The sequence below is a fragment of the Hemicordylus capensis genome, chromosome 2 (genome assembly GCF_027244095.1).
Source record: "Hemicordylus capensis ecotype Gifberg chromosome 2, rHemCap1.1.pri, whole genome shotgun sequence".
Lineage (NCBI taxonomy): Eukaryota > Metazoa > Chordata > Lepidosauria > Squamata > Cordylidae > Hemicordylus > Hemicordylus capensis.
Window position 1 is genome coordinate 324,344,555 of NC_069658.1, and position 144,179 is coordinate 324,488,733.

Genomic DNA, 144,179 nt, shown 5'->3' on the forward strand with positions numbered 1-144,179 from the left:
TCCAGGAGTGTGATGAGTGCAGCAAACCACTTAAAGTGCTAAATAAGATAAAACTATCTGCTGAATCAGTCCATTAGACTGAGTACCTCTCTTCACAGAATGCAACCTGGAAAATGCAATATGACATCTTTAATGACTACTGTAGCATCTGAAATTATAGACAGCGTTGATTGCTAAAAGGTATACTTTTCTGACTATTGTACATAGGACATGATGTTTAGTGAGTACTTTCAAACTGCGTAACAATCCTTTTAAAGAAACCACAGGATCCTCTAGGATGAAGAGCTTGAACAAGATTTTTAAAAAAAGAATAATAATTCCAGCACCATTTGTCTCCACCTACAATGCAGCAGGTCACAGCTAATGAGGGCGTGTCCTCAAGAACACCAAACATCTGCCTCAGCACATGTGAACTACTCAAACTGGGTGAAGAACAGCTTTGTATCAAAGGTAAATATTGCAATTATTAATCTCTTTTTAACTGGTGTGTGTGTGTGGGGGGGGAGAGAATGGCCAGGTTTTCTACTTTTCAAAAGAGATTTTTCAAGAGATTGGGCGACAACTCACTCTCAAGCTGTGATAAGAGATGTGAAAGGAAAAAAAGGAGGCGAACTCCCAGAAGGGGCTAAATGTATAAATAATTAGATAGTCTCAAGACTATAATTAGATACTTTTAGATTTTGGCTCATGCTCCACAAAGCCAGGAAACTGGAACCTAAGGCTGAAGCCTTAACAGATGTGCCATGTGATCAGTAATGGTGTGCAATGTCAAACACTGTGCTCGCATACAACTTGCCCTCCATGCACCCAGACTTCTCCTTGGTCTTTGGCCCAAATCAAGATCTGTTAAGGCATGGGTTCCCAATCTGTGGTACTCCAGATGTTGCTGAACTACAACTCCCACCCCCGCTACAACTTATTGTCATTGGGGATGATGGGAGTTGTAGTTCAGCAACATCTGGAGTACCACAGGTTGGGAACCCCTGTGTTAAAGCTAAGGTTCCAGTTTCCTGGCTTTGTGGAGCCCGAACCAAAATGAGATAGCCTTAACTCTGGTCTTAAACAGGTGGGTTTCCATGATTAGGGGAAAGGAAATTTACCATTACAGTGCTGGCAATCCGATACCTGCCCCAATGTCACATTGTGTTGATTCTAATGAACATTGTATAATGTAATGCAATGATTTGCATTATATATTATATATGTCTAAAACAGCTGTAGGATACTCTGCATTATAGTGGAATCTTACAGTGGTGTACTAGAACCAGTGTGTTGTAGAGGTTAGAGTGTTGGACTAGGACCGGGAAGACCAGGGTTCAAATCGGAGATGGAAGTTTGGGGTGGCATACAAATTTGATAGATAAATAAACAAAATCCCCCATTTAGCCATGAAACAATACCGCAAATATGTATATACCGCTTTTCAACAAAAGTTCCCTAAGTGGTTTACCTACAGAAATAAAAATAAATAAAATGATTCCTTGTCCCCAAAGATGTTGGAGATGGAGTTCCAGTGCATCAACCTTTTGCAACAATGATCCTAATGACCACTAGGGGCACTGGGAGTAGTCCTTACCTGTCCCTGCTTACCTCTACTCTATGACCCCTGCCTTGACTCCTCAGGTACTTCCTGTAGTGAGTCAGTCCTCCTCCTTTCCTCCTAGAGAGAAGATGGAAGCCCCTACTGTTGAGGATGGTCCACCTCAACATATTAGAATCAAAGGTACCAACTCAGAAGTATGTGGAATTGAGGCCTGTGTCTGATTTCATTTTATATTAAGAAATGAATTAATGCTGGGGCTCAAGGTAAACTGATACCCAGGTCAACTGCTCTGTGAAGGAGGAGGCAATCCAGCATTGTATTGCGAAATGGCTACTCAAGGGAGTACAAAAGCCAGGCCTGAATGCTGAATGCTATATCCAGATGCTAAAATGTGACTCACTACCAGATAATGTCTGTGGAAAAGGCCAGGGGCTGATCTCCCCTCTCCTGTTGCAAAAGGTCAGCGCTAATCCTTGTCAACGATTAACTCAATTGCTCTCTATAGAGATTCAACATAGGTAAATGCATACAAAGCAAACACCTGTAGACTTTACAGGATGCTTCTGCCTTAGTCAAATGTATTGATTAACTCGTCTCACACATGTACCCCTTTTTATATTACTTTAAATATTCCCTTGTTATAATTACACACTAGATAGAGGTACACAAGAAATAATGTAATTGCTGTCTCACACAAATAGAACTAATTCTCTCACTAACTCCTGACTTTTAACACCTTTTGGGAAGATGCCATTTGTAGCTCAGAGATGCAGATTTGCTTTGGGCAATGTTCCCCCCTCCCTTCCTAAGCGCACGTTTTACAGAAGATGAGATTCAGATCTCTCTCTGGACTGGCCAATATCCTGAATAATTAAAAAGACATTGTCCAGAAGGTAGCAGCAAGTTGTCACCTTTTTGGACCCCAGAAAAGATGAGATTTGAATAGACTCTATGAGAGATCAAAGGAAAATACACTATAAAGAATGAGGCTACTGGATAGAGAGTTAGCAGTCTTGTGCCTACAGCAAGATATGCTCACAAACAATGCCAGAGTTTGCTGCTAAGCCGTGGGGCTAGAAGCAGGAACTCTGTCCATGGACAGGAGCTGTCTGTGACTTCTACTGCGCAGTGAGAAGTCAAGACTTCCCCAGCCATGGTGCTCTGATTCTCAGCCGTGATCTGAGCAACTGCAAACACTCCTGTCTCCAGACAAGCGCCTCGCTCCTTCAGCTGAAGAGATCCACCGCTCTCAAATCTCTCTGATCCTGGTAATATGCTGCTCCTTACAAGCCTTGGGCCCCTCCATCTTTCCCCCTCCTTCTCCTTCCCTCCACCCTTTTCCTCTACTAATTCCTGAACCATGCCAGCCCTCAGCTTTCCTTACACCCCCCCCCCCCTTTTCCCATCTATATCTGAATTGTATTAGGCTCTAGGAAGATTTAATGCACACACATATGTTAGTTAGGAACACGTGAATATTGGTGCTGGCTAGGATGTTCTGTTTAAATGCTGTTAGTAATATATTAATAAGTGTTCTGCTTTCTGCTCAGTTTGATTGATGTTGTTATTCTTTTATACTCAACTAGTATTTTTCAGCCCGTTAAATTAACGGGCGCTAGTAGCCTCCTCCGCCCTCCCCCGCTGTCTCCACCCCCGCCCGTGGCCACCTCCTCCCCCCGCTTTTTCTCGGCCGCTAACCTGGCCCCTGGCAGGCCGCCCTCTACCGGGCTGCTCGGCCCGAGACAGCCACCCCACAGAGCCATTCGCCCAGCCCCGGTGCCCCCGGCGGTGGGGTTTAAGAGCCCTCCGCCACCGGTCGTGGCCTCTGCTGCTGCTCCTGGCTGCCGCTTCTGGCCTCCGCAGCCACCCCACGGAACGCTCGCCCAGCCCCCGTACCCCTGGCGGCCGGGCTTAAGAGCTCTCTGCCGCCGCTCGTGGTCTCTGCTGCCGCTCAGCCTGCCGCTGCTCCTCCCCCCGCCCAGCAGTGGCTGCTTCTCCTCAGCCCGCCGCTTCTCCTCCAACCGCCCAACATGGCGGCCGGTGCCGGCGGTCGTGTCTCCCTCGGCGCATGCCCAGAACAGCCAAGGGAGACACGGATGCACAGCCAAGGGTTTTATTATAGAGGATAAAGCCCATTGAATCTTTGAGGATTGGTTTGATCTCCTTTCTATCATGTGCCTAGATCCTACATGGTCACCATATAAAAGAACTTGGTCACTTGGTGACACTATGAGCCAGGCCTAATTTGGTATGCTAGCTAATAAGCATATTTAGTATATAAATCAGGCCTGGACTGTAACACTACCTATTCATTATGTAGCTGATAGATAGGATAGGTCTTTCCTATCTCAAATGTACTTCACCAATAAATGAATTTAGTTTAGACTATACTAGGGGTGTCACTGGCGGAGCTACCATAGTGCGAAAGCGTGCAAAGAGCACGGGCCGCTGCCTCCAAGGAGCCGCTGACGCTGCCTCTCCCCCCTCCCCCCCACACATTTCAAAAGGCAGGCAGGTACTGTTGTCTTTCATCCCCCACCCCCACTCTCCACCTCCGCTGCAGGGCCACAGCACCCACCCCCCTCCCTCACCCCATCCCACCTCTGATGATTACCACCCCTCCCCCAGTTCTGGCAGGAGAGATTAACTGCGGGGGGTGTGTGTGTGTCAAATAGCAATTTGACTCCCTGCTTGACCACTTCTTGAAATGAGTCATCCAGTTTCCTAGAGAAGCAGATAGGAGGAAGAAACATTTGGCTGCAGGTAGCAGCAGCAGCCCGCCCAAGCAGAGGAGCGAGTCTGCAGCAGGACCTCTTGAGAGAGAAGGCAAGGAACTGGTGGGGGCACAATCTTCGTGGGGGTGGGCTGTAACAGTGAGACTCACGGTTAGGGTTAGGCTGGAGCGGGCAACTGCAAATCTGCAACTAGTACAGAACAGAGTCTCGTACAGCAACTAGCAACTAGTACAGAACAGAGGAGGAGAGTGGAGAAACTGAGAAGAGATCCGTAGCAGCCCCCTCTGCCCTGAGCCTATTGAGTCCACCGCTTGTGTTCCCTGCTTCCCTTCCTTCCTGCCCCCCCCCACTCTTGCTGCTGCTAGAGAGAGTGCTGCAGTGTTAGCAGAACAACACAGAGAGAGGGACTCACTGAGAGCAAGCATTGCAAGTTTGCAAGAACTGAAGGTGTTGTGTTGTGCAGTGTTGTTGAGTCTGAGAAGACTACGTGATGAGAGTCCTCAGAGTCAGACTCAGGTAGTGCCGTTGAGTAAGGGTGCGGGGTGGGCGCAGGGCAGGGGAGGGGGGTGGAGGTGTCTGTGTTTGCTTGCTTGCTACTACCCTTCCTGGCCTCCTCGTTCTCCCAGCATAACTGCCATCCCGGCCATGGGACCGCATGGTCTGCTCCATGGCAGCGTGCTCCCCCAGCCCCCTTCTGTGTTGTATGTGTTGCTCGCACCTCGCTTGCTTGCTGGGCCCACTCCAACCTTGTTACGCCCCCTGGACTCACCATGTCCCTGACCTTAGCCCCTGCAAAAGGTGAAGCCGGAACCTTTCTCCCAGACCTCTGTATGAAAGGATTTGTTTGTGCAGAAGAGCATTCAATCATATGAGCATCCACCTCATTCTGAAATGCTACAGTCCAGCAGGGCTGGCCCCACCATAAAGCAGAGTGAAGCAGGCTGCTTTAGGACAATGGCCACATACATAGCTGCTCACCTAACACCCTCCCCAGAGGCAAATGAAAAGACTACAAGGTGGTTTTCTACTTACCTTCCTACTAGATAAGGAAAAAAGGGGGAGAGATCTGGGGAAAGGGAGATGAGATTTTAAGAGGACAAAATGTGGGGAGAGGAAGGGGTGCTATTTTGTGCTCTGCTGCGGGCAGCAAAACACTTCTGGGCTGCCACTGTAGCTGACACAGCTTGTCACCTCTTCAGGTTTTTGTGGGAAGTAGGGTAAAGTGTGGATAGAATTGCAGGCGTGTGACTTGCACGTAAGGCAACAAGAGAGCCAGTGTGGTGTAGTGGTTAGAGTGCTGGACTAGGACTGGGGAGACCCGAGTTCAAATCCCCATTCAGCCATGAGACTTGCTGGGTGACTCTGGGCCAGTCACTCCTCTCTCAGCCTAACCTACTTCACAGGGTTGTTGTGAGGAGAAACTCAAGTATGTAGTACACCGCTCTTTGCTCCTTGGAGGAAGAGTGGGATATAAAATGTAAAAATAATAAATAAGAATGACACATTCATCAAAAATGCTAATGGTAAATTTTAGCAATATCAACATTGTGATGCCTTAATCTGAGTCCTGTTTCTCCCCCAAATAGCCCTACAATCCTGCCCCCTGATGCTGAATTGTCTTATTTGTATTATTACAAATAAGAACTTGTATTATTTGTTATTTATTATAATTAATTTTGTGTTTGCCTTTTAGCATGTTCTTGTTCTTTGCTAGTGCCTGGATACCCATATTACCTGTCAGACAGATGCTTGCTGCTTCTTGCCACTATAGCAGGAGGAGGCTAAAGCTTCTTTTCCCTCTCTCTTTATATGCAGCCACCAAAAAAAAAAAGGCGGGGAGGGGCCCATCTTCAATTCTTGAACACGGGCCCCTTCAGGGCTTGCTACGCCCCTGAGGGGTGTGCACGGAGCCACCAACTGCGGTCCGGCACTGGGGTGGGGGTACCTTTAAGAGCGGTGGGAGGGTTTACTTACCCTTCCCGCCGCTTTCCCGCTTGGCACCGTAATCCTATGTGTAATTGGGGCGGCAGGACACCTCCCTGCTGCCCCTTCCCGGCGTTGCTTGCAAAGTCTCCCAACAGTCCTTTGCGCGCGCGCACGTCACAGAGACGAGTACGCGCACGTCTCTGTGACGTGCGCGCGCAAAGGACTGTTGGGAGTTTTTGCAAGCAATGCTGGGAAGGGGCGGCAGGGAGGTGCCCTGCCGCCCTAATTACTCTAAACATTACGGTGCCAAGCGGGAAAGCGGCGGGAGGGGTAAGTAAACCCTCCCGCCGCTCTTAAAGGTACCCCCCACCCGAACCGGACCGCCAAGGTCCGGACCAGTCCGGAGGCTTTCTCAATGGCCTCCGGACCGGTCCGGGCCCATCCCTAGACTCTACAGTGATCTCCATGTGTGTTACTTAAATAGCTGCAACAACTAAACTCGGCACTCTATAACTGGAGTGATAGCTTCCTTGGTGCTTTGCTAAATAATCACAGACCTCAACAAAAGACACCCAGCTTTCACTGGGTGACTTTGGGCCAGTCACTTCTCTCTGTTGAATTTATTTCACAGGATTGTGGTGAGGATAAATGTAACTATGTACACTGCTCTGGGCTCCTTGGAAGAAGAGTGGGATATACATGTACAAATAAGAATAAAATATGCTGCAGTATAGGGAGTTACTTGGGTAACTCAGTATAGGGAGTTACTCGTAGGAGTTACTCGGGTAAAAAAAGTCTCCAGTGTGAGAGCCATTTCCCATCTCCATGCAGTGCTGTGCCTTCCCCAGTGTTGGAGGGCAGCGGAGAGGGCTGTAAGAAAAACACAGCTCTGTAAAGCCCCAGCATCATCTTGAAAGGCACACACAGAGCCCTGTGAAGTGTCGTCCTTCCCAGCACTTTGGTCACAGAACTCTATGGGGAAGGTGCTGGGAAGGATGATACTTCCCCATACCTGCCAACATGTCCCTATTTTCCCATTCAGGTGAATGTTGGCAGGCATGCTTCCCAGTGCTCTATGTGTGACTTTCAAGATATGTGGGGCTTTACGGGGCTTGGTTATTCTTATAGCCCTCCCCACTTGCCCTCCAGTGCTGGGAAACAGCTCCCTCACTGGAGAATATTTTTAACAGAGTGGCCCTCACTTTAAAAATAGTGAAGATCATGTTGCTATGGAGTTTTCCCCTCTGTAAAAACAAACATTCCATCATATGTCTAGGATATAGGAGAGAGAAATTAGTGACTGTGGGATAAGTAAATATTATTTACTTTGTAAATATTATTTTTATTTATTTATTTATTACATTTCTATACCACCCAAAACTTGCATCACTGATATTATCTCAGTGTTTTTCTATAAAATAGGTGTTATTGATGTGGCCCACTCCATTGAAGTCTCAGGGACCCTCTTATTGCAGAGGTGCAGTTTTCCTGTCAGCATTCTGGCAGTGGGGGATGGGCAGCAAGTTCAGTGTCAACTGAGGTAATTCTGAAGAAGTGTGAGGGAGTCTCTCGCTGCCTGACATATAGGAGAGCATGGGGGAGGGCGAAGGAAAGGCTGCTGCAAGCCTGGGCAGGCTTGGCTAACCCAGAAATAAGCTACTACACTGCTCTAACTCCCCACCTCGTTTTCCCCTACTGTCCATTCCACATTGCCCCTTCCCTCTTCCCTGAGAGTTCACATTCTATAACTAATAGAATAGGCATTGCACTTGCAATATAATCTACCTGGTGTCTACCCCAGCGAGTCTCAGAGTACTGGCAAACATTTGCTTCACTGTCAAACCAGACATTTGCTTCATTGTCAAACCATGCTCTGCATAATTTTGCCAGCACTTGCTAGTAATAGACTTTAATGGTACAGGAAAACCTAACTTCATAAAATCAGCAAAGGACTACCTGCCTAGACAAGCCTGAACAGATTATATTAGTCATTTTGCAGGGGCGTAGCTAGGGAAGAGAAGGCCCATGTTCATCCCTCTCTCTGACAGCCCCCCAGAGTGAGGGAGATAATGAAGAAAATAGGGAGGCCTGGAACTGGAGGGCCCTCAAGAGCTGGGGGCCTGTGTTCTTTGAACCCTTTTGCTCAATTATAGCTATGCCCCTGTCATTTTGATCAACATTTGAAAGAAATCTATGATATGCCTGGATAATTTGTGTGTGTGTGTGTGGGGGGGGAAGGTCAGTGTCTATTTTCAGCACTTTTTACTTGCTGTAGCTGTGCCAATTTTTCAAAAACCAGACCTCCTTGAAATTAGGCACATTTGTAGACTGTATCTAGTAGATCACGCATGTCAAGTTTCAAGTTATTAGTTCAACAGATGTCATATTTATAAGCAATAGAATTTTGAGGCTTATAATAGTGAAACCTTTTTTTTTGGCTACACGTATTAATTAATGGGGCACTCCTATGCCCCTTTAATTTAATATTATATCTCTATAAGCCCAGTGCATTTTGGTGAGCTGCCTCTTCCTTGGACACAAAGAAAATTACAGCTGACTTGTCAGGATAGCTGCAATTTGTGGTAATCCATGCTACGGAAACAAATTTTCTTTGTGCCCTCAGAGGCAACTCACTGAAATTCATAATGTTCTTGCACCTTTTTGGAGTTTCTCTCTTTCTTCTGCTGGTGGTTTGGGTGCCACCCTCTTTTTCCTTTGACAAAGAGATGTGAACACACTCCAGGTTATTCCATATAAAAAGATGCAAATTAGTACAGGAATGATAGCATTTGTCCTTGCATAAACATGGAGGCAGCAGTATCCCCTCTCTTGTTTTCATTTATTTATTTATACAGATATTTTTATCCTGCCTCAAATGCTCAATAGCTAACCAAAACATTACTGCAGAAAAGAGAGTGGAAGATAAAAAATTAAAACAACCAGAAGAGGCAAAAATCTTACCAACCTTGATGAGGTGCAGCAAATAAGGGTCTACTAGCAAACCATGTCATCTTTGAAATGCACACTAAAGGATAGTTTAATGGACCTAGGACAGAACCAGTATTCCCTACATCCAGATTAATGAGAGCGACCTTATGAATGCCCTCCCTAAATCTCTGGCCAGGGCTTCACTGTCAGCCAATGAGTCTTTCCCAAAAGCATGATTTGTGCTGTTAAGCCACAGGATGTTTACTTCCTTCCCCACTGTGTGGTTGCTGCTCATAACCCACTGGCTGGCTCTGTCTAGGAAAGGAGACACCCATTTGGAAATGCAAAAGGCAACTCTAAATGAAACTTTTCAATTATTTATAACTCATACACTATTTGGTTCTTTTCTTCAGCAAATTCATCTCCTGCTTTCTCCCTACATTTGTCTTGGATGAGTAATTTTTTTTCTAAGGAAAACTGGATGTACAAGTCTGGATCTGGATCTGAACTAAAGGCAAAGGTCTAAGTTTAATACAAATGCACTGTGATCGAAATACATATAAAACTGAGACAACAGTTCTTATAACTAATGAGGTAAACGAATGCACATTTCATAGCCAAACACAGATGTTTACACAGATCTGGCCTCATTTTGCAATCCCACATGTGTGCCTTAGCATCCTCTGCTGCATTTAAAGGAAATCTGGGCGTTTTTCACACAGCAGGCTTTACCGCGAGTTTACTGCGAGTTAGAATTTGCTCAAAAAACCAATGCAAAAAGTGGATTTTTACACTCCAGACATAAATCTGGCTATACTCTAACGTGCAATGAAAAACCTGAATCGTGTGTGAAGTGCTCCCTGATAGCTTACAGGGACTTTGGGTTAAATCTGGCTGATATGTGAATGCACACCTTCCATTCCGGAGGAGATTTGAGCTAAAAGCCCTGTGTGAAAAATGTCCTGGGGCAGGACAGATAGTCCTCTTAGACCACACAAAGTTTTACATTGCCAGCCCAAATAATTGCTTTGCTTTCTTGGATGCCTGGACTTGCCCTGAACTTGTTTCCAGTAGTAGCCAAATTAATAGATCAAGGTTAACAGAAGCAAAACTTTCTTTCTGCCTTCTTAAATTAAACTGGAATAATAAAATTAAGCAGTGTTTGTCAAGAAGTAGCAGCTGGAGCCAGCTTAAGGTCTTGTCTTATGAACACTCATCAAAACACATTATGAACACTTGCTGATAAAACAAGATTTGTCAATACAAAGTTCAGATTGGCCATTACATTCTATCAATCTAAGTTTTATTCATTTTTGTGAGGCTTAAATTAGCAAAAGGTGTGGATTTCATTTAGGTTGTTCTGCCGAGCCATATTTGGAAGGTGACTGATAAGTGTCACCATTTTCAATCCAGTTCTTCCTAGGCAAATCACTTGCTGATAAAAGTCACTGCCAAAATTTAAAAAAAAAAGAATGCATCAAGGATGAATGTAGGTGATGCTTTTCTCATGTGACAACAGCAATGATAAATTTACTGCTAATTTACTGTAAATTAGCTTGATAACTTACTGCCTTATTCACATAGTATCCATTAGGAGCCAGTGTGGGTAGTGGTTAGAGTGCTGGACTAGGACCGGGAAGACGTGAGTTCAAATCCCCATTCAGCCATGATACTTGCTGGGTGACTCTGGGCCAGTCACTTCTCTCTCAGCCTAACTTACTTCACAGGGCTGTTGTGAGGAGAAACTTAAGTATGCAGTACACCGCTCTTTGCTCTTGGAGGAAGAGCGGGATATAAATGTAAATAATAATAATAAAAAATAAATAATTACTGTCAGGGCATTTGCATTACATGAATGACGATTCCATCTGGGTGTGTGATATGTTCACTGTGAGTGAACATTCACTCATATGAGAGTGGGTTGTCTGTCTAAGACAACTTTCTTAGAGATTGCTGGTTAAGACTCTAAGAAGTGAAACGGTGGCTCAAATTCCTGTTGGAGCACTGAGTTCTAACAGAAGAATAAGCCCCGGTCCCATCAGAAAAGTTTAGTTTAGTAACACTGGAGTCAGTAATATTGGGAGAACAGAACAACTTATGATCTTCTCTTGACTTCTCCCCCATGTTTTTGGATATGCAGGAACCTTGGTCTGTATAGGAAAAAGACAAACGACAGCAATAAGTTCCACTGGAGACGTTACAAAGGTTGTAGTTCCCATCACAATGTAATTTTACCAAGCCTTGCATGCTATGGCAAGACAGAAACAGTGACTCTAGCTTTGCACAATACAGGAGACCCTTAAATATCGTGGGGGTAACATTCCAGGAAAGTACCATGAACATTAACACTGCAATATTCAAAACTTAGCCTAACTAGAAAAATTGGGTTGGGTTCCTGAGAAGTGGCGTGCAGCTGCTCCAAGAGCTTTAAAGTTGAATCTTTCAACCCTATGTGCCAACTGAGAAGTGCTATGTGGGCTGCCCGAGTGCTGCTGGCTAGTTGCCATGCAGGGTTGAAAATGTTTGGAGCAGCCTTTGTGCCACTACTCAGCTGGTGCTGAGTTATTGGGGTAGATTTTGGCAGGGGAAAACCCTGTGAAAGACTGAAACAAGGCTGTTCTCACGATCAGCCAAGACTGGGCTAGGGCAGCTAAGCCTGGGCTTGGCTGCCTGTGAGAACTGCTGGGAGCTCAGAGGCTTCCAGCAATACTTTGGTGGCAAACCTGCCTAGGGAGCCTGCCAGTTAACTGAGGTTAAGGGTGCGAGCATGCCCTTACCCCAGGCTAACTGCTCATGTATCATCACTGGCTGCTCCCAGCCAGCACTGACACAGGAATGAGCTCCCAGTCATCTCTGGGGGGGATCCCCACAATGTACCACACACTTTCATGGTGCATTGTGGGATTTCCGGGGGCAAGTACAAGTGTCTCGACCCCTGCACTTCGTGCCTGTGGCAGCCACGGACTGTCTGGCTGTGTGATTAGCGCATCCAGCAACTCCCGAATTGTCTGGAAGCTTCTGTTGCCTTCCCTCAAGCCCTCTCACTGAATTGTGAAAGAGCGCTACATGATAACAAAATTGGTGTATAAGGAAGATGCCCACGAAAGGACAAAACCACCCTTCCTATCTACATGAAACCACTTGGAGAGATCATCAGGAGATTTGATGAAGGGTGTTATCAATATGCTGATGCTCAAATATATTTATCCGTGTCAGCTTCATCGGGATATGGCATAACTTCCCTAAATGTTTGCCTGGAGGCAGTAATGGGCTGGATGAGGGATAACAAACTGATACTGAATCCAAGCAAGACTGAGTTATTTATTGTGTGTGTGGGTGGGGTCAGAACTCAAGAGATTATTTAGATCTACTTATCCTGGATGGGATTAAACTCCCTCAGAAGGAACAGGTAAGTAGTTTAGAAGTATTTCTGGATCCAAACCTCTCCCTGGTGACTCAGGCTGAGGCAGTGGCCAAGAGTGTGTTTATCAGCTTTGACTGATACACCAGCTATGTCCATTATTGAGATAAATGACCTTGAAATGGATGCATATGCTGGTAATCTTCAGGACTGATTACTGCAATGCATTCTATGTTGGGCTGCCTTTGTATGTAGTCTGGAAACTACAGTTGGTGCAGAATACAGCAGCTAGGTTACTCGTTGGGGCAACCCAAGGAGACCAAATTACTCTTCTAAAAACCTTACTGGCTACTGATATATTTCCAGGCAAAACACAAAGTGTTGGTTATTACCTATAAAGCACTCATTGGCTTGGGCCCATGATATCTAATAAAGCACCTCCTTTGTCACAAACCCTGCCACCTACTGAGATGATCAGGAGGTCTAGTTGCAGTTGCCACTGGCTTGTTTTGTGGTGACTCAGAACCGGGCCTTCTCTATGGCTGCTCTGGGACTTTGGAATGAACTCCCTGTCAGAATAAGAGCTTCATCTCTGGCTTCCTTTACAAAAGCCCTCAAGACACACTTGTTTTTTCAGGCTTTTAGGTAAAATTTTAATATATTATAATAAATTGGTTTTAACTGTAACTGTTTGTTTTGTTGATGGTTTTTAGATTTTTTGTGTTAGCTCCCTAGAGAGGTTTTATTAGGTAGTTTATAAATATAATAGTTAATAAAACCATGAAAAACAAACCTGTGAAATTCAGGGGTCACCTGTATACAAATCAGCTAGAACATCTATATCCACCATCATTCAGGTCTCCTGAATCAATATAATGTCAAATTCAGACAGATAATCTAAGGGACCATCATTCTTCTTCGCAGATCACTCAGCCACATTCCAGGACAGGAGTTTGATATTTGGATGATTTAAGAGTCATTTGGGGTCCTCATCCACCAATGTTCTCTTGTGTATGGGCTCTAGATTAGAGCTGTGTTGTAATAGGAGTGATGTCTGCTTCTTCCCCACAGTTGTTGTGTTCCTTTAGGCTTTCCCCCCCATACCCAGAGGTTTAAGCTAGAACCTCTTTCCATCAGAACTTCACAGTATTCTACGCAAAGGATATCTGTTTCAGTGTCCATGAGGCTTCTGTGAAACTACATTAACTAGTAACCCCCTCCAGCCCCTCCCCATCTTAAATTGTGAACCCTTTGGGACAGGGAACCATTTTCTCATACCTTTTGCTATGTGAGAACTTCTTTAAAAAGTGATATACAAGTGTTCTAAACAACAATCATCATCATCTTACTTTCCACAAAAGTCCTTGTGGGTGGCAGACACAAAGAGAAACAAGTCCGGATGATTGCAGAGCCAGTTCTTCACCATCTCTGGGTGCCTAGGGTCAACTTCCAGAAACATACTCCTGAAAACATTACAAGTGTAAGAGAAATGTTTAGCTCGATCAAAACTTCTGGTGGGACATGTCACATGATCAAATTGATATGTTGAGAATAGGAAATCAGTGGAACCGTACAGAGTTAAGCACATACCAAAGTGATTGGTGTACTGTAACTGTTCAAACATGTTTAATTTCCGACACTATTGCTTTTACTACTCACTTTTGGCAGCTTTGTGGCCACTTGTTAAGAATGGATTAGACCACTGTTTCTCAAACACCGGTCCATGGAGCGGTGCCGGCCCATGAGGAGTTGAGTGCTGGTCCGTGCTGGTCCATGAGGAATTAATCCCCCCATAAAACAATTTCAAGCTGGTGGGGGCCACTGCTGCTGGGAGCTCTCCAGAGCTCATTTCTAGGCAGGCAGCCCTCGCTGCTGGGATAACGTTCATTTTGAGGAAGCTAAATGAGTGTTATCCCAGCAGCAAGGGCTGCCTGCCTAGAAATGAGCTCTGGAGAGCTCCCAGCGGCAGAGACCCCCGGCTTGAAATTGTTTTTGAGGGTGCTTGGGGGTGGGGCTGAGGGGGGGCGACCCCTTTACTAATTGCTGGTCCAGGAAACTGCATACAAAGACTGTACCGGTCCATGACTCCAAAAACGTTGAGAAACATTGGATTAGACTAAGAGCTGGATGAATGCATCATTCTCCACAGATTAATTTGGTCATGAGAATTGGGCCTCTCAAGCGAACAAGCAGTGGTTCATACAATCTAACAGAAAAACATGCTGCTGATGCAGTCTGTGAAATCCATTGGAATGAAGTTACCACTTTCATTGGAACGTTACCTCTTTAAATTTTATTATATATATATACTAGTTGAAGGCCCATCAAAAATGACAGGTACATAGGAACATAGGAAACTGCCATATACTGAGTCAGACCATTGGTCTATCTAGGTCAGTATTGTCTTCACAGACTGGCAGCGGCTTCTCCAAGGTTGCAGGCAGGAATCTTTCTTGGCCCTATCTTGGGCAAGCCAGAGAGGGAACTTGAAACCTTTTGCTCTTCCCAGAGCGGCTTCATCCTGAGGAGAATATCTTGCAGTGCTCACACATCAAGTCTCCCATTCAGATGCAACCAGGGCAGACCCTGCTTAGCTAAGGGGACAAGTCATGCTTGCTACCACAAGACCAGCTCTCCTCTCAGCTGCTTGTTTTAAATGTCACCTTTCTCCCTCTCCCCTTCCACATATCTTCTCTCCCCTCTTTCTCTCTTTCACTTTATTTCTTTGTGCTTGGAGAACTCCTCCTCCTCCTCTGTGCTCGCTTTTCTGGTTCTCCATCTATCCATTTGTCTTTCTTTCCTTCCATCCTATCTTTTGCAGCACTTCTTCATTCCCAACATTCACTTTGGCTATTAGTGGCAGTTTATGGTTTGCGTGTGTGACTTTATTTTCCATTATGGGCAGCTGTATTTCTAACTGTGGTTTGGAGTGTTAATGATGGAGATTCTTATCCAGCCAGTAGATGTTGCTGGTCAACATAAGGATTGTGAAAAAGAAAGGTGGAGATTATGTGAAACACAGATAAATAGAGCATTACTGCCTGCTTGCCTTTCCAGAGGACCAGTCCTCCACTGAAAACACTGGCACTTATTTTTAAGTGTAATTAAAAGATATTAAGCTTCTGGGGTGGCTTTTTTCTGTAAGGGGATGGAGTGTATGTCAGTTGTTTTCTAAACGCATAAATGTCACAGCAGGTGAAGGGAAGTATGGATTTTAGTGCACGAGTGACCAACATGACTTACACTTAGAAATTATATGTGTTTAAATGAACTCTTACACTTTATGTTGCAGAATTCAAGCTAGAACTCAAACACATTTGAATTTTTTAAAGCACTTGAAAAGGAAAGGGGGCCCGAGTCATGATTTTTCTAAATTGTGATCTGCACAATACTTGCTTGCCAGTAACAATTACAGTAACCAGTCAAGATGGCAATAGAAGCAGCACATTTATAGATCTAAATTCTAACCTGAGAATCAATCCACAGATGCATACAGGCATATGTTAAAGTCCCCCATGCAATTGCATCACCTCTTGCATGCTTACAGATAATACTTCTTTGAAAGACATTAATGTCAAAATTGCCCAATATTGGGAAAAATATTCCCAAAAATAATATCGCCGCAAATATTGGCCAAAGAGAACACATCACAGAGGAGGCTAGGCCAGAAGCCTTTTTTCTGACATGCAGGTTTTCTAAGTGACTTGATGAGGAGCCAGCGTGGTGTAGTGGCTAGAGTGCTGGACTAGGACCGGGGAGACCCGAGTTCAAATCCCCATTCAGCCATGTTACTTGCTGGGTGACTCTGGGCCAGTCACCTCTCTCTCAGCCTAACCTACCTTCACAGGGTTGTTGTGAGGAGAAACCTAAGTATGCAGTACACCGCTCTGGGCAGCTTGGAGGAAGAGCGGGATATAAAATGTAAAAATAAATAAATAAATAAATGTGGGGAAGCTTTCGAACATCCATGTGCATTCTGAGCTAGTATAGTACTGCAAATATTGTACCGAACATTTGAAGCTCCTCTAAGGGTGGAACCATATATTATGAAACAGATGGGGTTTCCAAACTCTTTTTGGCTTCATCATGTGAATGTAGTGGTTGGGAGGGGGTATTTGTAAGCAGGTAGTGTTTAAACCTTCTCCACCCTGCAATTACTTCTCTTTCCACTCTCCATTAGTTTTTCATTCATTTATTTCTCAGCTGGGCTTTAAGATAGGAAGTAAAGCCAACTGGGAGATGGGTTGGGTACAGCTGTGGTAAGGGATTTGCCTGTTTTTCTTCTGCCAGTTGAAATGGTTTGGAAACTCATGTTATAATATGTAACTAGCTGAACCCGCACAGAGCATCTGTGCAGCAGTACACTCCCCCCACCTTCTGCCCACCTCCCCCGTCCCTTCTGCCCCAGTCTCCTCTTCCCACCGCCACCTTCTGCCCCAGTCTCCTCTCCCCACTGCTGCTGTCTGCCCCAGTCTCCTCTCCCTGCCGCCGTCATCTGCCCCAGTCTCCTCTCCCTGCTGCTGCCGTCTGCCCTAGTCTCCTCTCCCCGCTGCCGCCTTCTGCCCCAGTCTCCTCTCCCCCCACCCCCTTCTGCCAGGCACCCCATTTCTCACCGCTACAAAGCAGGCAAACTTCACGGCGGAGCCACTTGCCTTTTTGTGGTCCCTCTGTCTTTGTTTTGTGGTCCCTCATGTCATCGCTACCAGCCCCAGTCGTCCCCTCACAGCTGCCCCCAACTGTCAAATTTCCTCCTGCTCCTTGAGACCGGTTGTCCATTGTCTCTGTGCCCTTGGGCAAGCTCCTTGGGTCCGTTTACCTCACAGGGGTCCAGTTTCCTCCTTTCCACTGTAGTTTTCCTCCTTCCTACTTTACCCCAACTCTGCTGATGCCATGATAACCGCTCTCTCCCGCCTGCCTCCCTCACTGCCATTCTCCATCCAGACACATCCCCACATCCCCACGCAGTTCCCAATGCAGTCGGCCGTAAGAGAATTCTATATGTGTGATTTTGCCTTAGACACAATCACTTCTCAATTTCAGTGAGGGAGATCTATACAGAAAAAAACCTCTCCAACCTAAGTTACTAAATCACTGCTGTTGCAGTGAAAGTGTGGAGTTAATATGGTGTCTCTAGGCCATGCACTGTTGGCTTGAAAAGTCCTAAGGTTTAGTTTAGACTCAGTTTATTAGGCCTTGTTTATTAGGGTTGAAGACATGCACCCAAGAGGGGCTGTTCCAGTAAAGTTCCATCTTACTTAGTTGTACCTAGATGTACATATTAGTATTCCAATTGTGGAATTATCCTTTCTAAGGAAGTATAGTAGACAGTGTTGGACTTGGACCAGGAGGCTTTACAGACAGGGCTTCTACCCCAAATCTCCTTCAGAAGAAAGTGTGTGCACACCACTTCCAGACAAACATTCACACACCAGCCAAACATACCCCAATGTCCCTTTGAGATCCTTGGACCAACTCCACACACAAATTGGGCTTTGTCTTATGAATTCTAGCTTATCTTGATGTATTTCCGGGTTTTTAAAATGCTGGTTTAAAGCTACTTTTTCTGAGAAAGCCAGAGCAAATAGGGAGAGGCACTGATGTAGAATTATTAGCATGATAAGGATACTCTCTTTAGAAATGCAGATATAGCTCTTTAGTAATATCTCTCCCCACCTCACCCCCATTGGCTAGAAGGAAAACACAGAGGCATGCCATGTGAACTTGCAAAAACAAAAATTGAGGGTGGGGCTGCTTCCATCAATGCCGCGAGTGTAATTTGAAGTAGCTTCGCTCAACATTTACCCCACAGCATGAAGCCATGTGTAAATAACTCCCAGGAAGATTCAAGTTCAAATCCCCAGTGAACTTCATGCTGAGCAGATAGTCTTAGGAAAGCCACTACTTCACAAAATTGTTATGAAGATAAAATGAGATAACCCCAATGTACAGTATCTGGATCTCCTTGGAAGAAAGGTGGCATGCAAAAGCAAAAAATAATAAGCAATTAATCTGCAGGCAATTATGATTCAATTTTATTATGAATGTTTTTGATGTTATTTAGGAAATGAAATGCAGGACTAAGTAATTACAATTCAGATGAGGAGCCTATAAATTAAAGACCATCAAACTGCCCACTTAGTCTTGTACAAGTAGCTTAGAGGATAGATAACATCAACACCTGGTAGGGTTGACAGATCCAGATGGTGAAAAAAGTCAATATCCATCACCAAAAAAAGTGGAAAGAGGACACATTATGAAAAAAGTCTCCACTTTGCATATGTTTATTGGTATTATGTAGGCATATTTTGTAGTGGTGTGCCCGAACCGGTCCGGCGGCCATTCCAAAGAATGGCCGAACTGCCGGACCGGTCCGGCTCTGCCTGGTTCGGGTCCGGGTGGGGGGTATGCCTTTAAGGGCGGGAGGGCTTGCTTAGCCCTCCCGCCTCCTTGCCCCTGCCAGCGCCCGGGCCTCCGGAGAACCGGGCCTCCGGCGAACGGCGTGCTTTGCGGCGCGCGCATGTGCGCACGCGCAAAACACCATTCTGCCGGAGGCCTTCCAAACGAGAGGAGCTCTATGCCGGAGCTCCTCTCGTTTACTATCCGGTGAGCGGGTGAGCAGCGGGCGGGAGGGCGGGCGGGCAGCTAGCTGGGAGGGAGGGAGGGCTGGCATGGGGAGTTCTTTCGCCGCGGCGGCGGCGGCGGGGGGGGGGGCGGCTGGTTTCCAGCGCCCCTATACTAGAAAATACGGGCGCTGGCGGGGGCAAGGAGGCGGGAGGGCTAAGCAAGCCCTCCCCGCCCTAAAAACAAGGCCCCCCTTCGGTGCCGGTCCAGACTTCTCCGGACCGTGCACATCACTAATATTTTGATAACAGTTGGTTAAAATGAGAATAAGTACAGCTCACCACTGTGAAGCTGATGACCAGCTGAGCTGTATGTGTGCTCAGTCTGCTGTCTAAGTGCAGAGTTCTCAATGCCCCTGCCTCTTAACCATAAATTCATCTGGTGAGGTTTATTACACATACAGTCTTTTGTCCTCCTCCCCCACGGCTCACCCAGCTTGCTCTCCCCAGCCAGGCCAGCAACTTCACCTCTTGGTTTGAAGCAAGGCAGCCAGCTAGCTGAGCCAGTCTCTTTGCATGCTGGCGCAGTGGTGTGTGAATGGGTTCCCACTTGCTTGCTGTTCTCTATGACTACAAACATTTATATATGGCTTTTCAACAGAAGTTTCACAGTGGTTTTCAAAGAAAAATAAACAATAAGAGCTTCCCAGTCCCCAAAGGCACACCAGCCACTGAAGGAATGCTGTGCTGGATTGGATAGGGCCAGTTGCTCTCTACATGGTAAGCAGAAGAGATTCACCACCTCATTCTTTTCAAGGAATGGACACAGCTGTCGAATCAGCCAAAGCTGATGGAAGCCATAGCCTCCACCTGAGATACCACGGTGAGGCTGCCTGGATCCAAGAGCACTCCCAAGCTGCGTACCTGTTCTTTCTAGGGAAGTGTAACCCCATCCAGCACAGGGAGATCTAACTCATCCCTCAAATTCTGATCCCCTACGAGTACCTCCGTCTTGCTTGGATTCAGCTTCAGTTTGTTGTCCCTCATCCAGCCCATTACAGCTTGTAGGGCAGGCATTTAGGAAATGAGTGCCATTTCCTGATGACGACGACAAGGAGAAACGGATTTGGGTGTTATCAGCATACTGATAACACCTTGCACCAAATCTCCTGATTACCTCACCCAGCATTTTCATGTAGATATTAAAAAGCACTGGTAACAGAATGGAGTCCTGTGGGACTCCATATAATAGCTCCCGTTTCGAAGAGCAACCGTTGCCAAGCTCCACCATACCCGAGAGATAGGAACCGTTGCCAAGCTCCACCATACCCGAGAGATAGGAGTGGAACCACTGCAAAGCAGTGCTTCCTATCCCCAACTCTCCCAGGCGATCCAGAAGGAACCATGGTAGGGATGTGTCCAGAACCGCTCCTCCATGTTTTGGAGGCAGCGGGAGTGCTCCCTTAAGGGCAGGGGAGGGCGCACTTATCACTCCAGCCGCATTTTCCCCACCGGTGCTCCATTGTATCAAAACCCCTCAGGGTGACAGCGTACCTCCCTGCCGCCCCATTGCCGTCCTCGGTCGGAAGTATCGGAGGCACATGTGCCTGTCACATGCACACGTGTGCATGGCAGACAGGCGCACACACAATGGGTGCACGCCCGCCCAGTACTTCCGGCCAAGGATGGCAACGGGGCGGCCATCAATGATGAGCGGAGGGCCCTGGCAGGTTCGTATGCGTGAATGTGGTCCACATTTGCCCATACATAAAAAAACTCAGGCTACCTGGGGAGGCAACACGGGGATTGGCCCTACTCATGGTGCTTCATACGAGCAGACCTACCCAGGTAGCGCTGCCTAAGCCTGGTAGGGATGCTCATGTGAACAGCATCAATATATTCTAAACATTTTCACCTCAAGCCATCTCTATTCCCATGGGCAAAGCACACCACATGTGTACATGACAAACTATGGTGCTATAGGAGGTTGCTAGAAGACATGCTGTGGGGTAAGGAGTTTTTCATCTGGCTTCTGGACGGGGGAAGGGATGGTTGAGGCAGATGATGTCACTCAGAGATAGTTGCTCTCTGAAACGAGAACTATTGTATGGTGTCCCTCAGGGCTCCATCCTATCTCCAGTGCTTTTTAACATCTACATGAAACCGCTGGGTGAGATCATCAGCAGATTTGGAGTAGCGTGTTATCAATATGCCGATGACACCCAACTCTATTTCTCCATGACATCAACATCAGGAAATGGCATAACCTCCCTAAATGCCTGCCTACAGGCAGTAATCGACTGGATGAGGAATAATAAATTGAAACAGAATCCAAGCAAGATTGAGGTACTCATGGTAAGTAAGGCATCATACTTCAAGGCACAACAGATCTTCCTGTTCTGTATTCTGTTCCCAAAGGAACAGGTAGGTAGCTTGGGAGTGCTTCTGGATGTAGGCCTCCCTCTGGTTTCTCTGGTTGAGGCTATGGCCAGGAGTGCTTTCTATCAACTTCGGTTGATATGACAGCTGCGTCCATTCCGTGAAGACAGTGATCTCAAACTGTGGTACGCTCTCTGGTAACCTCTAGGCTTGACTAGTACAATGCACTCTACATGGGTCTGCCTTTGTATGTAGTTCGGAAACTTCGGTTGGTTCAAAATGCAGCGGCTAGGTTAGTGTATCAGAGAGATCATATTATGCCTGTTTTAAAGCAATTGCATTGGCTACCAATAGGTTCCCGGGCAAAATACGAAGTGCTGGTGGTTACCTTTAAAGCCCTAAATGGTTTAGGACTGGGTTACCAAGGAGAGCGCCTTCTTCTGCATGATCCCCACCACACATTGAGATCATTGAGAGAGGTCCATCTCCATATGCTGCCAGCTCATCTAGGGGTGACTCAGGAGCGGGCCTTCTCTGCAGTCACTCCTAGGCTGTGGAATGCACTCCCTACAGACATTCGTGGTTTAACATCTTTGCCAGCCTTCAAAAGAGCCCTTAAGACACATTTTTTCAGCCAGGCTTTTAGTACTCTTTGAATGTTCTAAACCTTTAAATTGCTGTTTTTAACAGTTTGTTTTATTTTTCTTGTGTTTGTTTTTATAAACCACCTAGAGCCTTTGGAGTCAGGCTGTATATAAATAAAATAAATAAAACACCCATGAGGCAATAGGGCCACAAGCAAAATACTTACATGCAAAAATTTCCTGGGCCTTTAACTGAAGCAAGCAACTGACAGTACTAAAGCAGCAGCCAAATTTTGAACAGCAGAGATATTTTTGTGTAGGCATCTGCTGTTTGGGACCAGGAAAGCAAAGCTGAAAATAGAAGTGATAAGAACTGCCCAGGTTGAATCAGACTAGCACTCTGGACTGGTTCATACGATCGTCGGCCTCATCACATGACCAGGAAGGGATTGTGCAGAGAGTGTGCCCACCGTGATGTCACTGCAAGACATCTCGACGTGCCATCAGGACATTCTTTAATCATATGAGAAGGATGTTCATCTGAATTGCCCCTCTATAGAGAGTTTTGGAGCATATATAGAGGAGCAATTCAGATGAACATTAAAGGATGTCCTGACAGTGCTTTGGGAGAGTGACATCAGCGTAGGCGTACTCTGGGTGTGACACTCATCTGGTTGCGTATGCTGGCAGACAGTTGTCTAAACGAGCCCTCTGCCTCCAACAGTGGCCAGGCAGTTGTTGAAGCTCACAAGCAAAGCAAGATGGAGGTGGGCATTCCCATGGTGTTTGCCCTTGGCAGCTGGTCATCAGAAGTATACTGCCTCAGAATGTGGAGGCTGGATTCAGCTGCCATGATCAAAAGCTGTGGGCACACTTATTCTCACCTCTCAGTTCTGTGTTCTTCTTTGCAAGGCCTAGGAGTCAGTAGCAGCTCCCATCAACCTTAAGTGCGGCTTCCTGTAATTAAATTTCCTGTGTTGAGTGTGTAAAGTAGTACTTTCTTTTGTCAGTCATAAGAACATAACTACAGCCCAGCTGGATCAGGCCCAAGGCCTATCTAGTCCAGCATCCTGTTACACACAGTGGCCCACCAAATGCCTTTGGAAAGCCCACAAGCAAGAGGTGCAGGCATGCCCTTTCTCCTACTGTTGCTTGTCTGGAACTGAAACTACTGCCAATCTATTTCACTTAATGACCTCAAGTGCTAGTACTATGCTTGCATATTTACCCATCATCACAATTCCCCTCTCATCTTCCAGATCAATTATTTCAGGCTGGACATAAGACAGAGAAAATTATCTATCTATCTACCTAAATTTGTAGACTGCTCCAAACTTCTGTCTCTGGGTGGTTTGCAACAACATAAAACAAAGTAAGACCAAAAAAAGGAAAACCTTAGAATTTAAAACCACAGTCATGTTAAAAAGCTTGGGTGAACAGATAAGTCTTTAGGGACTTTTAAAAAATTGTCAGAGATGCAGAGGGTCTTATTTCCACAAGGAGTGCATTCCATAGTCTCAGGGCGGCAACAGAGAAGGCAGACAAGCCACCTGTACTTCATTTGTAGGGAGCACTGGCTCCCAGTCCATTTCCAGGCCCAATTCAAAGTGCTGGTTTTAACCTTTAAAGCCCTAAATGGCTTGGGACCAGGTTATCTGAGAAGTGCCTTGCCCCATATGTCCCTACCCAAACCTTAGGAACTTCTTCAGAGGCCCTCCTCCGGGTGCCTCTTCCAAACAAGGTGAGGCAGGGTGCTACCAGGGAGACGGCCTTTTTGGTGGTTGCAACCCATTTATGGAATAGCCTCTCCAATGAGGTTTGCCTGGCTTCATCACTTTGTTCTTTTAGATGCCAGGTAAATACCTTTACGTTCGCCTAAGCCTTTTAAATTTTGCTTTTCAGATTTGATCTGATTTCTAACTAATTTTAAAATGAGTTTTTAAGCTGCTTTGTATTGTATTTTGTGTATTCTTTTCACCTTTATTTGTCAGTTCTGATTTAATGTGTTGTGTGTTTTATTGCATGTTTTAATCTCTGTTGTGAGCCGTCCAGAGAACAATTTGTTATGGGGCAGATAACAAAGTTGTTTATTATCATCATCATCATCATCAGTTTTGGAGTACACTATACTTTCTGTCCATAGCTTACCATAACTAATTATTTTCTTGCATCAAACTAGGAATCTAAGAATGCAAGTTCTCGACCACTGATAGCCATCTTAATGACAGTGTACTCAAACCCATCCCTAAAAATTCTCAACTTGTTCACACTTATGGTAGTTTTGCAGGCTGTAGAATAAAGTGACGGAGAAAGAGCCAAACCCTGGTAATAAGTGCTTCTCAAAATTCCAGAGCTTTCCCACACAGAACACTCCCTTTGAATCAACCAGTCAGTCACACTCACATCTGGGTGTGGATCTCATTTGTGACCTAAAAAAAAAAAGGGTCCCCCCCACCCCAGGCCTCCTCCACCTCCAAGGGGGAAAAACATGTACACCAAAAAAACCTTTTGGATCTTAGATCCTGGGAAATGGTGGTTATGTCTCCAGGTTAAAAACAGAGAGTGCTAGTTTAACCCTGAAGCATAAGGTTACAGGATTCCAGCTCCCACTTTCTAAGAGAAATTTTAAATTGCTTTTTCTTAGGCTGTTATATCATCAGCACTTTTTGAAAACCCACAAGAATGTCGCAATATACTTGTTACCAGTTTTCACTCTCTTACATTCTGGAAAAAACATTGCAAAATATTTTTATTTTCAGACAATCTACTGGAAAATGTTCAACCATCTTCCACATTTTTATTCTTCCAAACTTAAAAGCATAAAAGGGGCTTATGTTCTAAAAGGCTTGTAACTTTCTTTGTTCTCTTTTTGACTGGTACATTCTTGCAGTCTGCTGGTCAAGAAATACTGTGAGCCAAGGATGGCCCTCAAGCTGCTTGAGGACAATGGCCCCACTGCACCTTGACCGGGGGTGGGGTGGGGTGGGGAAACGGGACTCTGAGCATCTCCTCCTTTAATGTTAAGAGTGCCAACTGGGAGGAAAGTTTCAGAGCAGAGCTGACTTCGACCAGGCCAATGAAACTCTCAGATTTTCCTCTCAGCACTGGAACAAAGAGAGGCTATTACCACAGAGGCTCCTGAAACAACATCTCCATTCAGTGCTAGGAAGGCCAAGGGGCAGTATGACTCTCAGGCACATTGTACTGAACAGTGGAGCTCAAACTCAACTGGTACTTTATTGATGAGGTGCTACCCAGTTTCAGTGGAAATGTCAACAGAGCAGTAGGTGCAATGACCTCATCTGTGCTCTAATCCAATCAAGCTAATCTTATAACCTGTAGACTACTGTCTCCTCTATCATATTCTGTGCTGCAGAAGCAAGAATGACATGTCCTCTCCGAAGCCTCCTGTAGATGCCTGGATAATAAATAGGAGCTTCAAGCTTTCATAACATCCGAGTTTGCTTTTTGATCTCATAGGCTAGATGTAGAGGAAAGATAGTTGCTGATGTCTCCTGCTCCTACCTGACTGTGTGGGCTTGCTTGACCTATTTACCCAACACCCAATATTGAGTATATGAAGTAGTACTTTATTTTGGCAGTCTTGAAACAACAGCCAATCAATAGGAACCCCACTCACTTTTTTTAACTCACAAGGTAGAGGGAATTTTGCAGCTTTGGTGTCTTACAGGTTCACAGTACCTATGAACTAGTACAGTATTTATTATTGTTGTTTGTAAGGATATTCAGTTTTTGTTAGTCACTTTTAACAGCAGAAGTTGCCATATCTTTGTAAAAGGTCCAGACCTGTGAAACTGTGTCATGGAGTCCCAAATAGGATTTCCTTTTTACTTCCTGCTGATGTGTTTCCCATTAATAAAAAATGTCCAAAATGGATTAATGAATGGGCCTGCTGTTGGGAATTATTCAGAACTAGCTGGGTTAGATGCAGAACATCTGTGCCTCTGGCTGGCCCACCCACCGCCGTTGCCTGTTTCTCCCCTCACCCACCGCGCTGCGGCACACCCGGCTTTCTGGCCAGCCGGCTTCTTCTCCTCCCACTCCCCCACCGCGCTTTCTGGCTGGTGGGCCAGCTGGAAAGCCGGCCCGCCACCTCCTCCCGCCCACCCGCTCCAGGCAGCGGCCACCTCCTTCCAGTGGCCGGCCCAGCCCACCGCTGCCTCCTCCTCTTCCTCCTCACTGCTGGCCCATCCTGCCGCCACCTGCTCCCCGCTATTTTCTTCCCCGTTGCTATCCAGGCAGCTGCTCACAAATTCTCACGAGAGCTGCCACGTATGGGATTAGCGACAGGTATTTTTAAGAGAATTAAATATATAAATAGATATTTCATCTGTATTGATGGACTTTTGAGCAACTTCTTATCCATGCTGGACTGCTGATTTTGTTATTTCTAGTAATGTGCTCTATGTATATTGGGTATTTGTATTTTCAGCATTTATTGCGGCCTTTTGTCACTTGTTAATTGTTTTATAGATCATCATTTTTGCTTTCCCCCCCAATTTTATTATAATACAATGTGAATGTTTTTGCTATTACTGCTGTTTGTATTGTCTTTGCTCCCTAGCAACTAATTATATTAGAGGTGGCTTCCGTGTGCCTCCAATTTTGTCCTGCTCCTTCCTCTTCTTCCTAGCTAAGCCTTCCTTATCTTGCTGTCATTGCTGCTCTTGGTTCATGCCTGTGTGTATGTCAGGTGTCTGTCACCACTGGAGGCTGTTTCTTGATCGATTCCTTGGAAGTGCAGTTAGCAGGCCACTAAGGAAAGACTCTGCTCACTGCCAATCCCTAATTCCTTTCCAACTTCTGAAACGAAATGTGACTGAAGACCTGCCCAGAGCTCCCAGCCTCCATTGTGTTAGGAGACCATGAGAAGGAAAACGGGCTTCTAATTTTGTTGCATTCATGATATATAAAGACTGACATTTGTAGGTGTTTTGGGAATGGTTTTAGAACATAAGAACAGCCCTGCTGGATCAGGCACAAGGCCCATCTAGTCCAGCATCCTGTTTCACACAGTGGCCCACCAGATGCCTCTGGGGAGCCCACAGGCAAGAGGTATGTGCATGCCCTCTCTCCTGCTGTTGCTCCCCTGTAACCGGTATTGAGAGGCATCGTGCCTCTGAGGCTGTAGATGGCACAAAGCCACCAGACTAGATAGTTTTCCTCAAGTCTGATGAAACTTACTGAAATCTCATAGTAGCATGGGGGGGCAATGGGCTGTTACTTGCTAAAGATAGCCAATTTCTTTTGTCTGAATACATTTTATATTAGATCTCTAGTTGTAACTAAAGAAAACTTTCACAAATTGTTTTCACATCTACTGTGATCTCCCTCCTCCCAATCTAGCTTTATGAAGATCCTCAGTTGCTAAGCTAGGCTAATTGATGGGTATATCCTTTACATTAGAAAGCTGAGGTTTCTCAGTCACAACAGAACAAGACTCTTGGAGAGCTGCTGCCCATTTCCCTGTTGTTTAGGTGCTCAAGACTCCAGTATTACTTCTGTGCCTCTCATCTTGCCTTTACGTTCCCCACAAGAATTGTCTCACATCATTGGAACACAGTATTTCAGGATAACTTTCCAAAAAGTACCTAACATAATTCCTTATTTCCAAACCATTCACTTTCATCCACTTTTTAATGCTCCTTTTGTAATTCTATCTTTTCTTCCATTTTATTTTTCAATCCCACCAGATGATCTCCCTTTAACATTTCAGAGATCAAGTTATTTAGTGACCTTCAGAAGCTCCAAGCAAATTGGTAAACATTTTAAATGTCAAATCTGTTGGACTTCAGGGAAGAGGGCTGATCGTGTGGTAGCAAGCATAAATTGTCCCCCTTTCTAAGCAAGGTCCACACTGGTTTGCATTTGAATGGGAGACTACATGTGAGCACTGAAAGATATTCTTGTTTTTGTTGTAAACCGCCCAGAGACATAAGTTTTGGGCAGTATAAAAATATGTTAAATAAAACAAACAAATATACATTCTCCTTAGGGGATGGGGCCACTCTGGGAAGAGCACCTGCATGCTTGAATGCAGAAGGTTCTAAGTTCCCTCTCTTTAATCTCCAGGATAGGGTTGAGAGAGACTCCTGCCTGCAACCCTGGAGAAGCCTCTGCCAGTCTGTGTAGACAATACTGTACTAGATGGACCTATGGTCTGACTCAGTATAAGACAGCTTCCTATGTTACAGATGGACAATTGGTTGTGTTTGCAACCAATTTCTGTTTATGTACCTTGAACATAATACTTCTGAAAATAAAAACACTTCTTACTGCTTTTACAGTGAGATGTGTGTATGTGGTGTGTGATAAAACAGAAATTCCCAACCTTGGGCCCTCAGTTGTTGGACTTTGGGCTGGGGTTGATGGGGGTTCATCTGAGGACCTAAGATTGGGAACTCCTGTGAAAGACGACTAAATACCCTAAGAGACTTGCCAACAAGCACAATTCAACCCCAGTTCCTCCCACTATCCAGAAGGGAGGGCAGAAGGATAAGGCAGTGGGCAAGGAAGTGCTTCCCCCCAGAGAATCTTCTCTTCATAGTGTGCCTCTGCATTGGTCTCTTTTCCCTTTCTCTGTAGGGGAGGAAGACCGGAAGAAAGAAATAAGATTAGGGGACCTCATTCCTAGTTCCTGAACCCTACAAAGGAGACCATTGAAGGAGTATGGAAAAAGCTATTATTAGAACCAGGTCATCATCAACCTTGATTATTGTCGTAGACTAGTATAAAGTAAAAGGAATGATTACAGATTACATTTTAAAACCAAAGTGACAGTAGATATTAAAAGCCTGATACATACTGCAAGCATAAATAAAAAATAAAAGTAACATTTCTATGACCGAGCAAAAAAGACAATGGGTAAAGGCATAACAGAGAGAGTTAAAAAGTTACATGAGTATAAAATCATAAAGGCATCATTAAAAAAGTATAAAAGAGTAGCAAGAATGCAATAAAATGATATATAATATGGGTGAGTGCAAGTGATTGCAGATAAAAGTGATTGCATATAAAATGGTTCATATTGATACTAAAAAGACTATTATTAGAACTTACCCATAATCTTTGAGGATGCAAGAAGCCAGATTCAGAATCTCTTTGATCACACTCATGCCATCATTTCCTCCATCCAGGGCATCAAGATCCTCATAGCTAGGGACCAAAGATAAGATAAAAAAAACCAAACCAAAACTACTATTCAACTTTACAGCCCGGCAGTATGGGCAATATGGGGAATGGCAAGTTCAGGTATGAAATTTTCATTGAAGGCACTTTCAGTGTATCGTTTTTTGAGATTATGCTCATCATTTATCCTGTCACGATTACTCAGTGTTGATTTGCAACAAACACATTTGTTCCATGAGATAAATGGTGACTGTCACCACATTTCAGTCCTGTCTCCGTTTGGAACACAGGAAACAGTATTATCTTACATTGAGTATTAAGAACTAAACAATACATAATGGAGGCAGATCTGTGTTAAACACTGATCTGCTTTAGTCATGTAGAAATGGGTGGAGTGTGTGTGTGTGTGTTGTCTGATTTTAAAAGCAAAAGTGTTGCACATGTGATAAGTGCATAACCTTTGAGCCCTTCTCTCTAATCATTTTTCTCCAAGCTTAGCATGCCTCCAGTATCAGAGCTCTATTGAAAAGGACTTGGGTGAGGCAGGGAGGGGTACTAAGTGTAGGTGGGACCTGTCTACTTTATTACTTGTACAGTGCTTAGAAGAACGTAAAGCCCTCAAACTGGTTTGCTGGTTCGAGCTGGGTTCGATTAAGGCAGTGACTTGTCAGAACCAAGCCACCCGGTGTGGGAGTCTGTCCAGAAAGGGAAGAAGCAGAGAAGTTGTTGAGTCTTCAGAGCTGGAAGCAGAGCAGGGCATGGCAAGAGACAGCGTTCCAGTCAGAAACCAGTCTGGGTTGCAGGGGCTAACACACGGCTAGGAATCTCTCTGGCTCAGCTTAGGGGCTGGTAAATGCTCCACGAAAGACGTTTGTTGTCTTCCATCACCTGACTGTAGGCTGCAGATGTGATTTATAGTCTGAGTTGATAACTCTCAGCTGGTAGGGAAACAGGGCTTATGTATCCGCCCAGGGATACAGGGCAGCTCTCTTCTGAAAGAGCCGCCTACTTCTCTTGACCGTTTCCAGCTGTTGGTGCCATCTTGTGACTCTCCTCTGTTGCGGAGTCATCAGGGGTTGCCTGTTTAACTCATCACCTGATTCCTCAGTCCCTGACTCTGCTGCCTCAGACTGCTGTTTGTTCTGGAACAGCAGCCGGACCTGCTTCGGCTATTCTTGGGAACTGACAGCCGGGCTCTGCCCCCCAGGTACCCCTGTGTCGGCTGGAGGGCTGTCAGTATCCCCTTCCTCCTCACTATCTGAGACCAGGGGCATGACATGACTGAGGGATGAGGGTGAGAGGTGTGAGGGCAGCGCAAGAGCTTTAAAAGTAAAGAAGATGGTCCCTTTCAACCAGCTGTACCAAAGTTTAGCAGTGGCTCTCCCGCCAGCAGCCTCCGCGTGACAGCAATGGCATGGTTCTGGCACTAACCTGGCCTCTGCGAGAGTGAGTGAGAGCAGCCCTGGGCGGGGGCAGTGAGAGATCTTTAAAAGTAAAGGAGATGGTCCCTTCTTACTGGCTGCACCAAAGCTTACCAGTACTGCTCCCACCAGCAGCCCACACACAGCTCTGGCACTAACCTGGCCTCCGTGCATGCACAGAGACCAGGTTAGTGTTGGAGCCATGCCCCCATGTGTGGGCTGCTGGTGGGAGTGCCGCTGCTCCAGGCAGCTTTCAGCTAACTGGCGCTGGTTACCTGGAAGCTGCCTGAACAGTGGTGCTTCTGCCAGTAGCTTGTGAGCCAGCATGGTTCCGGCACTCATCTGGCCTCTGTGTGTGGGTGAAGGTCAGGTCAGTGCTGGAGTGGTGCTGTCACTGTGTGTGGGCTGCTGGCAGGAACGCCGCTACTAAGCTTTGGTACAGCTGGTGAGAAGAGACCATCTCCTTTACTTTTAAAAATCTCTTGCTGCTCCTCTCCCCCGCGCCACTCTCACCCCTATTGCCCTCACCCGTCACCGCCCTAAATGAGACCAGATCAAACCGGCGAACCTGTCTGCTGTGAACCGGGTTTGGTTTGGTTGCAAACCGTCCCCCTTTCCTCGAAGCTGGTTGGTATGCAGAGGACCTGTTCACTTCAAACTGTTTGTGCACACACCTACTATGGGGGAGAGCTGTGCGTCCTCACAGATACATTTTTAGAATATGTCAACAATTTTGTCTACTAACTGTGCAAAGAGGCACCTTTTTAAACTGGTGATTTCCTTTATTGAGCAGGGGGAGAGCAACAGGGCCTATCCATCCCCAGCACAGCATCCCTCCAGTGGCTATTACTGGTATCTATCATGTTTCCTTTTTTAGATTGTGAGCCTTTGGGGGACAGGGAGCCATTTTATTTTTATTTATATCTATGTAACCCGCTTTGGGAACTTTTGTTGAAAAGTGGTATACAGTATAAATATTCACAATAGTAGTAGAAGTCACAGTCAGCTTCAGAGATAAGCTGTACTGCTTGCTGTACCAGTGGCTTTGTTAGTCTGGATATTGGCCACTGTTTCCATTTAATAATGGCGACAGTAGCTTTTTGAAATGAATGTCTGTAAGTGCCCTTAAGTTATTCAGATATTCCTAGTGACTGAAAAAGAGTTTTGCCAGCATTAGGTCCCAAGTGCTGATGGCTATTTTAAAGGGTCAAACAATACATGATGCATGAATAAGTTCCACTTTGTTTTTAAAAGGTTAAAAACAGCAGAAGATCCTGATCAAGTTTGAATCAGGACTATGCTGTGAGCAAGACTTAACCCTTTCTTCATTTACAATTTCCTCAGTTAAAATAATCTTCAAGTTGCTATTGGCCCCAAGGGGCAGAAAACACTGTTACCCATATCGGCCTGTATTCCAGCTCCTCAACAGGGCAAACAGAAGCTTTAGAGAGCTTGTTTTTCCTCAGGAAAATGGTTTGAGGGGAAAGGGTTAATTTTATTTATTTATTTTTACATTTATATCCCGCTCTTCCTCCAAGAAGCCCAGAGCGGTGTACTACATACTTGAGTTTCTCTTCACAACAACCCTGTGAAGTAGGTTAGGCTGAGAGAGAAGTGACTGGCCTAGAGTCACCCAGCTAGTATCATGGCTGAATGGGGATTAATCCCCCTCCCACAGCCCCATTTTCCGGATCCAAACTGGAGCCACTTGCATCTTCTATTAACTCTTTAAAAAGCACGAGAGAATCTACGCTTGAGCCTCCTGTGCTGTGTTTGGCCTTTAGAATCCCAACAGTCTTCAAGAAAGATCAAGGCAAAAACATAGTGAGGTCAGAGGAAAGAGACATCAGATTACCTGAGGATTTCTGCTGCCAAGTGAGTCATGTCTTCATGGAAAACATATGGTGGATTGCTGATTATAGTGTCCACTAAACCCCAGGGCTGTAGACATTCCCAAGAACCTACATCGAAGGAAGGACCAAAACAAAACTTTATGCATCATAACGTGCTAAAAAATTACTCCTCAAATTAAATGTGTGTATTCCCTCAGTTGACATATGCCATCCAACCTGCCATTTACTTGCATGCCCTATCCCCCTCAGATAATCAAGCACATGGAAAAACAAACCACCCAACAACAATCCAGCCATATAAAAAGAAAAGTGCATACCAATTTTTAACCAAACTGAAAACTATTCAGTTGAGCCTTCAAAAATAAAAATAAAAATACAGTACTCAGTAAGGTGTTGTGATTTTACAATGTGGATTATGAGAGCTACAATGGGGTAATCTTCCTCTTAGTATTTTACCAACGAAAAGTAGAGATGCTTTTTTAATAAAATGCTGCCCACAGAAGAACATTTCCCAGCAAAACATTTCCCAAAGCTCATGAAACACACTGTGGTTTTCAAAAGTCAAGTTGTGGCTGCAGCTCAATCTGCTTCATTTAAAAAATCTGGCAAAATGGCACCTTCGAAGTTCTATGAGGACTTTTTAGTCAATGAACTAGGAAAATAACTTTTTTTACTAGAATAAAAGGAACAGTCACTAGAGCAGAAGCAAGTTAAGAACCCCAGCATTCCAGTTGTTCACCAGGTCAGCAACCTTCTCAAGTTCCAGCATGCACTGAAAATACTGCACTGCTGGCGAGCACCACAGAAGGTCTCAGGCTTGATTGTTTTGCAAGAGAACAAATGCAATCCTTGAAATAATATATGAGCTTTTCATACTGTACCTCCTTATTTTTCCACCAATGTATAAATGCCTAGTGTAACCTTATAATGAAGACTACCCTTTCTGATGCTCAATATGTTAATGATGCATTTTGAGACACTGCAAACTGAAATGATAGTATTAATTGATTAAGTGCTATCAAGTCGGTGTCGACTCTTAATGAACACATATATAGATTCTCTCCAGGATGATCTGTCTTCAACTTGGCCTTTAAGGTCTCTCAGTGATGCATTCATTGCTGTTGTAATCGAACCCATACACCTTGTTGCTGGTCATCCTCTTCTTCTCTTTCCTTCAACTTTTCTCAGCATTATGGACTTCTCAAAGGAGCTGGGTCTTTGCATGATGTGTCCCAAATATGATAGTTTGAGCCTGGTCATTTGTACCTCGAGTGAAAATTCTGGGTTGATTTGTTCCATGTTCCATTTGTTTGTTTTCCTGGCTGTCCATGGTATCCTCAAAAGTCTTCTCCAGCATCAAAGTTGAAAGCGTCAATACCTTTTCTATCTTGCTTCTTCAAAGTCCAGCTTTCGCATCCATAGAGTATCATGGGAAAAACCACTGTCCGAATGATTCTAATCTTTGTAGACATAGACATGTTATGGCATCTAAATATTCTTTCCAAGGCCTTCGTTGCAACCCTACCAAGTGCTAGTCTGCAGCGTATTTCTTGACTGCTGGATCCTTTACTGTTGACAGTCGATCCTAAAAGGCAGAAGCTATCCACCACTTCAATGTCTTCATTATCAATTCTGAGGCTGGTCGCTGTACTTGTCATTAGTTTAGTCTTCTTTACATTTAGTAATAGTCCTATTTTTTTACTGTGCTCCTTGACTTTCATTACTAGAGCTTGCAGATCATCTGCATTCTCAGCTATCAGAGTGGTGTCATCAGTGTAGTGCAGGTAATTGATGTTTCTATAGGGAGGAGAGCTGGTCTTGTGGTAGCAAGCATGACTTGTCCCCATAGCTAAGCAGGGTCTGCCCTGGTTGCATCTGAATGGGAGACTTGATGTGTGAGCACTGCAAGATATTCCCCTCAGGGGATGAAGCTGCTCTGGGAAGAGCAGAAGGTTTCAAGTTCCCTCCTTGGCTTCTCCAAGATAGGGCTGAGAGAGATTCCTGCCTGCAACCTTGGAGAAGCTGCTGTCAGTCTGTGAAGACAATACTGAGCTAGATATACCAATGGTCTGACTCAGTATATGGCAGTTTCCTATGTTCCTACCTCCAACTTTAAAACCATGCTCATCTTCTTCCAATCCAGCTTCTCTCAGCATATACTGTAATCAGCATATAAATTGAATAAATAAGGAGAAAGTATACAGCCTTGTATACAGTATATTCAGTATACAGTATACAGAAGCCAATACTGGCTACTGTGGGCTCTAGGTTGCTGCATGGTGTCCAGCCCTGCAAATGTTAGATCCTCTTCCAGCAATCTTGTATTTTCATGCATGAGAAATTCCATCATACCATTCAAAATGGGCAAATACAAAAAGGGACTCACTAGAAGAGATGTCAAGATGAAGGATCTTTAACCTCTCTTGCAAATGTAACCTGTGGAGGTGAGATCAAACAGAACTAATCATAAGATATTGAATGAACAATGTATTCAAACCCATCACACCCCAAACACAAGTAAAAAACACTACAGTGAGCGGCACAAAATTTCTCTAATCTCAACAGTGTGGAGTAATCATCTGGTTATCTTAGTACAACAAATTCAGATCAACTTGTGCAGTCAACCTACCACATGCAGAATGTTTATGAAGCAATTTGTAAAGCCTTCAAAGAGATGAGAGCTAGCGGTGTGCATGTGCCCTGCGCGGCGCGCACGCTCGTCTCTGACACTGCCCTGCGCGCCCCGCATACGTCACGGCGTGCGCACAGCAGCGTCAGAGACGAGTGCGCGTGCCGTGCAGGGCGCATGCGCGCCGCTAGCGCTCGTCTCTTTGAAGGCTTTACAAACAACGACGGGGGCGGATTTTTCAAATGACACAGCGCCGGAGGGGGAAGAGTGGCGGGGAGTAAGTACTACCCCCCCCACTTAAAGCAACAGTCCCCCGCCCATCCGGACCGCCGGACCTGTCCGGCGGTCTTTTGAATTGTGCCGGACCGAACCATGCACACTCCTATAGAGTAGTATCGGGACATGTCTACTCGCCAATTTAGGAGGTTGAAGGTCTGGATCATTTAGGTTGGAGACTAAAGAGTTAATATAGAAATTAAATAGAGATGGGGCAAAAATACAACCTTCCCATACCCCAGCTGGGATAATTAAATTGAAAGCAGAAGGAACCCTTGCTATAGGGCACGAGCCCAAATGCCAAAATTTAGCCTGGTTCTCAAGTTTGGAGGCGCCGATCAAGTCAGCCCATTCCACTTTCTTGGCCTGTAATTTCTTATTTCTCAATAATTTCTTATACTACTTCTTCAAAGTTACTAAGGTCTGGGCCGAGATATTCGTGGGGCCCACAGTGTAAGATTTAAATGTATGGACTAACTTTCTTTTGGCCTCTAGACAATTGTGCTCAAACTAGGTATAGGAGGTATCTTTAACAGTCTTATTGGAAATGGGAATTGTATTGTCTAGAACTGGCATAAGTAGATCAACCAGACGCTTATATAGCTCTAAAAAAAAAGGTGTCAGTGCCATTAGGCTGACCTACAATTAGGTCCGCCCAAAGGTTGGAAGCCACCGCTGACAACAGAAGTGTATCAACACGTTGTTGTAGGGCCAAGGACCATTTCACCCTAGGGTTTGGCTTTTTTAAAGCCAAACTTTGGGTTACGGCCCATTTGACCCACGAATATACCCCTTAGGTTCTGGCAACCTAGCTAGCTAGACCTGGCTCCTCTTCATTAATGGAAGCCTGGCAACCCTCAAGATGGGCCAGCTCCCTCCATATCACAGACAACGTCAAAGGGGAATGATCACTTTCAGACTGAGTAATCATCTGAAAATCCCCTAAAAATGGTAATAAATTGCGGGATACTGCCACATAGTCTAAAAGAGAAAGATTTAAACCTGCCCAGTGAGTAAATTCAGCCGGGAAGTCAGTGGCTGTGGCCCCATTGAGTAGATGGAGATCTGCCCTTCTAAAGGTCTTAATAAGGTTTAAACCCGAAAAGTTCCCCAAGAGATCTTTAGATTTTCTAGAGAGGAGGGGGAAAGGAATATCATAGGACGAAGAGCACTGATGAAATTTAGCAAAAAGGGAATTATCATCCAGACCAATCCTGGCATTAAAATCCCCTGCTACGATTAAATGAGAGTCATGATAATTCAACTGAATCTCATTAATGAAAGTCTCTAGTCTCTGCCAAACCACTCCAATTTCTGCATATGTTCTGGTAGGTGGGATATAGACATTCATCAGTACAACAGAAGTATCTCCAATGTCAACCCGGACTGCCATAGCAAAGTGGTCCAGATTGCCAAGATGGAGAGACCTGAATTGAAGCGTGGTAGAAATCAATACAGCCAAACCTCCTTGAGGCCTACCTCTAGCCCTCCCCGCAATCGCACCCAAGGACAATGACTTATAGCCAGGCAAGTACAGCTCTTTTTGAGCCCAGGTTTCTTGGATTAGAATAATGTCAAATCCGGAGATGAACCGGAACAAATCAGGATCTCGTAGCTTGGACTCCCAACCGGCCAGGTTCCAAACACAGAAACGGATTTCATCATGCAGTGGTAACAGTCAGGCTGGGGGGAGAGAGGTGGTATTGTCAGGAGACCCCTCCTCCTGGAGAGTAGACTCCTCAGTATTCTTCACTTGGCTATGAGAATCATTTCGCACTGGAAGATTATGATCATCTGTGCAAAAGATAGCTAAACAGTCAGAAACCCAGCTGGATCTTGGGTGTGGATCCTTTGGGCTCATTGTAAAAGATGGAAAAGAAGTTGGAGCCAACAAAGCCGAAATAGGGCCAAAATGAGGATCAAACGAAAGGCCAGCCAGGTGGTTGGGGGCAATTTGACTAGCTTCTTGTAAGGCGAGAGTGGCTTGCTTTATAAGGGCAGGGTTCTTCCTTAAATCACAGAAAGGTTGTGAGTCAGTTAGATGACTTTCCTTATCATGATACTCCGCTATGTTGTTTGTTTTCGCTGGGATCTCAGGGGCCAGGGGCAATGGAGGAACATTTGTGTTCTCCCCCAATATGGCTAAATCGTCCGCTATATTCGTAAGTGTATCATGTAAATTAATTAATGAGAGAGAGAGCGTATCCATGAGCTGTTGTTCATCAGTGGTGTCTGAAGACTGCAGCAGGAGCTGTAACTAAATCCACTGGCTGAAAAATGCGTTCCAAAAGTTTGTTGCTTGGATCTTTGTGGTGAGAATGACCTTGCTTGGGCACTGAGTCACTGCTTGGGCTAATGATGGTTTTTTTCCACACTTGGATAAGGGGTTTGCAGGATAACAAGCTGAAGGCTGAGTTTTTAACCCCCTTGTGACCAAAGACAATATGCTAGTATTGGCAAAACATCTCTGGGGTTTTATCCCAAAACGCCCCAAATAGCTTGAAATGTGATGTAATAACCTTGGTAACCATGCTGATTTGCAGGGCAGTATTAGTCTTTGATAGTTACCCATATCAGGCAAAAAATAATATGAGACAAGGTCTCTGCTTTGAATCTCCCACCGAGTTAATTGCCTAATGGAATGTAGGATCGACATTTTATGGGATCATTTGTCACGGTTAAGTGAAATACGAGCAACTTGGAGGCAAACACAACAAGGCTGTAATTGGTAATTAACTGTATTAGGGATCAAAGGAAAAGATAGGCAGCTGGTCGGCTGAGACTTCACATTATGGCTGTCCTTTACTTTATCATCATCCTCATAGACAAGGGAGTCCCCCGGTATCCTTCTCACTAGGCGTGCCTCAATAGAATCAATTTTACTCTCCAGCCGACTCAGGCACTTCGTAATATGTTGGAAAGTGCCGGCAGTAAGATTACAATATTGTAAGAGAACATTTCCATTATCCTTGCTGGTGTGGGACGGAAATCTGCGTTCACTCTGTAATCCATCATCCGTTTCCCCCGTGAGGCTCTCAGATGAGAAATTTGCTTCTTCCAGGAGGACAGATCTGTTTTGTAAGGGAACAGGAGACGCAAGACTTACTTTTTCGGTGAAGAAACAGTCTATTCTAGATTGTTTGGAGAGTCTCTTCTGCTCCACTGGGGCAACAGGACTTGTTCTTTGTCTTTTCTTCTTTCTCATCCTTCACAGTCAGATGGTAATTATCTTGGCGGTTTTAGAGGCTTAAAAATCAGCCCTGGTGTTTGAGTAAGATAAGCTGCTCAATTAAATTTTAAATCATAAAACAATGAGATAAAAAGCATTAAAGGGAAGAAACGCAAGGAGCTCATTAAAATTTCTGCTGTCCGGCATCCATGTTGAGCTCCTCTCACTGAAACATTTAATATACCGCCCACTCTGAAGACTCTGGGTGGTGTATGGAAACTTACAGAGCAAGACAGCATTAAAATTACATTCTAAATTAAAAACTAAAGTAACTAACAAAAAGAAAAAACCAAATAGGTAAACTACAGGGTAATAGCCTGGCGAAAAAGAAAAGTCTTTAATAGAGATTTAAAAATCAATAAGGAAGGAGCTAAACGAATCTGAAGGGGAAGGGAGTTCCAGAGAAGTGGGGCAGCAACCGAAAAGGCCCTTTCATGGGTCCTAGCGCCCCGAACCTCTCGGAAATCATGGACTGATAAAAGGGCCATTTGAGAAGATCTGACTGGATGGGATGTAACTGGATAGAAGAGGCGGGTCTGTAGGTAGACAGGTGCCAAACCCCGCAAGGCTTTGAAGGTCAAAACCAGGACCTTAAATTGAACTCAGTAGCGAATAGGCAACCAGTGCAATGACCGCAGGAGAGGTTTTACCCTGTCATATTTTCTGGCACCCATGAGTAGGTGAACTGCTGCATTCTGGACCCATTGTAGCTTTTCGATCATCCTCAGAGCTAACCCTAGATAGAGAGCGTTACAATAATCTAAGCGGGAGATAACCAGGGCATGGGTCACTGTCATTAATGCCTGCCGATCAAGGTAAAGGTGTAATTGGCAAATCAGATGAAGCTGGGCAAAAGCACTTCTGGCTGCATCCTCCACCTGCTGTTCAAGCAGGAGGCACGAGTCCAAAAGGACCCCCAAATCACAAACAAGCTCCTTTGGGGGCAGCGCCACCCCATCTAGAACAAGGTTCACATCCAGCTATTGGCCGGTACGAGGGCTGAGTAAAAGTAGTTCAGTCTAAGTGGGATTCAGTCTGAGCTTATTTTGATTCTTCCAGACCATAACAGCTTCCAGGCATCGAGTAAGCACAGAAACAGCATCCCCAGAGTGGTCTGGGATGGCAATATAAAGCTGAGTATTATCAGCGTATTGATGAAATCTCACCCCAAACTGGGAAATGACCTGACCTAGCTGCTCCATATAGATGTTAAAGAGGACAGGGGCAAGAATTGAACCCTGGAGAACTCCATAAAGGAGTGGCCATGGGTCAAAGCATCTGTCCTCAATGCATACTGACAAGACACGCCCGCTAAGGTAAGAACAGAACCACTGTAAGACAGTGCCCCCGATACCCAACCCACACAGGTGGTCAAGAAGGACAGCATGATCGATAGTGTCAAAAGCCGCTGAGAGATCTAAAAGGACTAGGAGAGAGAGACTACCCCTGTCAAGGTCCCGAAGAAGGTCATCTACCAGAGCGACCAGTGCTGTCTCTGTGCTATGCTGAGGCCTGAAACCCAACTGATAAGAATTAAGATAACCAGTTTCTTCCAAGACCCTCTCAAGCTGGGCACATACAACCCTCTCTAACACCTTCGCTAAAAAAGGGAGGTTGGAGATCGGTCTATAGTTCTCAAGGACCTCAGGGTCCAGGGTGGGTTTTTTCAAGTGAGGACGAACTATCGCCTCTTTAAGGGCTGCTGGCACGAAACCCTCACGTAAAGAGGAGTTAACCAACTCCCATAGCCAAGAATTAACATTCCCACCAGCTGTTCTAACCAGCCAGGAGGGACAAAGGTCCAAGCAACATGTTGCCACACCCATATCCGAGAGAATCGTGTCCATATCCTCTACCAACTCAAAGGTGCCCAATGTAACGTCACAAGGCGGAATCTTCTCTATCTGATCAGATCCTATAGAGGTAGAGTCCAACTCTAGCCAAAGGCGGGTGACTTTATTAGCAAAGAATCGAGCAAATTGATCACAGTGGCCAGGTTGAACATCTACCGGATCCACTCTCTTAAGAAGGGAGCGGGTAATCTGAAATAAGGCTGCTGGATGAGAGTCAGCTGATGCGATAAGAGCAGAGAAATAGTGAGATTTTGCCACTCTTATCACCCTAGAATATTCCCAAATATGAGCAAGTACTCGCATTCGGTCCTCTTCAGCACCAGTTTTCCTCCAATGGCGTTCCAAGCATCTTTTGGTCTGCTTCATCTCCCTAAGCTCCGCAGAGAACCAAGGGAGCCAGGATCCACAAACATTAAGAGGACGCTTGGGAGCTATTTCATCTAACACCCTCGTGGCCTCAGTGTTCCGAGATTCCACGAGCTGTGTTGGAGAAATGCCCACCAGATTGCAAGGAATATCCCCAAGAGCCTCCTGGAATCTGACAGAATCCAAAAGGCGCCTGGGGTGGACCATCCATGTTGTAATGCTGTCCCGGTGGAGACAGGGGGCAGCTACAATCTGCATATTAACCAGAAAATGATCGGATCATGGCAGGGGAGAGATGACAATGTCTCCCATGACCAGATCCGCCTGCCACTGCCCCAAGAGAAAAACCAAGTCCAAGGTATGCCCACCCACATGAGTCGGGCCCAAAATTATCCGAGATAAGCCTATGATAGCCACAGAGCTCATGAACTCCCAGACCACCGAACCCCCATCAGGAGCTGGAAGACTGAAATCCCCCAGAACCATAAGTCTAGGGGTAGTAATCACCAGCCCCAACACCAAATCAAGGAGCTTGGAAAGGGCAGCAGATGGACAACAAGGAGGTCGATAAACCAAGTTTCTCATGTCAACCCCCGACTTACAGAAAGATATTCGCACCCCGTCACCTGTAGAGTAGGACCCCTGATCAACATAAGATCTTCTTTAAAAATCATCGTGACCCCCCCCACACCGGATCATGACCTCAGGGACGATGAAACACAGAGAAGCCAGGTGGGCACATCTCAGTGAGGGGAACACCCCCATCTGGATCTAACCAGGTCTCAGTGATGCAAGCCAAATCTGCCTGTTCATCTAAAAAGGAGATCAAAAATGGAAGATTTATTACAGTCAGATCTGGCATTAAACAACAGCATCCTGAGACCATGGGTGGCTACAATCTGATCACTAAGACCGGAAAGAGAGGATTAGTTTATATTAAACACTATAAAATTAAGTGGAAATTAACTAAAAACAAGCCTCAGTTAAAACCAAATTTAAAGTTTTAAAGTTTTAAAATTTCTTAAGGCAGTTCACATGATCATCACTAGGGTAGGAGAAACATCCTACTTTAATTTGGGAAACAGGCCCAACTCCAATTTTTGATTGTATGTTAGATGATACAATTTTTGATTGTATGTTAGGGTTGGAGGCAGGGAGCTTGATGGTGAGTCAAGCCCCAGCTGGGTCAGATGAGATGCCCTACCCGGATTCTGCCCCCAGCTTCGGAATGAGATAGGCCAGAAAATCATCCCCCAATGTTGATCGTGTGAACTGCGGGGTTATATGAGTGGAGAGAACAGCTATTTGGCAAGCTCCTACATGACTGATATTATAACAAAGTCAGTGGTAGCATTTAGGAAACAAGTCTCATAACAATGTCCCAGTTCTCACTATCAGGAATCTTAAGCACAGGGCAGCTCCAGACTGCCTAAGAATGAAGAGCCCCATATCCATATCCATCAATCTGCAACTACATGCCTTTAGGTGATATACAGGTGTGGTACTCATTAGCAGAGAATGGGTCTTGCACAAGTCTTGCCTAAAGGTAAGCCCTAACATTATAACACATAAGCTTTAAAAGGGAGGGAGAGCTCACAATGGCTGAGATTGGAAGATAACATGGCTTAACATGCTGGCCTCGTGGAAAATAGCTGCAGGGGCACAGGTCTTGGAAGCCTCTCAAGGCTGTAACTAGAAATGAAAAGGAGAATTTGTAATGCTCCATACTTGCTTCCCACCAGAAGCAGCTTCTCTGTTCTGATTCTGCTGTGTTAGCAACTAGGGAGACAGTTTGCCTGCCTGTGATAGTTTGCCTGCCTGCATCCAGAAATGTGAAAATTCAGGTGGCTCCTCTGCCATGTGCATCACTGTCAGGAAAGGCCCACATTTAAGAATCAAATGGCGTCAGCTCTGCCACCATCACCACATCTCTCAATGCCAACACCATCAAAATTTGAAGGAGATTTTCATTCCGCAGGGTTGTTATCCCAAGACAGTGAACTCCTGGGTATGTTTTTGCTGTATACCCTTCTGCTGCCCATCTTGGGTCATTTTATCTGACCACTGTTTTATTCCATGATTAAAGAAGTGCAGGCTGAGAGCCCGGGTTAGCAACCTCTTATTTCAGTGTTTAAGTTACCAAATTCAAACAAACAAAAACAAGGCTGATTACACAATCCCAGGACTGTGAAGTCTTTTTGGCCTCACAGACCCTAAGAGCTTTTGGTGCTGTATGTTTGACTCAGCACTGATCAGAGTAGATAGTATTAAGAGTGAACAATAGTCTAACTCCAGATAGGGCAGTTCCACGAGTTAACTATAAGTTCTAGTGTAACTGTTGGACCAGCAACCCCATTGTTGTGATCAGTCAGGAACAGCTTTTCCTTTTCCCCTAAAGAGTGAACTGGAAGTGAACCCTGTCCGTCAGGCAGTGACCTATAGGAATCAGCCACTTAGCACATGGTGACCGGGACCTAGAGGGGCCTTGAGGCAGGAAGTGAAGAGGTTCTTTGTTCTCATTCAGTTGGAGCCAGGCAGGAGATGAGAGAAGACGGATGGAAGGCCTAGTAGGGGAGCAATGGAGTTTGCGCCTCATGGCAAAAACTAGCCTGAATAACTCTCTCAGGGAAGGACATCTACAGATCCTTGGGATTGGGGATTGCAGGAAGCTTGAATTCTCTCCTAGAGTTTGGGGTGAGTTTCAAGGGGGAAAGAAGCCAGGGTTTCTGGGCTTCTGAAGAGTTTAGTGAGGGAACAGTTTGTTAGCTTACTCATGTTAGATTTCATTCTTTTTGTGCTACTGTCTTACAACTGGTCTATTGTGTTTTATTTTGTAACGTAAGAATGTTGTACCTGTGCCCTTTTTATCCATCCAGGCCACTACAAAAGTCTCTGTAACCTTTAAAGGTGCTTTTAAAGGTTCCTATCAACTGGGATGCTCTTTTTGGATTATTCTTGAAAGTACTGAGTGTTCCTTTTTTAAAAAAATCTATAACTGAAGCTTCTAGAGCCTCAGACCAAAGCAGTCTATAGTCTTTTAAATAAAGTTTTCTCTCTTTATTCTTTGTAATTTTACGTGCTTTTGAGTGGATTTTTAACTCAGGAAAAATGGGTTTTACTCTGGTGCAAATGCGTCTCAAGGTTAATTGTTTAGCAACCTACCAAGTTTGCTCTTCACGTGCAGACTGCATATGGGAGGTTTTTGTATTTTTCCATTGGCAAAAGAGGATGAGAGTCTCCCTGGACACTCACCCAAATTCAAGGAGGAGTTAAACTCTGTAATTTGGGTGTGGTGGCAGCAATTATCAATAAACAGTTAGGTTTTAAAGGCCTTTGTTGAGCAAACATAGAGGAAATGAATCCGCATTTTTCTTTCCACCATGTGGACTTGCTCTGAGACAAAGAGGGGCTTCTCACGATCAGGCAAAAGCAGGCTAAGGGAGCCTAGCCCGCTTTTGCCTGATCGTCTGCTGCCACGGGAGCTGTGTGGCTCCCGGCAGCAAACCTTCCTATTTCCCCCTCCCCTTAGACAAGGTTAGTGGAGCTTTTCAATCATGTGTTGCCACGGCGCAGCTCCACGTCGCGGCAACACACAAGGAGACCCCTGCTGGGAGGCTGAAACAAGCCTCCCAGCCCTGGGGGTCTCTCCCCGTACTTGTGCAGAGAATCCTGGAACTTCCAGGGGCCGCGCGCCATTCGCCAAGTCTCCATTCATTACACCCATATTCTGGTTAGGCCAGTGTCGCACCTACATTGGTGCCATGTAGTCAGGATCCTATACCAGTTCATCATATGACAGAAGGAGTAAAAAAAGCTGGAAAAACCAACCAACCAGTGAAAGGCACAGCCCCATGAGGTGCTGCCCCAGTGCCCTTGGCTACATTGCCAGCAATCACCAATCACAAGGCGACAGACATGCCAATGATGTCCCCATGTTGGTCAGGGGTGGAAGCAGCCAATCTATGCACAGCAATGTAGACATGTTCCAATAACATCAGCGCATCCCACTACACACACACACACCACAGTGCCATCTTTTGCATGAATTATGGTGGTATAGGCAACAAGAGGCTGGAAACTGAGAGCCAGAAGGGCCTACACAGAAGGATATTCAAATCCCCTTAAACTACTCATGGAGACACACATCTAATAATAGTCATATTTTGATGATGCTACACAAAGAGAAGGAAAATAGCTTCCACACCGAAGGCAGCTACGTGTAAGGAACACAGGCCTTCCCACTGCAAGTGTTCCAAGTCCCCCTGGGGAAGCAACACATTAATCTGTAAGCTGGTTCAAGGCGTCCCCCTGCCACTCACATAGCCATCCTGAATGGTTTCCCCCCTACCTGCAGAGGGGAAGGTAATTATACTGGCAAATCTGAGCTGGTATTCTTCTTGTGAAAGGTGTGAATCTACAACTGACCCATTATGACCCATAATGATCTATTGGTGTTACAACATACCCTTTGACAGTCTTAATGTCCCAAATAGGATGATAAGACATACTACAGAAAGGGCACGAAAGAGGAATCTTCAGTAATCAAAAGAGAAAAAGGCTACAGTCAGAAAGGAGTAACATTTGTGGGGACAATCAAGTTATACATTTTCTGTTCCACCTCTTGGCTCTGAATTCATAGACTGAGAGTTTAATTTGGCCAAAAGACAATGGCTTATACTGCCAAGCTTCTTTCCTTACACAGACATTATTACAGACACCTTTTAAACATCTTGTGAGTTCCCTTTTACAATTTTTGATGTGATCGCACTTTTCACCTGCAGTTATGAGTGGCTAGTGCGATAGCTGGTTTCACTGATGTCTTCCATTATTTTAGTCTATTGTGTTTTGTATATTAGTTTTATGCACTTGCTATGTCAAGTGCTTTAGCAGGTAGGCAGGCTGGCTATTCCTTAAATAAATATTGGTAAAGCTAATCATTTGTTTTGTGGATGAGCTCAAGTGCCCCTCGGGTGGGCAATGGGGTCTTTGTTTCAACAAAGAAAGAGACTGTTCACAGGTACTTTTACCTTTCAGCATTCTCCCTGGTGAGATGCACAGCAGCTTCTGATTTATCGATGGCAATGACTTGACTCTGAAAAAGAAAGGAGACAAGTACAACACTAGCAAACATGTAAACCTTTGTCAGGCAGGGGAAAAAGGTTCTTGCTGAAAAGAGCAATTGAAACAAGCAATGCCAGTGTAACGTCTTAGAAAGAAGCTCTTCTATATTTTTTAAAAATACGTGTAGCATGGAAGGTTTCTAAAATGTCATGCATGACCCTCCCTTCCCCCCCACACACATACACATGTTGTCCCTGTGTTATGTAGGCTACATTTTCTGATGCAGCCATGTTCTCTATGCTCACCTCCCACCAACACCCTTGACATCACAGGTCATAAGTGTGCAGTTCAGAATTACCCCATCAAAACTTCATCCCTGAGAGGCACAGATTGATCTATATGATGCTGATGGGTGGAGGATCATTCATGAAGTATGTAATCAAGGAGGAAGGTGGATGTACTGGTTGAAAAGTCACCTCTCTTCTCCAGAACAATCATTTGCTGCCAGGGAAGTAGTGCCAACTCCTTGTTTTCTCTTTGAATCCCCTGTTTTCACATGACCTCCTAGCTGATTTGTGCAGTTATTTGTTTCTTACATGTTGTGTAATAACAACACTACGCAGCATTTGAACAGCGCCTTTCAAGGGTTCATACATTATCTTGGTAATTTCTACCGCAGCCCCACATGTCAGGCCAGTCTTTTCTCTATATTGCAGATGAGACTGAAGATGAGACACACTGGCTTGGCTCAAGGCCACCTGTTGAGCTTGTAGTGAAGGTGAGATTTTGACTTACTCACAGTTCTTACTCTAGGCCAGTTTTAATAAACAGAGTTAATAACCTATCAAAGTTATATATGACAGCCTAAATTACATTATGGTGTGTATCTGTACTACAGTGACAAGGTGTGTATGCATGCAATGTTCTTAAAAGAGTGACATTAAAACTTAAAGTGTAACTAACAACCACAAAACATTACAACAAATGTATCAAAACAAACATTACAAAACCCCCACAGAAACCAGGAAAACATGAAGCAATTGTCCCAAGGTCTGCTCTAGCTCTCCACATATTTTCAACAATCTCATTGTTGCAAAGGGTAAATAATAAGAAATCACAACAATATCATGAATATTGTTGTGATTTCTTATTGTTTACCCTCGTGTGCTGTTAACAAACCCTAAGGCCACAACAGCTCCTGAAGAAACTATCTCAGCAGTGGTCAATAAATACTGTACATGTAGGAACAGAACCCACAACCTTACATCTTCTGCACTTCTCGTTATTATCCCTCTTGCTTTTCATCTGTTCACCTTGTCCCCCACATAGGACTAATCCTTCTGGGTAGAAACCATGTTAAGAACCCTCTTTCTCCTACCTCTTCCCAAATAATTCAAGAATATAATTGAAATAGTAGAGAATACTCTCTGTAATACCCAGAGGCACCTTCTCACAATGCCTTCACTCCAGAGAGGTTCACCACCACTACCACCACCACCACACACATTTCCCCACCCAATAGACCTGCCTGCTGCTGTTCTGCCAGCATTAAATAATTCTTACTAGGCCAAATGACTGTTTGAACACTGAAAAGAAAAAAAAGAGTGATGCAAAAGGCACAAGTGAATATGGTATGTTGGCCTTGCTTATTAGGCATTAGCTCCCAAACACTTGGAAGCAGTAGCTCTTCCTTCTTCTACATGTTTACATTTCTCCTAGTGAAAGAGGGCCCAGGTATCTCAGCATGATTTTTCTACATATAATGAAAATGTCACTCACGTGGGGCAGTTTTCTCAGCAGACTCAGAGCAATTGCTCCTGAGCCACAGCCAACCTCCAGGATTACAGAGCCATGAGTCCCTGGGGACAGCCAAGGATCCTTACAGTATGCTGAGGTCAATTTCTTCCTGCATTCTTCATCCACAACAAGAGAGACCAGTTCCTAGGAAGCAAAACCAAATACCATTATTTCTCAGTTTTCTGAATGAACTCAAAGTGACACCTTAGAGCAGGGGTAGGCAACAGGTGGCTCTCTAGATACTGCTGAACTAGCTCCCATCATCTCCAGAGTAGTTCAGCAACATCTGGAGAACCACATGTTGCCCTCCCCTGCCTTAGAGACTAGCTGGTTGGTGGAGGCATCCACTTTTAAGCAACAGTCCAGTATCCTAGGCACAGTTGGCTGTTTTAATTGCTCTGTCTGATGAAGTATGCTGCTACTAACAAAAGGTCATGACCCGGGGATGCCAGAATGCTTTTTTCCTTTTCCCAGTTTTCAGGCATGCTATGTCACGAAGTTGATAGGAGATACTAATGATCCTCAAACTTTTCATCTTCTCCCGACACTTTATCATCCAACACAGAACATTGCATCTTACCCATCTCTTGTTGGAACTTACCCATCTCTTGGAGAAGGAAAGAGGTAAAAATTACACTTTGTACATGATGATGCAGGGGAAATGAAGATCAAGACATTGGAACTCCCTATACAGTTCACACCCCTAAGGCTATCCAAAACTATTCTAATATGACTACTCTTTTGGTCCTGCCCCCTAAGACTTGACCTAACAACATTAAGCATATGGTGTTCTGGTTCCTGGGCGGAAATCATGTACAGTATTTGACTATATATATATATTTTAAAAACAAGTAAAATCTACTTGCACATAAAAAACTAAGAGCAAGGCCAAATGTGCAAGTACTGAAGAAAATCTAATCATTGAGTTATCTAATTGAAATATTGATTCACAAAGCTCAACAATCCCAACACATTTTGAAGGAATGCCTCTTCATCATGGTAAATAAGTTCTGGTAAGAACTAATCTGCCTACTTTTCTTTCACTATCCCTACAACTGGTCCAAATCGGTTAGGCAGTTCACAGGCTAGCCCACCTGGGTCTCAAACTTTCACATATCTGCAATATTATGTTTATGTTTCATATGTATCGACAATATTTTTCCCCTGTTTAATGTATTTAGGTAGGCTTACCTGTGTTAAAGATTCCTTTTATTTCTAATAAATTTATTAGGCAATACCAGAAAGGTTTACGGAAATATGGGATCAAGGCTAATGTAGTGTGTTCAACCACTAAAACCTTGAAGCAACAGTTAGTAAGATCCAGAATACACTACAAAAAGTGTGAAACTAAAGCCTGCCCAGTCTGTGAAAACGGGGAAGGCAATTTGCAAGCAGAAAGGGGCCATCTATAAAATCACTTGTGGAGAATGTGGTGAAAATTACATAGGGGAAACAGGAAGGCATCTGGTTACAAGATTCAAAGAAATTCTAGCAGATTCTAAATATATATACAGGGGAAAACCATGGTCGATGCATATGAAAAATAAACATAATGGAATAACAATACCTCTCAAAGTAAGCATTTTAGAATCTGAACATTATACACTTAAAAGGAAGCATTATATTTGGATAAACTACGGCCAGGTTAACAGCAAAGAAGAAATGAGGGAAATCCTAAAGTATACAGGTCATTAAAGGGTGCAAGCAACATTTTTGTGTCATATCCTCCCTCTTCCAGGTTTCTCTCTCTCCATGTCAGCAATAATTGATAATTGGGCATAGCTTTGAGTCATCAACCTTCTCCTCTCTCCTCCCCCTTTTGTTATGTATTACCTAGGTGTTTAATTAGATTAGGGGAAAGTCTTGGATATAAGTGTGGATTTTAAACAGTGGGATATAGAACATTGAAGCTGATGTATATACGTTGAAACGTATGCTCTTTGTTGCATTTTCCTCTTTCTATATTTTAATTTACACAATTAAAAAATGTCAGGAGAGAAGTATTGTAGTAGATCCATCATGTGTATTGCGTCACTCAATTATTTCTATACTGCCCAAAACTTTCATCTCTAGGTGGTTTACAATTAAAATCATTTAAATATTAAAACCATTAATATTAAAATAATTAAAAACCCAACATTAAAAGTATTAAAACTATCAATCTAATTAAAAGCCTGGATGAACAAATATGTCTTCAGTGCTTTTTAAAAGTTGCCAGAGATGGGGAGACTCTTATCTCAACAATCTGAAATCTGACTCTTAGATCTAAAAACAGCACTCATGTATGCAGGACACTAGTTTTCCCAACTTTTCAGAATTAAATTTGCAGTCTTAGACTACATATCTTGTAAAGGCCAGAATGAGAGAGTTGCCCACATCTGCTTATTTTTGAAAGTCTACCTTTGGCACCAGACTGTATACACACCATAAAAACACTAATCCAGCTGGTGTCTCATGACCTGAAGCCACATGGGGTGCCACCATTTTTTCCAAACTTTTTCCTCTCCAGCTGATCATCATGGTAGAAGTGGGGTACAAGGGAATAAAGACCATACACACAGAGCTGGGGGTGGAGAGGACAAAAGAGAAGAAAGCGATCAGTGTGTACTGGTGTATCATTAAGTAGCTGCACAGAGAAGGAAGTAACGGCAAGTTACAGAGTGGAATGGAAGGAGAATGGTCAGAAATTAAAAGCAGGTCCCATTGAAAGCAAGAGCCAGTGATAGGTGCCAGAGCTGGAAATGTTTAAGGCCACTATAAATAGAAACTGCATTCTAAGATCTTCTCCCAATAGTTGAGAAATGAAAATGTAGTATGCTACATGAAAATTTCAAAAAATATAGGATATTATAAAGTAAAGTGCTGTGATAAGGAGCATTTTTAAAAATCAAATGTGTGTAATACTCAATAAATATTACCAGAGAGCTTCTGTTTGCATGTAAAGTCTGTGACAAAATCTTTTATTTGCACAAAACAAAACCCACAAAGAATTATACAAGTATCTGCAGATACAGTGGCATAAAATGATAAGCCTTTCCTAATCTTCAGCAAGCATTCATATTTTTGGTGTAAACAAGGCATGCAAGGCATGGAGGCTTCACAAGAGGGGCTACAAGTTGAAAAACATTCACCAACAGAAAGCTCTGTTTGCCAGGACACCATACATCTCCTCCTCTGAAAAACAAGCAACCAGAAAGTGGGTCACAGAACAGCATAGGCCACAGGAGCCTGGAAGGAAATTCATCTGTCTCTCCCAGTTATTCCCCTCCATAAACGTGTTTGTGGCACTACAACTGGTTGCTGTGGAAACAATTAGGATGGTGCAAACAAGGTACAAAATGTAGCAGCAGCTGGGGCACCGAAGTCCCTGAGGACTTGTTACAATTGACCATGATGATCCAGGACAGTGGTTAACTAGATGCATTCAGACTAACACGGAACAGTACAGGGATTTTACATTCACAGGTTGTTTATTGCCAGGAATGTTCCAGCAGGGAAACTGTCCCCCGGGCAATGCTCGTACGCATTTTGGAATCCATTTTTTCTAAAATTAAGAACTATGTACTGGCGGTGGTTGGGGGTAGATATCAATCTCAAAAGAAACTCACCCTGAACTATTTCCTCTAGAGCACTGTGATAAAAATGAAGGGAGTATCATCTCTGGGATAAGAATGCTTCAGTAGCTTTTGTATGAATGGAGAAGCCACTCATGAAAATTCTTTCCCAAAACACAGCTGAATAATGGAATCAAAATCTTATAACACAGCAAGACTCTACTCTCTTATCAGCATTCACTCTTGAGTGAGAGAGCATTTATCCTAGTGATAGAACACCAGCTTTATTTGCAGAAGGTCCCAGATTCAATCTCCAGTAGGGATGGGAAATATCTGTCCAAAACCCTGGAGGGCCACTGCCAGTAAGAGTAGATAATACTGAGTCAGCTGGACTCAGTATAAGGTAGTTTCCTATGTTCCCATGGCAGCACCACTACCATAAGAGTACAGATGCAGTCCAAGATCAACACAGTTCACTCCTGCTTGTGCTTGCAACTCTTTCCCTTTCCATCTCTTGCAACATACAGGTGAATCCCATTATCTATGGAGATTCTGTTCTCTGCAACAACTGTGGATAATGGAACCGTGGATAATGAGTCATTGCATCAATGGGACTTGAGGGGTTAGATTCCTGGAGGGGGGGGGGGAAGGCTAAAAACCCGCTACAATATAGAGAAATAACAGAAACAATGTGCCATACCATGCTCTGTGAGTCTCCATATGTTCAGCAATACCCCCCCCCAAAAGCCCAATTCCGCCATTTTGAGGTGATTTTGTAAAATTTATTTTTCAAATGAGCCACAAAATTGTTCCTGTCCTCAAAATGGTGGCCGGAAATGACCTCAGAGGTCACTTCCGGCCACCCCGAAACTACAGATACATGGAATTTAACACATACCCCACATATGCTGAGGTCAGGTATCAATTACTCAACTGCAGATCTGTGGAACCATGGATGTTGGATCCGCGGACAGTGAGGTTTGCCTGTACATAACCTATCCCAGTTATTTACTGCCAGAAATATAAGCCACCAACCCATGCTCTCTCTTGCATTTAAATACCCCACACCCACTGTCCTCTATACATGCAGCCCACACTACAGGCCAGTTCAAACTGTCTTTCCGAAGGTCTCTTATAGTGACTTTATTTTCATGTGAGATGTGTTTTACTAAAATCACCCCAACATGAAAACTCCTCCAAGTGCTCATATCATCAAGCCATTTCAAAGAGAAGTTTCTGATATAGTGATGCTGGGTTTTTCATGAGGAGCAATTTCAGCCAGAATGGCTTTCTGTATGAAAATAGATCATAAAGTGTACTGAAAGCTTTACACTACTTCAGAAAGAAATGAATTCACTGGTCATTATCCTGTCATGCCTCAAAACTCTTGCTGCCTTTGCCCATCTAACTCTTCAACCAGCTACGGTAGCAGAAAAGACAGGCAGGTGGGGGGTTGAATTAAAAGACAGGGGTGGAGCTCTGAAGGTCTTCCAGAACCTTCCCTCAAATCCACAGATAAGCTGCAGCAGCACAGAGGCCTTAGTGAGCCCACCAGATTGGGATGTAGAGCCGCTCCATGTTAGAAAAGAGAGGGTAAGGGCTAAGCTGAAAACATACATGGTATGAATGCATACAGAAACTTCATCTAGACCTTGAGAAGAAAGGTAATGACAACATATCTGTTTAGGTACCTCCTCCATCCCTTTTAGCTTCCTTTGTCAATGTTACACTATAGAGAAACCAGTGATCCACAAAGCAAAAAAGAATTTACCATTCAGATCTGGAACAGTGGTCTTGCCTATGGCACACTGTACAACTGCTGCAGAAAAGTCCAGGTGTACATACAAACTCAAGAAGCAGGAATCTGTTATCTAGAACTTCCATTCCATACCAAAATCAGATGTGGACATTTTCTGTTGACAGTGGTAATAACAAGGGTTTTTCCATGAATTTGAAGATGAATTTCTCCCTATACCTAGAAAGCTTAGTCAGCAAATGCTCCCTTAAATGTTCTGACCTTCTGGCACTTTATGACAATGTGTTATTCAAAGGTTTCAGCACTTCAGGAAATTTCAAGGACCCGAATGGAATGCAACCAAGTTAATTACTAACATGGAGGATACAATTCAAATGCATTTATAGCAGTCACATATGGTGGCCTGTTTCTACACCTTCTTAAGTCACTGTGCTTAGTTTAGGCCCCAAGGCTAATCCCAGACACGGCAGTAGCAGACGCATTAGTTTAAATACAAGTCTGCTTCAATAAAGCAGAGGAGTGCAACCAATTATTAGAGCAAGAGGAATACATGAGTGGGGGTTGCTAATCCTTCCTCTTGGAGTCCTGCCCATGATTTACTCTTTTTTTAGTTGTGAGAATCTTTGCAAAACAACATGTAAAAATATAACAAAGCATATACAAAGATTTACAAAAGGCCTTACCATATGTCAGAATATATTATAAAACTGCTAAAAGTTATGGGATAAATATACCATATAGCAATTAATATACAACAATACCATAGCAATATAGGATGCTGACTCTCCATCAAACTGTACTGTATCATTGGTATAGGTTCGCAAGAAGGCCTAATCAATTTGGGACCAAGATATTTGAAGGACTACCTTCTTCCATATGAAGCTATCTGATCCTTAAGATCTGCTTTGGAAGCCTTTTTCCAGGTGTCCCTGCCTTCAGATATTAGACACGTGATAACTGAGGAACAGGCTTTTTCAGCAATGATGCCCTACCTTTGGAAGACAATCCCTATTTATTATTTATTTATTTCACATATTTGTATACCACCCCACTACTGAAGTCTCTAGACAGATCTAGGAGGTGCCTTCATTACTGCCTTTCTGGCACCAGATTAAAACCTTTTATTCCCCAAGGTTTTTAAAACAGAATTTTGCCCATGTTTTGCTGTTCTGTTTGTTTTACTGAATGCTGTTTTTATCGGCTGTCGCTGTCAGCCTATTTCACTGTCTTGCTTCAAAATAATTTATAGTTTTCTCTTGTTTTGATTTTAAAAACTTAAGCTGTTTTTTTAGGAAGCTGCTTCAGAGACTTCTTGTAGTGGAAAAGCAGCACACAACTGTTCAAAATAAAGCATAATAAAAAGCAAGAATGTTGAAGGCAAGAGGGCCAGAGTGGTGTCCTTTTGTTCCACAAACACAGTAGAGGCCTTCATCAGAAGATACATTCCTGGAAGCAAAAAATCTCCAGTACGCAGACCATTATCCCCAGAATGTCAATTCCAGGAGTTTTGTCAGGGAACATTACATCACCTGTACATACTACTAAGTTTATCCAGAAGCCGTGGTCAATGACTTGCAAAGGCTTGACTGGGCCAGAGATAGTTTTGAAAACAACCCAGCACAGCATTCTGAATGTTATACAAGCCATCTGTGGACAGTGTGTGAACACAAACATTAAAATATTATTTTCCTTGTCTAAATTATTGACAAAGCTCAGCATAGTATAATAATTTTTTTTTAAAAAAAAAAGCAGAAACCCAACCAAACAAACAACAACCACCCACCAAAAACCAAAACAAAACACTTTTGCTCATAGCTACAGTAGATACTGCTATTAAATGCCAAACAAATCTCATGGGTCATTAACAGTTTCATCACGCTTCTTTCTCTGGTGCTCTTGGCCTAAAGTAGCATAAACTTTGGCCTGATATTTCTTTTGATTTCGTTCAACTTAAATGGTCTCTGAGCAATTTTCCGAATCAGAAGTGGCAATGAAATTTCAGAAGGAGCAATTTCCCCAGCTCCATTACTGTGATAAACAATGTTACATACAGAACCAAATGCACTTGGCTGTCTTGTAGAAAATGCATTGGACTCTTGTTCTCTTCATTTAGCTAGGGAAAAGGCCAGATGAAAAAAGGAAACCTCTCTGTTCTTGAAGATTACTGCATGATCTGACATAAAGCTAACAACCTCATCCTTACAGCACCATTTTATGTAAAATAAAAAATGTCAACATATCCTCACAGTTCTTACAGAAAAAGACTATTGCAGAAAGGAGCTCGGTACTTGGCAACTGCAATATACAAAACTCATGTGGTGAATATTCGGAAGGACTTCATGAAATAAGGAAATATAAAAATGGATGTCCTTCTTCACAGAAAGGAAACTAGCTTGGCAGAGAAAGTAAGAAAATGATTCATTACTTGGTACTTTACAGTGCAGTCTGGTGCAGAAACAGCAGAGATCTAAAACATAACTTTAGAAATTCCAAAGCCTTAATAGTGACCAAGACCCAGATAAAAGGGGTTTTAAAAGCAAAAGGTACTGGCTTGATGAATCTTCTAAAAAGCATTAACTTGAAGAATGCCAGTCTGAAAGAGCAGCAAATATACAGCCTTTAAGAGTGGAGGTCCCAGTGTATGTTTTACTTTGAGTCACCCTATTTTGCTGACAGACAAAATGTTAGGTATGGAGCATGCTAATCCATGGTAATGCTGAGCTCCTCAGGAACATATAAACTATCACACCCTCTACGCATCAACAGATACAAACAATCAGAAGTGTTTGTGAGAATAATCCATGGTGTCTGTGTTTGGGTTTTGCCAGGACTTGTTTTTGTGGTTGTGTGGCTTTCAGTTTTAGTTTCTCTCTTGCCTGGAGAGATACAGTGGGAAGAGCCAGCTAGAGCTGAAGTGAGTCACATCTGGTGGGAGGGGCCACATTCCTGTTCAGCCTCAGTTTGAATCCCACTCTCTACATAAGAGGCAGCGGCCAGGGAGATATAGTGACCAGAACTTAGCGCACAGACATCCAGGAATCTTGCGTGGAGTTTAGTGGGGAATTGTGCGGGGAAGCTTGAAAGGAGACCCCTTGAAAACAAAGAGCCCAGTAAGAAGAGAAGGTAAATACTACTCCCTCTTTCATATTCTAGGCAAATAAAATTTGAACTGTTGAATAGCTGACAACTTCAGCTAAAACCTGACTTTCAAATAAACAATCTTCAAATACTCTCAACAGCCAACAAAATCAGTCACAAAGATAGAAAGCCAGCGAGGGAGGAGGTGCTTCCCAGTCAGAGGCGTAACTATAGGGGGGGCAGGGGGGGCACGTGCCCCGGGCGCCATCTTTTCTGGTCACATGGGGGGCGCCGCCATGACCAAATTTTTTTTAAAATTTTAATTTTTTGTTAATACAAATGTTTCCTGCTCAGTGCAGCAGCGCTGCAGCAGTCAAGGGAGCGCGTCGGTGCCCCCTTCCACACGAGCGGTCCCTTCCACACCACCTGCGCCCCCCCCATTGCTTTGCTGGCACCTGGCGGCCAGTCAGTGGCCTGGCTTGGCGGTGGCGGTGGGCGCTTGTGAGGAAAAACCTAAGTATAATGTAGTATGTTGGGGGGCGGGGGGGCACGGTGGGGGGGCACCATTTCAGTGCTTGCCCCGGGCGCCGTTTTCCCTAGTTACGCCTCTGTTCCCAGTGTATTGCACAGAATGTTGCATGTATGACTATCTGCTCAAGGGCAGAAGTTGTGGGTGTGTGCTCAGTGCAAGGAGCTCCTGGCTCTCAAGGAACAAGTTTGTTCCCTCAAAGCCAAGGTAACTGATCAGGAGAAGCTCAGAGAGTCAGAGAGGTATGTGGACGAGATCTTCAGGGATGTGATAGAGGCATCCCACTCCGAGGCTGATGGCTCTTCTGCTGTCCGGGAGAATACAGGTCTTGGGGAAGGAGGACATCATTCCGAGGAAGAGGAAAACATTCCCTTATTTATTTAATTGTTCAGTTTTTAAACTGCCTTTCATAAGGCATCCCAAGGCGGGGCAGTTCTGGGTTCCAGCCTGCCTTTATATTGTTGCTGGTGACAGTGAAAACCTTTTGGACTTATTGTGGGGTGGAAAGGCTTATACACCCAGATCTTTGTCACACACACACCCCTTAACCTCTGTAGCCATCTGTGCCTCCTGAAAATATGTCTCAGAGTGTCCACGGCCCTCAAGGACATACTTAGAAGGGGCCCCCTTCTGTGAATGATGGATACTCCTCTGGAGGGGGGGCTCCTAGTAGTGGGCGATTCAATCATTAGGGGTATAGAGAGATGAATCTGTGACCCACATGTAGACCACATGGTGACTTGCCTGCCTGGTACGAAGGTTGCGGATATCATGTGGTGTCTAGATAGGCAGTGCTGGGGAGGAATCAGCTGTTGTGGTGCACATCGGCATCAACAATGTAGGGAAATGCAATCAGGGGGTCCTGGAAGCCAAATTTAGGTTGCTATGTAGCATATTGAAGTCCAGGACCCTAAAGGTAGCATTCTCAGAAATGCTACCTGCTCCACGCACAGAACCAGTGAGACAGGCAGAGCTAAGGGGTCTCAATGCAGTGGTGCCAGGAGGAGGGGTTTAGATTTGTTAAGGACTGGCATACATTTGGGGGCAAGCGAAGCCGGTACAAAAGGGATGGGCTCCACTTGATCCAAGATGGAACCAGGCTGCTGGCACTTAAAATCAAAAAGGTCACAGAACAACTTTTAAAATTATGCCTGGGGGATAGCTGACAGGAGCTGAACAGTATCTGGTTTGGCAAATACCATCCTTTAAGGGGCAAGGGTGTAAATGCTTCAGATAAACCAGAAGGAGACAGAGTAGACAGAAGGATGTGCTAGCAGATCAAAGAGATCAAATGGTCATAAGAAAGATAGAACACACCAGGTAAGAGGTTCAGCGTAGAGGTGCTTATATGCCAATGCCAGAAGCCTCTGAGCCAAAATGGGCAAGCTAGAGTGCTTGTTTGCTAATGAAAATAGAGTGAGCATAACGGAAATATAGTGGAACAGTGAGAACCAATGGGACACTGTTATTCCTGCATAACATGGCAAAGAGGCACCTTTTAACGTGGTGATTCTCTTTATTTAGCAGGGGGAGAGTAACTCGCCCTATCCACCCACAGCACAGTACCTCCAGTGACTGTTGCTGGTGTCTATCTGATGTTTCTTTTTAGACTGTGAGCCCTTTGGGGACAGGGATCCATCTTATTTATTTATTATTTCTCTGTGTAAACTGCCCTGAGCCATTTTTGGAAGGGCGGTATAGAAATCAAATACATAAATAAATAAATATAAATTCTAGAGAAAGGACAGGAAGGGGTCAATTGGGAGTGGAATAGCATTGTTATGTTAAAAAAGGGACAGAATCTTAAGCTAGAAACCCTAGGAAGATTGGAGTTCTCCACAGAAACTCAGTAGATGACAATATGCCAGAAAAGAAATGTGTTACTAGGGACATGCTATCACCCTCCTGACCAAAACACAGACAGTGACTGGGAATTACAAGAAAGCAGGCAGCCACCAAAGACAGACAGAGCTATAATAATGGGTGACTTCAATTACCCATACACAGAGTGGTAAATTCACATTTGGGTAATGACAAAGAGGCCAAATTTCTAGAGATTGTGCCCTAGAACAGTTGGTCATAGAGCCAACGGGAGGGAAGGCAACCTTGGACTAAATCCTGAGTGGTGCACAGGATGGTGAGAGATGTCAGTGTGGTGGAGCAGTGACCATAGTGTGATCAAATTCAGCATACATGTGAGGAGGGAATCTCCAAGCAAGTCTAACACAGACACTTTGAACTTCAGAAGTGGAAACTTCTCTAAAATGAGGAGTTTGGTGAAGAGACCGGAAGTGCCTTGCACGCATGCACGCGTCGTGGACACACATAGTGCGTGTGGCATGCCCACCTGCAATGTGCGTACGTGCACAAGGCACTTCTGGTCATAGAAGCAACGGGGCAGCAGGGAGGTATGCTGCCGCCCTACAAGACTATTTATCTGCAGAGCGCTGGAGGGGGAAGTGTGGTAGTGGTGGAGGGGGAAGTGCACCCACCCCTGTCCTTAAAGCTACCCCTGTCCGTGCATTCGAACCGGTTCGAACACCGGGTTCCAAACCTGTTCGGCGTTCAAAGAATAGAACGCCAAACAGGTTCATGCACATCACTAACCCATGCCTGAATTGAGCTTCTCAGGAACAGAGGCTAAAGAACTGAATCAGATAGAGGTGATGAGAGACGACGTTCTAAACTGTTTGGAAAAATTAAAAATTGACAAATTGACAGATGGCATCCATCCGAGAGTACACTTTTAATTAGAATTACTTTTTATTTATGCTATTGTTTTTATTGTGTTTTGTGGATTTTAATCTGTGATTTTTATAGATGTATATATCAGGCAGTATAAAATATGATAAATAAATAATAAAGGCAAATCTTTCCTCACCAACCTTTTAGAGTTCTTTGAGATTGTCAACAGGCATGTGGATAAAGGTGATCCAGTTGACATAGTATACTTGAACTTCCAAAAAGCTTTTGACAAAGTTCTTCATCAAAGACTCTTGAAAAAACTTAGCAGTCATGGGATAAGGGGACAGGTTCATGTGTGGATAGTTAACTGGTTGAAGAACAGGAAACAGGGTAGGTATAAATAGACAGCTCTCTAAATGGAGAGCAGTAAGAAGTCAGGTCCCCTGGGGATCTGTACTGGGATCAAAGCTTTTTAATTTATTCATAAATGATCTATACGTTAGGGAAGTAGTGAGGTGGTCAGATTTGCAGATGATATCAAACTATTAGGATAGTGAAATTCACAACAGATTGTTAGGAGCTCCAAAAGGATTTTTCTAAATTGAGGGAGTGGGCAACAAAATGGCAAATGTGGTTTAATGTTAAACCACATCAAGTTCAATGTTAAACCGACATCAAGATGCATATTAGGCCAAAAAACGCCAACTTCATATATAAGCGGATGGGGTCTGAGCTGCCAGTGACTGACCAGGAGGGGGATCTTGTTGAAAGTGTCGACTCAGTTTGCGGCAGCTATGAAAAAGGCCAATTCCATGTTTGGAATCATTAGGACAGGGACTGAAAATAAAACTGTTAATACCATAATGCCCTTATGGTGTGGCCACTATGGTGTGGCCACATTTGGAGTAGTGTGTACAGTTCTGGTCACCATGCCTCAAAAAAGACATCACAGAACTGGAAACGCTGCAGAATATGGCAACTGAGATTATCAGGGGCCTAGAGCACCTTCCTTACGAGGCTAGGCTACAGCACCTGGGGCCTTTTATTTTAGAAAAAGGATGACTGAGGGGAGACATGATAGAGGTCAGGGATAGAATTATGCATGGTGTGGAGAATGTTGATAGAGAAAAAAATTCCTCCTCTCTCATAATACTAGAACCAGGGGTCATCCCATGAAAGTGGGAAATTTAGGACTGACAAAAGGAAGTACTTTTTCACACAATACATAATCAACCTATGGAATTCTCTGCCACAAGATGTGGTGACAGATGGCTTTAAAAAAGATTTGGATAATTTCATGGAGGAGAGGTCTATCGATGGCTACTAGTCTGAGGGCTATAAGCTACCTCCAGCCTAAAAAACAAGATGCCTCCAAATATCAGTTGCAAGGTAGCAACAGCAGGAAAGAGGGCATGCCCTCAGCTCTTACATGTGGGCTTCCCAGAGGTATCTGGTGGGCCGCTGTGTGAAACAGGATGCTGGACTAGATAGGTTTGGGGCCTGATCCAGTAGTGCTGCTCTTATGAGAGGGTTAGGATATGTATGTACAAGAGTGTTTATGTATTCTGATATCCTGTGAAGACAACATATTTGGGGAGGGGGATATTCTATATAATAGCTGTAGCCATGATATAAAATACAAATATAAACAGAAATGCTCTTGAAATTATTGAAGATTAGTGTGCCTTGTAATTTTCCAAGAAATGGAGAAAAATAAATGGAACAAAGATCAGCTGTATGTCCTTCCTAGAAGGTTGTGTGTTTTTTTAAAAAAAGAACTTTTGCCAAACTTCTTTCACTTCCTTTGATATGGGAAAGTATCAGATGTGAAGATGTAGACAGAAGAGAAAGAAGCACCAGAAAAATCTATTAAGCCACCTCAGAACAATCATTCCTGGAAGTCACAAGACCGAACCATGCTCCCAGCTTAATGCTCTACTACCCTCTGGTGGCCAAACCCATTTGTTATCCAAATACAATATATATAGACAGCAGATAATACACTGAGAAAATTCCTAGAAATAAAATAATAATCTCAAAGCAATTTAGCTCATACATACACCTACATAAATGTTTCATTCACCTTTGTTTCCTCCAATTAAAAAAGGTATCTGTGAAAAGGCAAAGGCTCAAGGATATATAATAGATGCCACATGCAAAATCAAAGCAGTGCTGTGGAACAGTTTCACAACAAGCCTCTGCAAAACTTTTAACTGGCTAATGGGTATGCAAACATTAAAACGAACCTGGAAGCTGTCTTTTAAAGTGCTCCAGGCAAGAAAATATTGGATAAGCAGGTACTTTGTGAGGCTGAATATAGAAATCTAATTAGATTCTGTATCACAAAGTCCTTCCACAATCAAATTCAATTGCCCAAGTTTCATTAGGTTTACTACAGCAAGCCACAAAACAGAGGTGGTGCAACTGCATGCTAATCAAGTCAGTGGGGTTCACAAGAAGTGGCTATTTATGCTTTTAACAGAAAGGGATGACTTGCAAACAACTTAAGAGCAGGATGCCCTTTAGCAAGTCTAACCAATATAGAGGAGGTCACCACAGCAAATTCACATCAAATAGCATGTTTACTTCCTAACATCTTTGGGATGCCCCTAAACAAAACAGAATTGATGGGTTCCAAATTCTCTTTCTCCTGCCAGTAAAAAGAAATCGCACTCCCATACATATGGCAGACACTGAACAAACACAGAGGTCCTCTTATAGCAAACAAGTTTATTTTAGAGAGGTATGTGGCAAGCAGCCAAATTTCACCAAGTATTTATATGAATGGTTTTTAAGTGCTTACAACAGGAAACTGACCCAAAGGATTATGTTCAGCAAATTGGGGAGCAGAAAAGGGATACATGATCCTTGTGAAGACTGAAAACTTGGAATGCATTCTCAAATTACCATTTCTTTCATCATCTACTGTTAAAAATAATTCTTGGGATAGTACATGCAAGAGAAATCCCAGAGTTTTGAAATCAACACACTGACCTCACAGCCCATGAACCTCGGGTGGTTAAAGAAACTGGTCAGTCACTCAGCTTGTACAAGAAGATTAAATATAAATACAGGGCTGGTGATTCCAGGAAGCCACACATCCATACAGCATTATCTCACTAGGTACTCCTTGAACACTCAATCCTTCTCTATTCTTGCCCAAGTATCCATCCCCCAAGTTGACCTGTAGATGTCCTGCTGGCCATCTGACTGAATCGATGTGGTTGCTGCTTCCGTCTTCAGCTAAAGAATTCTCACTTTATTACATTTACATCCAATTTCTCCCCCTCACAAAAGTAACTTAAGGCAGGCACACAGGATGTATCCCATCCAGGTACTGACCAGACTCAGACCTGCTTAACTTCATCATTGTGGCTGCACCATGTGCCTTGAAACCAAGCTCTGGGACCATACGCTTACACTGCAGTGCAGCACAAACAGTATCGGTGTGTATTCTGCAATTGTGCCACTCAAATCTGCTGTTGTACTATGAACCAGACACATGATCTTAAGCATCTCAGCTTGTATTTGTTTTTTAAAGAATGTTTTAAAATATTGTGGTTGTGAAGAAAAGCTTGAAAGTATATATGCAATGTCTGGCAGAATCTCAGAAGCTAAGTGGGGATAGGAGCACACATATGGTACACACAGCTCTGCAGGACTGCCAAGTCCAAACACACATGGGGTGAATTTCCAAAATAGTCCCTGGTCAGCAATTAAACATGCCTCAACCTCTTTCCCTGGGTGAATGCCAACTAAAGTACAACACAGAAAATAAAGCTGAGATTGAACCACCAAAAGCAGCAGAGTTCAAGACAGCCTTGTGCATAAAGTACCACACTTTTAGTCTAAAAGTGTGGTACTTCAGGCACAAGGCTGTTTTGAATTCTGCTGCTTTTGGTTTTAGATACAATTTCTTTGGAGAAATTAGTCCCCTATTCATTGCCTCCTCCCATCATAATCAATTATGCAATCACAGCTCTTGGTTTGCAGGTAACATTACTATGCTGCACCCTTCTCAAAGCCTCTCAAGTTTTCCAGCCTCTGGGCAAACTGCACCCTTTCTGGATAATCTGGTTTTCACAAGATGACTGCCCGACTTGCCAGTTCCTATCTTCCAGTAGATGGGATGAAAGGTACTGGTAAGCAGATCATACCTCATCATACTGGAGAGCTGGTCTTGTGGTAGCAAGCATGACTTGTTCCCTTAGCTAAGCAGGGTCAGCCCTAATTGCATATGGATGGGAGACTTGATGTATGAGCACTGTAAAATATTCCCCCTTAGAGAATGGAACTGCTCTGGGAAGAGCAGAAGGTTCCAAGTTTCCTCCCTGGCATCTCCAAGATAGGGCTGAGAGAGATTCCTGCCTGCAAGCTTGAAGAAGCTGCTGCCAGTCTGTGTAGACAATACTGAGCTAGATGGACCTATGGTCTGACTTGGTATATGGCAGATTCCTATGTTCCTATACTAGAATCCTTATATCCAATCCAAAACTAGTGTAAAATGGACAAGCTCAATATAGGCCAAACCTAGATACTCTGGGCATATAATATTTGGGGGTATAAAAAAGGAAGTGGGCAGATGTTCAACTGCATTTACAGCTGAATAAATGGCCCATCACACATATATTTAGAAGAATATACTGTGCACTGTATTGTAAGCTAGACTGGCACAGACAGTTTCCAATTATATGAGCATATGGGCAGAGTTAGCAATACTGCCTTGTGTTTAGTATCACTGTAGGCATTGTACACAGTAGGCATTTGTTCAAAGACTGGGGTGGTGTTGCACAAAGGCACTGAAAGCTGCAGTGCCAACACATAATCTTGTGATGAGCCATCAACTTTGAAGCTCCTTCTGGCAAAAGATGCTTTGGCACCCAAATCCTTAATGGATGCTTTGAAGTTGAGGGTTCTTTTGTTAGAGCTGCAGATCTGCAAGGGACCTCAAAGTCAATCAATTTCCACACCCTGCCTCAAGGCAGGATTCTAAATTGTGATGGCTTCAAACCTTTCCGCATGGGACTTTTAACAGTGCTTTTGCATGCTGAGGGTTGGGGTGAGTTCATATGAGGACAAGATTTAGTACGGAGACAGCAAGGTACTATTCATATATCAAGCAGAATTACTCAGGTTTTATCTTCACGGTTGAAGGTTAATGCAGAGAATCTGTATCCAAAAATAGTTGCACTTTCTAAAATGGTTTCCTGGGATACTCTGTTATTCTGTGTGGAGTATGATTCTGATGCATGGAGGGACCCCACAGATAAAGCGGGTCAAGATGATGGAGGTGTGGTTTTGCTGAGTGTCTGTTGACATGACAGAACTCTGGGCAAACTTGTTTCCTGTGCCCTGGAGTCAACTTCCGTTCATTCATTTCTATTTTTTTCTTTTTCTTAAATTTTAAAAATTATTCTTTCCTGAAAAGCCTGACTCTTTTTTTTTAAAAAAAATTAAAAGTAATTTGCCTTGGGCTCGCCATGGAGCTCTGAAACCAGGCACAGTTGTAGCACTGGATAGTGTGACTCTGTATTACATTTGAAGCTGATCTATCACTGAAATGATTTTTAATACCATTTTTAGACAGGGAGGAGGTTTCACTTTTTAGTCTACTTTCCAAGTTTGCTTATGAGATCACCCGGCATTCCGTGTGCCTGTCTGTGTGTCCCCCCTTATCAACTTTGCAATGTCTGGACCAATATGAACCAAATTGGGTACAGTTGTAGGGACACATAGGGACACCTCAACAGCATAATTTGAGATGCTGTCATTCACCCTGATTCAAGATGGCAGATGTGGAAACTTTTGAGACGTAAATGGGCTAACTTGTGAACTACCTAACTGATTTGAACCAAATTTGCTAAAACTGTAGGGACACACAGGGATGCCTCAATGGCACAGTTTGTGATGATGTTACTCACCCCAAATCAAGATGACAAACACATAAATGTTTGAGGTGCAAGTGGGCTAATTTGTGGACTGTATAATCGATTTTAACCAAATTTGGTACAGGTGTAGAGACACATAGGGATGGCCCAAGGGCGTAGTTTTCAATGAAGTCATTCACCCTAATTCAAGATGGCGGACACGTGAAGGTTTGAGGTGCAAGTGAGAACCGATCTGGACCAAATTTGGTACAGTTGTAGGGACACATAGAGACACCTCAAACGCATAGTTTGTGATGATGTCATCCACCCCAATTCAAGATGGCAGATGCATGAACATTTGAGGAGCAAGTGAACGCATGAATGTCTGAGGAGCAAGGAATATCTGGTGTAAGTTGTAGGAGCTGCTGGAGAGGTCTGAACATCTGCCTCCCTCCTGACTGCTGGGTGGTCTAAGGGACTGGGAACATGCTTCTGGGACTGCAGAAGCTGAATCTCTTAGGCCTTGCTACCTCCTTCCTATCTGAAGCCTGCAGGCTACTCCTTTCCCTGGCTGAGTGGGTCATCATGGCCAGCTGGGCCCTGCTGGTGAGAGCAGTGAGGGTGTGGCTAGTCCAGCTTTTATAAAGCCAGGGCTGGGGCATCAGCGCAGCTGCTGGCTGCAGCCTCCGAAGCCGGCCGCCAAAGAGCATGGGACTAAAGGTTAGGACAGGATGTTGGGCTTCTGGATCTCTCCTCAATGTATTGATGATTGTGTTAGGTCTTGCCTTGAAACAGCTTAGCCTTTCAAGATTGTTAAATATATTGTTTCATTTTTATTGTGATTTTGTTGTGATTTTATTAGGACTTTAGGGTAGTGAAATCCACAACCAATTGTGAGGAGCTCCAAAAGGATCTCTCCAAACTGGGGGACTGGGCAACAAAATGGCAAATGCAGTTCAATGTAAGGAAGTGAAAAGTGATGCCCATCGGCAAAAAACACCAACTTCTCACATATGCTGATGGGATCTGAACTGTCGGTGCCTGAACAGAAGAGAGATCTTGGGGTTGTGTTGGATAGCTCATTGAAAGTGTTGTCTCAGTGCGCGGCAGCTGTGAAAAAAAACTTATTCCATGCTAGGAATCATTAGGAGGGGGATTGAAAATAAAACTGCTAATATTATAATGCCCTTATACAAATCTATGGTGTGGCCACATCTGGAGCACTGTGTACAGCTTTGGTCACCATATCTTAAAAAGGATATTATAGAACTGGAAAAGGTGCAGAAGAGGGCAACCAAAATGATCAGGGGCCTGGAGCACCTTCCTTATGAGGCTAGGCTACAGCATCTGGGGCTCTTTACCTTGGAAAAGAGATGACTAAGGGGAGACATGATCGAAGTGTATACAATTATGCATGGAGTGGAGAGGGTAGACAGACAGGAATTTTTCTCCCTCTCTCACAACACTAGAACCAGGGGTCACCCCATGAAATTGAAGGTTGGGAAATTTAGGACCAACAAGCGGAAGTACTTTTTCACACAGCACATAATTAATCTATGGAATTCCTTGCCATGGGATGTGGTGATGGCCACCAGCTTGGATGGCTTTAAAAGAGATTTAGACAGGTTCATGGAGGACAAGTCTATCAATGGCTACTAGTCTGGTGACTGTGGGCCATCTCCAGTCTCAGAAGCACAATGCCTCTCAATACCAGCTGCAGGGGAGCAACAGCAGGAGAGAGGGCATGCACATACCTCTTGCCTGTGGGCTCCCCAGAGGTATCTGGTGGGCCTCTGTGGGAAACAGGATGCTGGACTAGATAGACCTTGTGCCTGATCCAGCAGGGCTGTTCTTAAGTTCTTATTTTGAGTTTGTTGTTTTGTTATGGTTTGTGTACCACCCAGAGTTGTTGCGAGTTGGGCGGTATATAAATGTAATGTAATAATAACTAGGCTAACTTGTGAACTGTCTAACAATTTGGACCAGATTTAGTCCAGTTGTAGGGATAGTGAAAGGAAAGCAAGCAGATTAGTTCTTACTAGACCAACATTTTCAAAAATTTCCCGATCTTGCGCAAGACTACCATCTGGTGGCTGATTGCAGCATTGCACAAGCTCAAAGGGGAAAATTTAAAAAGTAAGTGAAACACCCTCCCTGTCTAAAAAAATTATTTTTTAAAAAAATCAAACGAGTAACAGATTGGCTTAGAATACACAGTCCCGCTATCCTGTGCAACAACTGTGCCTCGTTTCAGAGCTCCATGGCCAGCCGATACTAACTTATGATTTCCCCCCTAATTTTTCACTTACCTCTCTGCTTAAAAAACATCCTGTAGCTGGCTACAGAGACAGGTGGCAGCTTTGCGCAAGACCCACGGATATTTATTTTTATTTTTTAAATGAGTCAAACTTGTATGATTTTTTAAATCATAAAGGTTTTTTAAAATGCAGGGTAACCACCAGACTATGTGTGTATATACCAGCTCCTTCTCTACCTGCGCACTTCAACAGGAAGGAGGAAGTGGGCCACCCATCTCTTCTGCAACCCCATTGGCCAAAAATGGGCCAGAAGGACATCAGGGAGAGCATGTAATATGAACAATCCCTGCTTGGGGGGGGGGGGAGTAAGGAAACATAGTAAAACTTCATAAGATATAGGAATCTGAATGGCTCCAGCTGTACTCTGAATTATGCCTGAACATGTTTATTTCTGTCTATTTCCATTTTGAGTACTCTCGTCCTAAGTCATCCAATGTTAGACCACTACATCTGAAACTAGTCTGTAAACATTGTCGTGCATAGGCTTGTTTCAGTGTGGCACCTTCCCCTTTAGGTTGGGAAGACTCCTACCACAGTCACAGCCCCTCCAGCTTCATGGTAAGAAAAGCTGAAAGGGGCTCCAGTTTCTAGAATTCATAGTTATGAAGAAAAGAGGAAAATGAATGAGAGGTTTTCAGAAAAGAAGAACCAAGGGAAGAAGGAAAATGCATTTCAAAGGAGAGGCAGGTTCTTTACTAGAAGAGCATCCTTTACACTTATCACAACATAAAGACTGTCACTGGCATCCAGATGAATTGGAGGTAAGCAATGAAGAGGAATGTTATGTTTCAGCTCCGGCAACTACATACTTTAAAAGTCCTTCCATACTTTTTAATTTTTCTTTTCTTTTCTCTTTTTAGAACAGAGAAATGTCATTTTAGAAAATGAGCTTTGATGATACAAGAAACTCAAGTTCAGGCCAGACATGATAACTAGCCCAAGTACTTCTTCCCTAAACTAAAAGCAGCCATCGAGGCTAATGGCCTGAGCAGAGGACCAGTGGGAGTGAAGGGGTGAGTAACCTTTTCGCCTGTGGCATTCTTCTGTTTTAAAAAATCATCAAATTGCTTTTGGGCCCTGCAGGGCAATTATAGCCTTCTTTTTTCCTGCTGTGGGGAAAAAGTGGCTGGGTGGGATGATTTGGTAGTTGGAGTGTAGCCCCCTGCCCTCCCAATGTGCCCCATGGCTTATTTTGGTGTTTTAAAAAAGGATGGAGGGGGTGGGGGGTGGGAATACAAGCAAAAGAGCAACATGTACTTTGGGTCTTGCCATATGTGAAATGCCATGGAGAACCCAATGAATATCTAGTCTGGCTCCAGCAAAAGCATAGCTGAAGGCTGGTCTCTATTTATACAGTTAATGGGAACTGCTAGCTTAAGAAACAGCAGACAAGAGCGTTGTCTTCCCACAATTCTTTCCTGACCTTTTACAAACCAAACGGCCAACATTTTCTCCACTGTCTACCCATTCAAACCTTTCCACTTCCTACCAGTGCAAACCAGCAGAGACAACCAGCAGACCCCACATCTGCTGCTGCCAGTCCTGTGAGAGACATCCACAGATCAGGTTTTTAAGTCAGTCTCAAATTTAGGATATTTATATACCACTTTTCAACCAAAGTTCCCAAAGCAGTTTACATAGATATAAATACAGAAAATGGCTCCCAGTCCCCAACAGGTTCACAATCTAAAAAAAGAAACATAAAATAGACACCAGCAACAGCCACTGGAGGGATGCTGTGCTGGGGAGGGATAGGGCCAGTTGCTCTCTCCCTGCTCAATAAAGAGAATCACCACTTTTCAAAGGTGCCTCTTTGCTCAGTTAGCAGGGGACAATTTACAATTTAAATTGTTAAAAACTGACATTAGCTACCATCTTCTTATACCTATTCATAAAAATGTCATACACCAGGTATGGCAAAAATGTGCATTGGCACTGTTATAGCAGGAGGAAAAGCAACTAAATCCCAGTGATTTTCAGTTCAGAGTCAGTGTAGTGCAGTGTTTAAGAGTCTTGAACTAGGACTAGAGAGATCTAGTTTTGGCTGATCCCTCACAGTGTGTCCTTGGGCCAGTCACACACTCTCATTCTAACCTATCGCGGCTGAGAACCTTGTTTGCTGCTCTGAGCTCTTAGGAGGAAGGGCAGGATAAACATGTAATTTTGTTCCAAGGACATGTTATAACAGACTAAGGTAAAGTATGCTAGGCAACAACGTTTGTGCCTATGTTGGTCTGAGAGAGTCTATGGGTCAGATCAGGCACCGAAGATCACCTATAAGACTCCAAGAGGAGCAAATAAAAGGAGTATTCTTTTGGCTGTCTCATAGTGCACTTCTTTCAAAACAGAGAAAGGGAATGGGCGGGTGTGCGTGTGTACTCCTGATGTACTTGCCTCTGTTTCTGGTCGAGGAATGAAGACTGGAGGTTTCATCTTGAGTGTGAGATCTTGAAAATCCCACTCACCAAGTACATATTGCAGAGGCATCCTGCAACAGAATGAGGCAAGTTATACCGAGTACATGGCCAGGACTGCAATTATGTACAATTATTTATCATCATGATCAACTTTCTATCATCCTCCAAAACAAACAACTGTACTGGCAGTATCTTCCATAATGGTGGAGTGGGAGGGAAAGACAGAACATTCAGTGCTATCATGGAGTTTCCAAATGTTCTCTGATGAACAGCTAAAAGGATTCAACTCTGGGTGTTGACACCAATGCCATGGGTTTTCCATGGCTCTGCCAATGACTGAATTGGAGCTTCATATTTAAGGCTTTACTCACTTTTGCAGTACTAGGGAAGAGCTAATATTCACTCCATCCCAGATACCCTAAGAAAGCATTTTTCCAACCTCTCCACAGAAACTGGTCAAACAGAAAATAAAGTAAAATGCAATTTTTCAAGACTTATACATGAAAAGCATAAGACAGTAATATGTATACTTTTGATGTCATTTGTATACTATATTCCAACATTTATACTTTTGGCCAGATGGTGCCTTAATAACCATAATATGTGTTGGGTCATATCTGACATTACGTCCTATGAGGAACAGTTGGAACGCTGACAAAATTCCCTTCAGTTGTTGCAGTATTCGGTTGGAGTTCTGACATGTCTGTCAGACCTCCAACCTGCCACTGCCCAATCCCTGTCTCCCACCCTTATTTGGGATCCAGGTAGATGCAGGAGACACCAGGCACAATATCCTCTTCAGTCCCTCCAGAGTACTGGAGTCAGCTGTCTTGATGTTTGCTTCTCTCTGCAGCTTCTACTTAAAAAGTATCTTTTCCCCACCCCTTTAAGCTCCTTGGAAGTCCCCAACAAGTGCATGGGACTGTGGGAATCACAGTTGTTTAAGGGACGCAGCCACGGTATGCACCATGATACATGGCAAGAACTACGATTCCAACAATCCTGTGTGGCAGTTGAGGACCTACAAGGAACTTAAAGGGAGGTGGAAAGTACCTTTTAATTTCTCTATACAAGAAAAAGTCCAACAGTAGTAGAGGAAAACAGCAAAGGAGACTACAAAGACAGACCAGTTTGGTCTAACACTTGGTAATCACAATGGTCAAGGGTAGACTTTGCCTGCCTTATTATGCTTTAGTAGGAACATAGACCTTTCTTCCAAGCAGTGGTGCTTGGTGTGCGTAACTAGTACTTCTGAGGGCTACGGCAAACATCTGCCAGGAACTCTACCGCCATTTAGCATCAAAGTGCAATACAACATACAGGGGCCATTAATATGACCTACCACGCGGGCAAGCAGGGGGAAGGCTTCCCAAAGCTTGCCTTCAGTGGGAGTACGGAGCTTGCTCCCACACAATCACTGCTGCTCCATGCATTGCGGAAGAGCATGGATCATTCTGAGGCCAGGACCTGTTGTCCTTGCCTCCAAGACTCCCACAGTGCACTGGGGGATTTCCTCAGGAGACGGGCACTCTAGGTGCCCATCTAATGCTGTCAGCAGCTCATGCTGACACACGATCTTCAGAGTCGGGTTAAGGGCACATTGGCACCCTTAACCTTGGCTAAGAGCTGGGCTGCAGCACTGGGTGTAGCACCACAGCACTGCCGGGATTCACCCAGGCTTGGCTGCTCATGAGAACAGACTACAATGTCGATATGGCCTAAGAGAAATGGGCTGGGACAAGGAGATGTTTGCGACAGAAAATATTTCCTTCTTCCCACTGGAAGTGCTGCTCAGGTTTGAAAGCTTGGTTTCTAAGCTTTCTGCAGCTACTGCGCTACATCTGCAAATTCCTTCTCAGCAGCCTTTAGAAGTAAATTGCTGCTCCTGCAGCTGCTGCTGTTTTTAGCTAGGATTAAAATAAACCAGCCATCAGATTCCAAGAAGTTCAGCATTTTGCCAGATTCTACAACATGAAGAACAAGGGATATTAAATGTGGTTTTACTTGTAATTTTGTTTATGTTTTAGAACATAAACAAAAGATCAACGCAAGAACAAGTATTACATTTGTCCCAGCACAAGCATTAATTAGTATTCAGGTTATTGTAAAACCAAAACTAAAAAGGATAGCAAATAATTAAATTCAACCATCTAAGATAAACCAGTTCCAGCACTGTATGTTAAATAGTCATATTTTCATAAGTTGAATGGTTCCAAATCCACAAAGAGTTAATAAAAGAAACTGTGTGATTTTTAACCAGAAACCAATGCAGATCTGAACAGGGGCCAAGATTCTTCTCATTACAAATACTACCAACAAGGACTTAAAGAAATCTGTCACACTGGAAGATGCAGCCAGCTTCCATAAACATGTTTCAGTATTCAAAAGGTTAAATAGTCTCCATCTTCCCTGGGCTCATGCTTTGCTGGAAATGTCTGATTTATTTAATTATTTAAGGCCACTTAACTAATGGATGGCACTCTTGTAAGCCTACCGGTACTGTCTGTCACTCACATCTCTCTGCTGGCTCAGTTCTTACAAAGGCTTTGTGAATTTCAAAGAGATTGTCTCATGATTTATTTAAGTGCTAAATGGAAGGCCAAAGGCCTGCTGCTGTATTGCAGAGTGGGAGGCATCGCTTAGCAGCTCTCTCTAGCAATAGTACTTGCTGGATGGTGTTCTTCTTTGGTCTTGAATTTTTTATTACCCAATATGTGAGAGGTGTATCCTCCTCTCTATGCTAAGCTGGGACCAATTCCCCTTAACATTAGCCATGGATTTAATATAGTCCCCCTCCCTTTGTTGCTTGTATAATGCAGGCCTCTGTCCCTGACTTCAGCTGCTGTTTAGCCACTTGCCACTCCACACGCATTTTAGTACAAGCAACTGACCTAAACCCAACTCATAGCACCTTTTATTTCTTTCCTTTCTACCATTTTTATAAAAAGTTGTTGAAAAAGTGAAACGTATCAGTCTCAGTGCTCACCTCTGTAGCCGTTTTGCACATAGCTGCTGGACCTCTTCCTGCTGCTTTGATGAGAGGGGAGCAGAGATGCTGCTGGCACTCAAGCTCTGAAACTGAAGAGAAAATGCATCTACACACTTACCCAAATGCTATTATCACATCAAAAAACAAAACAAAACACTCCTCTTTTAAGAGTCCTCCTATCTACATGTTAGTCGTGGTGTAGTGGTTAGAGTGCTGGACTAGGACCGGGGAGACCCGAGTTCAAATCCCCGTTCAGCCATGAAACTAGCTGGGTGACTCTGGGCCAGCCACTTTGCTCTCAGCCTAACCTACATCACAGGGTTGTTGTGAAAAAGAAACTCAAGTATGTAGTACACCGCTCTGGGCTCCTTGGAGGAAGAGCGGGATATAAATGTAAAAATACTAATAACAACAACAAGAAGAGTCCAGCTAGACTGGACCAAAGGCTCATATAGTCCAATATCCTGCTTCCCACAGTGGCAAACCAGATACCTCTGAGAAGCCTACAAGCAGGTAATGAAGGAACAGCCTTTCTCTCCTCTTGCCCACAGCAACTGGTATTCAGTGGTTTACTGCTTTTGAACATGGAGGTTTGATTTAGTCATAATGTGTAGTTCCTGTTGATACACTTATTCTCCATAAATTTGTGTAACTTCCTTTTGTACCCATCTAAACTGGTGATTGTAATTGTATTTTGTGATAGTGAATTTTATGAGTGACTGTATTTGCCTGACTCCAAAACTAGGTTTTCCCCAAGTTCTTTGGTATTGGGATTTGGAGGCGGTGGGTGGGGTCATCTAAAATTCTGGGTCCTCTTCCTTTTGGATAAATAGTATGGCCTCTATTTAACTCATTTTTAATGGAGCTTGTCTTAAACTCAGGATCATCTTCTATTCTGTGTCTCTTGTATTACCCCTCTGGACTCCAGCTCATTAATTGTTGAGATTGATCTATTGGCAATCCCCTTCTGATTTAGCACCTGTACTATGTAGTTAGAGCCTCTGTGCTTCAAAGCCTGTCTTGGTGGGAAATACCCATCTTAGGTTCTGGGTATTTGTCTTCTTCACCATGAGCCCCATCGCCCGTTAAGATCATCTGGAGAGGTTCGTCTGCGGTTACCACCAGCTCGTCCGGTGGCTACTCGGGGACGGGCCTTCTCTGTTGCTGCCCTGGGCTTTGGAATGTGCTCCCTGTTGAAATAAGAGCCTCCACATCTCTGACAATTTTTAAAAAGGCACTGAAGACATATTTATTCACCCAGGCTTTTAATTAGATTTATAGTTTTAATACTTGTAATGTTGGGTTTTAAATGATTTTAATGTAAATGATTTTAATGTTTAAATTATTTTAATTGTAAACTGCCCAGAAATGTAAGTTTTGGGCGGTATAGAAATGTTAAATATATAAATAAAATATTCGATTAAATACGGCAATTAAGCATTGTATGAAGTGATATTTCCTTTTGTCTGTTTTCAGTTTATTGACAATCAATTTCATTGGGTGACCTCAAGTTCAAATATAATGGAAAGGGGAAACATTTATGTGGAAGCACATTGACTGCTTGAAGGGGAAAACCTGGTGTCTTAGGACAAAGGGCAGTATATAAATATAAATAAAATCAAAAAGAAAAAGATCCTATCTTCCCATTTATAAGACGCTGATTTTTTTTATGTACCACTTTTCAACAAACACAAAAAGTTCTCAAAGTAGCTTACATCACAAAGAAATAAGAAGATGGTTCCTTGTCCCAAAGTGGCTCATAATCTTTTAAAAGACACAAGGGAGATACTAGCGAACAGTCACTAGGAAGGACACTATGCTGGGATGAATAAATTGCTAAGCATAAAGAATCACCGCTTTAAAGAGAGCATCTTTACTGTTAGTAGGGGCAAGGTCTTCCTTGCTTATTCACACTAAAGAAGAGAGAGAGAGAGAGAGAGAGAGAGAGAGAGAGAATTGTTTTCTACCACAGGTGACCAAAGTGGCTGTTGCAAACCTGGGGGGATAAACCTCCTCCCTGCTGACACAGCAGTGAAAAATGCAGGCTTATAAATCAGCCTCCCTTGCAATATTGCAAAGCCAAAGTTATAGACTAATGAAATGCTGAGCAAATGTGGGTGCTACACAGTTCCAAGACCAAGCTGTATGATATTGAGCATCAAAAAGAAAGACTAATTTCCTCAAATGAAAAAGGCAGGATGACTACACTACTTCTTACATATAGCAAACAGTTGCTGATTTTTGTTCAGTGTAAACAATTGAGAATAAGCATCTGTAAATGGGAGTCTCAGATACAATTATAAACAGCCAACATCCCTGATGATCATTGCTCAAAGGAGAGCAAAGCTCCTTAAAGCCATGCCAAAAGATTACATATCAAGTCACCTTTGTTTCTTTGTTTACTATCTCCCTCACTGGAGAGGCCTGGGATATCTCTGGGTGAAAGCACAGAACTGTTAGACGAAGAACCAGACATGAGACAGATCTCTGAACATTAATTTCAGCACTCTGCATAAACAAGCAATATTTCACCCACAGCACTTAACTGTTTTTGCTCCCAGGACGTGGGAAACAATATATTCAGATGATGTCTGTGCTTCAGGGATCTCATTCACCTCAAACACATCTTTCCAGTAGTTGACCAGATCGGCAGCTGCCATCAGACCCGCCTTATAGGAGAAATACTGCCTTTGCAGTCTGTAGCAGGGATTTGGGACGGAGCCTTCAGCAAGACTCATTCCATGATGTCCACAGTGAGGAAACAAATACAAAAGCTTCTTGTACAAAGGGCTGGTGAGAACCTTCATGGCTGAAGCCAATTACAATGTTCAAGGATGAGACCAAGCTCTCCTTTTCTGGTCCACTTTCAGCACTCTGGTTGTCTTAGAGTATATATCACCATCGCAGAACTCCCAGATCTCATCATTGCTTATATAGCAGAATGTCAGTGGGATATTTCACAGGTCGTCTTCTTGCACAGCACTCAGATGATTCATTCATCCAATAGGGACCTACAGAAAGAGAGAGAACCTAAATATATCTTCTCAGATATAAAAGAGGCTTGCTTCCCACACTGCCTAGATTTTTTTTTAAGTGAGTTATTATCAACATTACCAATTTGACGAACTCATGTCACATAACTAGAGAAAGCAGAACATGGTTGCATTCTTAAAATAGCAGTTCTAACCGCTTTTGCGTGGATGGAAGCTAAGCACTACTGGATACTGCTTAGACTTATTTCCCCACATCAAACTCCTATCCAGAAGGCATCTTAACATGAAATCCATGTGTACATTGTCATGGCCTTCCACATACTACAAATTTGTACAAATAAATAAATTTGAGATCCATGTAAATCATATATGTTGATAGCACATCACTGCCAATTATGGTTTCCCAACACATGCACGGAGCAAAGAAACCCATGGGAATGACTGTTGAGGATGATTGTCTGTATGTGGATATTTGTTTGTAGGAATTTGTAATGCGTGAAAGGAAGGAGAATCAGCATAGCTTCAGCAAAGGTAAGTCTAGCCTTTAAACCCATTGGAACCAAGCAATTCGGGAATTTAAAGGTCATAACTAGCACCTTGAATTGAGTCAGGAAATAAACTGGAAGCTACTGCAGCTGAAGCAATTTTGGTGTTATGTGATCCAATGGACCAGCTCTACTCATTAGCCTGGCTGCTGTATGCTACCCTAGCTACAGTATCCAGAAATCAAGGGCAGCCCCATGTAAAGGGGGCTGCATAACAGTAGCCCATTTTCGGAGTTACCAAAACATCTGTCGTCATGGCCAAGCTTGCTTTATTAAGGAATAGGTGCAGTTTGCACATCAGCCTAAGCTGGGGAAACCTACTCCTCATTGCAACTGACACCTATACATTCAGTGTCAGACTTGGGTCAAGGAGCACCCGCAGAGTGCGATGGAGAGTTTTCAGAGTGAATGTGACCCCATCCAACATCAGCTGAAGCCCTATTCCCTGACTAACAACCTTCTTGCCCAGGAGTTCTATCCCTCCATTGCCCTCTATAATCAGTTAAAGGCAATTAAAAGAAAATGAAAGAGAATGAGACAAAATTAGGTATAGGAGCTGGAAAAAGCGGCAGGACACAGTTACGATTTCCCAGGATGTACACACTCATGTCTTTTGTCCCTCTGTCATCTCTGATCAAAGAGGTTGTGGAGGCATTACAAAACCCTGGGAACAAAAATGATTGTGAGATACACGTGCACCTCACAGGCAACAATATCTGTACCGTGTTATCATCAGCTCTTTGAAGAGACTATCATCTGCTTCTAGCAAGAGTCAGAAACAACTCAGGAGCAGAGGGGAAAACTTTCCCTTCTCTAGTCTTCTTAAAACTGTGCCGCTAACTGACGTCCTCATGCAGAATTTGCAGTGCCAGCCATGCAGCTGTCAGAAGCGCGTGAGCAAGACTGACAGAGGTCAGAGACTCAAAAGGCGTGGCAAGGGGCACCCAATAAAACTGAAACGAAGCTGGCCTTAAGAACGGTTTCTTATTTAACGAGCGGGGAGAAGGAGATGAGTAATACGCAGTTTCTAAAGATGAGGAGATAGTTAACGTGATGGTGAGCTTGTACCTGTGCATTTACAAAGGCGTCACTCCAACAACAGCGTTTCTTTTCTAGACAGCAAAAGAGCAGCGTCTCGCGAGCCAGATAGGACAGTAACAAACAGAGCACTTCCGCTTAGGGCTACAGACAATACAGCGGTACGGGTGAAAACGACGTCGGACTAAAGTTCCGAGAGAGCCAAAGCCCCACCTCCCCTCCGCCGAAAGCATCCTCCGTAGCCATTCAAAGCTCAGTAGTAGCAAAATGAGCAAGACAAGGGAGACCCCGGATGGAAACAAGGGCAGACTACAGCAATTCCACGGAAAGAAAAGAGCTGCGTGCAGAGAGAGAGAGAGAGAGATATTTCCGTAAAATTGTGCCTGTTTACTCGGAAATAAGTGCTACATTGTACAATAGGGCTTTTAAGAATTGATGCTTTAGGCTTAGCACCGGAAAGCCGCAGTTATTTCTTCCCTGTACATTGCATGGGGAAACCCCAAAGTCTGATTTTAAAAAGCAATACAAGAAGTAGGCTGCTACTGTTTCTTATTTTCTCTTGAGGCTTTCTTAAAGGTCTGTTACTTCACGGCTGGCTCAGTTTTCGTTATGTTTAAAACAGATCCAGTTATTCGGGGTTTGAAAATGTGTGAAGCAGGTGTCATCTAAGGTAGGACTCAAAATCCAAAACGGTAAATAAATGATCCAGTGTGGTGTGGGTCTAGTAGTGGCAATCATGTTTCATTTCTTGCTGGGGAGCATGGGTTAAGATCCTTCTGCTATACCCCACATCTATTTTTCAAAATTCTGCCACTACTGCTGCTGCTATTTCAACAAAAGTTCCCAAAGTGGTTTACATAGATATAAATGAATAAATAAAATGGCTCCTTGTCCCCAAAGGGCTCACAGTCTAAAAAGAAACATAAAATAGACACCAGCAACAGTCATTGGTGGGATGCTGTGCTGGGGATGGATAGGGCCAGATGCTCTCGCCCTACTGAATAAAGAGAATTGCCACTTTTAAAAGATGCCTCTTTGCCCAGTTAGCAGGGATAATAGACTAACGATAATTAGACTAATGATAATAAGCTTGTGCAGACTGAGTGTCTGTCCTCAATGTCAATTCAGTTAGGATATTAGACAGTGACAGATGTCCTATAGTAGCAGAGCATCCTACCCAATTCTAGTGAGGATGCTAACTGTAATCTGTAATAAAATAAAATAAACAAAAAATAAACGCATCAAGTAATGTGATGTCATTAGAACAGTCAAGATTGCTATCACTTGAAAACACAAGTCCTATTCGGATATTATGCCATGTGTGTACACTTGTCTGTACAAACAACATATACATGTTTGTGTGAATGTCTGTACAAGCATTCATTTTAAAAATGAACCTGGGTAGAGATACAGGGCAGGGGTGTAGTTATAAACTCAGAAGAGCAGGCACTCTTCAGATAAGTACCAGCACTCCATCCCTGTGCATCCTCCTCCACTACACCGTTGATACAGGGTACAGTTGTGTATTGTATGTGTCAGAGGGGCATAGCAAAGTTGGATTGGGCCCCGAGACAAAAAATGAAGATGGGCCCTTGCCCTCCCATCTCTCTATCTTCTTCTTATCTTCAGAGAGGCAGGAGTGAAGAGCAACTTGTTACTCAGCTGGTAAGGCCCAGGATATTCCCCTATTCAATTATGCCTCTCATGTATGGTGAACATATATGAATAATTGTACATGTATACAGATTTATACAGGCATACACAGTATACAGACTGGGAATGCATTGAACAGAAGGTGTTACAAATGAGCCTGCTTTCAACACATTTAAAAATACACAATCAAAATGTGCTTAGAAGTATGGTAAGAGGTTGCTACATTTATTTGACACAGGAATGTTCCAGTTTTTTAAACATGGGAAGCATCTCTCAGTGCATATCTAAGAGCACATACAGTATAAAATAGTCTGGAATTATGTATTATTCTGCAGTAGTGACCACACTCTGGCTCTTAATAGATGCAAACATGAATGCAGGATTATCATCATCATTCATTAAAATATATTTAAATATTACTTTGAGGGAAAATACACCATTGAATTATTTTGAACCATCCCATCCTTATGTTTGCTCAAAGGAGTAGTGAAAGCCAGCCTAGAGATGAATAATTCCTCACAAAATGGTCTTGATTATGCACTATATGCATCACGAGTCAAAGAACAGGTTCAGGCTGGATGCTTTGCAGACTAGTGACCACTACAGCTACTGTGAGGTTTTTAAAACAATTACATGTGATGCTTCATTAAGCAGCAAATACATGAACTGGGACATGACACCTCTGAGCATGTGTAGAATGCCAGCCTCTACAAGGCACAAAGTTTTTAAAGCTTAATTTCCAAAGGGAAGAAGGCTTATGAAATAACAATGATGAAGCCTTGTTCAACCATGTTGAAGGTGGCTTATGAAATCACCTCCCTCTAATAACTTGTGTGTGCAATCCAATACAAACCAAATTCACAGCACATGGTGCCAGGAGGTGGGGGGAGCTTCCTAGGGGATCCTGATAGGGATTTTTAAAAAACAAACAAACACCAATATACCATGTTGGTTCAAGATGGCAGCCAAAGTATAGGCAAGTATAGCCAGTGTGGTGTATTATTATATTATTATTATTTTTACATTTATATCCCACTCTTCCTCCAAGGAGCCCAGAGCGGTGTACTACATACTTCAGTTTCTCCTCACAACAACCCTTGAAGTAGGTTGGACTGAGAGAGAAGTGACTGGCCCAGAGTCACCCAGCTAGTATCATGGCTGAATGGGGATTTGAACTCGGGTCTCCCCAGTCCTAGTCCAGCACTCTAACCTCTAAGATCAGGGATACCCAAGTTCAAATCCCAATTCAGCCATGAAACTCACTGGGTGACTCTGGGCCAGTCACTAACCTCTCAGCCTAACTTACCTTACAGGGTTGTTGTAATGATAACCATAGCCATATACACTGCTCTAGGTTCCTTGGAGGAAGAGCAGGATATAAATGCAATAAACAAACAAACACCCAAGCTGACAGTTTTAATACAAAACAAATGCATAGCATATGGGAAGGGGACTTAGGTAAGAGTTACCATGTTAAGAGATAATGCATTTGCTGCATCACATGCCACGTTTGATAACGCTTCACAGTAGCCGTGGTGGTCACTAGTCTGTTAAGAAAAGAAGACTCCATTCGTTCTTTTTTACAACTGGTTGTTTAAAATAGAAAGTAGAGAAATGACTACGAAAACGCTACACATTGAACATTATTCGTTTTAACTATATAGCCTTCCTTTTCAGCAACGAACTGTTCTCGACGATGAACTTCTGGCTGGACCAGGGGCTAGTAGAGTCAGTTGACAAACTTACACGCGAGCCACTTTGCAAGAAAAAGAAAATTCTTGCACCACACGGTGGATCGGCTGTAGCAAGGGCTGAGCAAGAAAAGAATACTGTTCTGTGAAGGAGAGGTCCCCAAGGTTATCCAAGGGCTCAAGTTCCTGTCCTTTCATCCGGCCGGACAGTCACGCGGGCTTTCTCGACCGACAGCAACACCCATTCGAATCCCATCTTAAATACCCGAGCTCGCCTCGCAGTCCATCTTTTTGCTTGCTGCAACGGTCCCTCCTCCTGAGTGACTCCTCAACCGGCCAATCTTAAGCCAGAGCGCTGTCCCCGACTAGCCAACCACAGTTAGAGAGGAGATCAAAGCAGAACATCAGAGAGCCGACACGGGGTGGGGGGAGAGAGAGGGCTGCTGCTCCCTAGCATCTCGGAAAACACAATGGCAAGTAAGACCATGACAGCTGCAGCTCCTGCCTCTCCGGAGCAGGTAATCTGAATAGGAGCACAGCCCCAAAGATCCGAGGCAGCCCTGCTTCTAGCAAACCAAAGCGATTGCTGAGGCCCCTATGGGCGGCCATTGAAGCCGGCTTTTCTGTAGAGGAGAGGGGGCCCAGAGTCTTTCCATCCATCTCCAGCACACGCACCCACGACCCACCCCCTGGCACTAGTGTCACTCTCCCAACTTAGAGCCACGGGAAGGCGAGGGCCCGGCAGGATCTTCTGCGTCGCAAACGAAAACGAGTGGCTAACTTCGGTGCTTAGGGGGGAGGGGGAATTGCCCCCTCCAGCGATTTTGGCCTGGGGCTGCTTTCCCAGTCCGAGGCGGACGTCTGGAACTAGCAGGGGACTCGGCTCCTCCTCGTCTGGGAATAATCTCCGTAAGTGCTGATGTCATGGATTTGTTTAGGCTGTTAACGGGGCCGGGCACACACTGCAAGGAGGTGGAGATGCAGGAGGGGGGTCGGCATTAATCTCTAGAGCAGGCCACAGAGGGCGACGGAGGAGGGCAGGAGCGTCGGCTGCCCCCGCAAAAAACCTGCTGCATCCTATTTGCTTGCTGCGTCCTGCTCTCTTGAAAACCTTCATTTTCCACATCCTTCTCTGGAGGGCTTCTTTCCTTCCTATCTCCCTGCCTGCAGTTTCCAGTACTTGGGAAATGAGCTGGGAGGAGGAGCTGGACTTAGTTCAGAACAGTGACTCCTGATGCACGTCTTCACACATACAATAGGAAAATCTCTGTCCAGACTTCCTCTTCTGCTGGGGGCACATGCAATTGGTGCAAAGCCAAGGTCCTTGCAAAGGTTGCAAAAAAAGGGGCAAAGGGTCTAGATGTTCTACTGGATCTTTGGAGGGGAGTCAAGATGGTCCTCTGCAGAGGACAGAGAAAAACATAAGCTAGTTAGAAGTGTAAGGACTGCAAATTCTGTTGCATGTTTGAGTCACACAATTCTGTGAGAGGAGGATCCCAGCTCACTGTGACTGCAAAAGGGAATTGGTGCTGGAGAAAAGGGTTTGTGTGAATCTAGACAGACAACAGATGTTGGCGGATAGTGCATCTATATAAGAAGACATCCCAGTGTCTTCCCTTGCCTATAGCTTCTGCCATTCACACGAGCACATTCCTCTGCTGGGATAGAGTGTTGGCTGAGGATCCCCCTGAGTTGAATGCAGAAGCATGACACATGGGGTTCAGTGTTTATCAGTGCAACGTGATGGGCAGATCATTCTCACCACATATCTGCACTTACTGATGAGTTCTGTGACGTGACTGTGACAACTCAGGGAAGGGATGTAGTCATTTGCTGAAAATTCCTTGAAGGTGTAAACTCAGTTGACAACTCCGCTGCAGCAATGTAAGGCAAACATAGTGGGAGGTTTTATTACTACAAGGATGAAGCCAAGTTAAGGCTGCACTCCTAAAGAGTAAGTCCCATTGAGCACAGGTGGACTTACTTCCAAGTAAATGTGCATTGCATCACACAGCAAGGATCCAGGTATAATAATTATATGTCTCTGTGTTGCATGTACATTTAGATTTTTTTGTGTACAATTCCATCAACCCATCTTCAAAAGAATGTAGTGCAACTGGGGAAGGTACAAAAATGGGAAATGAAAATGTTCTAGGGGAAGGAAAGCTTTCTTTATGAAGGAAGGCTTAACCAATAGAAACTTTCAGCACATACCTGCCAACATGTCCCTATTTCTCCATTCAGGTGAATGGGAAAATAGAGACATTTTGGCAGGTATGTTAGCATAGGAAAGCAAAGGGAGCTCAGTTGTGAATGGTATGGAGAGATTGATCAGAGGAAAATATTAATTCAGTCTCAAAATGAAAGCACTTATTGTCATCCAGTGAAATTTGCAGGCAGCAAAAGGAAATGTTTCTTAGTACAATGCATGTGCATCAGTTTCTGGAACTCACTACAGGGTGTTGTGGTGGTAATTAATATAAATACCTTCAAAATGTTTGAATTAATACTCTGAGAGCAGATTTGTCAGTGGTTACTAAGTGTGATAACCAAAAGGGCAGAATCCATTATCAGAGACAGTGTTCTTTAGAGTACCAGATGTTGAAGTTTAACAATGAGAGGTCTGTACTGACACCCTTGCCTTGCTTGTAGCCTCTCTAAGGTACTTATCTAGCAATCGGAGACAGAAGTCAGAACCAGACATACCATTGGCCCGACCCCTTGCGGCAATTGTTATGTTCTTATGGCAGGTATTTTAATTGACTAAAAGTCTTTTTGAACTGGTTATATTTTGGGTTGCTATTATCTTGTTGTGTTGCAGCCTAATTCACTGATGTTCTTGGATGTCTGGTTCTCTTTGGCCTCCGGACTCTAACGATAGAAATTTCCAAGGCAATCACTGAGCAATTACATAGACAATTTATGTATTTGCACTTCTTTTGTACCTCTTGATGTGAATACACTAGCCTTACTCACACATTATATGCGCATACAATTTATGTGCAGTGTATGCACATACAGTTATTCACACTTTATGTTCAGCACATATTATCTGTACCCTGCATTTGAAGGGGTCACTTTTTGAATCAGAGCAGGGTCACTTTTAAAATGAATGCATGTACAATCATTCACACAAAACCATGTACATGTACGCAGCCACATGTACACACATACAACACAATGTCTGAATAAGACTACTGTATCCAGCTTTAATAATAATAATAATAATAATAATAATAATAATAATAATAATAATAAAATCAATTTCTATACCGCCCTTCCAAAAATGGCTCAGGGCGGTTTTAATGAAATTAAATGAAATCGGTTAATGAAATCTGGTTGCTTCTGATGCTTGGCATGCACACGCATGCTGGGTACTTCCGGTCACTTCTGGTCTGAGGAGGCAATGGGGTAGCAGGGAGGTACGCTTCTGCCCCGCTGGACCATTTTAAAAGAGAGCACTAACAGGGGAAACACATGGAGGGGGTGGGGGGTGGGTTAAGTTCACCCTTCCCAGCCCTTAAAGTTATCCCCCTCCACCTTCGAACTGGCAGGCTCCAGTTCAGTGCACAGCACTACATCTTGGTAGGGAGTGTCGCCTAACTGCTTAAGCAATTTCATGATGCTCCATTACTTTACAACACTATGTTAGGAGGCAGCACTAGAAGATGGTGCTGATATTCCTGTATTGCTGAGGCTGCTTAGGGAAACTCTCTGCTTTGCACAGAGGGCAAACTTTGCCCAAGTTTGTTGCCCCCTGCCCCCAACTGGTAAAGGCAAGTGACTGTATAACCCACAAAAAAGGGCCGTGAAGAAAGGGTGGGTATTGGATCAGTCCCAGGTCAAACCTTTGTTTTATGAAGTGGCTGTTTTCACAAAGCACTGGTGTAAGTGTGCCGCCAGGAGTCCAGAGCAATGAAAACCCAAGGATTGTAAGTTGCCCAGAACCTTCCCCAGCAGCCAGGGCAGCAGACTCAGAACCTGCTCCTATGTATGCAGAGTCACACATGCATAAGTGGCTTCATTTTAATGAGTTTAGGCATGAGATTGGGATTCAAATGTAGCCAGAGCAGAAGAGCAGGCTTATTGGGTACTCCTGGCACTACTGACCAGACACACAGAGTAACAAGCAGGGATACAGGTAAAGTAAAGGCAAGGTGTGCCATCATGTCAATTTCAACACCTGGCACCCACAGAGCCCTGTGGTTTTCTTTGGTAGGACACAGGAGGCCTCTTCCTGCGGAGTATGAGATGATGCCTTTCAGCATCTTCCTATATTGCTGCTTCCTGCTAGAGTAGCAGTGGGGATTTGAACCAGCAGCCTTCTGCTTGTTAGTCAAGCATTTCCCCACTGAGCCACTTAAGGTGACCTAGGGACAGAGGGACAGAACTAAAATGTTCTCAGCAATCTTAAGGATTAATTCATAGTTTCTCATTTCCTCCCCCTTTTCTCTCTGCACCCATAGTGCTTTCTTTATTATTTCCCTGGACCATCACATGTCTCTTTGCACCCCAATCTTTGTTAGCCCCTCTTTCTTTCTCACTTCATATCCCTCTCTGCATCCCCATTTCACAGCAACCTCTATCCCCGCATCCCTACCCCACAGGTCTCTTTGCACCCCACAGTCACCTCTTTCTCTCTCTACCCCACAGTGCTCTCTTTACCACCACAGGCCTCACCCTACCCTCAGACCCTTTAAAGCATCTCTCTTCAGCCCCAACCATCAGCATCCATTTTTGCTTCCCCACCCCACCAGTTTCTTCTCCGCTCCACACTTGATCTGTTTTATGTCCCTTCCTCGCCTCTATCTCTCCTCTTTCCAGAGGGAAAGCGGGCTTGAAGGATGCATAGTACCCCTTCTTTCAGAATCAAAGGGGTAGTCATCCTCACAGCTAAAACACTTGTGGGCGGGAAGGGGGAACTGGATTCAGAGAATACACTTAGCCCTAAACCAGGCCTGCACAACATCAGGCCCGGGAGCCAGAGCCAGCCTGCAGGGACTTTTTTGCTGGCCCCAGGGGTGGACCAAAGTATTGTGGTGCCTGAGGTGAGCTGCAAAATGCCCCATTGCCCCATGGACTTGGTGGGGGTGAGCCCCCTTTCAAAATTGACTTTGCAAGCATTGAAAGTGCAGGGGGACAGGGAATAGGAAAGGTTGCTAGAAGCCTCCTCTTACCTTCTCATGCCGTGGGTAACTAATAATTGCTTTCCTTAATATTTTTAATGATTAATTTTAATGTAATGGCTAACGTGCTGAAAATTTACCTCGGCCCTGCATACCCAAGACATGGTTGGTTCTGGCCCACCAGAGTATTTGACTTGTGCACCCCTGCCGTAAGCCAACCCTAACTGTAACTGCTGTTTGATGATGGAACCGTCTGCCTTCGGTGGTGGTGAGCTCGCCTTTGCTGCAGGTTTAGGCTGTGGCAATTTCCGGCACTGAGCAGCAGGTTGGACCACAAGACCTTTAAGGACCCTCCCAACTCTAATGCCCTAGAAAGGAAGAAGGCCAGGACTTCACCAAGGAACAAATATTTTCAAAACAAGAACATCTCTGTGAAATCTGACTTCAGTGAAATACACTAGTTGAGGCTGGGTTGTTAAATTCACATTCAGAGTCTTCAGTCTTGATGGTATCTGTGTCCTAATCTGCACACCAATACAACAGTCATCAGCTGGTCCAGCAAAACAGGATGAAAAGGCTATTGAGACTGAGTACCGTGTAGTGGTTATGAGCTGTGTGAACTCCCTGGTTCAAATCTCAGCTCAATCATGAATTGTCCAGGTGGCTTTCTATGTGTGATATGGATATTGGTCTGTGCCTTCCATGGTGGTTTGAAGGATAACTTGGGGGTAATGTAAGATTCTGTCTGTCTTTATTGCTAGGGATTAGCCAATATGATTGCTGGTTAAAAGAACCACTGAAGAAGATGCAAGAAAGTGATTTCCCCAGCAGGCTCCTTCGCTGTAGAGGAAAGGAAATGACTTTGTAGCTGAAAACAAAGATCTTTGTGGATCAAGGCACTATTCCAAGCAGAAGAGGACAAGAAGCTCTGGCCCAAGATGAATTACAGCACATCCACTGTGAACACTTTGTATCACAGCAGTACTGCCACTTCTGAGCCAGACCATGGGACAACTGTAGATGGGGCAGGATCAGAAACTGCTACGATGACCCCTGAAACCAGCAGCTTTAACAGCACCAAAATTCCAGATGTGGCCAGCAACAGTGCTGGCATGGGGACCATGCTGCTCTCCTTTGGCATCATCACTGTGATTGGATTGGCTGTTGCTATGGTAAGATCTAATTCCTACAAGGGGGTGGGACTGCTGCAGAGCTCAGGAGCCACACTTTATTTAAGGCTGAGCCTGTCTTTGGGCAGACCTACATTAGTCAATTTTGATGAACTAGTTGAACTGTCATAGCTTTCCCCAGAGAATCCTGGGAAAGGTTTGGTGAGGGGGCTGAGAATTCTTTATTAGAGATCCTCATGAACACATGAAAGTGCTCTCTGCCAAATTCGGCCATTGGTACACATAGCTCAATATGGGGGCTCTTCTTACGATCACAAAAATCGGGCTAGGAAAATCCTAGCCCGATTTTTGTGATCGTAAGAACCACCGGGCTTGCAGCTGAGCCCAATGGTTCTGGAGCGGCTAACCCGCTCCTGTAGCCCGCCTCTTAGCCTGGGTTTGCAGAGCAAGCGCTCCGCAAACCTGGGCTAACTGCTCATGAGTAGCCGCGCCGTGGCTCTGCGCCGTGGCTACTCGTGAGTAGACCCCCGGCTGGGAGGCTTAAAAGCAGCCTCTTGGCTCGGGGTTCTCCCCAGTATGCCCTGCGCACCCGCGCAGGGCATACTGGGGCTTCCGGGGGCTGCACGGCCACTCATCGTGTGGGTGGCCGATCCGGCGACCCAGGGCTCCCTGCTCGCTTGTGAGCAGGGAGAGCGGGTTTAGCTCGCTCTTCCCACTCACCCGTTAAAACTGGGTCTCCCTGATCGTGAGACCCAGTCCAGTGTCTATGTTTATGTGCCATGGCTCTTCAGGGTTTCAGGAAGGGGTCTTTCCCTGCCCTACCTGGAGATGCCAGGGATTGAACTGGGGACCTTCTTAATGCACAGCAGATGCTCTGCCACTGAACTATGGTTCCTCTGGCTAAAAGGTACAAGCTCCTTTTCTCTAGTTACAAGGGCTCGTCTAGGATCCTTAGCAGCCCCCCCAGAATCACCATTCTCTAGGGAGAGGGAGTTTAAGCAGGAGGTGCAAATATATTCTTTAATCTCATACAGTCATGTTTTCAACTTTGCATCCAGCCTGGTGAATTTAGCATCTATAGCCACATAATAGGCATCTGTGTACCTTATTAAAATCAGATGCATGACAATGTTATGTGATGTGTCCAGAATCAATGCACCCAAGATGCCAAATATATGTGTTTCCCCCCGCATACCAGCTATTTCTTCCAGATGCAGGAGCACACACATCTTGCCTACCCACAAGAGCTACCCCATCCATTTCAATGGAGGCAGCAGAGCCATATGTGCATTTTTTTTGTATGTGCAGCTCTGCTCCCTCCATCGAGATAAGTAGCCTGTGGATGCGAGAGCTCCACGTGCACATCAGCACAGTATAAACAATAGCTGGGTCAAGATACAGCACAAGGCTACTGTGACCTGGATGTGCCTAAATCAATGATTTTCACTATTTTTTGAACAAGAGCCACTTTTGCGAAAAACCCCAAAAACTTAAATGCAAGAGTGACTTCTCACTGCACTGACTTCGGCTTAGTGGTGTGCTTCACCCAAAGCTGGAGGGTGAGGGATGGGTTTTTTAAGAGAAATGGAGCCCTGTCGTGCCCCAGCAGTAGGGCTCTGGGGAAAGCACTGGGAAGGACAACATGGCCCAGCACTCCTTGCACACCTTCCCGGAGGTCTCTGAAACTTGACAAGGCTCCATTTTGAATCCCACCCCCGGCAGTAGGAAAGGCACCACACAGTGGGAACAGTCGCTTCTGCACAGTGTTGTGGGTATTTGGCTCTAGCCAAAGCTTTGCATGGTCCTAATAAACATTTAATCAGGGAGCTGCATTTAGGGTTGATGGGAGCTGCTATTGACTCCTGGGCCTTGCAATGCAGAGTAAAGTCAAGTAAAGTTGTGCCGTCGAGCTGGTGTGAACAGAGCCTTGTGCTGTCTTTGGTAGAATACAGGAGGGGTTTACCATTGCCATCTCCCTATATCGCTGTTGCCCAATATAGGTGTTTCCCATGGTCTGGGAAACATACCAGTGGGGATTTGAACTCGCAACCTCTGGCTTGCCAGTCAAGTCATTTTCCTGCTGCACCATTAGGTGGCTGCAATGCAGAACACTGACCTAAATCTTGCTAAGCAAGTTGTGAAGAAAACTGGGTGCCCGACTGATTTCCCTCGGTGAGCCAGAGCATCCTATATTGATTCACATTTTCCAGATTCCATTGCTTTTCTCAGGAATTGGTGGACAGTTTCTGCAGCTGCTTGTCATTTCAAAGTATATGTTTAAATAATCCTGAGAAGACGGCTCTGTTCTAAGTATGCTCACAACAGCCTTGTTTCTCTTTCTTTTCTAGGTTCTGTATATCAGGAAAAGGAAACGGTAAGTGTTCCCTGCTCTTGGGCAAAGCAGTATTTAGCCCCTGCTAGTTTTTGTACCCAAACTTTCCCCTAAAAGCCTGCACATCTAAGCAGCAGAGATTCTTTTACCAGCTCCAAGTGCAGCGTTGGTAGAGGCAGAAGTGATGCACTTGTAGTCTCTACTCAGTGGGACTTGATTCTAAATGGTTGCTGAGCAGATACTCGAACATTTCTGATCAGTCTGATACTTCACAGTGGTGGAATTTTTCCTGTCCATTTTCCCTGGTAGACTAGAGAAGCTACGACATCAACTCATGCCCATGTACAACTTTGATCCTGCTGAAGAACAGGATGAACTGGAACAAGAACTCTTGGAGCATGGCAGAGATGCTGCTTCTTTGCAGGCCGCCCAGAACAAGGTAATGCTTTTCCTTCCCTGTCTTAGACAGCAAACCATAAAAACTTAAGGGGATCCATATACTGCTTGGCTCTAGGCTAGATCCTCAGGAGGTTAGGAGTCTAACTAATAGGAAAGGAATGTCTATGCTTTCGCCCCTCTTGAAGCCACAGCTGTTCTGCTATTGCCATTTCCTAATGCACATATATGTCTATAAGAGCATTTAAAAAATGAATTTTAGTGTCCAGAAAAATAGATTTATGTGGGCAGTAAGGGATTGGCAGAAATTATTGTAAAGCCTGTAGGAATCAGCAGTGTTTTTTTGTTTGTTTTTAAAGTGATTTCCTAGTAAAGGCTCTTTTTCAAAACACTTACAGCCTGACTCAGTGCATGTTTATGTGGAAGTAAGTCCTACTGAGTAGATGCTACTTGCTTCCAGTAAGTGTGCACAGGATCAGAGCCTCTGATGCTTGTAAATTCATTGTAGTGCGTGGGACCTGACTATGCAAACATAGTTAAGACTGAATTTAAAATATTTTCCATGAGAATATCTCATTTCATACTGCCATAACAGAACCTCTAGAGACTGAAGTGAATGTCACTGCAGTCCTCAAGCCGTTTGTCCTGGAAGGGTTTTATTTCATTCAGTGGAACTGTTCCACTGGCAATTTGGGTAGCCTTGTAATGGTTGCCTGTCTGAAATGTATGAACTGGTCTCCTGCTGAGACAGGCTGTTGATCATGTATCCCAGTATTTTCTACTCTGATTGGCCATGGCTGGCTCTCCAGGGTCTCAGGGAAAGTCCTTTCAAAGCTGTGTGATTGAGCCTGGAATCTCAAAAATAAAGCATGTTTCTACTACTGAGCTGTGGGCCCTCCTTTCATGCCACAATGCAGGACTTTGTATAAAACATTATGATAGGGTAATTTCTATGTATCAAAGTCAAGATTATATTCAGTAGATCCTTTTTTTGGATATAACACTCATAGTTTTATAGTGATAAAAGAGAGGCACTTTGCCACATGCTCAAGTACATCTTTTCATTATTACTCTGCACACTTCAGTCAGATCTTTGGCATTGAAAACAAATTCCAGAATCCCATAAGGGTCCAGTGGGGGGTGGGTATATATGTATGTATATGTGTATATATATATATACATACAATGTCCTTTGTTTTCTCTGTAAATTAACAAAAGTTTGTCTGGAAGCCTAGCCAGCAGGGACAGGAGGAGCAGGTATGTTTCTGTGCAGGTGTTGTGAATGTAGTGCAGCAGCTGTGTATGGTAGACCACTCTCTTGTTCTAGAAACCAGCCTGTAGGAAAGCAATTGTGGTTGCTCTGGGGACATTATAAGGGTTTCTGTGATAACGCAGGCAGCTCACACCAGCAAGGAGCCTGTTCATGTTCATATTGGCAGATAAGAGATACTTTTTACATGGAAAAGAACACACAGGGAAGGGGAGTAAAACCTGCCCACCTATTCTGTCTTAGGCCCTTCTGCTCCGTTGCTTTAAGCACACTTTTTTCATTTAAAGAATAGCTCTCCCCACTGCTTGGAATATGAATAGGGTATAAATGTAATGATTGCAACCCCTGCATCTAACTTTGGGTTCTTCTTTTTATTCCTGATCATTCCCCCATAAACATGTTTGTTTGGATGACCACCGTCTGCTATCCAGGTCATTGGAGAATAAGGAATTAAATTGCTGGTGGACTTTTAGGACTAAATGCATGACCATCCATACATCTGATAGGAATCTGGCTCATTATTATCACAGGCTTGTCACTTCCAGGTTTTCTCTAGATTAACTGTACTGGTGGTGTGTGGTGTGAGCCCCTGACTCATCCTCTTGCAGGCGACAGAGAGGCATATGAGCGCAAAACACATATTCCACACATGCACATATTCCTTGCAAATCTGTCTCTCTTTCTGATTTTATTGTAGACAAACCAAGGGGTGCTCCAGAGACCTAGTCGCCTTGTATTCACAGATGTTGCAAATGCCATCAATGCATGAACAGTGCTTCCTCTACCTGAGACCCAGGAGGACGATGCTGCCGCCGCTACCAACAACAATTCCAGCTGGGGAGAAGGCACCAGGAACCAATGTATTTCAGGAATGAAGACTGTGTTGGTGCATCTGTTGCCATCAAAGTGCCCCATGCTGCTACACTCAGAGTTTGGTTGGTAATATATCATGCTGTGTGTGATAGAAGATGCAAGGTTATTTGTAGATAGATTGGTCAGAACATATATAGTGACAGGCTAGTTGTGGGAACCAGAGCATCAGTTTCCAAAGTCCTCCTCAACTCGGGAGGAAGTATCCTCACTTCAGAGTCCTGCAGGTTAATCCAAGCCACTTCATGCAGTAGAATAATAAGGTGACTCCTGTGGGTGTAACCTTTTGGAACTGGAAGCCTGGGCAGCTGTCTCTTAACATGTTGCCATAAGTATATGATGCTGTCCTAGGGAACATGTGCACCACTTGGTTGTCCTGTCTTGTGTCCCTCATGTGCAGTAGAAGCTGCCCTTAAGCATAATCACAAGGTCTAGGAGTTCCTTTATGACCTTCCATTAGATTTCCCCAGCAGAGGTGTTCTGTTAGCAAGCCTTTGAGAGGCGGTTGGGTAGAGATGGATGCTGTGACTAGCTGTGGTAGTGAAGAGCATGGCTTCTAGAAGCAGGGAGCTCTTGTTTATCAGAAGTGCCATCTCTTCTGAGTAAGAATAGCTCCAGATGGAGGAGAGAATAAGAGCAGCAATATCAACGAATGGATTTTGAGATAATTCATCCCATCCCTGTTCAGCCAATGACAGTGAGACTTGGTGACAGAGCAGTCACTTTTTTCAAGAATATTGTGTGCACATGCATATTCTTGCATATAAACAATCACAACTCAGTTCATCTCCACGCAGAATGGGTAAAAGCCTAAGCCTGATCCTGATCTGCATTTGCCCCTTCTAAAAGAGGTAAGAGAACCTTAAAAGCAAAGAGAAGTACAGGGCAGTTCTATGCTTTAAGTATTGGTTGCATCCTAGGGGTCTAGTACATTTTGTACAAATGAGGCCGCTTTATTTGAATAAATGATGCGAAGTAGGCCAACTTTCATATGCTGCACACTTAATGTTATCCAGTTTTTGGCTTTTGTTTTGTTCCAGTCATTTTGGCATGGGCCTAAGGAAGAAAGGGGTTCAAATTTATAGAGCAGAAAGGGATGCTTGTTCAGAAGCACATGTCAATTTATTGTACATGATGCTTGTTCAGAGGGACATGACCATTTATTGGAAGATCCATCTAAATGTCTTATAGTTTAACAGGAATGTCCTACAAACATTCACATTTTTAATCACACATAAAGACAATGTTTGGTCATTTTAAAGCAATGGCTTAGATATTGCAGAATCTACAGTAGATTCTGCATCGGAAGGAGATGTTTTCACACTCTGTGGTATAACCCCTGGGTTGGGTATTTATGTATTTATAACATTCATGCTCTGCCTTTCCATTTCTGTCCTGAAGGAGGTAAACTGAATCACAGTGACGCAAAGCAATTGCAACAAACCAAAAACAAATTATAGAAAACATAAGGAACTGTCATATGGGAAATGATTCTTGGTGGAAAATTGGAGAGCTGGGCTTGAGCCATCTATCTGCTACTGGCTGCTAGTGCTGCTGTCTTCTTATGCCATCAACACAAAGAGAAACCCAGAACCTCAGACTTAGTTCACCACTGTCACTGTGAAAATCAGCATCCTAGCTTTCCCCTTCCTTCTCCAAGAAGGCTAAGTGCACATTGTTTATCTATTGTATTTTCAGTGAAAAGTATGGGAAAGGGTGCTTTGTTTTTGTTTGTTAATACCCAACAACTGGGGCTTTATTGGCCTCATAGATAGGACTGAATGGATGATATAAGGAAAGTATAAGCAAGCAGATTATATAAGCAAAATTCTGGCAACTGCCAAAAGGATGCATAACTTGCAAGTGTGACAATAGAGCTGTAGTGAGGAGTGGCAGGTTCAAGCAGCGAGAATTAAACAGTCAAGCAATGTGAAGACCCAAGCGAATGTGCAGTGTATGTGCAGACATTTTGTGGGTGCTTTTACACTTTAATATAGGTTGTGTCCAACCCAATACCGTGAGAGGTGGGGGAGGCTCTTATACACAGATGTACTACTCTATACAAAAAAGTGTAGTGTAGTATAGTTGCAGTTTCATGCTGAGATGTACCAGCTGTCTGTCTGGGCTCACTATGTGAGCAAAACTGCTCTGGCTGGCTGATTCTCGCTGCTTGAACTTGCCACCTCTCACTACAACTCTATTGCCATGCTCGCAAGTTATGCTTCCTCTTCTTTTCTCCCCAACTACACCTTAAGAAAAACACCTTTTGCCACCTTTCTGCAAACTTCTCTTGAAATTGAAATGGGATGCTGGTCAGACCTTTAAGAATATCACTCCTGTCCTTCGTATTCTAAATACAGGGCCTACCTGGATAGAATGCTTGGTTTAACATAGTGGTTTTGTGCAAGAGGCAGGCTGTAATTCACATGAGACTGGGTCTCTACAAGATATGCAAGACACTCAGCTGTCACACAGATTGGTTAGTGGTGTGATATATGCGGTACATGCATCTGTATATCAGTGCTATTGATGTGTTGTCACCTAAAGGTTTTTTCAGTGCATGCAGTTTGTCAGTCAGAAATTGGGTCTTTTCTGGAGCTGCAGTACAGTTCAATAGTGGGTGTATTATACAGACAACTGGCTGTGTGAATATACGGTGTCCAACTCCATAAACTAGAACTTAGCCAGTTTAATTCTCCCTGTTCCTATATATCTCCATCTCTTTTAAGGTATATATAATCACAAAGCCCTGTGGAATGAAACTTTTCTCTGTCAATACATCTTTTCCTAAGGGCATTCACACAAACGCCAGTAACTCTATTCCCTTCATTCAGCCTATTTAATACTGTCTCCAAAAACACAAAAGCAAAAAAACACCCTCAGTCGATTCCAAGGGCTCATTTTGATTCTACAATTCTCAGTTGACCTTAAGTTAACTTTTCTTACAACAGCTGATGTTGAAATCTCCAACAATCCAGGCACCATGGTATTAGTGGCATCTCAGGGGAGGCTGCTGATAAGAAGGTGAAGTATATGAAAGATGTAGGTCAGATTCTAGGCAGCTGCCAAACAGCTTGGCTCTGTTGCGCTCAGCATGTGCAATGCAGGACAGCCGATCACAGCAGCCAGCCGTTGGAGTCAAACCACTTCCCGTGTCTTATGTTTTGGGGGCGGGGCGGAGGTTGAGCTTTGGCTGTAGATGGCCCCCAGTAATGCTGAGTTGTTGGAAAGCTCCCCAGGGGGCAGCAGCTGTGCCTGTTTTCCAGAAGCAGTATGCTTTGCAGCGCTGCCACTGTGATGTAGTACTGGGTTTCTTTTTCTCTTCTTTCCCTTTTCAGTGACAGCATTGGTGGTTAAGTATTCTCATCAATGAAGCAAAAAAAAAAAAAAAAAAAAGTCGCTGGAAAACATGATGTTTCCCAAAAGCAACAATGAAGTGCCATTAACTGAAACCCTTGCAATTCTCAGGCACTTGAAAACATAGAGGCCGAGTGCGTACCAGACTGACTGCGTATTTGGTACAAACATGCACTTTGATCATGTGCTATTTCTGAAATATATACTATAATATGACTGGCCCTAGGCAGGAAACGGGGTGTTACAGTTCCCTTCACTCAGCAAGCTCTGCCATGCGTTGGAGGCTCTCTGACAATGTAGTGCTGACGACGACTACTAAAAGAGTGATATGGGTAGTTGCCAAGCTTGTACTTGCAGTATTCTTCTAATGCAATAGCCCTTCTTACATGGTACTTGGAAGTATCTGCATAATGTAAGATAATTATTATGACGTGTCCCTGTATTTGAGATGCTATTAAAGTATTAATGTGAAATCGGATGTGGTATATTTCTTAAACTTGCTTCCCCTTCCTCTTTGAGGTTACTGGTGTATTTACTTGGTAAACAGACATCAGTTTTTGTCTGGTACATATGCTAATCTGTTGTTAAGCCCATCAGTATTAGGTTTGCCAACATTCCACTGCCCGAATAAGGGACACGAGGCAGGGAGTATGTGGAAGTCATTGGGAACCTGAGTGCTGTATGTGTGTTTACTACTTTCACCTTAAACTATGGTGTAAGTTACCACTTAGATTGCTTCTCCTCTGCTTATTGATATAACCATGGTGAGCCAAGCTGGGTGTGATGTGATTTTGTTTTCTAGAAAGAGAAGTGTTGTTAGCCAATAAAAATAGGTTTCACACATAAGAACCATCTAGAAGTCATCGCTTGCCTGATTTTCATGACCCTGATACCTGAATAATGCTAAATTAGCCAGTCATTGATGGCTGTTAATGTTATTGTTAATGGTCCCAATATGGGACTGCTTCCAACCCTTACCCTGCAGCCCACCAGAACCACAGAGTACTCTGGTAGGGAGACAGAAGGGAAAGTAATTGGGGCTCATTCATTAGTGAAAATAATTGGTTTGAGCCAAGCCTTGAGTTCTTCCCATTAGCTGAATAAAAGGGACAAATGGCAACCCATGACAATTTTGGGCTGAAATAAGGGACCTCCCTGCTAGTAAGGGACGGTTGGTAACCCTAATTAGTATAATTATTGTACTTAGCAGAACTTCTCTTGTCCAGTGGAGCAAAATATGTTGTGATCTGTGGTGAACCAACCAGGGGCACATATTGGAAGGTCTCCGGATCTGTCCCTATTACTCTACCATCCACTCACCTTGCCTTTTTGATTTATCAGTTCAGAAAGCAAAGAAGACTCTGTGACCTGCGTAAGGGCAGAACGTGGGATAGAAAGAGAAGGGAAGCCAGACTCTTGGGTTCTGTTTCCCCTTCTATTGCTTCCTACTGTGTAGGACTAATCTTGCTTTTGGTTTAAGTGGGGGCATTGCACATTATTCAGGCCAAACCAGAATGTACGCTCAACAGGAAACCTCACACAATCCTGGCTCCCTGCTGAGTATAGCTGTATGATACATATAACACCCGTGTTGTATTCACATCTTACAGTTTTAGATGTACATACTGAAAATAATGTGCGAATGGTGGCTTGCTACCTCTGTGTTTCATCAGGGGCATAAATTCAGTGCACTGCTTTCGTAGTCCTCCACCGCTGCACTGCACTGTCTTCATCTGTACTTTATCATCTCGTACTTTTGTCAGCGAATCCAGTCAAAGCTCAGCTACTTTAAGATGTGCAAATGTCCTGTGCTCCCACTGTGCTTATCACATCCAGTGTGAAAGCACAAAGCCCAAGAAGAGAACTGGGCACCAAAAGGTGCTGTTGGAGATATCGGTTTATTAAAATACCTAGGGAAATCAAAGAATGGCCTCAAGGCATCATCTGTTTTCTTTTTCTTTAATGGACCAGGATCAGTTATCAGGACTGCTCAAACCTTTAGACCTCTGATAAAATAGGCCCAGAGTTTTCTTTCTTCAAGCAGTGATCTTTTGAATATCTAAACCCATTTATCTCTTGCTGCATTTCAAAGTTTTCCAGTCCAGAGATTTTGGGGCTCAGGGCTTTGGTTCAGACCCATCTGAAAGCTTAGCACATGAATGGTGATAAAGCATTCAGAACTCTCTTTTTACCACAAAAAACTATTGAAGCAGTTTTAGTGCAGAAAAAGTACACGTATAAAATTCACAAGACCAGATGCTTAAGAAATGAGCACATATGTTTTTGAGATTTATGATGTTTTATATATGAGCTTGTTTACAGAGGCTAGTTCTAACATAGGTAAGGTGAGTGATAGCAAAGAAAAGCAAACAGAATACTCAAAAGCAGCATAACTCCTTATTTCAGATGTTCTCAAATGTGGCCTCCCCCACCATGTTGCTGGACTACAACTCCCATTACCCCCAGCCACAATGGCTGGAGTCTTGCTGCATTTTTAACTTGCATGGATAATGGGTTGTAGTCCAGCATCAAATGTGGGGGACCCACATTTGAGAGAACCTGCCTTATTTTGTACATTTCATCGCTGGTTGTGTTGCAGTAAGCCTGAGTTTCCTAGCTCATAGCTGTGTTCTCAAGAAGCATTTGAATGTTAGTCAATTACGTGGATGTATGTGTGCACTGTGGTAAAAGGACCCTTCACCCTGGCCTAGAGGTAGCCTTTGTTAATGGCTTAGTTTTGTTGGAACATCTCTAAGATGTACTTTCATTCTCTGAGGTTAGCTGAAACTAGCCTTTCGGAGATGGCTGAGCAGTTGTGAAATCAGATTAAGATGGATAACCTGTTGCAATGCAAATCCTCTTAGTCTGATGTTATCAATGACTCTGGCTAGGAGAGAAAGGTCCTGGAGTCATATATGTAGGTGGTGGTATAGGACCCGCCACCCCACCCACCCCCATTCCAATAACTGGGTAGAATCCCCCCAGGAAAACACTGATTTGCTTGCGAGTAAAAGGGACAGTCTTGGAAGGATAGCTGGATGGGAGACAATCCCTTTGTTTGGGGCTGGTTAGTTTTCTTGGACTTTCAGCTGGAGTCCGAAGAGGAAAAAGGGGTACTTCAGAAGCTGCAGCTTCAACTCCACCAAGAGGAACTGAAGTACCTGAGTACCTGTCCTTTTCCATCTTAGGGTACGTTTAGAAAAAAAGGATTGGAGGATGTAGTTTATTTCACCTTTTATTTCATTTCTCATTCGTTGTTTCAATTCTTCTTCTTGTATTTGGCACATACACGTGCAAGTTAAAACTTGTAATACAATAATTTCAACTTACTTGGCTTTGTAGTCTTTTCTGCTGTCCAGTAAATGCTCTAGAGATCCATGCATAAAAGGTAGATATAAAATCCTTTAGAAGAATAGGTCTGCCCACTGACCAGCCCTGGTAGACTTCCAGAAACTTAGGACTTTAAGTCCTAATTGGGGGAGGTTAGACTTTTAGAGAGAGTCCCCCCTCAGTATCTTATAATGGTGGCAGACAACAGTTGCACATGCTTGCTTTGTAAGGAAAGGTGCTGGAGGAGAAAATTATCCTCTTTGGAGTTGCATAATGTGGGATCCCAACCAGTCTGGCATTTCCCTTGCAAGTAGAGAAGTGAGGTGTATATAAACCTTTTTCTGCTGTACACAGCAAACCCATTTCAGATGAAGGCAGCATTCCTTATTGATTGGAAATACCATCAGTCACTCATGATATTGACACAGTTGCATTAGAAAGTGGTAGCCCTGTTGATGCTGCTGGGGTCCAGAAAAGAATGGATTGTAATTTTTCCCCTGTGTTGAAGCACATAAGAACAGCCCCGCTGGATCAGGCACAAGGCCCATTTAGTCCAGCATTCTGTTTCACACAGTGGCCCACCAGATGCCTCTGGGAAGCCCACAGACAAGAGGTATGTGCATGCCCTCTCTCCTGCTGTTGCTCTCTGCAACTGGTACTGAGAGGAATCGTGCCTCTGAGGCTGGAGATGGCCCACAGCCATCAGACTAGTAGCCGTTGGTAGACCTGTCCTCCATGAATTTGTCTGAGCCCCTTTTAAAGCCATCCAACCTAGTGTCCATCACCACATTCCATGGCAGTAAATTCCATAGGTTAATTATGTGCTGCCTGGAAGGCAGAAGCAAGTTGACTTCTCTTAGGTATTTGAAACGACCTTAAGATTCTGGGGTGGCTCTGTCATGAAGTTATGTGTGGTGATGGTTTCAGGTAGTGAGTGAACCACTGACAGTGAGTACAAGCATCCCAATGCCCCGCCTCGGCTTTTTACCTTGCTCCCACCTCACTTGCTGCCCCACCCTGTCTCACCAGCCCAAACTACACCCTTCTTCACCCTCATTGCTGGCTTCAGCTTTCGAGGAGATGCTCTGCTGCCACCTACTGTTTGCATGTCAGCTCCAGGCAGCATGGAGCATGCTCAGCAACACTGGTTGGCTTCTCTTTGCTGCTGCTGCTGCTGCTGCTGCTGCATTGCTAAGCCAGCACCATCTCTCGTTCTCTCCTGCTTTCTCCCACCTCCAGGCCAGTGGCAATAGTGAGTGCTGGTGGTAAGGGTGGAAAAGGGGTGGAATATGGGCTGGAGAGGTGGGGTTGGGGCTGCATTAGTGCTAGCTGCCTAGGGTGGGGCCAGCAAGGCAAGGCAGAAGTGGCTCATTGGCATTCACCTCAAGTAGCAAATGGCAATGAGGCAGTGCTACTTAAACTCTAATTCTGTGATTGGCTGTGTATGAGTGCCTGGCAGCAGCTGGCCCTCAGTCTAACCATCTGCTGCTAGCAAAATAAGATATTTACCTTGGGTGACTGGTTCCACTCCCAGCCACGGAACCCTCTGTCTTTCAAAAAACAATATCAATCAATCAATCAATCAATCCAAAAGACAATATCAAAACTCAGTATTGTGGTAAATAAAATGGGCCGGTAGGCATGAGGTGGGACCAAAATAACAGAAAGAGACACCAGTAAAACAGTATAAGAACAAGAAGAACAGGTTTACTATTATAAAAGGTTGCAAGAATTAAAAAAACAGTACAGGAGCAAATGATGTAAAGTTCAGTGGGGAAGACTACGCAGTCTTCCCCACTGAGCATAAAACAACAAGCTTGCTCGCCTTCTCTCCCAAGGCCTAGAAGGTTTTAGGAGGGCCAGCTCCCTCACTGCTACCTCCCCAGCAGTTTCAGCCCCAGCCTACCCTGCTGGAGTGTTCCCAGATGGTGATTTTACTTTAACTACGGAAGGGCAGGTGTGTGTTCACATATCACCCAGCTTTAAGTCGAAGTCCCTGCGAGCTATCGGGGAGCACTCCATACACGATTCGGATTTTTCATTGCTCATTGGATCTTAGCCTGATTTATGTCCAGGTTAAAAAAAAATCCACTTTTTGTGTCGGTTTTATAGGTAAATTTGAAATATCCATAACTCACAGTACTTCAGCCCTCTTAAGACCTGCTGTCTGGGAAAGCTCCTGGTGTTCCAGCCTTCCAGCTCACACAACACTCCGCGGCACTCTCTCTCACTGAACTTTTTCGCCCTCAGCCCTCCCCATCCTGGGAACTTTTCACACCCGGCTTTTAGTTCACATCTCTTCCAGAATGGAGTTGTGTGTACACATATCGGCCAAATTTACCCGAAGTCCCTGTGAGCTATCAGGGAGCACTTCACACACAATTCGGGTTTTTCATTGTGTGTCAGAGTGTAGCCCAATTTATATCCAAGGTAAAAGCATTCACTTTTTGCATCATTTTTTGGGGGTGGTGGTGGTGGTTGGCAACTTCAAACTTGCAATAAAGCCTCACAGAAAACCTGTGGTAAAGCCTGCTGTCTGGGAAAGCTCCTGGCTGTTCAACCCTTTCTTTTATCCAGTTTCAGTAGGATACATTAACCAGTCATGGAGTTTCTTCCCTCAAGCGGCCAGAACCTTTGAGCTGTGCCTGGAGACAACCAATCACAACACATTGTAACACATTTTCCCTCCAAAACTCTGCAGCAGGCGACTTTTACCTGGACTTGGCTGACAGAGGTTGCTAGCTTTTAACCCTTGCAGAACCTGGAGGGGACACAGAACAAACTGAAGAAAAATAAAACATAATGGGAAGGAGTGATTCCTTCACACTGTGCCATGCACTTAGGACAGGATTATAATTGCTGCACCAATGCAACACCACAAAACATGAAATTACAGAGAACCTGCAAATAGCATGCTTATAGAAGGGTTGTCAGGTATGGTTTCTGCCCAATCTCTTAGGCACTTTGTTTTCTGGATTAAAAATGAGTCACACACTTAATTCTTAGATCAGAAAAGGTATATCGGGGTTAGATGTGTAAAGTACTGGGATAAATCACATGGAGATTGATTTGTGTGGAAATAAAAGCCACTCGCCTCCCCCTGTCCCATGGAATTAAAAGGTTTTTAATTGACTAGACCAGATCACTGACAATTTCTGGTGTTGTCAATTTCAGTCTTAAAGAAATTATTGCTTTTTATTATTCCTTTGTAATGGGTTAGGTGAGCTCATATGTCATTATGTACTGTCCTTTAACAAATTACGATTACAAATAACAAATTACAAAACCTCTGTTTTTAAAAAGTTCCAAAATTTCTTCAGGATTTGTGGGGGACTTTGTGGTGGGTGGAGGAGAAGGAAATGCATAATGTTCATTATCTAACAAGTACTGATGACAACTGACAAAATGTACACATGTTTTGCAGTAGTGCTAATCATGTTTTGGGGATCCTTTTTTGGTTTTCCATCTTAAAGTACTATAAAAACTGCAAAACTAGTTGGACCAGAGATCTTAGCATGGCACAAAAAAAAGTAAGATGCACATGTGTACTAAGGACAACAACAATTTAAAAATATAAAGCCTCAAGTTCTTGAAGTTGTAGTCTATATATAGTGGCAATCCTAAACACATTTATTAGGAAGTAAGCCCCATTGAATGAAGTAGGACTTCAGAGGAAAAACATGCTTCAGATTGTGTTGATCATCATTCAGGTTCTTCTTATTTATTAAAGCCAACATCTCTGTTCCCGGAAGTGTGAACAAAAGGCACAGAGCTGTAAAAGCCTTTCAGGACTAAAATGTAACCTTAATTCCATGTTAACACTGAGATCTAAGAATCCTCCTCGGCCAAAGCCTGCCACTTCAAAAGTGAATGCCTGAAACTTGTAGGAGACTCCTAGGGGACTTGGGTGGGTGGGGGGAGACATCAGCAATGTGTGTGTGTGTGTGGGGGGGGGTGTATAGGCATTCACTTTGCACAGGTGTGGCAGAATGGGAATTCAAAAGATTCCCTAATTTCTTTTGTTAAAAAACCATTACATTAACAAATCAGCAAGCAGACTCCTGCTGAACTGCAGCTGAGGAGGTGTTCAACGGTCTTCTGAATTCTGAAGTCCTGCTGATCCTGTGACATTCTTTCCCAGATGTGCCTAAAAGCAACATGAATGAAGAGTGAATTAGAGCACTGGCTTTCAAACTTTCAGGGAACCATTTCCACACGGAATTGTCTGCTGATGTGCATGGCCCAGGATTCTGAGGTTCTAAGGTGCACAGTTAGTTCCCACAGAGCACTGCTCAGGCCACTTGGGAATTGCTGCCACCCCATGCGGACTGAGAATACACCCCAGAACACTTAGCATTCTCCTCTAGCTGTACATTAAAGGGGAATGGCCCCTGCTAACTTGGCAAAGAGGCACCTTTTAATGTGGTGATTCTCTTTATTTAGCAGGGGGAGAGTAACTGGCCCTACCCACCCCCAGCACAGTACCTCCAGTGACTGTTGCTGGGGTCTATCTTATGTTTCTTTTTTAGATTGTGAGCCCTTTGGGGACAGGGAGCAATCTTACTTATGTATTATTTCCCTGTTTAAACCGCCCTGAGCCATATTTGGAAGGGCGGTATAGAAATTGAATTAATTAAATAATAATAATAATAATAATAATAATAAAAATAAATAATGGTAGTGGAGAGCAAGCAGAAACTTGCCAATGCCCAGCCAGTTGTAGTTCCATCAGCTGGGGGACCTGAGATTGGGAACCCCTCCCTTAGAACACACAGAGAAAATAGCTTTATTAGAACATTACAGTCACTCAGATGGCTGCTGTGATTTTATGCTAATGCAGAAAGTGTGCTGATTGACAGAGGAAAATAACTGCCATAGAACAGTCAAGACTTGCAGTCTGATAACCCAGTCCAAAGTTATTTAATTGTAAGAAACATTAATAAAGTACAATTTAATGTTATGAATTTTAAAATAAGGGCCTGGTGCTTCTCAGTCATCCCGGTGTCTTTGAGCTCATTGAAGCTCATTGCACTCACAAGAAGGCAGAAGCAAGCTGGCTTCTCTTAGGTAGCCACTGGGTCAAATAGCGCTTGCACCCTTTCCCTTATATCTTGGTTTTTAAAAGGACAAGCTGAAAATTCAGGAAAGGGGCCTGGATTATCTGTGAGAAGGTCTCCCAACCCTCCAGGATCAGTCTGGAGACTCCAGAAGTCAGTGTCCATCAATCTCCAGGTCACTATTGAAATCTCTTACAGATTTAATGGCTTGATGTTGTGAAAAATATTGGTTAAGATATGGTGGCAGGCAAATTTCCAGGAATAGGTACTGTCAGAGTTGGGAATCCTATCTGTGCAGCCAGGCCCAGAGGCCCCACTGTGGCTTCCTCCCTGCAGTCTTCCCTACAGCTCTGTTTGGCTGTTCGAATTATTCCCCTTCCCTCTCCTCCCCACCCTGCACAGTGACTGAGCCAAGGTCGTTCTGCGAGCTAAATGGCTGAGCAGAGATACCAGGGGCATGTGAGGATAGATACTTTCACACAGCACAATACTGGGCCAAATTAGTTTAAAAGGAATGTGCTCTGAATTGGTTCCAGATAGTCTCAAATTGACGAGTATTTGATTCCACATTTTCCATCACCTAGCATTTCCGCCGCTATACATCTCTGCCTTCCCTCAGAGAGAAGAGCCTACTAATGTCAAATCTGAAATTTATGAAATTCTTAGTGGGCTGCTAAAGCATGATGTGTCGCACTGCTATATATTCTAGTACTTACACATCCTTTCACATCTACCTCTTATCAGATGGCAAGAGGCTGCTTGTGCAAGTGTGAATGAGTGTGCATGTGGCTGTTCAGGCAGAAGAGGGAAGTGCAACATGACGTCGGTGTTGTTTTAAGTGGTATCAAGGATCTACTCAAGATAGAAATCTGACAGAGAACAGGGCAGGAAGTGAGGCCATCACAAAGGAGTCTGTGGCTCTGCTGATGTCATCACGTGCCTTAGAGGTGGGAAGTTATACGACAGCAGAAGTCAGGGAGGAAATGGGCTTGAACAAATGAGGTTTAACATGCTGGAATTTATCATGTGGTATCTACACTGACTTTCTTAGAACTCAGGCTTGGCTGCTTGACACTCACCCATGTACTTCATGCATCAAATGACCAAACAAACGAACAACAAACCGCGTAAAGGTAGAGCTAGTGACGCCTCCCGCATCTCTTCATTTTAACTTTAAACAATTTCAGAAGAAAAGCTTGATGAGGCGCTCCTTGCGACATCCATGTGCCTCCACCCCTGTTTCATGTCAATTCTCCTTAAAATAGCTTATCATGTTACTGTTAAAAGCTGCACCCTAATGCCACAAACCTTCTGTGGCGGGGCGTGAATTAGAACTTGCATTGCTGCTTCCTTGAATGCTGTCTTTCTGACAGTCTTCCTCCTGGATGACAAGCTGCAAAATGAAATGTTAATATAGAACAGCATTCAAAAGGTCCATCGAACAAAACACAAGGTTTTAAGAAATGCTTCTTAAAGAATATTCTTTTCAGCAACCTACAGAAGTAGTGCCCATCCACCTTCTCCAGGTTATTTCACATGAATTTCCCCATCACGGTGATGAATATTACTTGGCCAACAGACAGCCCATGTTGCATAATGGTTAGAGAGTGACCGATGGAACAAATCGCCCTTCAACTACAGATCCCTCTGGGTAACCTTGGACACCCCCCGCCCCCACCCAGTCAAACCTACCTCAAAAGCTTCCTTTTCACTGTAGCACTGAATTTTTCCAAGCAGCTGGTTTAAGACATTACAAGTGGATTGATATGTGAGCTCAGCAGTACTTTGGCAAATGGCAAGAAAATGAAAGCCAGCATGGTTCAGTGATCACTGTGATGGACTGACAGCACAATCCTATGCATGAAGATTCAGAAGTAGGTCCCAGAGTCAGGGCCAAACAAGACAAGAAGAGACTTTAGTGATTGGAACTCCTGATGTCTCTTTTTCAAAAAGTTGCTGGATGTGTGTGTGCTGGATTAGGGCCATGGCATGGGGGAGAGGAGGGCTCAAGCCCTTCCCACTGCACTGCTTCCCCAACTCAAACCACTCCCTGAAGCTGGTATCCAGCCCCAGCACAGCATCCAGTGGCTTGTCTGCCTTATGTTTCTTTTAGGTTGTGAAACCTTTGGGGACAGGGGAGCATTTTATTTATGTATTCTTCTTTGTAAACTGCTTTGTGAGCTTTGGTTGAACAGCAGTATATTATTATTATTATTATTATTATTATTATTATTATTATTATTATACAACTTACAGACACAATTTTTGCTGCAGCTCTGATCATAAGCACCGTCCCCACCTGGTCCCCCATAGCTGCTCTTTGAAAAAGAAAGAGATGTTGGGAGTTCCAGTCATAGAAGATCCATGTTGTGGCCATTTTAATCATGGGTTCAGTGGGGCTTACTTCCAAATAAGTGTGCATAGGACTGCAGCAGCTTTAGACATTGAAAACCTAGCTTGGAGTACCACCTCAGTCTCAGAGTAGCTTTGGAAGTTCTCTTGCTGAGCAGGAGCAGGATCTGCACATCCCCTAGGCTTCCTGATCTCCTACAACACCATCAGAATGCAACAACTTTCTGTTCCTTAGTTTCTTTTGTGGTCTTCTGCTTGTTCTCATGCATATAAGAACAATAGTGCTAGAAAAATCAGAGGCGTTGCTGACGTTGAGCTCTGAGAAGATTCCTGAGTAAAGCAAGAACATTCAGGATGTAGATATTTTGCACTCCATGGATGAATCCAGCACAACTGGACCCTAACTCTGTGGGCTATAATAGGGGTTCCAAACCTTGGGTTCCCAGATGCTGTTGGATTACAACTCCCATCATTCTCAGCTGCAACGGCTGTTGGATTATGGGAGCTGTAGCTAGGGATGTGCATGAACCTGTTCGGAGGCCGAACAGGTTCGAACAACGGGAGGGGGGGTGAAGTTCGAAGCCAGGAGGAGTGTCACTTTAAGGGCAGGGAAGTACCCGGAGGTATCAGGTGCACATGCATGTCAGACAGGTGTGCATGTGTGCACCTGGTACTTCCGGCCACTTCTGGCTGAAGAGGGGGAAGGGGCAGCAGGGAGGTACACTGCCGCCCTGAAGGCTTTTAAGGAAACTGAGCGCCAGCAGGGGGAGGGGTAAGTACACCCTCCCCTGCCCTTAAAATGACATCCCCCACCCCCTTGAGCCACCCCTGCCCGGTTCCATGCACTTCCCTAGCTGTAGCCCAACAACATCTTAGGACCCAAGTTTGAGATCTCCTGGACTGGAGCATCATAGGCCCAAAACTAAGGCTGAGCTATCAGGAGTCTCTCTTTCTGCTTCAGATCTCCAGCTTGTGTTGGATACACAGAACAGTTACAAACCTATGTTGTGAGTCATGGCTGAGATATTTTTCTCCCTCTGTGTTGCTGGCAGTTTAACCACAGGACAGATTATGTCAGCAGGTGTCATAGAGCTAGCCACTGCAACAGTTCAGCACTCCTGCCTCAGCAAGCAACCTTCTTCTATTTGTATTTCTAGTATGGAGCACTGTTTAGTTTCCCCCCAAAATGTGATTTTGCTAGGGAAGGCAGGATAAAGATATTTAAATAAATACATATTTAGCCCTTTGGAGTTCAGTTACTGAAGAGAGAAAAGAGCACTCTCTGCAAGTGATGTGAATCAATGCATCAATAAACAGTTGATTTGAAATACTAGAAAACAAAGTTGATCATAAAAAAGAGTAACAGCACATATGAGCTGAGAGGCATCTCAGATCTTTATATAGAAGGGTAGATCTACATCTACTTTCACAAAGCTAAAGATCAAGGGGAACAACAAAACTAATCAAGGAGGGACTGTTAATCTTCCTTGCTAAGTAAAGATGGTAAAAATGGGACTTAAGCTTCATGTAGAGAAATCATGGTTAAATCTGGGGCAACATTACCCATTTGGCAATGGATACAGGCTGGCTACTAGCCTGTTCACCAACAGAATGATGCCTTGTCTCTAAACACCCAAGTGACTGAGTTTATTGTTGGTTGGTAGTAAAGCTTGCTCTCAGTATTCCCTTGCACACATGAATTAATCTTGCAAATTTGGCAATCCTACTAATGATGGTCAATTTCAGCTGTTCTAGAGAAGTCAGGGGAATGGGTGAACTAGCCCTCTTTTGGTCCCTAGAGCTTCCTCACTTCCCAAATATAAATTGCTTTTCAAATTTTGCTTGAGAAGCACAGTGAGAGTGGCTTGTATAACAACTCCTTCAGCTAAATCTTTAGAACACCAGAAGCTGTTTAAAGAAAATAGGCACAATTATTTTCCTGCCACATTACTCACCCATTTTCGCGGTCTTCCTCTTGGTCTTTTTTCAACTGATGTGTGCACCTGTAATGAAGAGACACTAAAAATAATCTCCCCTTAGGTGTGGATTTTGGAACCAAAGTATTAAACATGGTTAGAAGTTTCCTTGGTGACTCAGGAGGCTTCTTGAGGGAGAGGGCTGAGTGAAAGATCATGATCAGTAACTGAAGTCAACAAATGAGGATTGATGCAAGAAAGAGGAAAATTAGGAGATCACCAAGTAGGAACAAGAAGTGTTTGGGGTGAAGAAAGAATGAAAGACTCTCCACATGAGCAGTGTGGAGAGCCTAAGATGGTTCTGTGGGGAAAGCGGGCTTGACAGGTAGGAAGCTCGCCCTGGGCGGCTGGATCAGCCACCCACACAATTACCAGCTCCGTCACAGAGCCAGTTGGGGTGGTGGGGATCAGGGGCCTCCCAGCCCCCAGAAGTGTGTAGGGCCTCCCAGCCCCCACGAGTGTGCAGGGCATTCTGGGAAGCCCCTTGACACCGGGAGGCTTGTTGTAGCTTCCCAGTCGGGGGGGCTACTCATGAGTCACTGTGGTGCGGAGCCGCACCGTGGTGACACATGATCAAACAAATGGGGTTAGCGGAACGCACAGTCCATTAATCCCGTTTGAGGGGGGCAATTTAGTGGGCTTGCCGTCAGGAAATGCATGTCTCCTGGTAGTTTCCACCGCGTGTGGGAATAGTCTCAGTGTATGAAAGGATGTGGATGCAGACAATACAGCAGATGTTTAGAAAGCCCAGGGGAGCATGTTGCACACTAGAGAATACCAACAAGACCAGGACCACAAACATAAATGACTGACAAGGTAGGCCTCAGTGGCATGAAAGGCTCAAAGAATCCAATAGACTCAGGTCTGAAGGCAAAGGAGATAATTCCCCAGGGATGGCCCTTTCATGAGGCAATGTGAGGTGGTTTCCTCAGGTAACAGATTATTGGAGCACCAGCAAGGCAGCAGAATATCCCTTGCTGCTGCCATCAGCGCAACCCTTCAGAATTAATCTGACCCTTGAAAAGCTTTGCAAATAGCACCTCTCCTTACATTCCAGGTTAGGGATGGTGAGAATATAGAGGAGTAGACTGAGAAGTCTGCTTTCGGACACATTATGTGAAGATACAGCTCCTTTGAGAAGTTCATAATGCTGAAAAGTAGAAGGAAAGAGAAGAAGGGGACGGCCACCAGCAAGGTGGATGGACTCAATTACAACAGCAATGAATGCACCACTGAGAGACCTTAAAGGCCAAGTTGAAGACAGATAATCCTGGAGAGAATCTATCTATGTGGTCACTAAGAGTCAACACCGATTTGATGGCACTTAATCAATCAATCAATCAGACTGAGAAGACAATAAGCGGTTGATGACAATGTCAACAATGACCACCACCACCACCAACACCACCACCACCTCCACCACTATTTTGAGCCAGCCTGAATGGAAAAGCAGCATTGATAAAACCAATGGTGGCGTTAATGATGACAAAGGAATGTGAAACATGACACAAAAGGGGGCTAAGGGAATCTACGAGAACTAGACAGTGAATGATGACCGTGGAGAATGATAAAGAAGCCAAGAGGAGAGGATGATGAGCAGGAAGCTGGTGGGTTACACTTATACAGAGGCTTCTAGATTCGATGAGGCATGTGAAGGAAATCAGAGTTGTAGAACTTCAACCAGATTAAGAAATGAGAAGATGCCAAGGGCTTGGGGCTAAACATGACCACACTTCCCTCTGTGCTTCACAAAGCCAGAAGGAAGTGGGCTAAGTGTCAGTCGAAGGCACTTTCTGCCTCCGGCTCTTACCGTCTGTCCACTACTGGCCTTCAGCTTTTTGCTTCCTTTTGGCCTTCCCCGTGGTTTCTTTGGTGTCAGTGGCTCAGCAGGTTCCTGTTTGGACACATAAAGAGAAGAAGGGAGGACTTTATTTATTTATTTATTTATTTATTTGACATATTTTTATACTGCCCAAATCTTACGTCTTACTTCAAAAGAACCATACACAGATGCCTAGAAACCCTATCGTAGGATATCTCATAGTAGGACTTACCAAAATTCAGATTAACTCTTGTCTTTTGCATTACTCACAGACAAAATTTTATTCTTCTAAAATGTTAGCTACTTTAAAAAAATAGTCTTTAAAAAGAGCTTTCATGCAATAGGAGATAACGGTAAATGCCTCCAGCTAAGAGCCGTTCAAATCAAACTCTTATAAGACCTTAAAATATTTTTGAAAGGGAAATGAGGGATAAAGCCTGCACAAAAATAAGCAAGAAAGAAAATGGTAGCAGTTCATTCTCTCCACTGTGTTGGTATGGCTATCAGGATATGGGCACTTCCACATGTGGCACAGTTGTGGTATTGTGGCAGGCTTCTGGTTCTAAGTTTTCAAGGAAATATCTGGAATTATTCACCAACCCATTAATTCAGTCAACTTGCATTGATTCAGTTCAATTTATGGTGATGCTCCTAAGAGAGTTCTTCATAAATAACTCATTATCCATCTCTTGGTTGCTGCATGCATGGAAGCTGACCTGTGCGGCATTGGAAGCTGACCTGAACCATTTCAGCTACAGAACTAGCACCCATATATGGTACCTAGGTCGCTTTGAGAAGTTCATCATCATCAACATTTATAAAAGCCAATAGGCCCACAAAGCAAATACAAAAGACTAAAGATCATCACCAAAAAATCATATTAATACATTAGAATTTAAATAATACTGCAGTATAAATGAATGTAGAAGAGAATTAACTGCAAATGATTTAAATAAGTTAATACAATACAATACAATACAATACAATACAATACAATACAATACAATACAATACAATACAATACAATGTCCTAGAGAAGCTGACCTATCACTCAGTTATCCAGAGGTTTGGCCCTGGGAAGTTGTGTTGGTCTGACAGACATGTCAGACTTGTTGGAAATTCAGCTCCTGCATGGCATCAACTCATAGCACCAGCAACTCTATTGACTTGATTCCCTTGCTTGATTCCCCCTTTTGTTCGACTAACAGGCCACATTTACATGCAATGTGGAACTGCGGTTCCAACGGACCAATGGTTCCACTCCCCCTCCCCCCGCATGCCCATCCAAATTCAGATGTAAGGGAGAGCTCCCTTTCTCTATTCAGCGAGACTGCAGAGAGGAGGGGGTACTGGCTGCCTGGGCTTCCTTCTTGACTGAAGGACAGACCTGGCAGCTGATTGCAGCTGGAAGGAGGGAGGAGCTTCCTCTCTCAACTCTGGTTGCAGATGGGGGAGACTGCAGTACCGCATTTGGACATAACACTGGCACCGCAGAACCAGAATAGAAGGCAGTGAAATTCACTACAAACTGAAGTACAAACCGGAGTCTGCGGAGGAAAACTGCAGGTCCATTTTTTGTCTGAACTGCAGTTGCACAGATTCGGTCACACAGAAATTTCAACCAGAGGCCCCTTTACCGATTTCATGTTACATCCGAATATGGCCATAGTCTAAGGCAGGCCTGCTCAACTTTGGCCCCCAGCTGTTTTTGGACTACAACTCCCATAATCCCTGGCCACAGTGGCCAATAGCCAGGTATTATGGGAGTTGTAGGCTAACATCTGCAGGAGGGCTGAAGTTGAGCAGCCCTGGTCTAAGGTTTCATTCTCTCACCTGGAAAGAGATACTTTCTTCTTCTGCCTTCTCTCTTCCTGTATATAGCTAGCAACCAGGCATGTAGGTCTTAATCTATCTCTCTGAGGGATTTCCTAAATATTTATTTGGAACTTTAACTCCATGTCTACAGACAATTAATTAATTAATTAATTAGCAGTGCTCCCTTACCTGTGCACTTCCACTGTAGCTGGGGCAGATAAAGATATCTCCTCTCCCAAGCTCCGTAACAAGTCTGGCATGACTTTTGTTGGGTCTTGTCAGAAGGAGTTCTGCCACAACAACAGGAAGCCTCCAACTGTTATAGCTGTCAGTAAGCCCCCCCCCCCCTGCTGTCAGGGTAGAATGTTAAGAGATCTGACATGTTTGTTGGACCACTTCTCCCTGCCCCGGCCCTGCCCTACCTGCTCCTCCTCCTCCACCTCCCTTCTTTACCTCTGACTGATGAGTTGGAGTAGGAGAGAGGCTCCTTTAGGCCCTCTTCACTCTGGAGGGATCACAACAGCAGGTGTTTCCACCCTCACCAGCTGCACCGCATCGCCAACTTTCCCCCCTCCCCCACCCAATTCTTTTCTAGGTCCCTGAGTGGCACAAGATCTTCTGGGATTTGTTGGTTTTTTCTGAGGCTGGAGGAGGAGGAGGAGAGGGCAGGGCAGGGCAGGGCAGGGCAGGGCAGGGCAGTGAGGGGTCAGGCGGGGTCCGGCAGACATGTCTGGCCTGGTATGATACTACATGACAGTTGAGAGGAGCCGACACAGCCCCTTCTGACAATTTTTGTTCATGTCAGAGTCCAATATTATGGGCTGTGCACAGGCCTACCAGATATACTTCATGCTGTTTGGAAGCCTTTTACAGCATATATTAAAATATAAGTGGACAACCCAGCTAATGCCCTGTGTATGCAGTCAAAGGATGCATGGCTGCAGTGGCAGAGCTCCTGCTTCAGCAGTGTGGGTGATCATATGTGTTAGGGATGTGCAAACAGGTTTGACTTCAAACATGTTTGACATCGAACTGGTTTGGTTTGACAGTTTGGGGTCAAACTGAACACCCCCCCACCCCCATGCTGTTCAGGGGGTTTGTGAGTAAATTAAAAAAAATTTTTTTAGTACTTACACCCTCCAAGGGGCTTCTCCAAGGCTGGGGGTGGGGGTCAATGGAGGTTCCCCCTCCCCCTGCCGGCCTTCCTTGTGCCAAAACCTGCCTGATTCAGGCATTCTTCTGCCCTTTCTAGGCCTTCCCCCATAGCAGCAGCCATTTGGGAGGGCTGAAGAATGCCCAAACTGGATGATTTTTGGCATCAATAAGGCTGGCGGGGGAGGGGGGAACCTCTGCGGACCCCCCCCCCCCATAGCCTAGGAGAAGCCACCCAGAGGGGGTAAGTAATATATTTTTTCTTAGAAAAAAATGACTTGCAACCCCTCCGAACTGAACCCATGGGGGGGGGGGAGGTTTCCAATGGAGGGGGGAACTGAACTGGCCTGGTCTGGGTCCAGTTCAGACTCAAACTGAACCAGGCCAGCCGGTTTTGTGCACACCCCTAATATGTGTGTGTGTGTGTGTGAGAGAGGTGATTTTTGCCAGTCTTTCCTTCCTCCAGAAGCACTTTGTGAAACTGCAAATATGTTCCTGAGGGTCCTGCAGCCCTTAAGAACATGTTTATGAGTTTGCACAGAACATATCAAAGAAATACTTGTTCTCTTTTATGGATAACTGAATTACTCCATATTAACACATAACAACATTTTTGCTTGTCTGTGATCCAGTAGATCTGGGTTATTTTGAGACTATTACTCTGAGGATAACCCACCCCTTTGCTTCGCTTCCCCTCACTCAAGTGCACCAGCACTGGCAACCCTCAGTAAACTTAGACATACCTGGAAGCCAGGATATAGCACAGCACAGCTCCTGTATGGCAGTCACTTTCAGGGACTTGGGGGCCTGGAACTCATGGCTGGGAGCTGACGTGCTTCTAGTATGACTAGTTGCTAAAACCGCCATTTTTGAAAGAGCCATTTTTGAAAGAGTGGGATAGAAATCAAATCAAATAAGTAAAATAAATAATAGCACCAGTGGTTGTGTACAACAGCTGGGCTGTGCAGTTTCTGGCTGTCAAGTGTGTCTGGATTGACTTGCCAATACCAACATTGCAGTGTGGGGTTGGGTGGGAAAGGTGTGTCAGCACAGTGCAGTGAAACTGTAGATCATGCTCAGAGAGTTTTGTTGGTAAAGTGGAAACACAGGTTGATCTGAGGGTTTTTGATTGGTTGTCGGAATGCCTAAGTACAGAAGTAGCCAATGATAGGATGATAGGAGTTGTACTCCAACAACAGCTGGAGAGCCTCAAGTTAGCCAACTTGCCTAAGTGTTTTGTTAGAGTTGAGGTCTTTTTTGTGATCAAAAGGCAGGATATACATGCCTATGAATAAATAAATAATCAAGCAAGCAAAGCCATATTCTAATGATGGTGGTGAGTGCAGTTAAAGAGTCCCTGCGATCGCTGAGCCACATGCACTTCCAAGGAGTGTGACATGAGAATATGGAATTTCTGGGTAATTCCAGTCAAATTGCTGCAGTTAAACTGCATTTAACTGGGATTGATAACCAGGATCTGATACTGGTTGCCAATCCCAGTTAAATTTATTTATTTATTTATTTATTTATTTATTTATTTGAATTCTCTTATATGCTGCCTCCTCCTAAGACTCTAGGCGGTGAACAACAACAATACCAATAACATTTAATTTAAAACAACAACAACAATAATATAATAACAAAAGGGCAAACGCCTAGTGAAACAGGTGGGTCTTAAGAAAGGCCTTAAAAGCAGCCAGGGAGGGGGCTGAATGAATCTGGGGGGCAAGAGTATTCCAAAGAAGAGCGGTGGCCACAGAGAAGACCCTCCTATGGGCCCAGTCACCACGTACTACACCAGGGCCTGGGACACTAAGGAGGGCCAGCTGAGAAGATCTCACAGGCCGAGAGATCCCGGAGATATACAGGTGCTAAGCCCATAAGGGTTGTTAAATGGTGTTTAACCACAGCAATTTTACTGGAATCACCTGGAAATCCCGTGTTTTCATGGGAACCCTGCTAACTAAGTAAATGAGGCACCTTTTTAAAGTGGTGGTTCTCTTTATTTAGCAGGGGGAGAGCAACTGGCCCTATCCATCCCCAGCACAGCATCCCTCCAGTGACTGTTGCTGGTGTCTATCTTATGTTTCTTTTTCAGATTGTGAGCCCTTTGGGGATAGGGAGCAATTTATTTATTTGTTTATATCTATGTAAACCACTGTGGGAAGTTTTGTTGAAAAGCGGTATATAAATATCCGTCTTGTTAGTTGTATTCACGTTATGCTCAATGGCCTGCTCTCCCCACAGATGATCAGCCATAATGACTACCAGTTCCGTCATAGAGCTGGTGGGGGCTGTGAGGAACGTGGGCCACTCGACCCCCGGAAGTCCCAGGATGCCCCATGCAAGAGCATGGGGCTTTCGGGGGGGGGGGACTCCTGAGGCCAGGAGGCTTGTTGCCTCCCAGTTGCAGGTCTACTCATGTGTTGCTGTGCGCCGTGGTGGCACACAATTAAAAAAACCAAGGTTAACGGAAGGGGGAATTAGGTGGGCTAGTCGCCACAGAACCACTGGGCTTGCCCGTGAGCCTGGTGGTTCTGACAATCACTAGAAAGCAAGCTAGACTCAATGTGACAGAGAAAAGATCCGGCACAAGGGAATAAAAGGAGATATTTGATTGCATGCTTAGTAGATGTATGTATGGTTTCATGCTACTAGACATCAGAGATGTGAGTTTTGAGCAGTATACATATATGCTAAACAAACAAACAAACAAACAAATAATGAAGTCTAATGATCCATTCATTATGTGCCTGCACTTTCTTTAAGTAGAAGTGCAGCTGTAGTTATTTCCCTCTTTATTAATTTTTTGCACAGAGAGATCAACTGTTGTGTATAATGAAGCACCTCTTTTGCAATGCAAGAATGCTCATATGAGTATCTATTTCAAATACATGCTTTTGGATGCTGCTGAATGTACTTGCCCCCAAATACATGTCAGGACCAAAGTATATCATCGTGCTCCCATTCATGCATTCCATAATGCAAGCTTAATAATATGCATAATATGAATTTCTGTACAGGAAAATGGAATGTGAAAATGAACCCTGTTAATAGAGATGCAGTCATACTGCATGTGCTTGTGTAAAGGTGGGTATGTCTTGTACTGGGACTCATGGCAAGAATCAGTTCCTCCTTGCATAAAAGGATGGGCTGAGAACATCTTCCTACCAACTCACCCAGCTCAGCCAGTGTTGCAAGGTGAGAGAATCTCTTTGCCCTGTAAGGGATGCTTCCTGAGTAATACACAGCCTCATAAGGTGGCTCCAGCTGCCTACTAACCCTTAGGGTTAGTAGCTGATGCTAAAGAAAATGAATGTGACTCCTCTTTGCACTCACAACAGCCTGCAGCTAGAGCCCCTGGTCTTATATGCTAGTGCTCCCAGTTTCGCAGAAGTCACAATTATCAAATCACTTACTTCACAACAGGCAGATTTGTTTCGCCAAACCTAATTTCAAGTAATTCTGTTTTCTGTTCGGTCTCATGAAACAACACTTGTGAGCCTCAAAACTAGAGCAATCAGGGCATGCCCATGGAACTGAGCTACAGACTAGCCCTATCCACACATTATGTTCATTACATGTACAGTATGCATACACTGGCTGACATTCTGACTAAATTTACTAGAAGAAGTCCTGTTGAGATTGAGTAGTCTTTAGATAACAACACTGAGTAGTACTATTGACAAGATGAGCAACAGCAAGAGAGAGGGCATGGCCTTACCTCTTGCCTGTAGGCTTCTCAGAGGCATCTGGTGAAACAGGATGCTGGACTGGATGGGCCTTGGGCCTCATCCAACAGGGCTGTTCTTATGATGTCAGCCAATGTACACACAGTCAGTTATTCACACATTATGTTTAACACATGTACAGTAGGACATGTTCTATCTGCACCTTGCCTTTGAGGGGGCCTATACCCAGGTTCACTTTTAAAATGAATGCAAGTATGGTTATTCACACAAAAATATGCACATGTATACAGACACCAGTATGCATGTAATGCAATGCCTCAAGTTTAGTCATTCTAACCCCACCAACTTCTTTAAGGCTAAAGAACTGCCATGAACTCACTTCTTCTTATAAACCTTAATTTGGTGAAAAGACAAAGCGCCAAGAGTGTTATGTAAGAGGATGGACATTTACCTGTGGCTGCTTCCTTGGCCGCCCCCTCTTTCTTTTTGGTAGCTCAGTCAGCAGAGCCGATCCTGGTCCCACTGGCTTTGCAGTATTGCTCATAGTGGCACAGTTCACCACTCTTCCTGATATTCAGCCGATGCCTTTCCTCTTCTGTGGTCTTCTAAAGGAACAAGAGTGAAAAATCTCACTTCTTCCCTGCCTGTTTTCAGCTGCTAGGAGGAGACACCCTTCACCGCAAACCTGTAAGATCTGCAAGAAGGATACAGTCACATCTGACCGAGCATTACCTTTATAGACAGCTAGAACTAGACAAGTAGAAGAACTTCTTGAAACTAGTAATTCAAGCTCATCTCAGCATTTCATGTGGGTTTATTATTTTCATGGAAAAGAAGGCAACAATTTAGAACTATTCTGGTGGCATCTGGCATCAAGCTCATCTGGTGACAACTCAGGACCGGGCTTTCTCTATGGCTGCCCCAGAGCATTGGGATATGCTTCCTGCTGAAATAAGAGCATCTCCTCCTCTGTTTGTTTTCAGGAAGGCCCTCAAGACTCTCCTGTTTCCGCAAGCTTTTAGTTAGAATTAATTTTAATAAGTTCAATAATTTGTTTTATATTGTGGTTATTGTGTTTTATGTATTTTAATATGTGATTTTTAATATTAAAATGTGTACACCACCTAGAGCTGTACATATCAGGCTGTATAAAAATAGGATAAATAAATAAATATTCTTATGCTGATAGGAACACTGTAAAGCCATTCCAAAGAATCCCCCCCACCACAAAAGTCAAAATTGCTTGTTTTTTGGAAAAGAACTGTTAGTGGAAACAGAAACATATAACCAGTCAATAGTTTGTTTCAATACACCACTAGACCAATGCTAAATCTCACCATGTTTCCCCACCTTTTCCTGCCTTCCTTGGCAGTTTTGAAGGTCTGTATAGAGCCCCCGGCCCTCCTCCACAGTGCCTATGATTAAACCCAAGGGACACAACTGACTATCAAGTTCTCCTGTGTGGGTCGCATTGAAATGAATAGGAACAGTGCAAGGTCTTGTATTGAGACCAGGTGGCTGTGTGGGGGGCATGGGCGTGGGGAGGGGAGCAGAACCCAGGCAAAGATAGCCAGTTGAGTGGGATCTGTGCACAAGAACATTCAAGTCAGCTGTTCCCAAGACTAGATGTGCCAGATGTCCACCAGAAACCTACTCCCTTCCCACCTTTATGAGATAATTTTCCATGGGGTCAAGGAGCAAAAGTATCTGTAAGGGAAGGCCAATGCTAGGCTGGATCATCGGCTGTTCCTTCACATGCTTCCTTGCCCCTCTTTCTTTATCTCAAATTCATTAGGACTCCTAGCAGCCTCAGGGTGAAGGTGATTTCCCAGTTTCCCAAAGGCAAGCCAGTACACATGCAGGTACACATGCCTTTCCAATGCAAGCTCAGGAATGTGATCAGGAAAGAGGGAGCTTACCTGTCAAGAAGACGGATAGCACCACTTGCTCTGGCCTCTGCTGCACTCTGCTGCCGAGAGAGAGAGAGAGAGAGAGAGAGAGAGAGAGATTCTGTGAGTCATTCACCCTCTTCCTGCCCTGGGGAGGGGTAAAACTAGATTTGAAAGCTACACATGTTCATTTCAGTAGCCTCACCATTTGCTGCATGATCTTCATTTCACTCCCAGTTACTGATATGGAAAGCAGGCTGAATGCTGCCTAACTCTGAGGTTACGGTGGCAGCCCTGAGCTGTGGCAGCAAGTGAAACTTTCAGCGTTCACCTTTTAACTCAACTGGAATCTTGCAGTAAATCTTGCAGGGGGGAAACAATCAGGCAGCGAAAGCGGAGGCAGTCAGTCCTTTCACCTGTCTTGCTTACCATAAATAATGCCAGTTTCCCAAAACGAGCAGAGGAATTGAAAGAAAGAAGACATGTTTCACACATGACTTATCCAGGGGCTGGACAGAATCCTATGTCATGTCATCTAATCTTGTTTTACTCAAGTTTCCTTCTCATTTGAAGAAATGAAACATCAGCTTGGTGTAAGGAGGCAAGTGGTTATGGGCCTGAATACCAGTGCTTTTAGGGACTTTTGCCAGAAGCCACCGTTGACAGTGATACATGGGACTGGTCCCAAATGAGAGTGAAACTTGTTTAGCTGGGAATTTAAACCAAGGGCAGGTCTGCAACTGCCAGCACTCCTGGCCGATTACTGTAGTACACAGGTAGAAAAACAGGAAGTGATGCTGGAACAGACAGGTGTCCTGTCTCCCAAAGACAGTCCTTGGCAAAAACAGGAAGCCAGCCAGCTAGCCAGGCACACTGCACAGCACAGCTTGCACTGGTCCTCCAGTCATCCTTTTCAGCTCTTTGGATGGGCAGAGGACCAGTGCAGGCTGAAACCTTGGCTCTGGCGGGTTGCAGAGGTACAGAGATTTCTCTGAGTATGTCGATGATGATGACGATGATGCCAACATGATATACGGCATTATAACTCCGTAATGCTGTGCCCTGGGGCTGCTACGGAGTCAGAATGTAGCCCCCACTTGAATGGGCAGTAGCGCTAGCAGTGCACCCACAGTTTCCCCCATTGTCGCATAGGGGGAAAACTATGGAAGTACTGCTAGTAGTGCTACCACCTGTTCTGTATTCTGACTCTGTAGCAGCCCTAGGTCATGCGGCCCCCTCTACAGGTTTGGAGCTGTAACGCGGCACATCATCTGGGAAAATAGTAATAACAATAATAGTATCTAGAGCTACGTATATACATGATGCTTTACATGATGCCTGCCCCAATGGGCTCACAATCTAGAAACAGACACACAGAGGAAAAGGAGGAAAGGGGATGAGGAGAGAATATGTGATTATTTCAAGTACGGTGCATGTACTTAGGCTTAGTTGCAGTAAGGTATAGGGACTAGGGCTACACCAAATGCTTCACAGAAAAGGGAGTTGAGGAAGGATTTGAAGGAAATAAGGGAGGAAGAGAGGGAGGGAGCATCTCACAGGTGATCTGGGAAGAGCTTCAGGCATAAGAGACACTGCCAGGGGAAAGGACAGAGCAAGAAACCTTCAGACGGCGGAGGAGCATGGATCTGGAGGAGCAGGAGTGTAATGGGAAATGAGAATGATGAGGTGGCAGGTTGGAAGCAAGGCCAAGGAGGGCTTTGAAGGTGAGGACCAGGAGATTGTGCTAGATCAAGAGCTGGTCTTGTGCTACAAAGGTAAATTGTGCCTTCAAGTCAGTGTTGACTCCTGGCGCCCACAGAGCCCTGTGGTTTTCTTTGGTAGAATACAGGAGGAGTTTACCATTGCCTCCCTCCTTTCACAGGGTTGTTGTGACGAAAAACTTAAGTATGTAGTACACCGCTCTAGGCTCCTTGGAGGAAGAGTGGGATATAAAATGTATGTATAATCATCCTCCTGCGCAGTATGAGATGATGCCTTTCAGCATCTTCCTATATCGCTGCTGCCCGATATAGTACCAGCGGGGATTCGAACTGGCAACCTTCTGCTTGTTCCCTTTGCTAATCAGGGTCTATCCTGGTTTGCATTTGAATGGTAGACTATATGTGTGAGCATTGTAAGATATTCCCCTCAGGGGATGGGGCCGCTCTGGGAAGAGCATCTGCATGCTTGCATGCAGAAGATTCCAAGTTCCACCCTGGCATCTCCAAGATAGGGCTGGGGGACTCCTGCCTGCAATCCTGGAGAAGACGCGGCCAGTCTGTGTAGACAATACTGAGCTAGATGGACCAATGGTCTGACTCAGTAGAAGGCAGCTTCCTATGTTCCTATTCCAGAGTGGACAGGAAAGCAGTTAAGGGATTTAAGGAGGGCTGCGATGTGATCAGAGCTTAGTGCCATAAATCCTCTGACACATTATGCCCATGTTAAACTGTACAGCAGAGGTGGGTGGCCAACTCCTGCTCTAAAGATGTACATTTCAGGTGGTATAAAAATATGATAGATAGATAGATAGATAGATAGATAGATAGATAGATGACTGGTTTTTAAACCGAGGGGAGGTTAGATTATTTGTATGCAATGTGCATTTTTAAAATTTTTATCTGCTCGTAAAGATTTTTAAAATGATTTTTAAGGTTTCTATGACTTGCTAAGTTGCCTTAAAAGGTGGCAAAGAAGAACTATCTTAAACAAACAAAGAAACAAAGAAACAAACAAACATGCAGAAGGCCCCAGGTTCAATTCCTGGCATCTCTGCAGCTGAAAAACTCCTCTGCTTGAGACTTTGGTGAGTTGCCTGTCAGAGCAGACAATAATGAATAAGATGGATCAATGGCCTGAATCACTAGAAGGCAGGTGTTATTTATTTATTTACTTAACATATTTTTATACCACCCAAAACTTACGTCTCTGGGCAGTTTACAACAAAATAAAAACAGAAAAAGTAAAACATTAGTTAAAACAAAAACAAAAAGTGTAAGACATTACAACAATGTTAAAATTTTAAAACAACATTTTAAAACAGCATTAAAACCATTAAAACAATATTAATTAAAAGCCTGGGTGAACAGATGTGTCTTTAAAGACCTTTAAAAAGCTGTCAGAGATAGGGAGGCTTTATTTCACTAGGGAGCGCATTCCAAAGCCTCCGGGCAGCAAAGGAGAAGGCCCGTCCCTGAGTAGCCACCAGACGAACTGGTGGCAAATGCAGACGGATCTCTCCTGATGATCTCAATGGGCGGTGGGGTTCATAACAAAGAAGATGTTCTCTTAAAAACCCAGGGCCCAAGCTGTTTAGGGCTTTATAGGTTATGACCAACACCTTATATTTTGCCCAGAAACATATTGGCAGGCAATGTAACTCCTTCAATACTAGTCTCTCCTAGATGACCCAGAGACCAGCCTGGCTGCTGCATTCTGGACCAACTGTAGTTTCCAGACTGCATACAAGGGCAGCCCTACATAGAACGCATTGCAGTAATCCAGTCTGGAGGTTACCAGCAGATGTACCACTGTTTTGTGGTCATTCATTTCAAGAAATGGACGCAGCTGGCAGATCAGCTGAAGCTGATAGAAGGCACCTCTGGCCACTGCCTTAACCTGGGATACCAGGGAGAGGCTTGGATCCAGAAGGACCCCTAGACTGTGTACCTGTTCCTTCTAGAGAAGTGTGACCCCATCCAGAACAGGCAGATCAAAATTGTCTCTCAAGTTTAGACCCTGCACAATGAGTACCTCCGTCTTATCTGGATTCAGTCTCAGTTTGTTATCCCTCATCCATCCCATCACCGACTCCAGGCAGGCATTTAGGGAGGTTATGCCCTCTCCTGATGATGTTGACATTGAGAAATAGATTTGGGTGTCATCAGCATACTGATAGCACCCTGCACCAAAACTCCTGATGATCTCCCAGCAGTTTCATGTAGATGTTAAACAACATCGGAGACAATACGGAGCCCTGAGGGACACCATACAAAAGTTCAGATTTGAAGAACAGCAGTCTCCAAGGGACACCATCTGGAACCTGCCCAAGAGGTAGGAGCGGAATCACTGCAGAGCAGTGCCTCCCACTCCCAACACCCTCAGACGCTCCAGAAGGATACTATGGTCGATTGTATCAAAAGCCACCGAGAGGTCCAAAAGGACCAACAGTCACACTTCCTCTGTCAATTGCCAGTTGGAGATCATCCATCAGACCAACCAAGGCAGTCTCCACCCCATAGCCAGCCTGAAAGCCAGTTTGAAATGCGTCAAGATAATCAGTTTCATCCAAGACTGTCTGGAGCTGGGAGGCCACCACCCGTTCAGTTACATTGCCCAGCCATGGAAAGTTGGAGACAGGCCTGTAGTTGTTCAACTCTGAGGGATCCGAGGTAGGCTTCTTCAGAAGTGGTCTAATGATCGCCTCCTTAAGACAAGGAGGCATCCTACCTTCCCTCAGAGATGCATTTATAATCTCTACCAGGCCCTCTGCAACAACCCCCCCTGCTAGATAATATAAGCCATGTCGGGCAAGGGTCAAGAGAACAGGTGGTAGGCCGCACCATTCCAATCAGCTTGTCCACATCCTCAGGAGTCACAAACTGGAACTGATCCAACCTAATCACATAAAAGGAGTTGCTGGTCCCCTCCACATCAGACACTGAAGTAATTGTGGAGATGGAGTCTAAGTTGGCCTGAACACGAGAGATTTTCCCCACAAAGAATTCATTCAACACATCACAGCGGGTAATCGATGGTTTCAGGTTCTGATTCAAGGGAGGGGGGGCACATACTAGCCCTCTCACAACCCTGAAGAACTCCGCCGGATGTGAACTTGTGGATGCAATATGGGCAGAAAAGAATCACTTCTTTGCCGCACGTATCGTCTCAAATGAGCTCTATGTTGCAATCTGTCGGGTTCAAGCTGAGTCTTTCTCCACTTGTGCTCCAGCCATCTACCTTGCTGCTTCAGACCCTGTAGTTCTTTCGTATACCAAGGGGCCAGTTTTGAAGCAGGTTGGACGTTTAGGAGCAATCATGTCTACCTCCCTGGTGAGTTTGCTGTTCCAATTCTCCACCAGGGCATCAACAGGGTCACCGGCAGAGCCAAAACTAAATCCCTCCAAGGCTTCTTGAAATACTATTAGATCCAATAACCTTCTCAGGCAGACCATCGTAATAGGTCTCTCGCCCCTGTGAAGGTGGGAATTGATTGTGAGTCCAACCTTAACCAGATGGTGGTCCGTCCATGACAATGGGGAAATCACAGGAGTCCCCACCAACAGAACACCACCCTGATCAGAGTGAAAGAACAAATCAAGCGTGTGACCAGCAATGTGAGTCAGTCCCGAGAGCACTTGAGATAGGCCCATAGCTGTCATGGCTGCTATGAACTCTTGAGCCACCTCGGACATATTGGTCCCAAGATGAAAATTGAAGTCCCCCAGCACCACAAGCCTGGGGGGACTCCAACAGCAAGCCCAAGACCAAGTCCGTCCGCTCAGTTAGGGACTCCATTGGTTCCAGATGCAGGAAAAAGAACACTATTATTCAGTGTGTGTCAAGAACCCACATAGTCTTCTGATGTTTTCACACTAAAAAGAAGACAGAGCTGCCTCAAAGATTTAGGCCCCTGAGCAAGGGCAGGTAGGGGGATGAATCCTGTTTAAATGTTAGTAGCAGAAACACCTCAGATATGAGGTGGGTGGGGTGGGAGGCCTAGCCAGGCAGGAGCCAATGCTGGTGGGAAAGCCACTCAGAGTATCACACACGGGAAACCATTTATCTTGGGGAAAGACAACGTTAAGACACTGAGACAGGCCTTTCCAAGCTCACTGTGGTCTCTATTTCATTCCACATCCTCAACGAAAAACACCCTGTGGCCTGGTGTGGTAGGATTTCAGCTCTATGCAGCCTGTACTGGGAACAATGACGGCTTCCTGATTTCACTCAAACCAAATGATCTATGGCTACACACCATGCTTTGCAGAAGCGAATGTTTTTAAGTTATTGCTTGCTGAACCTATGCAGATAAGACATGCAGGGAGGACTCCCCAGAGCAGAGAAAGCCAGGTGCAGTGGCTAGATTAGCAAAACCCTGTGAATACATTTGTCTGGAGAGGTAAGTAGAGAGAGTGATCATGGGAATGAAAGGAGCACTTATCAAGCACCCAGTTCCACTGGGAGAGTATAGATGTCCTTAGGGATTTATTCTCCCAGCTCTCATGTCTGGACTTATTTGGTCTCTCCAGTGAAACTAATCTGGTGAATCAGGTTCCCACCATCAACATTTAACACATGATGAAGACTTTCCCTTAGAAATACAGTGTGAGTGTGAATACAATTACAAAGCACTAGATTTCTGTGTTTAAAAATAAATCTGAAATCAGAATAATTTGCTTGTTGAGATCCTAAAGCAGAGCTCACAAAATCAAACTCTTTGGAAAGAAGACATATCAAGGGAATCCAAGACTATATTAGCCTTCCTCCATTAAAAACAAAACAAAACCAAAAAAACCTTTTAATTTTGGGGTATTTCCCCCCAAAACTTTAGAAAAATAGTTGGAAAATAAACAGAAAAGGCAAACAAACAAATATGAGAAGTCTAAACATTATAAACATTTTAACAGTCCACAGATACAGTTGATAACTATAGATAGATAGATAGATAGATAGATAGATAGATAGATAGATAGATCAAAACAAATTGTTTGTGGTAGCCAGCTAAATATCTCAGCAGTTCAATACTCTAATAATAGACACTTATTAAGTTCTAATGAAAATATGTTTGTTAACTCAGATTTCAATGGCTGGATGCCCTGACAAAGAAGAGGAAAGTACACCACCTCTCACAAAAGCTATCTGGATTCTTTAAATTTATTCTTAGTTTTAATTTGTGTTGAAATCCTATACAGTTTTTAAAATTTCCCAGGCCTTGTTGTATTAGAGATTTTTTACACCTCCATCTTTTAACAATTTGAAATGTATCTGCATTGAGAAGTTGTTACAGAAACAACTTGTCTTGGGGCTTCAACAGCACGCCTTTGTGTGATTTGGAGTTGCAGGTTTGCAACCTCCATCTTGGATGCCTGAGCTCATGGGATCATGAACTCTGCACATACCCAAATTTGGCAAACTATGCAATTTGGTTGCTTGGCATAAGCATTTAGGGCAGCACTGCCAATAGTCAGAATAAACATTGACTGTAGGGAGACCTCCATGGCCTCTCTTGCAAAAAGGGAGGAAGCTAGCAAGCAGACCTGGGTCAAAGAGACCTTCACAAGAGAAATAGCTATTTCTCTTCGCAATGGGATTCGCCTTGCTAATCACTTTCACAACTACTCAGATAAGTATGGCATACCCTCAGTCTCCTATCACAATGTTAATGAGCTGGCAAGGACCAAGAGGTAGGATCACTGATGTTAACAGAAAAGGAAACCTATCTCTCATGAAGAGATGTGTCTATGTTGGGCAGTGCTGGGAAGGAGTCAGCTGTCTTGGTGCACGTTGGCACCAACCATGTTGGGAAATGCAGTCGGGAGGTCCTGGAAGCCAAATTTAGGCTGCTAGGTAGCATACTGGCTCCAGTATGCTAGGTCCAGGATCTCCAGGGCAGTGTTCTCTGAACACCGCCTTCCACGTGCAAGGGCAGTGAGAGTGAGACAGGCAGAGCTGAAAGGTCTCAATGCGTGGATGAGACGGTGGTGCCAGGAGGAGGAGTTTAGATTCGTTAGGCACTAGGATATATTTTGGGGGAAGCAAAGCCTGTACAAAAGGGATGGGCTCCACTTGAACCAGAGTCAAGAACCAGAGTCAAGAAAGGGTTAATACACTCTCTGCTAGTCCCACCCTCTCCTAGAAGGAGCTTCTTGATTGGTTCTCCTGGGGTCTTATGCTCCCAGCCCCTGCTCTGACCAGCATTTTGGACTTTGGAGTTGCTGCTGAGTGATTTGGATGGGGCAGAAGTTAGCTGTTCAGGTTGTAGTCCCCACCCCCAGGAAAGTAAAACCAAAAACCCTCACCCTTGCTTAGCCAGTGTGGTTCTCTTCAGAAATAATATCAATATGTGTGCATGTGATTCGTGTGTGTGTGTGTGAAGAGTTTTACATGTGTGGTTTGCTTGAATGTGTGATTTACTGGAGTGCTGGTCGCTATTATAAAGTAGCCTCTGTCCTGAAGTAGCCTTTTTTCAAAAGGTATAAAAAGTCTCGTTTGCAGACTTTTCTAGTATTTCTAGTATTTTGCACTCAAGAGAAGAGGATTTGCCCCATTACATTTCCCTATGGTTCACCCAGGAACAGTTTCATTAACAATGTGAATTAATTAAATCTTTTTGAATCATTAGAATATGCTGACCAAAAGAACTTAGTAAAATCAGTATTGAATTGAGACGGATTATATGCTCAGTAATTTCTTTATTTTATTCAAAACTGTGACAAACACACGCACGCACATATGTAAGCTAATACTGAAGAGTCAAGAAAAAGTGATTTGAATCATTCTAGAAACGATTTCTGAAAACTGATTACTAGTGCTCAGTTACCATAAGGCACAGTCCAGAGAAAGTACCTTGTGTACTTAAGACTCACTGGTTTCTCTTGAGATTTAGGCATATCTGCTTTTTCTTGATTGCACTCTATGGATATTATTTTGCTTTGTTCATATTTATATCCTACATTCTTTTTCTCTCTCACAAGGAAAATCTAAAAAAATCTAAACATATGCATTAAATAACAGTAATCTTAGCAAGCTAGAGTGCCATCCCTCTTCTTAGAGTGATGCAGGAGAAGATGTCTATCCATTTAATAGTTTTGTAGGAGAAGGAATTTCAGCAGGCACAGGTTTAGCAAGCAAGGGGTTGCTGGGAGGGAGAAAAGCTGTAGCTGATGAAAGCCTCTTGTCTATAAAGCTAGGACACAGATGTTCAATTCCTTTGCCTCTAGCACCATGCTCTCCCTCCTTTGAGACCCCATAGATGGATGGATGTAAACTTGCAAGGGCACAATTACCTCTTGAGGCTCCTAGTTGGGCATGGTGCACCTTGATTTCTCTTGTTCTCCGCTGGCATGCAGTGGACTGATTTTTTAGAAATGTTTGGGGTTGGGAGATCCGATTCTAGTAATCTAACCTAGGGCAGGAATCTGGACTGGACTACTATCAGTCTGTTTCACCCCTTCAGATTGTGAATCTGTGACTCTATTATGCTGGGGAAATAAGGAAAGTAGACATTATTATTTATCCTGTGCACCTTTCAGTCAAAAAGTGACTCCCAAAGCAGCTTTATGATAAAATCCATCAAAGTAGTTACAGCATCAAACACGGCAGGAAAGCAGGAATAAGGCTCCTTTGCTTAATTAAAAAATGCAGATTGATCTGTATTTGAAAGATTTCTTTGCCGTTCCTTCATCAGGTTCTGCACAGTGTATAAATTGAATCTAAACAAATACAAGTTCTAGTGAGAACTAATCTGCCTACTTTCCTTTCACTATCCCTACAACTGGACTAAATTTGGTTCAAATCAGTTCGGCAGCCCACAAGTTAGACTTCTTGCACCTCAAAATTTTATGCATCCGCCATCTTGAATCAGGATTGAAGACATCATCACAGACTATGCCATTGAGGTGTCCCTATGTCTCCCTACAGCTGTAGCAAATTTGGTTCAAATTGGTTAGGCGGTTCACAAGTTAGGCAGTCCACACTTGCACCTCAAAAGTTTATGCATCCACCAATTTGAACCATGGTGGATGACAGAATCACAAACTAAGCCAATGAGGTGTCCCTGTGTGTTACAGTACTCACTACAACTCTACCTAATTTGGTTCAAATCAGTTAGACGGTCCAATAATTAGTTCATTTGTGCCTCAAAGGTTTACACATCTGCCATCTTGGATTAGGGTGGATGACATCATCACAAATTATGCCATTGAGGTATCCCTATGTGTAGCTACAGCTGTAGCAAATTTGGTTCAAAATGGTTAGGTGGTTCACAAGTTAGCTCACTTGCACCTCAAAAGTTTACATGCCCACCATCTTGAATTAGGGTGGATGACATCATTACAAACTACACTATTGAGGTTTCCCTCTGTGTCACTCATTACAACTGTACCTAATTTAGTTCAAATTGGTTAGACATTCCACAAGTTAGCCCATTTGCACCTCAGACGTTCACACATCTGCCATCTTAGACTGGGGTGGATAACATAATCAGAAACTATGCCATTGGGGCATCCCTATGTGTCCCTACAGCTGTAGCAAATTTGGTTCAAATCAGTTAGGCGCTTCACAAGTTAGCTCACTTGCACCTCAAAGGTTTACGTGTCTGCCATCTTGAATTGAGGTGGATGACATAATCACAAACTATTCCATTGAGGTGTCCCTGGTGTCATTCACTACAACTGTACCTAATTTGGTTCGAATTGGTAAGACATTCAGTGTTAACAAGTGGGTTAACAATGATAACCCACTTGTGCCTCACATGTTCACGCACTTGCCATCTTGGATTGGGGTGGATGACATCATCACAGACTATGCCATTGAGGCATCCCTATGTATCCCTATAGCAGCTGTAGCAAATTTGGTTCAAATAGGTTAGGTAGTTCACAAGTTAGTCCACATGCGCCTCAAAGGTTTATGTGTCCACCATCGTGAATTGGGGTGGATGACATCATCAGAAACTGTGCCACTGAGGTGTTCCTTTGTGTCCCTACAACTGTACTCAATCTGGTTCATATTGGTCGAGGCATTGCAAAGTTGATGAGGTGGGGACATACGGACACACAGACACACACAGAATGCTCGGTGATCTCATAAGCCTACTGGAAAGTAGGCTAGAAAAACTTGAAGGTAACTGCCATGCCATTTGACACTTTAACCTGCTGATTAGTACACTTTTCCTATAATAATTATGAAGTCCCAGAGCATGATCTAAGGGCACATGATACAGCCATCTGGCTGAAGTTAACCAGGTCTTGGTGTGGTCAGTAGGGATGGGCCCGGACCGGTCCGGAGGCCATTCAAAAAGCCTCTGGACTGGTCCGGACCTGGGCGGTCTGGTTCGGGTGGGGGGGGTACCTTTAAGAGCGGCGGGAGGGTTTACTTACCCCTTCCGCCGCTTTCCCGCTTGGCGCCGTAATGTTTAGAGTAATTGGGGCAGCAGGACACCTCCCTGCCGCCCCTTCCCCGATCTTGCTCTAAAAAAACTCCCAGTAGTCCTTTGCGCATGCGTGCGCACGTCACAGAGACGAGCGCGTGCGCGTGACATGCGCGCACGCGCAAAGGACTACTGGGAGTTTTTTTAGAGCAAGATCGGGGAAGGGGCGGCAGGGAGGTGTCCTGCCACCCCAATTACTCTAAACATTATTGCGCCAAGCAGGAAAGCGGCGGGAGGGGTAAGTAAACCCTCCCGCCGCTCTTAAAGGTACCCCCCCACCCCAGTTCCGGACCGCAGTTGGCGGTTCTGTGCACACCCCTAGTGGTCAGTGCCTGGATGAGAGACCCATGTATGCCACCCTTGAGGATGGGTTCATAGTTTGGTGGCAGAGTATCTGCTTTGCATGTAGAAGGTCCCAAGTTGAATCCCTGGCATCTCCAGGTAGGGCTGGAAAAGACTCCTGCCTGAAACCTTGGAGAAGCTGCTGCCAGTCTGTGTAGTCAATACCCAGCTAGATAGGTGGCTGCTGGCCTGATTTAGTATAAGGCAGCTTCCTATGTTCCTAAGTCATATTTTCCAAATCCAAATGATGTTCAGTTAGTGTTCAAGATGGTTGTGTTATGCTGGTTTTGGTACCATGAGAAGAAGAAGAAGAGTTTATTTTAATTGTGTCTGTATTTATACAGCTAATTCTATTTATTTAATCCCTGGAGCAAAAATATAAACATGGATTTACACGTGTCTTGCACAATGATGCAAAAATGAATTGCTTCATTTGTTTCAGGGAAGAAACATTACTTCTTGATACAGTACACTAAAGCAAAGGAAAAAGACAAGTATTATTTTCTGAAGTTTTAGAACTCCTATGTCTAGAGTAAACTGCTGGATGAGGTTTTGATTTTGTCCACATGATGGTGCTCTTCCACCACATTTACAATGTGAGTCTTTCTCTTTTACACACTTTTAGCAGAATAATGACATATATTAAGAAGACCAAGTCAACATGATCAGAAAATTCTACTGATGAAAGCTATTGCTTTCTCACAGCGGGGCAATTTAGTCCAAGGGTTACTGTCTGGCTGAGTTTTAAAATGATTACTGATTTTATTTTCAGTCGAAATCAGGGACTTGATCCTCTCCAATTGTAAGAAAATAAGAACAGCCTTGCTGGATCAGGGCCAAGGCCTATCCAGTCCAGCATCCTGTATCACACAGTGGCCCACCAGATGCCTCCGGAAACCCTATAGTCAAGAGGTGAGGGCATGCTCTCTCTCCTGCTGAAGCTCCCCTACAACTGGTATTCAGAGGCATCTTGCCTCTAAGGCTGGAGGTGGCCTAAAGCCACCAGACTAGTAGCCATTGATAGACGTGTCCTCCGTGAATTTGTCTAAGACCCATTTAAAGCCATCCAAGCTAGTGACCATCGCTACATCCCATGGCAGAGAATGCCATAGATTAATTATATGCTGTGTGAAAAAGTACTTCCTTTTGTCAGCCCTAAATTTACCGGCATCCAGTTTTGTGGGATGGCCCCTGGTTCTAGTGTTGTGAGAGAGGGAGAAATTTTTTTCTCTGTCCACTCTCTCTATTCCATGCATAATTTTCTATACCTCGAACATGTCTCCCTGTAGTCGCCTCTTTTCCAAGCTAAAGAGCCCCAGATGCTGTAGCCTTACCCCAAAGGAAAGCTACTCCAGGCCCCTGATCATCTTGGTTGCCCTCTTCTGCACCTTTTCCAGTTCTACAATATCTTTCTTAAGATACGGTGACCCAAACAGTACACAATACTCCAAATGTAGCCGCACCATAGTTTTGTATAAGGGCATTATAATACTAGCATTTTATTTTAATGCCCTTCATAATGATCCCTAGCATGGAATTTGCCTTTAAAAAAACCACTAACTTGCATATAGTGAATGAATTAACACAATCTTATTTTTCCTACAGATAAACTGTTCTTAGACTATAAAAAACACAGATCTTTGATGTACTTGGGGCTGATTGCCATGTGTATGCCGATCACTTCATGACCACAACATCAGGTGGTGACTTGCATGTGTGAATGATCCAGCACAAAAAAAACACCCGAGTCAGAGCATATGTCAGTTATCTGAGAAATTGCTGGAAATGCCTGAGAAATAGCAAGAAACAATTAGTAATTGCTGTCATGTTCTGTCCCTAACCTTCAGACATTCAGCTGTCCCTAACATTCAGTCTTTCTAGGACTTCAATTCAAGAAACCCATGAACCCACTACAATGCAGAAACCTTCATAACTTGCCATAACCTGGAGAAATGAAGTAGCCTGTTGTTAGGCTTATTGGACAGGCATGCTGGAACCTTTCTCAGTTCATTGGGTTGAACTAGATGACCTCCAGCCTCTTTACACACCTCTACAATCCTCTGATTCGGATTTCCCATTGATTCCACACCCTTATTGTAGCATATCATGTCCAAACCTTGCTCCATGCACACAGTTCCCTCATGGTGGGGGAAGGCTTGAATGGGAGCCTCATAGAGGTTTTCCTACAAACACATAGCATGAATCACTAGTAGAAAACAAACAGTGTCAAGAGCTACCTCTTCTTTCTTTAAAGATAGTATAGGTCAGGGCTGCACAACTTCATCCCTCCAGCTGCTTTTGGACTCCCATCATCCCCAGCCACAGTAGCCAATAGTCAGGGATTGTGGAAGCTGTAGTGCAACATCTGCAGGAGCGCTGAAATTGTTCCACCCTGCCATAGAATGCCCAAGGATGGATGAAGAAGGAGCAACTTCAGTACCGGACAGGAAGAAGGGCAAGTGGTGGGAAAAGAAATAGTGGCCTAGACAAGAAAGGAGACAGAACACCCATGCGCTCTTGCAGCTTTGGTAGGACTATTCTAGAGAAACGAGTGAGTATCAAAGCCTAATGTTATGGTCCATCAATCACTTCCAGGGATGTACACTCCAATGAAATCAGTGGGAGTTTCTTTTAACTAAAGGGTTAGATGCTAGCCTCCCATTTCTTAATGGCAAAAAAACTCTGGCTCCTCTAAAGCAGAAACCCAGTAGTTGGGTTCCACCTCCACCATCTTACTCCCTTTGGAACAGTGGAGGTTGTAGCACACAAGAGGAAGCTGCTGGGGCCTTCAGAGGTTATCCATTGGTCTGGGGGCATTGGTGCTGGTCTAGCTCAGCAGTTTGCCACAAGACATCAAGGTGGTGTTATTACTACAGCCTTTTATGACCCAAGGAGTTTGGATGTTCTTTGCAAACCAGTACCTTTTTTTTCCTGCAAGGCAAACCAATTCCAAAGCGCATGCTTCCTCCTGAAGATCTTGACCATTGCTATACAAATCCTAAAAACCGTGGGTACCTAGCAGATCTATCAAAGATTCCAGAAGCCAGGTTGGAGCTTGCTAGAAAATATGGTTATGTCTTACCAGATATTTCAAAAGATGAACTCTTCCAAATGCTGAGCAAACGTATGGACCCTAGACAGATTCTCTTTGGCCTTGCTCCAGGTTGGATAGATCCACAGAATCTGCAGCGACCTTACATTTGGAGCAACTTATTTGCACAGTGATGCCTGAGCCTGGATAAGACCGAACTGCTTATTATTTTCCCACCCCACAGGCCCAAACACCTTCCTGTCTGCCCTGCACTGGCCAAGCCTTGCCTTATCTGACTGTGGGAGATGTCTAGAAGAGCACAGCCTGCTACCTGTCTTCTGGATTAAGCCTTTGTCACACCTTCAGCCCAGTAACCCTGACAACTTGGGTTCTAAAAGGAAAAAAACCTACAGACTTTACAGTCACTGAAAGCGAAGAGGCCTGCATGCCCCTGAGCTGAGGGGGTTTAGCTGGTGTGCAAGACTGAGTTTTCTGTTGGAGGTGTTGATTTTGCTCTGCCTCCAGCTGCCTGGCACTGGCCTCCTTTTCACCCAGGGTTTGTGGAGGCAATTTTGCAGCAATTGGTGTGTGCTTAATCCCCAGTGAAGACTTCCAGCTGGGGCCTTGGAGAAAGATGGCTCTAAACAGTGCTGGGACATAAAGCTTCTCCATGTTTCTCCTTCCACATGTTAGCTTGCACTGAGTCCAGCAACAGCATAAAGATTTTATGCTGTGCACACACAAGATACCTCCGTGAAGCTGGTACCTGCACAGATGGCAGACCTTATGAATACAGCCAGTGCTGTGATAGCTGCCTTGGCTGGCCATCAGCTTCCAGATACAAGGCAAGGGGCTGGCTTTTACCAGTGAAGTCACCAATAGTCTGAGAGTTGCATTCCTTGGGGAACACCCACCTCCTTGTTTAAACACTGTGGCGATTATTGACAACCATTTTGAACTCTTGTGAATTGCAGTGAATGCAAGTGGGAGGATACCTTTTAAAAATAAGATAAAAAGATATCAGTGTGAGCCACCTGACAGGTCAAAAATGCATGAAAGAAAATAAGATCTGTTCAAAATACCGTGATATAGAAGAGTTCTTCAGTCCAAGGCTTCCTTGGGACTGGTAAGAGGGCAGAGGCCCTTGACACTACGGCTGCCACCTTTTCCACTGGTTTGGCTCCTGTGCCCTTAAACGGCATTTTAACACATGAACTTTTACCAGATGAAACTTCTGTCATGAGCCCCACCTTCATCAGTGAGTCACAGTCCAGTAGGAAGAGGCTGAGCCATCACTGGACGCAGCTCCTGGCCCTGAGGAGTTAAGAGCCCATGCCAGACCTAACCTTTGGTTCCAGCGATCATCCAGAGTCCGAGGGATTCCCAGAGGTTAACTCAGAGGAGGCAGGACCAGAACCAAGTCTGGCTGATGGGAGCTCCAGAAATGGGGCTCCTTGTGAAAGTGCCTGATGGCCCCAGACTCCCAAGATGACAGTCTCAGAGCCTGAGCACCCAAGGTACCAGCCCCCACTCCTTCACCACATCCTTCCATATCAGGGCAACAGCACTGGCAGCAGACAAGGGAGGAACAACTAGGGAGGAGAAGGAGGAGGAGTGCCAGGTTTCAAGCAGATTACTCACTCAGCAGGGAGGCAGAGCCGAGCAGGGGCAGACTAGGTTCAGGGGTCTTTACGGGCTCAGTCTGCCTCTGCCTGATGTTGGGATCAACATGTCCCATGGCTCATGGAGCTACTCAACCTGCTGCCTGAACTGTGTTTTGCTGCCCTAGCTGCTTCTCATGGTCAGAGAACTGTGCCTTGCTGCCTTGCTCGACATCTGTGTCGACCAACAAAATCCTGAGGATTCTGCAGTGTAGGGTGAGACAAGATCGTTTTTTTCCAGGAAAGCAATCAGTGGGCAGAAAAGTTTGGTGTGATCATGTGACTGCTAAAGGCACTGGAGCCAGGCCAGTCAAAGAGCTGTCTGTAACTTGATTCCACACTAGGTAAAAGGTTGGTGCTGTTGAGTAGGTGTTGACTCCTGGCAACCACAGATCCCTGTGGTTTTCTTTGGCAGAATAAGGAGGGGTTTACCATTGCCTCCTCCTGCACAGTATGAAATGATGCCTTTCAGCACCTTCCTATATCACTGCTGCCCGATATAGATGTTCCCCATATTCTGGGAAACACACCAGCGGGGATTCGAACCAACAGCCTCCTGCTCTCTAGGCAGGTTGCTTCTCTGCTGCACCATTAGGTGGTGGTAGAGTTATTCTGAAGAGTATTTTGACCTATTTTCCAAGAGGACTCCTGGAGACTGAGAACATCCCTTGGGAGCTTAGACCTTCTAAGCACTGGAAGAGAAAACACACTAGGGACACATCTACTGTAATGTGCCAAATTATACTGGCACCTAGGCTCAGTGACTATGCCGGTGGCCCTCGTTACCTGTGGTCCCAGCACCCATTGTTTCGCATATCTGTGGTTGGGTCATAGGGACTCAGTTTCTTTATTCATGGGGTGAAAACAGGGTTATTTTTGCCTATCTGTGGCTCTTGAGTGGCAGGACATGATTTCTGACATCATTTCCTGTTGTCATTTTGTAGTGCTGAGCCATTTTGTGGCTTTCTTCTGTAAGAAAAAACCTCTGAGGAGCAAAAATTGGAGGATTTGAAAGTTTGGGGGGCATTGCCAGAGAGCTGGAGAGCAAGGTACTATGCTTATCCCTCCACCCCACCGCCGCTGCCGTTTTTTCTTGTGATTTTCAGCACACATCAGTGTGCTTAGGAACCTAACCCTCCAATCCCCATAGGGTGATGTTTTCTTTATGCACAGGTTTGTTATGCATGGAAATCGATGGGGAACAGAACCCCTGCGAATAACAAGGGTCACTTGTGGTTGGATGTTGTTGTAAATGCCTGCTAATAGCATAGGCAGCTGCATCTCTGCCAAAGGGAAGGAATATGCCTTCTTTTGGTCCCGCATCAAACCTGTTTGGTAGCAAAGTCAGGGGATGTGGCTGGCATGCTGATACTTCACAGTTAGCGCATTGACCTTGTCTGACAAGTTTCTACCATAATCTCTTGTTTGATGGACATCAGCAGTATTGGAGAATTCTTTGGATTGAATGGTTTTAAAGAAATGGACAAGAGAGGCACTAAGGAGATTTTTTTCCTCCTCATGGCAACTTAGTGGGGGGAAATGATTATGCTATGGAGGCATGAGCAGGAAGCTTGTTTCCAAGGCCTGCCCCCTTGAATGGGCTGAAAGGGGAATAACAGAATGCTGGTAAAATAATGGATGGATGAACTTTAGCAGTGTTAAGAAACCTTTATTTGCTCTGAGCTGACAATGGCTGCTGCTGATGCTATCATAAGAAGCAAGCCAAGGTTACTGTCTTAAAATAAATTGCCGAAGTTATTACCGCAACAACCGCAGTTAAATATAGAAGAGCCATAAAAAGTTGCAATTAAATAAAATTACCTTTAAACAGCTATTTCAGAGCTAGTCACATGAAAAGAGAATGAAAGACAGACATGCTGTTGTCTTTTATGTGTATCTCAGAGTGGAACTTCCATCAGTCCTATCCACAGAACTAAGAAAACATATCATGTCAGGGTATTGGATTACTCAAGCACAAAGAAATATAATATGCATGCTATTTTATTTTATTTAAAAATATTTAAAAGCAATTATTAAAGCAATTGCAAATTGCATTTTTGCTAAAAAAGAGCACGGCTATTTCCTAAATGGAAAAGGTCTGAAAACATATTGCGCGAACTGTAAGTTTTTCAAATACTGGGTGTTCCTTTTAGGTTTTATTACATAATTTATTTCACATCCCACTACCCCCAGTTAAAATTAATACAGAACTCAGAATCTTTTAGAATTCTGACTTCTGGGTTATAGATTTTCATGTGGAAATTCAAACTTTGAGAACTTCCTTTCCCCAATTTGTTCTAGATGCATTCCAAAACATTTTATTCTGCTCACCATACAAGTATAGATGAGAACTATGGCATGGGGTGTATCTTCATCCTGATCTGCAGGAATTATGAGCTGAGGACAATCACGGACAAAAAACATATATATGGAATTCAGAGAATGTGTTGAAGCAAAGCCTCATATATGTACATCCAGCCTATTATAAGTAGCATTGGGAAGACAATGGTATGTATAGGTGAACTGCATTTCTGGAAGCAGACAAAGCACTGCATTTCTGGAAGCAGACAAAGAAGGATGGCAACAGAAAGACTTGTGTGGTAGTCAGAGGTGAAGGGAGCTCATTGGCTGCCGCATGGCAGGCTCTTAGTTACTGGAGCTGCTTAGATTGATGACCTGTACATGTGTGCTGAAGTACACACTGGCCACACCTCCTACATATGACATAATATGTAGGGGGCATGGCCACCAGTAGCAAGATAGGCCTCACTGCCCTTCTGCCACTTCCATTCAGCACTTCACACATCTGAAGGACCACCCGCTCCCAAGAGCTTCTGTCCACCCAGCAAGGTCATCAGAGGGGCCTTTGCTCTGTGTGCTGACATTGTGAGAGGCGCAATTTATATTCATTGATTGATTCATTCATTCATTCATTCATTCAATTTATATCCCACCCAAACATACGTCTCTGGGCAGCTAACAATTAAAACACATATAAGAATTAAAACAATGCAACATATAACACATATATAAAAGTTAAAACAATACAATAATTAAAAACCATAAAATTAACAAACAGTATTTCTAATTAAAAACCTGAGAAGGCTTGGGTTTAAAAAAAGGTTTTAATTTTTTTTAAAAAAAATAGCCAGAGATGGGGGTGATCGTAACTCAGCAGGTAGCGCATTCCATAATCTTGGGGCAGCAGCTAAGAAGGCCGGTCTCTGTGTAGCCACCAAACGAGCTGGCGGTAACTGGAGACAGACCTCCTCAGATGACCTCAATGGGCGGTGGGGTTCGTAGCGAAGAAGACGCTCTCTTAAATACCCAGGACCTAAGCTGTTTAGGGTTTTATAAGTTATAACTAGCATTTTGTATTTTGCCCGGAACCCTATCGGCAGCCAGTGTAACTCCATCAGTAAAGGAGTAACATGGTCTCTCTAAGATGACCCAGAGACCAGTCTGGCTGCCGCATTCTGAACCAACTGAAGTTTCCGGACTACATACAAAGGCAGCCCCACGTAGAGCGCATTACAGAAGTCAAATCTGGAGGTTACCAACAAATGTACCACAGTTTTGAGGTCATTGATCTTGAGAAACATATGCAGCTGACGTATCAGCCAAAGCTGATAGAAAGCACCCTTGGCCAACTCCGCCGGATGTGAACTCGCAGAAGCAATACAGGCAGAAAAGAAGCACTTCTTTGCTGCATGTATTGCCTGAGCATAGATCTTTAAATGTGCTCTATGTCGTAATCTGTTGGATTCGAGTCGAGTCTTTCTCCACTCGCACTCCAGTCACCTACTTTGCCGATTCAGCCTCCGTAGATCTTCCGTATACCAAGGGGCCAATTTTGAAGCGGGTCAGAGGGGACGCTTAGGAGCAATCGTGTCTATTGTCCTGGTGAGCAAGCTGTTCCAGTTCTCAACCAGGGCATCAAAAGGATCACCGGCAAACCCAACATTAAATCCTTCCAAGGTTTCTTGGAATCCTGCTGGATCCAATAACCTCTTTGGGTGGACCATTCTAATAGGCCCCTCTCCCCTGCGGAGGTGGGATGTGGTTGTAATCCCAACCTTAACCAGAGTCCATGACAATGGGGAAATCACAGGTGTCCCCACCCACGGAACACCACCCTGATCAGAGTAAAAGACCAAATCAAGCATATGACCTCCAATGTGCGTTGGTCCAGAGACCACTTGGAATAGGCCCATATTTGTCATGGCTGCTATGAACTCCTGAGCTGCCCCGGACAGATTGATCCCGAAACGAATATTGAAGTCCCCCAGCACCAGAAGTCTGTGAGACTCTGATGCAAGTCCTGCGACCAAGTCCGTGAGCTCAGTAAGGGACTCAGTTGGGGAATTGCTGTGCATGTGGGACAGGGCCTTCTCTGTGGTTGCCCCCGGGCTCTGGAATGCTCTCCCAGTGAATGTCTGCTCTTTGACATCTGTGGCCACTTTTAAAAAACAACTAAAGACCTTTTTATTTGTTTAAGCTTTTACCTCTTATGGGATGTCAGGTCTCCTCCTGTTTGTCTTTTTTATGGTGATTGTTTTTTGGTGTTTTATGGTTTTTACTGTTTAACTGATTTTAAGGTTTTAAATGTAATTTTATGGAGTTTTGTTGTATTTTAACTTTTGTAAACTGCCTTGGAATGCCTTATGATAAGCAGTATACAAATTGAACAATCAACCCATCAATCAATTTGGGCCGGGTGCATTCTTTCAGTCTGATTGGAAAACTTACCAAAAATTTAAAGACAAATGGCAAGCCATTTGCAGCCCAACCTCAGTCATGTATACATGCTGTTATTGTTTAGATCTATCTTGGATGAAGGGGCCGACCTGGTATGTATTACTGAGACTTGGTTGGCGGAGGATAGTTGTCCAGTTTGGTCCCAGCTTCTCCCTCCAGGATATTCTGTAGAGGAGCAGGTGAGGGGCCATGGGAGGGAGGTGGAGTGGCTGTGGATATTATATTATCTATAAGGATAATATCTCCCTTACCAGGGTCCCTGTCAGGGTATTGGCCCATATTGAATGTGTGTACTTGAGTTTGGGGACCAGGGATAGACTGAGACTTCTGTTGGTGTACCGATCGCCCCACTGCCCAGCGGAATCCCTTACTGAGCTCACAGACTTGGTTGCGGAACTCGCGTTGGAGTCTCCCAGACCCTTGGTGCTGGGGGACTTCAATGTTCATTTTGGGACCAATTTGTCTGGGGCAGCTCAGGAGTTCATAGTGGCCATGACAACTATGGGCCTATCCCAAGTGGTCTCTGGACCAACGCATATTGCAGATCACATGCTTGATTTGGTTTTTTACTCTGATCAGGGTGGTGTTCCGTGGGTGGGGACTCCTGTGATTTCCTCATTGTCATGGACGGACCACCATCTGGTTAAGGTTGGGATTACAACCACTTCCCACCTCTGCAGGGGCGAGGGGCCTATTAGAATGGTGCACCTGAAGAGGTTATTGGATCCATTAAGATTCCAAGAAGCCTTAGAGGGATTTATTGTTGGCTTTGCTAGTGATCCTGTTGATGACCTGGTTAAGAATTGGAACAACTTGCTCAACAGGGCAGTAGACATGATTGCTCCTAAGCGTCCCCTCCGACCCGCTACAAAATTGGCCCCTTGGTATACGGAAGATCTACGGGGGCTGAAACAGCAAGGGAGGCGACTGGAGCGCAAGTGTAGGAAGACTTGACTCAAACCTGACAGATTGCGACATAGAGCACATTTAAAGATCTATGCTCAGGCAATACATGCGGCAAAGAGGTGGATCTTTTCTGCCTGTATTGCCTCTACGAATTCACGTCCAATGGAGTTGTTCAGGGTTGTGAGGGAATTAGTATCTGCCCCCCACCCTGAACCAGAATTTGGAGTCATCAGTTACCCGCTGTGAAATGTTTAAAGAGTTTTTCGCAAACAAAATCGCTCGGATTCATGCTGACCTAGATGGAGACTCCACAATTAATTTGATTTCTGAGCTGGAGGTGCCCAATGACTCCTCTTATGCGATTCGACTGGATCAATTTCAGTTTGTGACTCCTGAGGATGTGGACAAACTGCTTGGATCAGTGAGGCCTACCACTTGTTCTCTTGACCCTTGTCCAACATGGCTTCTTCGATCTAGCAGGGAGGTTTTTGTAAACAGCCTGGTGGATAGCATAAATGCTTCTCTGAGGGAGGGCAGGATGCCTCCTTGTCTTAAGGAGGCAATCATTAGACATCTTTTAAAGAAGCCTGCATTAGATCCCTCAGAGCTGAGCAATTATAGGCCTGTTTCCAACCTCCCATGGCTGGCCAAGGTAATTGAGAGGGTGGTGGGCTCTCAGCTCCAGGCGGTCTTGTAGGAAACTGATTATCTAGACCCATTTCAAACTGGTTTTCGGGCAGGCTATGGGGTGGAGACTGCCTTGGTTGGCTTGATCCAACCAAGAGCCCCTGGTGGCGCAGTGGTAAAACTGCCGCCCTGTAACCAGAAGGTTGCAAGTTCGATCCTGACCAGGGGCTCAAGGTTGACTCAGCCTTCCATCCTTCCGAGGTCGGTAAAATGAGTACCCAGAATGTTGGGAGGCAATATGCTAAATCATTGTAAACCGCTTAGAGAGCTTCCAGCTATAGAGCGGTATATAAATGTAAGTGCTATTGCTATTGCTATTGCTAAGAGCCCTGGTGGTGCAGTGGTAAAACTGCCGCCCTGTAACCAGAAGGTTACAAGTTCGATCCTGACCAGGGGCTCAAGGTTGACTCAGCCTTCCATCCTTCCGAGGTCGGTAAAATGAGTACCAAGAATGTTGGGGGCAATATGCTAAATCATTGTAAACCGCTTAGAGAGCTCCGGCTATAAAGCGGTATATAAATGTAAGTGCTATTGCTATTGCTATTGCTATTGCTATTGCTATTGCTATTGCTATTGCTATTGATGGATGCTCTCCAATTGGCAATTGACAGAGGAAGTGTGACTCTGTTGGTCCTTTTGGACCTCTCGGCAGCTTTCGATAATATTGACCATAGTATCCTTCTGGAACGTCTGAAGGTGTTGGGGGTGGGAGGCACTGTTTTACAGTGGCTCCGCTCCTAACTCTCGGATAGATTCCAGATGGTGTTGATTGGAGACTGTTGCTCTTCAAAATCTGAGCTTAAGTATGGTGTCCCTCAAGGTTCCGTACTCTCTCCAATGCTTTTTAATATCTATATGAAACCGCTGGGAGAGATCATCAGGGGATTTGGAGCGGGGTGTTACCAGTATGCTGATGACACCCAGATATACTTCTTCATGTCAACTTCTTCAAGTGCTGGCATATCCTCCCTAAATGCCTGCCTGGAAGCAGTAATGGGCTGGATGAGGGAGAATAAACTGAAGCTGAATCCAGATAAGATGGAGGTACTTATTGTGCGGGGTCAGAAGTCTAGAGACAATCTTGATCTGCCTGTTCTAGATGTGGTCACACTTCCCCAAAAGGTACAGGTTCACAGTCTGGGAGTACTTCTGGATCCACACCTCTCCTTGGTTTCTCAGGTTGAGGCAGTGGCCAGTTGTGCTTTCTATCAGCTCTGGCTAATACGCCAGCTGCGCCCGTTTCTCGAGATCAATGACCTCAAAACTGTGGTACATCTGCTGGTAACCTCCAGACTTGACTTTTGTAATGCACTTGACTTTTGTAATGCGCTCTACGTGGGGCTGCCTTTGTATGTAGTCCGGAAACTTCAGTTGGTTCAGAACGCGGCATCCAGGCTGGTCTCTGGGTCATCTTGGAGAGACCATGTTACTCCTTTACTGATGGAGTTATACTGGCTGCCAATAGGTTTCTGGACAAAATACAAAGCCCTAAACGGCTTACGCCCTGGGTACCTAAGAGAGCGTCTTCTTCATTATGAGCCCCACCGCCCATTGAGGTCATATGAGGAGGTCTGTCTCCAATTACCGCCAACTCGTTTGGTGGCTACACAGACGCGGGCCTTCTCGGTCGCTGCCCCAAGATTGTGGAATGTGCTCCCTGCTGAGATACGATCCTCCCCATCTCTGGCAATTTTCAAAAAAACACCTGAAAACCCTTCTTTTCACCCAAGCTTTTTCAGCTTCCTAAATTGTTGGGGTTTTAATTTCTGGTTTATTTTAAAATTCAAAACCCGATTTCGGGGTTTTTAATCACTGTAATTGTTTAATTGTTGTTTTAAAATGTTTTAAAATTGTTAATTGTTATATTGTTATTTAATTTGTTTTAGCTCTTTACTGTTTTAGTGGTGTGTTTTAATTGTAAACCGCTCTGAGCAGTTTTGGAAACAATTTTGAATACAAATCAAATCAATCAATCAATCAATCAATCAATCTGCCTGCTCATCAGAGTGAGTGAATATTGTTCTCCCAATTCAAGAAAGGTAACAATATTTTAGTACCTCCTTTATCCTTACAGCAACTCTGCGAAGTATGTGCAAAGTAGCTCTGAAGCAGGGGTATAGAACGGAGATGATCTAAGGGCCAGTTTTCTCACTCAGCCGATGCCCAGGGCATTCATTCACAATGTGGCTGGATCTGGGCAAACAGGCTGAAATTAAAATCAGGGCAAGAGAGAGGCTTCCTTGATTGGGGGAACTACTGATTCAGGAATGGTCTATCATCTGTTCTTAACAGTGCTGCACTCCCCTTTGCAGGCAGAACATCCCCATTTCAGTCATTGACAGCTCCAGGTAGGGATGGGAGAGACCCATCTGAAGCCTTAGAGTGTTGCTGCCAGTCAGTGGAAGCAATACTGAGCTAGATGGAGCAAGTGCCTGACTGAGGAGAGGGCAGCTACCTATGCCAGCGGTGCTCATCCCCGGCCATGATGATATCAGCGGCAGCCTGCTTTGTGTGCAGCTAACCACTCACCAGCCACACACTTCTGGGCAGGGCATTAGGTCCCCTTCTTTGAGCACCGCTCAGTGGCGGAAGGCTTTGGATCTCCAGCAAAGTGCCTCATGAGCCTCTGCTGCATTTATTACCTCAAGCACATTAAGTGGTTTAAATGGCAAGCTGAGGCCATTTCAGCAATGGTTCTACTTTGAATAGCGTATCCTGCCATTTGTGGCTTCTTAGCACTAAAAATGATTGAATTGTGTGAAGTGTATTAGCTCTGAGTTTTGACAGGCAGGGTGGATGAACTGCTGCTCCTTAAGATTGACGGTGGGAGCGGGAAGTACCTCTGGATCTTTTTAGAACTTGCTGCTTCTCGAATGTTGCTCCAGAAGCAACAACCGAAGTTTAGAAAGTAAGAGATCAGATTCTGGGAAAGCAGCAAGCAATGGGCAGGAGGGCCAGAGGCAAGTAACAGTTCAGGACAGCCAGGTTCAAGAAAGCAGCAGTGCTAAGGGAGAGGCCAGGCAGAGTCTTTTCTAGCATGACAAGCTGCTGAGACTAAAGTGCAAGCTTTGAGGCTGGGGCTGTATAGGGCCTGATGGACAGGGACTAGTCCTTGGAGTCAAGTGACTGAGTGCTCAGTCAGATGGCAGGGCTATTGCTGTGGCCTAAGGGGCACCCTTGCAGCAGAGAGCTCAGGCTGCAAGACTTGTGGTTAAACACAGCACTGGAGATACTGGAGGTGAGGTGGTGGAGCCATAGGACTCCTCCTTCCAGTGCCTCAACACATGACAGGTGCTTCCTTCAGTCTGGAAGGGTT

The 144,179-nt window shown here is 44.3% G+C and overlaps 3 protein-coding genes across 9 annotated transcripts; 1 reads left to right on the top strand and 2 right to left on the bottom strand.

Moving 5' to 3' along the window:
- Nucleotides 1-9,024: 9,024 nt before the first annotated feature.
- HEMK1 (HemK methyltransferase family member 1) lies at nucleotides 9,025-77,623 on the bottom strand. 4 transcript variants are annotated; one of them, XR_008316995.1, is made up of 12 exons: nucleotides 77,450-77,623; nucleotides 75,390-75,854; nucleotides 72,841-72,932; nucleotides 69,832-69,925; nucleotides 47,633-47,794; nucleotides 45,820-45,884; nucleotides 34,826-34,875; nucleotides 32,442-32,547; nucleotides 29,097-29,192; nucleotides 22,901-22,973; nucleotides 13,843-13,956; nucleotides 11,260-11,282 (listed from the first exon to the last, which is right to left on the bottom strand). XR_008316995.1 is itself a non-coding variant. In XM_053299905.1 (11 exons), exons 2-11 carry the CDS (start codon nucleotides 75,648-75,650, stop codon nucleotides 11,228-11,230), a joined length of 1,095 nt encoding a protein of 364 aa, XP_053155880.1. In that variant the 5' UTR covers nucleotides 75,651-75,854; nucleotides 77,450-77,607; the 3' UTR covers nucleotides 9,025-11,227. The 4 variants fall into 4 exon arrangements, 3 of the variants coding, with proteins under 3 accessions (XP_053155880.1, XP_053155881.1, XP_053155883.1); XM_053299905.1 differs by lacking the exon at nucleotides 22,901-22,973 and having other exon boundaries at nucleotides 9,025-11,282; nucleotides 77,450-77,607; XM_053299906.1 differs by lacking the exon at nucleotides 22,901-22,973 and having other exon boundaries at nucleotides 9,025-11,282; nucleotides 75,459-75,854; nucleotides 77,450-77,600.
- Nucleotides 77,624-80,849: 3,226 nt separating this feature from the next.
- Nucleotides 80,850-95,717, top strand: C2H3orf18 (chromosome 2 C3orf18 homolog). 2 transcript variants are annotated; one of them, XM_053302984.1, is made up of 5 exons: nucleotides 80,850-81,672; nucleotides 86,651-87,061; nucleotides 89,368-89,393; nucleotides 89,661-89,790; nucleotides 91,715-95,717. In XM_053302984.1, exons 2-5 carry the CDS (start codon nucleotides 86,828-86,830, stop codon nucleotides 91,784-91,786), a joined length of 462 nt encoding a protein of 153 aa, XP_053158959.1. In that variant the 5' UTR covers nucleotides 80,850-81,672; nucleotides 86,651-86,827; the 3' UTR covers nucleotides 91,787-95,717. The 2 variants fall into 2 exon arrangements, with proteins under 2 accessions (XP_053158959.1, XP_053158960.1); XM_053302985.1 differs by having other exon boundaries at nucleotides 80,850-81,281.
- A 6,031-nt stretch (nucleotides 95,718-101,748) lies between these two features.
- LOC128346876 (high mobility group protein HMGI-C-like) lies at nucleotides 101,749-132,936 on the bottom strand. 3 transcript variants are annotated; one of them, XM_053300633.1, is made up of 7 exons: nucleotides 132,903-132,936; nucleotides 118,360-118,409; nucleotides 116,892-117,045; nucleotides 109,770-109,853; nucleotides 107,939-107,986; nucleotides 104,940-105,024; nucleotides 101,749-102,721 (listed from the first exon to the last, which is right to left on the bottom strand). In XM_053300633.1, the coding sequence occupies exons 3-7, from the start codon at nucleotides 116,982-116,984 to the stop codon at nucleotides 102,621-102,623; spliced, it is 411 nt and encodes a 136-aa protein (XP_053156608.1). In that variant the 5' UTR covers nucleotides 116,985-117,045; nucleotides 118,360-118,409; nucleotides 132,903-132,936; the 3' UTR covers nucleotides 101,749-102,620. The 3 variants fall into 3 exon arrangements, 1 of the variants encoding a protein (XP_053156608.1); XR_008317257.1 differs by lacking the exons at nucleotides 116,892-117,045; nucleotides 118,360-118,409; nucleotides 132,903-132,936 and adding an exon at nucleotides 112,050-112,165; XR_008317256.1 differs by lacking the exons at nucleotides 116,892-117,045; nucleotides 118,360-118,409; nucleotides 132,903-132,936 and adding an exon at nucleotides 111,786-111,906.
- Nucleotides 132,937-144,179: the final 11,243 nt, after the last annotated feature.

Bases quoted from the DNA above. Each gene is read 5' to 3' on its own strand.
- HEMK1 (XM_053299905.1), bottom strand. From the start codon at position 75,650: ATGAAGGTTCTCACCAGCCCTTTGTACAAGAAGCTTTTGTATTTGTTT. The intron at 47,795-69,831 runs GCAAGTACATCA...TTTGCTTCCTAG, and splicing joins TTCCTCGACCAGAAACAGAG to GAACTGGTCTCTCTTGTTGT. The intron at 29,193-32,441 runs GTAATCTGATGT...TTTGGTCCCTAG, and splicing joins TTGGCAGCAGAAATCCTCAG to CTATGAGGATCTTGATGCCC.
- C2H3orf18 (XM_053302984.1), top strand. From the start codon at position 86,828: ATGAATTACAGCACATCCACTGTGAACACTTTGTATCACAGCAGTACT. The intron at 87,062-89,367 runs GTAAGATCTAAT...TTTCTTTTCTAG, and splicing joins TTGGATTGGCTGTTGCTATG to GTTCTGTATATCAGGAAAAG. The intron at 89,791-91,714 runs GTAATGCTTTTC...ATTTTATTGTAG, and splicing joins TGCAGGCCGCCCAGAACAAG to ACAAACCAAGGGGTGCTCCA.
- LOC128346876 (XM_053300633.1), bottom strand. From the start codon at position 116,984: ATGAGCAATACTGCAAAGCCAGTGGGACCAGGATCGGCTCTGCTGACT. The intron at 107,987-109,769 runs GTAAGAGCCGGA...TCTTCATTACAG, and splicing joins AGGCCAGTAGTGGACAGACG to GTGCACACATCAGTTGAAAA. The intron at 102,722-104,939 runs GTTTGTGGCATT...TGTTGCTTTTAG, and splicing joins TTCACGCCCCGCCACAGAAG to GCACATCTGGGAAAGAATGT.